Source organism: Bubalus bubalis, chromosome 3, assembly GCF_019923935.1.
Source record: "Bubalus bubalis isolate 160015118507 breed Murrah chromosome 3, NDDB_SH_1, whole genome shotgun sequence".
NCBI classification, from domain to species: domain Eukaryota; kingdom Metazoa; phylum Chordata; class Mammalia; order Artiodactyla; family Bovidae; genus Bubalus; species Bubalus bubalis.
In genome coordinates this window covers 18,095,362-18,233,602 of record NC_059159.1, presented here as the reverse complement: position 1 = coordinate 18,233,602, position 138,241 = coordinate 18,095,362, and the positions used below count along the sequence as shown (strand labels likewise).

At 50.9% G+C, this 138,241-nt stretch overlaps 5 protein-coding genes across 11 annotated transcripts; 1 reads left to right on the top strand and 4 right to left on the bottom strand.

Annotated features, from left to right (window-relative positions):
- Window positions 1-23,745: 23,745 nt before the first annotated feature.
- Window positions 23,746-30,519, bottom strand: LOC123332574 (translation initiation factor IF-2). Of its 2 annotated transcripts, XR_006549414.2 has the most exons (3): window positions 29,998-30,519; window positions 29,339-29,779; window positions 23,746-24,567 (listed from the first exon to the last, which is right to left on the bottom strand). XR_006549414.2 is itself a non-coding variant. In XM_044938872.2 (2 exons), the coding sequence occupies exons 1-2, from the start codon at window positions 30,517-30,519 to the stop codon at window positions 29,627-29,629; spliced, it is 675 nt and encodes a 224-aa protein (XP_044794807.2). In that variant the 3' UTR covers window positions 28,540-29,626. The 2 variants fall into 2 exon arrangements, 1 of the variants encoding a protein (XP_044794807.2); XM_044938872.2 differs by lacking the exon at window positions 23,746-24,567 and having other exon boundaries at window positions 28,540-29,779.
- Window positions 30,371-56,789, top strand: FMNL1 (formin like 1). 4 transcript variants are annotated; one of them, XM_025279933.3, is made up of 28 exons: window positions 30,371-30,741; window positions 39,779-39,862; window positions 41,343-41,456; window positions 42,181-42,254; window positions 42,624-42,707; window positions 43,040-43,177; window positions 43,511-43,528; window positions 45,866-45,974; window positions 46,695-46,771; window positions 46,964-47,057; window positions 47,984-48,058; window positions 48,374-48,484; window positions 49,453-49,602; window positions 50,185-50,286; window positions 50,456-50,708; window positions 50,924-51,268; window positions 51,462-51,586; window positions 52,234-52,436; window positions 52,894-53,128; window positions 53,290-53,358; window positions 54,201-54,281; window positions 54,370-54,499; window positions 54,635-54,798; window positions 55,051-55,152; window positions 55,300-55,395; window positions 55,669-55,789; window positions 55,959-56,057; window positions 56,306-56,789. In XM_025279933.3, exons 1-27 carry the CDS (start codon window positions 30,613-30,615, stop codon window positions 56,048-56,050), a joined length of 3,375 nt encoding a protein of 1,124 aa, XP_025135718.1. In that variant the 5' UTR covers window positions 30,371-30,612; the 3' UTR covers window positions 56,051-56,057; window positions 56,306-56,789. The 4 variants fall into 4 exon arrangements, with proteins under 4 accessions (XP_025135718.1, XP_025135721.1, XP_025135717.1 ...); XM_025279936.3 differs by lacking the exon at window positions 43,511-43,528 and having other exon boundaries at window positions 30,375-30,741; XM_025279932.3 differs by lacking the exon at window positions 55,959-56,057 and having other exon boundaries at window positions 30,377-30,741.
- A 13-nt stretch (window positions 56,790-56,802) lies between these two features.
- LOC102400353 (spermatogenesis-associated protein 21) lies at window positions 56,803-60,809 on the bottom strand. The gene is made up of 10 exons (XM_045164708.1): window positions 60,791-60,809; window positions 60,326-60,488; window positions 59,906-60,130; window positions 59,741-59,793; window positions 58,787-58,930; window positions 58,374-58,445; window positions 58,165-58,285; window positions 57,752-57,930; window positions 57,488-57,646; window positions 56,803-56,991 (listed from the first exon to the last, which is right to left on the bottom strand). Exons 1-10 carry the CDS (start codon window positions 60,807-60,809, stop codon window positions 56,849-56,851), a joined length of 1,278 nt encoding a protein of 425 aa, XP_045020643.1. The 3' UTR covers window positions 56,803-56,848.
- Window positions 60,810-62,223: 1,414 nt separating this feature from the next.
- SPATA32 (spermatogenesis associated 32) lies at window positions 62,224-75,868 on the bottom strand. Of its 2 annotated transcripts, none has more exons than XM_025279938.3 (5): window positions 74,981-75,868; window positions 65,090-65,144; window positions 64,171-64,225; window positions 62,935-63,824; window positions 62,224-62,341 (listed from the first exon to the last, which is right to left on the bottom strand). In XM_025279938.3, the coding sequence occupies exons 1-5, from the start codon at window positions 75,342-75,344 to the stop codon at window positions 62,257-62,259; spliced, it is 1,449 nt and encodes a 482-aa protein (XP_025135723.3). In that variant the 5' UTR covers window positions 75,345-75,868; the 3' UTR covers window positions 62,224-62,256. The 2 variants fall into 2 exon arrangements, with proteins under 2 accessions (XP_025135723.3, XP_025135724.2); XM_025279939.3 differs by having other exon boundaries at window positions 74,962-75,123.
- Window positions 75,869-76,013: 145 nt separating this feature from the next.
- On the bottom strand, window positions 76,014-119,601 carry MAP3K14 (mitogen-activated protein kinase kinase kinase 14). 2 transcript variants are annotated; one of them, XM_025279937.3, is made up of 17 exons: window positions 119,484-119,573; window positions 104,442-104,639; window positions 96,900-97,175; window positions 95,689-95,758; window positions 93,591-93,801; window positions 92,876-93,487; window positions 91,611-91,748; window positions 85,205-85,334; window positions 84,844-84,975; window positions 84,279-84,383; window positions 82,384-82,547; window positions 81,729-81,879; window positions 79,920-80,294; window positions 79,646-79,752; window positions 79,061-79,205; window positions 77,983-78,083; window positions 76,014-77,612 (listed from the first exon to the last, which is right to left on the bottom strand). In XM_025279937.3, exons 3-17 carry the CDS (start codon window positions 97,153-97,155, stop codon window positions 77,448-77,450), a joined length of 2,862 nt encoding a protein of 953 aa, XP_025135722.3. In that variant the 5' UTR covers window positions 97,156-97,175; window positions 104,442-104,639; window positions 119,484-119,573; the 3' UTR covers window positions 76,014-77,447. The 2 variants fall into 2 exon arrangements, with proteins under 2 accessions (XP_025135722.3, XP_006062299.4); XM_006062237.4 differs by lacking the exon at window positions 104,442-104,639 and having other exon boundaries at window positions 119,484-119,601.
- Between the last annotated feature and the right edge of the window lie 18,640 nt (window positions 119,602-138,241).

Genomic DNA, 138,241 nt, shown 5'->3' with positions numbered 1-138,241 from the left:
AGATCCCAGTTCTGCTTCTTATTCAGGGGCCTCCCCTCCCCTGTTCACGGGGCTGGGGGACTTCAGGCCAGTCTAGTATCCTCAGCCTTCAGATCATACCCTTGTCTGGAGGCTTCTGTCTGGGATTGTGGAGCCTGACCTGAAAAATATTCCTCTTTGATCCTCTTGGCTCCTTCCTGCCAGGCCCAGGCAGTGAAGATGGCCTCAGGGGACGGTGTAATACCACCGCAGTTTGGGGTCAGAGGCATGAGATGAGGAAACTTCAGCTCTGCGAGGTTGAGAAACTTGCCCAAGGCCACACAACTCCTGCTGCACTGGAGTGGCAGCTGGTTCAGTCTGATTGTGTTCTGGAACTCTTGACCACAGTGTCCTCCTGTCTTCAAAGAGATAAAGTAAGTTAAGGGCTTAGCGAAATGCCAGCTGTGTGGGAGGTGCTCTTAAATGGAAGCAGCTACAAATTTTACTACATTGTGGAACACTGTGTAATCCTGAAGTGAATAGCTCCAGTCCAAGGTGATTCTTGGTGAATTCTTGGTAAAAAAAAATCCACCTGCAATGCAGGAGACCCTGATTCGGTCCCTGTGTGGGAAAGATCCCCTGGAGGAGGAAATGGCAACCTACTCCAGTATTCTTGCCTGGGAAATCCCATGGACAGAGGAGCCTGGCAGGCTACAGTCCATGGTGTCACCAAGAGTCAGACATGCTGCTGCTGCTGCTGCTGCTAAGTCACTTCAGTCGTGTCCGACTCTGTGCGACCCCATAGACGGCAGCCCGCTAGACTTAGCCACTAAACCACATAAACCAAGGTGGTTCTTGGGAGTTCCTCTCTCCCCACTTGCCTCATCTTTGTCCTCCACTGGCCTCCCTAGGATGACAGCCCCTGTCAGGACCAAGGGGTTGCCTGGACCTGAGTCTTTAAGACAGGTGGGTGTGAGAAGCCTCTTTCCTGTCTCCCCGAATGAGGGAGATATGATTGTTGCCTTCCACGGGGCTCAGTTCACCTATTTCTCCCTGGTTGAACCTCCATCCCTGCCCCCTCAAAGAGAAAGGAGCTTGTGGGTCTAGGGGAGCGAAGGGACTGCACAGGGCTGGCCTGGCAGGGGCCAGACTGAGCAGCTGGTTCCCCAGTTGGCCGCTGTGTCCTGGCTGCCTGCGGGCCTGGACATTCCAGAGACCACCTGCCAGAGAGATTCCCCCCCACCCCAGGAACCCTTCCAAGATGGAAACGCCCAGATCAGCCCTCTGGATGCCTGCTGTCTCCTTCCTCAGGACGACCAGGTAGGGCCCCCTCCCCTGCTCTGTCCCTACCCGAGTCCAGTGGCTCGAAGAGGAAGTTGCCAAGGAGACAAAGCTGTGAGGAGACACAGTGAAGGTGTCCAGGGCCGGACTCGGCCGCAGCCCATCGTTTGGGACATTTTATCTGTTCTGTCTGTCTCTCTTTCTCTCTCTCTCTTTTTTTTTTTTTTCTTTTAAACATTTGGCTGCACTGGGTCTCAGTGGCAGCCTGCAGGATCCTTAGTTTTGGCACAGAGGATCTAGTTGGTTGACCAGGGACTGAACCCTGGGCCCCCTGCATTGGGAGCCTGGAGTCTTAACCACTGGACCACCAAAGAAGTCCCTGTCCTGGCTCTTGATCCTTCTAGCGCCCTCTGTGGGGTGCTCCTTAGGCCCACAGAGGCCCAGTCAGCCATCAGGCTCCTTTATCATTGAGTGAGGACACGGGGAAGCTGAAAGCTCTCTCACAGCCATGCCCAGAACCAAACCCGGTGGCTGCTCGGCTGGCTGCCTTCTTTTCTTACTGTTGGCCCCTTCGTCCTCCCTCGCTAGACCTCCCTTCCTCCGCTTCTCTGTCCCAGCCTCAACCATTTCCCTCTTGGGGCCTTTGATAAACAGATCTTTCCCTCTGGGCCCCTAGTCCAACTGTCCTCACTTGTAAGCCACATCAGCTGTGTTTGTGGACTCACCCCATTCCCAGGGCCCCCTCAGCTTCCCCTCCTCAGTTGTCTCTCCCCACTCCCACCCCAGGCTTCAGATGCTGGAGGCCTTATTTTTAACTCCCTCCTCTCCCACCAGATGAATTCCCCACATCTTCACACTATTGAAAAATTCTTTTCATCACAATTCGAAATTCTGTCTTTGTCATCAAATACCTTTACAAATGCATGTGTGAATTTTCTCTTCCGCTAATTCACTTGTTGATAAACCAGTCATGTTAAAAAAAATCTGATTGCTACTTAATATCTTTACTATCTGATAGCTCTATTCTCTCTCCTTACCCTTCTTTCAATGAAGATTCCTGGATTTTCTTTGTTGTTGTTCAGTCACTCAGTCTTGTCTGACTCTTTGTGACCCTGTGGACTGCAGCACGCCACGCTTGCCTCTCCTTCACCATCTCCTAAGCTTGCTCAAACTCATGTCCATTGAGTCAGTGATGCCATCCAACCATCTCATCCTCTGTCATCCCCATCTCCTCCTGGCTTCAGTTTTTCCCAGCATCGGGGTCTTTTCTAATGAGTCAGCTCTTCGCATCAGGTGGCCAAAGTATTGGAAATTCTTAGATTGAAATTTTTTTCTAGAGTACATTCAAAAGCAGCATGTCTGAGGACTTCCCTGGTGGTCCGGTGGTTAAGAATCCACCTTCCAATGCAGGGAACGTGGGTTCAACCTCTGGTCAAGGAGTTAAGATGCCATATGCCACACTTGGTTATCCTCCCTGTAGGCTGACACTACTGATCCCTCCTGCTCTAGAGTCCGTGGGCTAATGCACCACAGGGAAGATCCCGTGTGCCATGACTAAGACGCGATGCAGCCAAATAAATTAATGATATAGTTTTTAAAAGAGCAGCATGTTCGGATCCTCTCCCCAAAGCATATCTTTATGTATTGAATATCTGTATATAAAGATATAGATAGATATGCAAATATAGGCACAGAAACAGGTATTGTGGAAGCAAGCAAGCATGTGAAAGAGTTCTAGACATTACCTAATTTAATATCCTATCTTCAGGCTGAATTAAATATCTTTCTAAACCTGTGACCCTCTCTTATAGTCTTTAACCATTTTTAAGTGTACAGTTCAGTGGCATTAAGTACATTCGCATTATTATGCAGCCACCTCCACCATCCATCTCCAGAACATTTTCCTTGTCAACTTCCCAAGCTGAGACTCTACCCATTAAACAATAATCCCTTCTCCCCCTGCCCCTGGCAACTACCATTCTTCTTTTCTAGAAGCCTTTTGATAAGATTGCTCCCCTGCTGATTTCCATCCAGCTGGACCCCAGGTTCCCTCTCCTTACAGAACTCCTTTGTCCAATAAATTATTGCTTCTCAACTGACGGCCCATTGGAATTACCTGGGAAAAATATTTAGACTTCCAACCACTTGGTGCCACCCCTGGAATTTCTGATTTCGTTCCTCTGGGGTGCAGCCCAGCCATTTGTTACCATTTAGTCCCTAAGTCATGTCCGACTCTTTGTAACCCCATGGACTGTAGCCCACCAGTCTCCTCTGTCCATGGGATTTCCCAAGCAAGAATACTGGAATGGGTTGCCATTTCCTTTTCCAGGGGCGCTTCCTGACCCAGGGATTGAATCTGAGTCTCCTACATTGGCAGGCAGATTCTTTACCACTGAGCCACAGGCATTGGAAAGTTTTTTAAAATTAATTAATTTATTTATTTTGGCCATGATGTGTGGCATGCAGGATCTTAGTTCCCCAATCAGCAATGGAAGCTGTGCCCCTTGCAGTGGAAGCACAGCATCTTAACCACTGGACCACCAGGGAGCTCCTAGGCACTGGAGCTTTTAAGGCTTTCAAGGGAGTTGCATAGGTTCAGCAAGAGAGCTGAGAACCAGAGTTCTAAGAACTCTGAATATCCTCTCTGCCCAGCTCATCTTGGTTAGGTATGTGGGTGCTTGTCACCTGCCCACATGCCTAGGAGGACTCCAAGATAGCATGACCTCTAATATGCAGATGCCAAACAGTAAATTAGGGTGTTCGGGGGAGCCTTGAGGGGCAGACCTGGGGATGGGCAGAAGAAGGAATGTCCACTGATCAGCCGGGGTGGGTGGGGTCAAACTGTTCCAGAGACTTGCAGCCTCCATCACGGGATGTGCCAGGGCTCATGAGGAAAGGCAGAAAGTGAGACCAGAAAGTATGCTGAGGGGCCTCCAGCCATCAGATTCTGAAAATTCTACCTGGCAAAGAACCATTGCTTCACATTCACAGCAACACAACCACCTGCGGTTTGTGTGTGATGATGCTTCTGCCCATCTGGGCCAGGGTGGGGTGGGAGCTCTGTGCTGGGGGTTACATAGACCTCCTGCTACTGATATCTGTCTGTGAGCAGGTGTTGTGTATGAGTCTGCAGGGAGTTTCAGGATCAAATGCTCTCCTTGCTTCCCTTTTTAGTGCCTTATTGATTATCTCCTGCCCCCTTTTTTTCTGGCTTTCCTGGAGCAGAGGGAGGGGGAGGAGGCCATGTGGAGGCTGGGTAGGAAGGTTTATTTGGGCCAGGTGGGCTTCTCCTGTGCAGAGATGATGAGTCTGTGCTTCTTGGACAATCCACTGCTGCTCCCCACCCACGGCAGAAGAGGAGAGGCACCTTCCCCATCACCTGTCTGCACACATGCCTCCTCCTCTGTTGATGAAGAGATGTCCTGTCTCACTGAAGCATCATTTGTTGATCCAACAGATGTTTGCTGGGTGCATTCGTCTTCTAGGGCCGCCATAACAAAGTACCATGAACTGGGTGGCTAGAGACTGTAATGTCTTATAGCTCTGAAGGCTAGTGGTGGTCTGCAATCAAGGTGTGGGCAGGCCAGGCTCCCTCTGAAATCTGTAGGGTTAGAAACCTTTCTTGACTCTTCTTAGGTTCTGGCGGTCCATAGAGTCGTAAAGAGTTGGACACTTAGCTCACATGGCTTGTAGGTACGTCTGTCCAATTCTCCATCTTCCCTCTGTGTGCCTGTCTCAGTGTCCAAATGCACCCTTTTATAAGTCTTGTTGAATGAGAACCCACTCTGATAACCTCATTTTAGCTTGATTACCTTTGTAAAGACCCTATTTCCGGACTTCCCTGGTGGCTCAGTGGTAAAGAATCTGCCTGCCAATGCAGGAAACACTGATTTGATCCCTGATCTGGAAAGATCCCACATGCCACGGAGCAACTAAGCCCGTGCACCACAACTACTGAGCCTGTGCTCCAGACCCCAGGAGACGCAACCACTGAAGCTTGCGCACCTAGAGCCCATGCTCCCCGACAAGAGAAGCCACTGCAGTGAGAAGCCCGTGCACCGCAAGTGGAGAGTGGTGCCTGCTCACTGCAGCTAGAGAAAAGCCCGTGCAGCAGTGAAGACCTACCACAGCCAAGAAAAAAATCCCTATTTCCAAATAAGGTTACATTTTGAGATATTGGGGGTTAGGACTTCAGCATCTCTCTCTCTCGTAAGATATACTTCCTTTTACTTTATTTTTTAATATTTACTTATTTTGGCTATTATGGTACATGTGATCTTCATTATGTCATGCAAAATCTTCTTCTGTCTCCAGCATGGCCTTCGTTGCTCCTCAGCATGTGGGATCTTAGCTCCTGACCAGGGATCAAACTCGTGTCCCCTTGCATTGAAAGGCAGATTCCTAACCACTGGACCACCAAGGAAGTCCCTCAGCGTGTCTTTTTTGTAGGAGGGACTCGAGTTAGTCCGTAACAGTGGGTTTCTATGCTGTGCTGGGCACTGTGCCAGGCATTGGGCACAGCACAGTGAGCTAGATGGACACAGCCCCTGCCCTCATGGCACTTCCCTTCTCATGTGTTCTTTATTTTGACCTATAGCTTTTTTTCCCCTTTAAATATTCATTTATTTTTTGGCTACATCAAGTCTTATTTGCAGCAGGTGGAATCTCTGTCACGGTGCGTGGGCTTCTCTGTAGGTGCAGTGTGTGGGTTTCACAGCTCTTGGGCTCTGTGGTTTGTGGCACACAGGGTTAGCTGCCCTGCAGCATGTGAGATCTTAGTTCCCCAACCAGAGATTGAACCCGCATCCCCTGCCCTGGAAGATGGACTGTCAACCACTGGACCACCAGGGATGTCCCAACCTATAGCTTCTTATCTACTACTACCTCTTGTTGATGAACCACACTGGTGTGTTCAGAGCACTCTCATTCATATGAGTTTATTTGGGTGATTTGATGAGGTTCCCATTTTACAGATGGGGAAACTGAGTTTTGGAGTGACTTGCTCAGGGTGATTAAGCAGTGGTAACCCAAGTAATAACAATATCCAGCATGCGCTAGATTCCAACCAGTTTGAGCATCACATGCTACACCACACAGCACTTGCTAGATTCCAACTAGTGCGAGCATCACACGCTACGTCACACACTTGATCCCCTCGGGCATTTTTCAGGATGAGAAAACTGAAGTTTCCCAATGTCATGGGCTGGTAAGAGGTTGCACTAGGACTTGAACCCAGATGACCCAGTTCCAGCATCCATGCCCTTAGCCACCACCACGTGGCTTACTACAGGAAGACACAGCCTCGTGCCTTTTTCTCTACCCTCTGCTATCAGGTCAAACCTGATAACTCAATGTGCCCTCCACACCTAGCAGAGGGCAAATCACCTCTTTGCTCTTTTATTTATTTATTTATTTATTTTTGGCTGTGCTGGGTCTTTGTTGCTGCATAGGCTTTTCTCTAGTTGCAGAGAGCGAGGACTGCTCTCTAGTTGAGGTGTGCGGGCTTCTCATTGTGGTGGCTTCTCTTGCTGCAGAGCACCGGTTGTCGGGCGGAAGGCCTTCAGTAGTTGGGGCACATGGGCTCAGTACTTGTGGCTCCCAGGCTCTGGAGCACAGACTGATTGTTGTGCATGGGCTTAGTTGCTTCAGGGCATGTGGGATCTTCCTGGACCAGGGATCTAACCTGTCTGTCCTGCACTGGCAGTCTGACTCTTCACCACTAAACCACCAGGGAAGCCCTGCTGGTTTTTTTTCGCCAGGCCCACAGCATGCAGGATCTAGTTTCCAACTCTGCATTGGGAATGCAGAGTCTTAGCCACTGGACCACCAGGGAAGTCCCTCTTCCCTGGTGGGAATTGAATGCCTCTAAATCTCCTTCTCCCTTTCTTCTTCCTTTCTGTTCCCCTCACTCTGGATACAGTTGCTTTTTTAAATATTCAATTTATTATATCATATTTTAGACATAAAACAAACACCTCATCACCCAGTTAAAGAAATAGCAGTATTGCTGTTATTGTTGAAACCCCAGCAGCAGTCGTTCCCTAATTGCTTTCCACACCCTAAAGGGAACCAGGGTCCTAGACTGATGACAGTCATTTCCACACATCTTTAGAAACATGACTTTGCTTTTGACTGGCAGTAAGGGATTTTTGAGCTTGATTCCTGACAAGGAAACATAGCAGGGGGTGGGGATCAAGGTGGCAGTGTAGCTTGAACTGACTCTCTTTTGAAAATACATTCCCATGAAATATTTCAGACACAGAAAGGCATATAGGATGATAGAATGAACCTCCTCCTTAGGAAATAAAACATTACAAAGAGTCCCCAGGGTTTTCCTCCCTGATGGCATCCTCCAAGATGAACCACCCACCTGCTTTTAGGGCTTATCATCTGGAGCTGAATCTTGCAGGGGGATTGGAGGTTTGCAGTCAGGTGGGGGTAGGAAAGGGCATCACTGTCAGAGAGAACAGCAGGGCAAAGCCTTAGAGGAAGGAGCTTGGGGAGGTAGATGAGCAGCCAGCCCCGCCCTCCTGGAGACCTCACTTCCATATTTCCCTGAGTGTGTGTATGTATGTGTGTTTGTTGCTCAGTCGTGTCCAATTCTTTGCTACCCTATGAACTGAAGCCTGCCTCTGTCTATGGAATTCTCCAGACAAGAATACTGGAGTGATATTTCCCCGTAGCACTGCCCTAATTACATGGACTCACAAAGAGATGTTGGGCTTCCCTGGTGGCTTAATGGTAAAGAATCCACCAACCAATGTAAGGAGACACAGGAGACTTGAGTTCAATCCCTGGGTCAGGAGGATCCCCCGGAGGTAGGCATGGCAGCCCACTTCAGTATTCTTGCCTGGAGAATCCCATGAACAGAGGAGCCTGGCAAACTACACTCCACGGGGTCGCAGAGTTGAACATGACTAAGTACGCACGCACAATGAGGCGTTAGCTTCGTTCTGAGACCCTAAGGGTAGCGACCCTCTTAGTCACCTTTGTCACCCCAGCATCTAACACAGTGGCTGGCGCAAATGGGATTTTATTAAATGTATTTATCTAGTCCATGCCACAGGTCTTTGAGATCTCAATTCCCTGACCAGGGATTGAACCCAGGCTGTAGCAGTTAAAGCCCAGAATCATAACGCTAACCCACCAGGGAACTTCCTATTGAATTTAAATTGGTAAATGGGGGACTTTCCTGGTGGTCCAGTGGCTTAGACTTTACGGTCTTAAAGCAGGGGGCTTGAGTCTAATCACAGGTCAGGGACGTAGATTCCACATGCCGGAACTAAAGATACTTCACAGCCATATAAATAAACAGTATTAAAAAATATATATAAAACTTAAAAAAAAAATTCTTAGAAACAAAGAAAAAAGTTGGCAAATGAGTGAATTAGTAATGGTTAATGGATTGCAGCCTGCCTTGGTGAAGGATGCTGGTGGCAAGAGGAAAGTCTGAATGAGAGTCCTCGAGAATGGTCATTTTTTTCCCCCATCAAGTACGGCCTGGCACCGTCTTCATCCATGCCGCCAAGCAGACACCTTGCTGGCAGGCGTGTCAGTGGGCATGGGGTGGGGTGCACTTCTGCTTGCAGACAGTTATGTGATAATGTGATGGATGCCCAGACAGGCTTCTCCCAGCTCCAGCCACCGCCAGTGTCACTCACAGCTCCTCAAAACCGGTTCACTGTGGAGGTGAGTGAATCATCAGCCTTCCACCAGAGTAGGTAGGACATATTTCTCTTCCCTTAAAAACCACACTGATGAAATTCTGTGAAACCACCCGCTGAAACCCTGCCGATGGCGGCAGAGGCAGCCCCTTGTTGGCACTCCTAGAAGCCCCTCTCAGGGCTGGGCACGCTTCGGTGGGTTTGGAGTGGTGAGAAGGGCCGTTCTCAGAGGCTGCACCCCACACAGAGCCTCACGAACAGATAAAACACATCTGCAATTAGTGGCGTCTCTTCACAGACAAAGAATTCATGTGCTGAAGGCTGTTTGTTTATTCTCTTGCACTCGTCAGCTATGTCCCACAATCCTGTTATCAAACCTTGCCTTAGAAAGCCCCCTTTTTCTGTTCCATGGAGAGAACACATGATCTAATAAAAAAAAAAAATCAAGCAATCATATAAATATATCTTAAAAGGTTTTGGATAAACAGCAGGTTATTAAATGATGTTGGCAGTATGACTTGTAGAAATTTAGGCCACCAGATTCTCAATTTGCAGAGTTCCAATTGATGAAGTCATTTTGTTCCTTCTCTGTACCCGGTAATTCAGTAATTCTGTAATTCAACTCAGATCAGAGAGTGCTGAGTGAGGCTGGGGCCTCTGTTATTTCTGTTCCTTCCCAGCCTCCTCCAACTGGCAGGGGGTGGGCTGGGGTAGGGGGTGGGAAGCAGTATGTCTGGTGTGCCCTGGTCTTGGGATTTGGTGTGGGGAAACCTGACATTCAACTCTGGCTCCAGCGCTTTTCCTGGTCAAGAGATCTTTCATTCACTAAACATTTGCTGAGTGCCAGGCACTAGATTGGCACCAGAAAGACAAAGATAAATAAGACCAAATTTCTCCTCTTCTCATTTTTCTTTTTGTGTTTTAATGCTGAGGAGTACTTTTAGATATGCCAGGCAATCAGAAAAGTATAAAGTTACAGAATAATAAAATGAACACCCCTGATAGGAATCATGTAGCTTCAGAGACTTCCTTGGTGATCCAGTGGCTAAGACTCCGTGCTCCCAATGCAGGGGGCCCAGGTTCGATCCTTGGTTAGGGAACCAGATCCCACATGACATGCCTAAGAAGTTCAAATGCCTCAACTAAAGATCCCGCATGCACCTTGCAAGGAAGATGGAACATCCTGCATGCTGCAACTAAGACCCGGCACAGCCAGATAAATAAATAAATATTGAAGTTCCTTATGTATACCCGAGGCCCCTCTCTCCCCCTACAATGGAACTTCTATTCTGCATTTTGGGTTTATCACCCCTTGCATGTCTGTTATTTGTATGACCTGGGTGCATGCGTGTGTGTGTGCTAAGTTGCTTCAGTTGTGTCCGACTCTTTACAACCCTGTGGACTGTAGCCCACCAGGCTCCTCTGTCCCTGGGATGCTCCAGGCAAGAATATTGGAGTGGGTTGCCATTCCCTCCCTCAGGGATCCTCCCAACCCAGGGATCCAACCCGAATCTTTTCTGTCTCCTGCATTGGCAGGTGGGTTCTTTACCACCAGCGCCACCTGAGAAGCCCCATATGACCTGGGTATGTATGCTTAAACAAACTGCAGTCTTAGGTACTTTTAAAATTTCTATGAATCATACAACCCAAATCTCTTCATAATATGGACTTTGTGCAAAAAAAAAATGTATTCAGATTTATTGATGTGATACAAGTAGCTCAATTCATTTGTCTTTTTTATCTTTGTATATACTTTTTATTGGGGCTTCCATGGTGGCTCAGTGGAAAGAATCTGCCTGCCAATGCAGGAGACTTGGGTTTGATCCCTGAGTTGGGAAGATCCCCTGGAGAAGGAAATGGCAACCCACTCCAGTATTCCTGCCTGGGAAATCCCATGGACAGGGGAGCCTGGTGGGCTACAGTTGATGGGGTCACAAAAGAGTCAGACGCAACTTATCGACTAAAACAACAACAACACTTTTTATTGAAGTATAACATTTACACAAACAGGTGCACAAATCATAAGTGTACAGCTTAATGAATTCTCACAAGGTCAACACACCTGTGCAACTATACCCAATAAAGAAGCAGAACAGAACCAGCACCCTAGAACTCCTGGAGCCTCACTTCTAATCAGCAAGGGCACATCTCTGACCTCTACCGTAGATGAGTCAGCTGTTTTAGGATGTCCTGTGAAAATAAACATGCTGTATGTACCTCTTTTGTGGTCAGTTTCTTTCCATCAACATTATGTCTGTGAGATTTGTCTATGTTGCTGTGAGGAGCAGGTGTTAATTCTTTTTCACTCCTGTATAGTATTCCACATTGCACAAATATCCTAAAATGCATGAATTCAGGAATTCATTCTGATGCTGCTGGACATTTGGGTTGTTTCCTGTTTTGGGTGGATTATGATGAGGGTTTCTCTGGAGATTATTTTACAAATCTTTTAGTGCCCATGCACACACATTCCTCTGTATGTATCTTGGATCGGAATTGCTGAGTCATGTTGCATGCATATAATTAACATAATTGCTAAATGGTTTTCCACCCCTAGCAAGTGAGTATGAATCCCTTTGCTCCACATCCTTGGCCAGCACTTGATGTCTGCTCTTTTAATTTTAGCCCTTCTGGTGGGGCTGGCCTTCCTTTTTTTAAGCTAAATTTACTGTGCTAAACATTTTCTATTCATCTTATTTTAACATCATGTCAATCTTATAAGGAGTATGCTGCCATTAACCCTGTTTTACAGGTGAGAAAACTAAACTTGAAGAAATTAAGGAGGGACTTCCCTTGTGGCTCTGTTGGTAAAGAATCCATCTGCAATGGGGGAGACCTGGGTTCGATTCCTGGGTTGGGAAGATCCCCTGGAGAAGGGAAAGGCTACGCACTCCAGTATTCTGGCCTGGAGAATTTCAGACTGTATAGTCCATGGGGTCGAAAAGAGTCAGACATGACTGAGTGACTTTCACTCTTTCACTTTCACTTTCTTTGGTGGTCCAGTGGCTAAGACTCTGTGTTCCTAATGCTGGGGTGCCAGGTTCGATCCCTGGTCAGGGAATTAGATCCCACATACTGCAGCTAAGAGTTCACATACCTCAACTAAAGATCCTGCATACCATGACTAAGACCCGGCTCAGTCAAATAAATAAACAGGTAAATAAGTAAATGAAGGAACTTCCTCAAGGCCACGTAGTGAGGGCTAGAGCACGGCCCTCAGGTTTCACTGTCTTCAGTCAAGTGGTCTGGAACCCAGTTTCTTGGGGGAGGGGGCCCATGAAGACAACTACAGTAACTGAGACATCTTGTGAGGTGCAAGGGTGACCCCAAAGCTGATCACTGAGAGTGTCAGGAAGAATAAGAGGACCACTGGATTGAGGTGGATCCCTGGACAAGCCAGCTTTCACTAATAGTGCTGGTCTCAAGTGGTCCTAGTTAGGATTCTTTTCCTAGTGAGGATTTAAAGTGCTGGCATTAGACAAGGCTCCTTGTACTTCGCACAGAGCTGGTGCTCAGTGAAGGGCTGTTGAAGGCCTTAGTGAACACATAGGATTCAGAGAACTTTTTTTTAAGAGCTCAAATTTATTTATTTAAAATTTTATTTATTATTTTTAATTGGAGGATAATTGCTTTACAATGTGGTGTTAGCTTCTGCTGTACAACAACCCGAATCAGCTATAAGTGTATGCGTATTCCCCTCCCTCCCATCCCCCCAGGAGACAGCGAACTTCACGAAATTAAATGGTCCTTCCCGCAGCCAGAGGGATGGACCAAACGGCCTCTCTAAACCCCTTTCACCCCCAGTCTGGGAGGGCCAGGGAAGAGCTGGAGTAAACGGCCAGCTTCACCTCCCAGGCAGGGAAAGACGCCCCCACCCTCACCCCAACCTCCTCCACGCAGAAGGGCTGTGAGAGCAACTCCTTTCCACACAGGAAAAAATAAACTCATTGGCATCTCCCCACCCCCTCAGCACCCGGTCATCCCCTCTCCATCCCCACCCTGATCCCTGGACCCAGCCGAAGGAGCTGGAGTCTAGGAAAAACAACTCCTGGAGAAAGGCCCAGGGCAGCTGGGGGTGGGCTGAGGGGTGTGCGCGTCAGTTTTGAAAGCCCTGGGGCCGCTCTAAGAGGAGGGGAGTGAAAGGGGGAGGGGAGGAGGAGTGGGAGATGGAACAGAGAAAAACGGAGGATTAATTCGCTACTCGGATACCAGGGCCAAGGACTGAAGCGTCTTCCTGCTTATCCCCTCCCCTCCTCCACCAGGCGTCATCCAAGGGAGTTGCCTTGGGACATCCAAGGTGGGGGAGGGGGTGCGGGGACGCTGAGGGCCCGGGAGTGGGAAGCGCAAGGGTGTTTGAGGAGCAAGGATGTGCAAGGCTGCTTACAGACCCCAGTGGGCTGCGTTCTGGAAGACACCCCATGGCTGACCCTCTCCAGGTCCCGCCTGAGCCCCTGCAAGGGTTCTGCCAGCGCCGGCTCAACAGCGGCACCTGCTGTCCGGGGCCCTCCCTGCGGGGCGGAGCTCCCCCTCCGCCCTGGGAGCCCAGCGGTGAGTCACTCCTGGCTGGATTGGCGACCGAGCGCCCCAACTGTCGGGTCAGAAAATGTCGGGGCCCGAGGCGTGTCCCCCAGCGGCGGGCCTCGTCTCTTCGGGTCGCCGTCCCCGGCCCAGTGCTGCCCTGCACACACAGGACGCCGGCCGAGGGTCCTCTGTGGGCCAGCCCTGGGCCAGCCCAAGTCCAGCGCAGGGGGGAAAAGAAGGATCATAACTTCAAGGCTCCTGGTTTGGGTAGAGTTCTTTTGTTTTTTAAAACTTTTTATTTGGAAAAAGTTATAAGCTTACAGAAGAGTTCCAATAAGATGCAGAGGTCCTCCATATACCCCTTATACAGATTCACCAGATGTTAAAATTTTGTCCCATTTGCTCTCTTATTCTTTGTCAAATATATGTTTAATATTTATTTACTTATTTATTCCTTGAACGGAGAGTAGCAACCCTCCTACCCCATTTACCTGTACACACTTTAGTGGGTATTTCCTAAGAACAAGGACATTCTCTTGCATAAACACTCTTTTCAACTTTGGGAAATTTCAAATTGATAACAATACTTTCATCTAATTTACTATCCATATTTCAGTTTTTCCAGTTGATTCCATAGGGTCTTTTAGAGCATTTTTTTCCCCCCTCTAGTGTACAATCGAAACCAAGATCACAGATTGCATTTAATTATGTTTCTTAGGCTTCTTTAATCTGGAACAATTCCTTATCTTTTTTTTTTTATCTTTCATGACATTTTTTCAGAGTAGATCCACTGCCTTTTTTATTTTAATTGAGTGTCCTCATTTGGGGTTTGTCTAGTGTTTTCTTATGAATAGATTCAGGCTACACAACTTGGGAAGGAATACCGCATAAGCAATATTTTATGTTCTTGAGGTGGGATTCTCCACTTAAAGGAGTTCATGGAACACCTGAAGCTCCAAGGATTAACCCATGGATTATCTGTAAAAGGGCTTCCTTGGTGGCTCAGTGGTAAAAGAATCTGCCTACCAATGCAGGCGACACAGGAGATGCGGGTTCGATCCCTGGGTTGGGAAGATCACTGGGAAAAGGAAATGGCAACTCACTCCAGTGTTCTTGCCTAGGAAATCCCATGGACAGAGAAGCCTGGCGGGCTACAGTCCATGGGGTCACAAACAGCTGGACACAACTTAGGGACAACACCATATCTGTAAAAAGTTGAAGCAGATTTTCAACACAAGTTAAGAATGGGACCAGTAGGTTTCCCTGGTGGCTCAGTGGTAAAGAATCTGCCTAATGCAGAAGACATGGGTTCAATCCTTGGTCCAGGAGGATCCCACGTGCGGAGGAGCAACTAAGCCCATTCACCACAATTACTGAGCCTGTGCTCTAGAGGCCACGAACTGCAAGAAGAGAAGCCACCGCAATGAGAATCCTAAGTCCCACAACGAAGAGTAGCCCCTCCTTTCCTCGACTAACACAACCAAAAATAAAGAAATAAAATTATTTTTTAGAAAATAATGGCATCACTAATTATGCATCTGTTTTCTGTCTGCTGATGGCTGGCTTAGATTTTGACTCTCTGATCTCCCTTTCTGTCCCTCCTGCTGCCAAACTTGCCCTTGAAGTTCAGTGATCTGTTGAAAGCATTATTCTATTTGAAGGTCATCAGGGACACCCTGATTGCCCAACTCAGTCGTCTTCATAGTCCTTACCCTTTTGACCTCCTCCCAGGCCCTCCTTTGTGAAACCTCCCAGGCTCTGCTTTCTCAGTCTCCGCCCATCCTCCTCATCCACAAATAATGAAGTGCTGGTTGGCCCTGCTGGCTGCTCTGGGAGTCAGCCTTGCACCTGTGGGTTATCCGGGGAAATCCAAAGGGCTTGGTCTTTGTCTAGCCTCACCACACCCCAGTGGAGACAGCCTCCCAGTTCTCACCCTGAGATGAGTCTCCCCTGAGGGAAGCCACGCCTCCTTGTGTGTGGCTTCTACAGCCCCTTTCTTCTTCAGCAATGCAGGAAGGCAGGAATGGCCCAGGGCCCACACCCTTGTATGGACCAGCCTCGAGGACGCCCCTCGGATTCCAGGAATCCCAAACGGAACTCTTCTCTCCCAATCTGTAACTCTTCCCTCATCTTTGTCCTTGTTGTGATTCCCTATCTCCCCAACACCTGCTCCCCAAACATGAACTTTTTTTCACCCTTACATCAAAGCCGCATCTTCTGTCTCTCCTCCTCTCTGCTTCTCTCTCCTGGTCTGTTCTGCTTTGTTTATTTATTTATGTAATTTTGGTTGTTCTGGGTCTTTGTTGCTTCAAGTGGGCTTTCTCCAGTGAATAGGAGATGCTCTCTGTGAATAGGAGATGCTCTCTGTTGCCGCGTGCAGGCTTCTCATGGCGGTGGCTTCTCTTGTTTGGGAGCACAGGCTCTAGGTGAACGGGCTTCAGTAGTTACAGGCTCAGTAGTTGTGGCAGGCAGGCTTAGATGCCTCGTGGCATGCGGAATCTTCCCAGACCAGGGATTGAACCCATGTTCCCTGCATTGTCAGGTGAATTCTCATCCACGGTACCACGAGGGAAGCCTTGCTTGTCTGTTTTTAATATTTATTTGGGCTGCCCTGGTGGCTCAGCTGGGAAAGAATCCACCTGCAATGCGGGAGACCTGGGTTAAATCTCTGGGTTGGGAAGATTCCCCTGGAGAAGGGAAAGGCTACCCACTCCAGTATTCTGGCCTGGAGAATCCCATGGACTATATAGTCCATGGGGTCACAAAGAGTCGAATTTGGCTGCATCAGGTCTCAATTGTGGCACGTGAGATCTTTGATGTGGTTTCTGTTGTTTTTTGAAATCCCTAACTGGTCTTCAGTTCTTCCTTTTCTTTCTGTTGTGTCCATCTGACCATGTTCCTCTTGCCTCTCCTGCCCCCAGCTCAAGTGTCATATCCTTAGTATGATGCTCAGTCGTGTCTGACTCTTTGCAACCCCATGGACTGTAGCCTATCAGGCTCCTCCGTCCATGGGATTTTCCAGGCAAGAGTGCTGGAGTGGATTGCCATTTCCTTCTCCAGGGATCTTCCTGACCCAGGAATCGAACCCGGGTCTCCCGCATTGCAGGCAGATGCTTTACCGTCTGAGCCACCAGGGAAGCCTAGTATATCTGAAACAGTGAGGTGTTGTTTTGGGGCTCTGAAGAGCTCCAGTACCACAGTTCTTTATGTCTCAGTGCAGAAAAGAATTCAGTGAGAGGCAAAGTGATAAATAAGAGGTGATTCATTGGAATAGGATGCTTATGAGGTTTACAAGCAGGTGGGTGAGGGGGTGCCGAGCCCCGAGAACTTATTGGGCTACAGTTTTATAACCAAAGGAAAAGTGGGGGCCAGGGGAGAAGACCTTCTTTGTCTTTCTTGGGTAGACGTCATGCTTCCATCATCAGCTTCTCCTCCAGGTTGAACAGTGGAATTTTCTTGTCCCTTCTTGGTCTAGTTAAGTCCACAAATTATTGTTTTTCATGTGTGTGGAGAGTATGTCCTAGAGATCATTAACTTTCTGAGCTCACTGGGCAGGATGTGGGTCTCAGGCTACCGTTGTTTTATTGTTTGGGGGCAGGTCTTGTGCTTCTGTTGCATGGTTTTGTTGCTAAGCGAGCTGGCTTGGTTTTGTGGTTAAGCAAACCTGCTTTCTTGAGTAATCATTAACTTACAGGGGTCTCCTATACTTTTTCTACTTCTAATCCCCTAGTGCGATTAACTGGTTAATTACCTACTTTGGTCCTTTACTCTGTCCCTATCGTGTCCTCTAGTACTTTGAGGGTTGGGCCTGTGGATCCTTCCAGATTCCCCCCCTCCCCCATCTAGTCCCCCACCCCCCATTCCGGTGGCCACTGGGCCTTTGCATATGCACATGAATGGCCACTCACATTCCTTTCTCCACCTTTTCCCACTAATTTGGTCTGGTGTTCAAATGAGACCCTTTTTGTGAGGACTTCCTGACATCCTTAGGCTGTTCTACCTACCTTTATATCTGGGAAGAGGGGTGCATCTCTGGCGCCTCCAGCTCTATGACTCCCCCCAGGTTGAGGAGCCCACTGGGAGACCTGCCTCACCATCTAGACCAGTGCCATCCAGTAGAACTGTCTGCGGTAATAGAAGTATATCCTCTATCTGTGCTGTCCAGTGCGGTGGCCACCAGCCACATGGGGCGGGGCACTTGACTGTGGCTCACTTGACTGATTTGTGGCTCAGTGGGCCTGAGGTATTTCATTTACTTTTAAATCATTTAACTCAAAATGCATATAGTGTGGCTACGCACTATGTGTGGCTAGTGGCTACTATATTGGATAGCCTAGGGCTAGACCATGTCCTCAGTCCAGTTCAGTTCAGTTGCTCAGTCGTGTCCGACTCTTTGCAACCCCATGAATCGCAGCACGCCAGGCCTCCCTGTCCATCACCAACTCCCGGAGTTCACTCAGACTCACGTCCATCGAGTCAGTGATGCCATCCAGCCATCTCATCCTCTGTCGTCCCCTTCTCCTCTTGCCCCCAATCCCTCCCAGCATCAGAGTCTTTTCCAATGAGTCAACTCTTCGCATGAGGTGGCCAAAGTACTGGAGTTTCAGCTTTAGCATCATTCCTTCCAAAGAACACCCAGGGCTGATCTCCTTCGGAATGGACTGGTTGGATCTCCTTGCAGTCCAAGGGACTCTCAAGAGTCTTCTCCAACACCACAGTTCAAAAGCATCAATTCTTCAGCGCTCAGCCTTCTTCACAGTCCAACTCTCACGTCCATACATGACCACAGGAAAAACCATAGCCTTGACTGGATGGATCTTTGTTGGCAAAGTAATGTCTCTGCTTTTGAATATGCTATTTAGGTTGGTCATAACTTTCCTTCCAAGGAGTAAGCATCTTTTAATTTCATGGCTGCAGTCACCATCTGCAGTGATTTTGGAGCCCCAAAAAATAAAGTCTGACACTGTTTCCACTGTTTCCCCATCTATTTCCCATGAAGTGATAGGACCGGATGCCATGGTCTTCGTTTTCTGAATGTTGAGCTTTAAGCCAACTTTTTCACTCTCCTCTTTCACTTTCATCAAGAGGCTTTTTCGTTCCTCTTCACTTTCTGCCATAAGGGTGGTGTCATCTGCATATCTGAGGTTATTGATATTTCTCCTGGCAATCTTGATTCCAGCTTGTGCTTCTTCCAGCCCAGCATTTCTCATGATGTACTCTGCATATAAGTTAAATAAGCAGGGTGACAATATACAGCCTTGACGTACTCCTTTTCCTATTTGGAACCAGTCTGTTGTTCCATGCGTAGTTCTGACTTGCTTCCTGACCTGCATACAGATTTCTCAAGAGGCAGATCAGGTGGTCTGGTATTCCCATCTCTTTCAGAATTTTCCACAGTTGATTGTGATCCACACAGTCAAAGGCTTTGGCATAGTCAATAAAGCAGAAATAGATGTTTTTCTGGAACTCCCTTGATTTTTCCATGATCCAATGGATGTTGGCAATTTGATCTCTGGTTCCTCTGCCTTTTTTAAAACCAGCTTGAATGTCAGGAAGTTCTTGGTTCACATATTGCTGAAGCCTGGCTTGGAGAATTTTGAGCATTACTTTACTAGCATGTGAGGTGAGTGCAATTGTGTGGTAGTTTGAGCATTTTTTGGCATTGCCTTTCTTTGGGATTGGAATGAAAACTGACCTTTTCCAGTCCTGTGGCCACTGCTGAGTTTTCTAAATTTGCTGGCATATTGAGTGCAGCACTTTCACAGCATCATCTTTCAGGGTTTGAAATAGCTCAACTGGAATTCCATCACCTCTACTAGCTTTGTTCATAGTGATGCTTTCTAAGGCCCACTTGACTTCACATTCCAGGATGTCTGGCTCTGGGTGAGTGATCACACCATTGTGATTATCTGGATCGTGATGATCTTTTTTGTACAGTTCTTCTGTGTATTCTTGCCACCTCTTCTTAATATCTTCTGCTTCTGTTAGGTCCATACCATTTCTGTCCTTTATCGAGCCCATCTTTGCATGAAGTGTTCCCTTGATATCTCTAATTTTCTTGAAGAGATCTCTAGTCTTTCCCATTCTGTTGTTTTCCTCTATTTCTTTGCATTGATTGCTGAGGAAGGCTTTCTTATCTCTTCTTGCTGTTCTTTGGAACTCTGCATTCAGATGTTTATATCTTTCCTTTTCTCCTTTGCTTTTCGCTTCTCTTCTTTTCACAGCTGTTTTTCACCATGTCTTAGGGACCTGGTATTGCTGGTTCCCTGCTCACAGGGTCCCAAAGCTGCTTCCAAGGCCTACACAGGCCATCCTCAGGTTTATTCTCCTAAGGTTTTATTCTCCTGCACAGCTCTAGGTGCAGAGGTGGGTAAGGCTGCTTGGAAGGGTGTCAGTGTGGATGTGGAAGGGGCTTGGCTATACAGCCTGGGCCGTGTGTTTGTGTATGTAAGATTGTGACTCCTTTTAGTGCAGGAAAGAGCCAGGGGTTTACTAGAGCAGAGCTGTAGTCTGAGAATTTTAGGATTTTTTTCTTTTGGCCATGCTGTGTGGCATGTAGGATCTAAGTTCCCTGACCAGGGATCAAACCCACACCCACTGCATCGGCAGTGCAGAGTCTTAACCACCAGACCACCAGAGAAGTTCCCTGAGGATTTATTTTTATACCTGGCTTTCCTGGTTCTCTTTAAGGTACAGTTACAAGGGTAAGAAGATAGAATATATTTATCTGAGTTGGCTTGCCTTGTAACAGTTGAATATTTTGTTGTTGTTCAGTCGCTCAGTTGTGTCTGACTCTTTGCGACCCCATGGACTGCAGCACGCCAGACTTCCCTGTCCTTCACTATCTCCCAGAGTTTGCTCAGACTCATGTGTCATGATGATCATCATGTCAGTGATGCCATCCAACCATCTCATCCTCTGTCGCCCCCTTCTGCTTGTCCTGAACCCACAAGTGTCAGGAGTGGGGCTGCGGTTAGTTTTTTCTTTCGTGGCCCCTGAGGCACACAGAACCTCCTCCCATGCCCCCTCAGCACCCAGCTGTGAGCTCTTCTGGGTCAGGCTGGGTCTAAATCTTCTCTCTTCCCCTGTTCCTGGCAGGCTATTGACTCACCAGAGATTGTTATCAAGTAAAGCGATTCAGCTGCTTGCCCAAGGCCTTGCCCTGATCTTGACTTTCATCACAGTGGTTGGCTGGCCGAGAGGAAGACCTCTGTGAAAACAAGCTGTCCCTGGGTTGGGGGACATGGTAGGGAGAGCTGGGCTCCCAGACCTGGGTCTCTGCTCTACCACTTTTCTTTTTTTAACTTTGAACAAGTCACATAATCTCTCTGAGCCCCACTCCCTTCATCTGTAAAAAAAAGATGGGGATAATAACACCAACCTTTGTGTGTTACAATGAGGATCAAACTAAACTAAATGAAACCGTTTCACAGACACAGTGCCTGTATTCAACAGGTCTTCCATAAATGTCCCTTAAATCAGCGTTCATTAAACGCTGACTGTGTGCCAGGCACAAGGCTTTGTTCCCCATCATAGGTGAGGTGACCTCTAGCCTGGAGGGTGTGTTTGGGTGCTCCTGGTTGCTCCACTAGCCTGCCCTCTCCTCTCTGGGCACCTGTATGCTTGTGTTCTCAGTCATATCTGACTCTGCAACCCCATGGACTGTAGCCCACCAGGCTCCTGTGTCCATGGGATTTCCCAGGCAAGAATACTGGATTGGGTTGTCATTTCCTACTCTAGGATACTTCCCGACCCAGGGATTGAAACTGTGTCTCTTGTGTCTCCTGCTTTGGCAGGCAGATTCTTTACCGCTGAGCCACCTGGGAAGCCACTGGGCACCCGTGTGCCCCACTTTATTTGGCCGCTGGTTGGATGGGGGCTCACCCTTCCTAGTTTGTGTGGACTTCAGGGCCCTGCATGAAAGACCACGTTTTTCACTTCCGGATGGGCTAGCAGAGCTGGTTGAGACCTACTAATCGACAGGCAGACAGATCTGTGATGGTGACGGTTGTGGTTTGTGGCCTGTCCGCTCAGCCAGACACACCGGAGCTTGAGAGGCGAGCAAATGCCACCTTGGCAGACCGTTGCTGAGATTAAGACGCTTGATCTGAGATTAAGATTTATCGTTAACCAAAAAGCTCATCCCCGCCCGGCTCAGCTGCCCCTTCAGGGGTGCCATGGAAGTGAAAGGGCCAACTTGGTCTGTATCCTGGCGGTGCCATTTTCTGACTAGGTGACTTGGGCTCCTATGTGGATAGCAGACTCGGGGGTCTCATTAGGAAAATGGCACCAGAGTAATCCCCAACTCACAGGGTCATTGTTTGTAACATCCTTTGGGTCCTTCCTTCCCAGACTCAGCGGTTACCTTCAAACTCAGCCCTTCACCATTTGCCCCTCCGCCTTTGACCTCATGACTGACTATGGCCAAGTCAAGACACCATCCCGCTGCCCCACAACCTACTGCTGCCTCTTCATCCTCCTCCTCCTCCTCACTTCCATTTTTAGGGAATTATGTGCTAAGAACTTTATACCTAATATTTTTGGTATTCTATTCTAGATATTCTCTAATTTCCTTTGACATTTATTTATTTATTTATTTTTGGCTGCACTGAATCTTTGTTGCTGCGTGAGGGTTTTCTCTGTGGCGTGTGGGGTCTACTCTTTGTCGCGGTGTGCGGGCTTCGCGCTGTGGTGGTTTGTTTCTCTTGCTGTAGTTGTGGGCGCATGGGCTTAGTTGCCCTCCAGGCACATGGAGTCTTCCCTGACCAGGGACTGAACCCACACGATGCAGTGGTGTGACTTCTTAACCACTGGACTGCATTGACAGGTGACTTCTTAACCACTGGACCACGGAGGAAATCCTAGATATTTTCTAATTTCTTTTATGAGTTCTCAACCCATGAACTATTTAGAAGTGCATTTTAACATTTTCAATTGCATGGAGCGGTCTTTCTATTTATGTTGCTTTTGATTACTGATTTCCTTTTTTTTTTTAAGGTTGCTGTGGTTTGTGGGATCTTAGTTCCCCAACTAGGAATTAGGACCCCTGCAATGGAAGTGGGGAATCCTAACCACTGGATGGCCAGGGAATTCCCAATTGATTCAATTCCCAATTGAATTATATTGTTGTCAGATAATGAAGTCTGAATGGCTTTTTTTGAACTGGTGGAGACTTGCCTTATGGTCTGATATGTGGTCACTTTTGTAAATGTGTGACTGAAAGCAATAGTGTGTTCTCCAGTAGTCAACTGGAGTATTCAAAATATTCAATTAGATTGAACCAGTCAATTGTATTATTCAAACCTTGTACATCTTTACTGAATGTTTTATCTGCTTTAACTACCAATGCTGTGTGCTGTATTTAGTCACTCAGTCATGTCTGACTCTTTGAGACCCCATGGACTGTAGCCCACCAGGCTCCTGTGTCCATGGGATTTCCCAGGCAAGAATACTGGAGTAGGTTGCCATTGCCTACTCCAAAACTACCAATACTAAAGGGAAGTAATTTGAATCTCCCTTTACACTGATGGACTTGTCTATCCCTCTATTTTCTGCTTTATGATTTTCAGTTCAGTTCAGTTCAGTCCCTCAGTCGTGTCTGACTCTTTGCGACCCCATGGACTGCAGCAGGCCAGGCTTCCCTGTCCATCACCAATTCCCAGAGCCTACTCAAACTCATGTCCATTGCGTCGGTGATGCCATCCAACCTTCTCATCCTCTGTCATCCCCTTCTCCTCCTGCCCTCAATCTTTCCCAGCATCAGGGTCTTTTCCAATGAGTCAGCTCTTCGAATCAGGTGGCCAAAGAATTGGAGTTTCAGCTTCAGCATTTGAAGCTATATTATTATGTGCATACAACTGTAGAATGGTTATATTGTCTTGATAAATTGAGGCAAGCACATGTCCATCTCTCTCAGCAGGGTGGATTTGTTAAAATCAAGTTTATCCAAGAATGTCACCTTTGCAGCACCCTTGACTTCTTGCAAGGGGCAGATGATCATCTCTGATCCAGTCTCCTACCTTATGAGACCCCAGGTTTTGTCTTGTTCCTTTTTCAATTTGTGCCTTTTGGGGATTTTTCTTTTCTTGCCAGCTCAGCCTTGCACTGAAAATAACATACACACACACGCAGAGTTATCTTTTATCTAGCATTTCTAGTTGTTTTATATGAGGAAGGTTTCTCTGGACATATAATCCACCCTATTGCTGGAAATAAAAGTCTATGTTGGACTTCCCTGGTGGTCCAAGGATTAAGAGTCCATCTGCCAATGCAGGGGACATGCGCTTGATCCCTGGTCCGGGAAGATTCTACATGCCGTGGCACAACTGAGCCAGGGCACCACAACTACCGAGCCCTCACACCCTAAAGCCAGTGCTCTGCAACAAGAGAAGCCACTGCACTGAGAAGCCCCCACACCAAGAGTAGCCCCCGATTGCTGCAACTCTAGAAGGCCCACGTGCAGCAATGAAGAGCCAGCACAGAAAAAAATTTAAAACAAATAAATAAAAAAATTTAAAAGGTCTATGTTATCCCTTTACTTGAAATTTTAATTAATATTCAAAATAGTTCTATGAAATCCTATCACTGATTTTCAAGACCAGAAAACAGGCTCAGGGATTTCTGACAGTTTCAGATCTTAGCTCTGACATTACCAGTTCTGTGACCTTGGGTAAATCAGTTACTCAGGAGAACACTGTGCTCAGAGAGCACAGAAAAGAAAGAGGTCTGCCTTGCAGGGCTGCTGTTCAGTTTTGAATGGCACATGGAATCGCCTGCCCCTGCATCTGCCATCGTGCTGGTGCTCGGAAGACATCGTGACCACTGCAGTCTCCAGGGAAGGGACATGTGCCTGGTGCTTGGCCTCCCCTCCTCACTGCAGGCGCTGACAAAGATAGTTCAGTGGCTGCTGACAGCTGCCTTTGTTGCTGTTGAGTTGCTTGCTCAGTCGCGTCTGACTCTTCGCAACCCCATGGACTGTAGCCCGCCAGGCTCCTCCGTCCATTGGATTTCCCAGGCAAGAATATTGGAGTGGGTTGTCACTTCCTCCTCCAGGGGATCTTCCTGACCCAGGGATTGAACCCGAGTCTTCTGCATTGGCAGGTAGATTCTCTACCACTGAGCCACAGTTGTTGCCTGGTGGATCCTAAAAGACACAGATCCCTGATCCCACCTCTCCTGAGATTCTGAATCTGAGTCACAGCCAGTTTTGAACACGACAAGAGGGATAGAGCAGCCCATCCTTAGTTAGATAACGAGCAACTTGCTTTTATTTACTTGAACTTCGTGAAGATGTAATAAATGCATATGGTTTAAAAATCAAAATCGTATAGGAAGAAATGCATTGTGGTGGCTCAGTGGTAAAGAATCTGCCTGCTAATGCAGGAGACACGGGTTAAACTCCCTGGTCTGGGGAGATCCTACATACTGCGGAGCAACCAAGCCCATGAACCACAATTATTGAACCTGTGCTCTGGAGCCGGTGTTCTCCAACAAGAGAAGCCACCACAATGAGAAGACCACACATCCCAAGGAAGAATAGGCCCCACTCGCCAGAACTAGAGAAAAGCCAACGCAGCAACGAAGACCCAGTACAGTCAAAAATAAAGAAAATAAAAATTAAAAAAAAAGAAATGGATTGAAAAGTCCTGCTCCCACCTCTGCCTTATCCACTCTGTTTCCCCAGAATCTTACAGGTCACCACTTTTATTATGTTCCCTATGTAAATTCAAGCAAATGTAAACATTTATTCTTCTTCTCACCTCCCTTTCTTATACAAAAGTTAGCATACTATATATACTGTTCTGCACCATATTTTTGCTTCAAAATATATCCTGGAGATCTTTCCATATCAGTACCTGGCATTCTCTCTTTTTTTTTTTATAGTGGCATAGTTTCCTGTCACGGGGATATACCTTTATACGTTTATTTAACCCTTCATCATTCAGTAAAGTAGCTACATGTGGCTATTTACACTGAACTTAATTGCAGTGAAGTGAAATTTGATATTCATTTCTGGGAATTCCCTGGTGGTCCAGTGGTTAGGACTCCAAGCAACTTTCACAGTGGAGAGTACAAATTCAATCCCCGGTCCCTGGTTTTTGAACCAAGATCCTACAAGCTGTCGGTGTTGTGGGAGGGAGGGGGGAAGAGAGAACAGTGAAATTTCTTTTCTTTTTAAAAATTTAAATTTAATTTACTTGTTTTTGCAATTTATTTTCTCAGTTGCACATTTCAAATACTTAGTGGTGACATGTAGTTAGTAGCTACTGTATTGGACAGCACAGGGACATGTCCACCATCACAGAAAGTTCTATTGGATTGCTGGTTTAACTGATCCTCAATTGCTGAACATCTGGCTTATTTCCTTTAGGCAGCCCAGGGATGATGAGGCCCATCCCTGGGATATAAGAGAGCTGAGTGAGAGCTGCCTAGGAAATGCTTCAATATCAGATCTTAAAATCTGGGAGGTGCTTGCAAGAGGAAAGCTTTTGCTTTTTGGCCAAGTTGCCTGGCTTTTGGGATCTTGGTTCCCCAACCAGGGATTGAACCCATGCCCCCCTGCAATGGAAGCACAGACTCTTAACTCTTCCCACTGCCAGGGAATTCTCAAGAGGACGGCTTTTGGGTTTGAGGCAGAGGCTTGACCAGGGCCTGGAAACAAGAGTGACCCTTAAGGACAGGGTTCATGCTTAACCCTAACCCTCTACTCCCCTCTCTGCTGCTGCTGCTGCTGCTAAGTCGCTTCAGTCATGTCCGACTCTGTGCGACCCCATAGACGGCAGCCCACCAGGCTCCCCCGTCCCTGGGATTCTCCAGGCAAGAACACTGGAGTGGGTTGCCATTTCCTTCTCCAATGCGTGAAAGAGAGAAGTGAAAGTGAAGTCGCTCAGTCGTGTCCGACTCTTAGCGACCCCATGGACTGCAGCCCACCAGGCTCCTCCATCCATGGGATTTTGCAAGCAAGAGTACTGGAGTGGGGTGCCATTGCCTTCTCCGACTCCCCTCTCTAGGTCTACCAAAATGCAGTCTTATTTTCTTTCATTTAATATTTAAGTCCTGTGATGGGGAGACCGGGCCAGAAGAGACAGTCTCTGCCTTAAAGAAAGAGAAAGATCATCACCTGCTTTGTCACAAAGACTTTCAAAGAGGCTTCATCAAAAACCAAAAGGCTGGGACTTCCTTGGTGGTCCAGTGGCTAAGAGTCCATGGTCCCAGTGTATGGGGCCCAGGTTTGATCCCTGGTCAGGGAATTAGAACCCACATGTTGCCGCTAAGTGTTCCCATGCCATGACTAAAGGTCCCACGTGCTGCAACTAAGACCTGGTGCAGTCAAATAAACAAATATTAAAAAAAAACCCCGCAAAACTAATCCCAAAGGCCTGAAAATATCCTGTTAGTTAGGATGGTTGAAACAGGTGATCTCACTCCTTGTTGGAGGTTGCAAATTGGTGCAGACTTTTTGAAAGGCAATTTCAAATCTATCCAAATTTCAGTGAAAATCTATCTGACATTTAAAAGCATATAACCTCTGACCCTGCAATGTCATATTTATAAATGTGTCTTACAGATACACACATAAGTGCAAATAAATATATGTACCAAAGATGTTTGCCTATAGGCACCATTGTTTATAGTAACAAAAGGCTGACACAAGCTAAATACCATTAGGAAGAGAAGAGTGAAATAAATTGTGACACATTCTGTGTGCCGAAAGCCTAGGTAGCTTTTGTAGAGGCAGAAATAAATAATAATTAAATAATTATTTTTATAATATTAATTAATTAAAATAATAATTATTATTTATTTATTTATTTTTAAAATAATTATTATTTAAAAATAATTTTATCTTTTCATTTTTGGCTGTGGTAGGTCTTTGTTGCTGCAGGCACATTTTCTCTAGTTGCTATGAGTGGGGGCTACTATCTTATTGCACAGCATGGGCGGGATGGAGGGTATGCAGGAGTCAGTAGTTGCTGCACATGGATTCAGTAGTTGGGACTCCTAGGCTCTAGAGGGTAGGCTCTGCAGTTGTGGTGCGCTTGGACTTAGTTGCATGTGGGATCCTTTTGGACCAGGGATCGAACCCGTGTCTGCTGTGTTGGCAGGCACGTTCTTTACCACTGAATCACCAGGGAAGTTCCAAAGGCAGAAATGTTATTAAGTGAAAATAACAAGGTGTCAAACAGTGTGAAATGTGTGCTATCACACACACACACACATGCATTGCTTGTAAATATCCAAAGTATCTCTGGAAAGACACATTAAACCTGCTTTTCTTTTAAACTGTGCACATGTATCACCTTAGAAAAAATGAGGCACCAACTGAGTAATGGTGAGCAGGGATGGGGAGGGAGGAGATTCCTGGGGAAACCTGCTCAGTCACCTGAGCTCCAAGTGTGCCCAAAGGCTGCACAATCATTCCATTGGAGGTGACAAGGCGACAATAATTTAGAAATGTCATCCATGCTGTGACTCCATCTCCATCACCACTGGAGGCCTCACCCTGTCTTGGCTGTCATACCTCCTGTGCCCAGCAGGGGGAAGCACAGACCCACCAAAGCTTTGGTCCTAAACTTCAAGCATCCTTTCTAGGATTTCCTCCTCTGTGGACCGCATAGGAAAGATACTTCCTGCCAAGCAAACCAAATGTATTAGGTAACAATTGATTAAAAAAAAATTTTTTTTTTTGGCACCTTACAGTTCTGATCAGCATGAGAGAGAGCTAATATAGGTTTGTTGGGCTGATCATTTTCCACACCAGAAGTCCTGCTTAGCCCAGGCTTATTTCCATTAGGCCTTGGGTGGGCAGTGGTTGGCAATGACCTGACCACTCCTAGGGATTGAGAGCGCAGGCTGGCAACTATTACATTAGAGGCTCCCCACCCTGATGGGATTTCCAGCTACGGGAAACAGCTCCCACAAGCCACTCTCCCAGATGTGTTGACAGTGTGTTCCTCCCTTGCTAGGCTGTGAGCAGCCTGAGGACAGAGACTCTTCTCATCAGCCTCAGAACCTTCAGGAGTGAGCACGGTCCCCAGCACAGAGCTAGTGCTAAGTAAAGACTTGTTAAATGGAAAGAGAGCCACTGAAGACATCGGGGACTATATTCTTTAAATAGAGAGACAGAGTGAAATAAAGAGAGGAAGGAAGGAAGAAGAAAAGAAAAAGAGAGGTCCTAGGTAATCTCAAGGGCAAGGACCCAAGGGCAAGACTGTGGTTTGCTCTGGTTGGAGCGGAGGGCAGTGGGCGCAGTGTCACCTTCTTAACACGCCCAAGGAATATCTTGTTTTGTCCGACCTTATGGGTCCCTGGCTGGGACATGAAATAAGTGATCACATCTCTCACCCACCAGAGGTGCTTGTGACCTTGGCAGAAGAGAGGTTTAAATCGAGTCAGCCTGGGGGAAGGGGCTGGTTCATTCCAGGGCCTTCCTTAAGATTAGATAAATTTTCCAGCTCCTGCTTAAACTTCAGTGGTTCTGAATCTGAGAAGGAGGGCAGAAGGAAGAGGAAGCTCTAGGGGAGGGGACATATATGGCTCCTGCCTGGCCTAGAGAAAAGCCAGGGTTCATTAGTGGGTCCTCGGTCCTCAATGCCTTGACAGTGCAAGGAAGGACCCACTGAGGATCCCCACAAATTAGACGGGGAGAAGGAGGAACCCCTGAAAGAGAAAAGCCTCACATTCAGGCTGGAGATTGTGCCCAGACCTGGGGTTCTACCCTCCACCTCCGAACACTCTCTTATCCTCTGGTCCATCCTGAATGAGAGGGCCGGTAGGAGGCCAGGCCAAGGCACTGGAGATTTTGCAGGTGGACAGAAAGGAGGCCTGTTTCTGCTCTTTATTAACTGTGGGCCCTTGGGCAAGTCACATTGAGCCTCAATTTCCCCCTCTAAAATGAGGATATCAATACCTACCTTCCCTGGTCATTGTCAGGATGACGGAAAGAAGACCTCTGGAAGTACTGCTGTAATTGCCAGACTTCAGAGTCTCTCATTCGCCAAGGTGAGTGAGAGGCCACTTTAGTTAGATCCCTGGAGGTGACAGCGTCAAGATTTCCGCCCCCCTCTCCGCAGTGCCTGCTTCTTTCCCAGCGTGGATGCTGGCCTTAATCCTCCTGTTCCCCAACCCTGCGCTTCTCCTTGAGACCGCCTTGATGGTCTCCAGACTCTGCCTGCCTGCCTTTTTCCACGGGCACCTCCATTCTAAAAGCCCTGAGGATATTGGCACGGGCGCAGAGTCTGTCCAGAGTGGAACAGGTCGCGGGGGTCTCCACTGGCCTGGATCTGCGCCCCCCACACCTGCTTTGGGGTTCTTATTTGCAGATGGTTCCCTCTGGTCTTCAGCTCGGTCCTGGGCTAAACAGAGAAGGAGAGAAACAAGGGGTGGGGGGCCTGGAAGGGGGTTCCCACCTTCCTCGGCGGGAACCAGAGAGAAGGACGCAGCCCTTGCGCCCCAGCGCCGCCGCGTCATGGGTTTCCAAGCCGCCCACGTAGGTGCTGGCGGTCCTCAACTCCGAGGATTGCCCCCTTCGTCCCCCGTGCTGTGACCCCCTTCACCCAGACCCCGCAGGTACCCCCGGTTCCGAGCTAGCAGGAGCCTGCGGTTCTAGGACCCGGAGGCGCCGCCGAGCGCGCCGCCGCCTCTGCCTCGCTTCTGTCGCTCCCGCTCCGGCAGGTGAAGAGGCGCCCGCCGCCCCCTCTGCGGCAGGTGAAGCGGGTCGGTAGCCCCCTCTCTGCAGCGCGATGGCTGCGGCGGACCCCCGGCAGGCGCCCGGCGCCCGCCCCCTCCCTCCAGCCCGCCCCCCTGGGGCTGGGTGCGTAGCGGCGGCGCCGAAATGCGGTTTGCGCGCACCGGGAGAGACAGCAGAAGTTAGAAGATCGCCGAGGGGGGAGCCCGCGCCGCAGCTTCCTGCCCCCGGCCCAGCCCTCTGGCCCCGGCGGCTTGCAGCCTGACTTCCTCCCCCAACCCCGCAGCTCGCTGCCTGGCTCCTCGGACGGGGCCGCCCCGATGGGACGCAGCGCCCCGGTCCCTGCGCGCCGCTGATCCGAGCGCCCGCGTCGCCGAGCCCCCGCCGCCGCCGAGAGCCGCTGCCCATTTTGCCCCCCCAGGCCAGGAGCCTTGACCGCCCTCCCCGGGAAAGCTGGATTTCCGAGGCTGGAGGCGCCTGGCCGACTGGGTGGGGACCACCATGGGGAACGCGGCCGGCAGCGCGGAGCAGCCCGCGAGCCCCGCCGCGTTGGCCCCCAAGCAGCCCGCGGCGCCCAAGCAGCCCATGCCCGCGGCCGGAGAGCTGGAGGAGAGGTTTAACCGGGTCCTGGTGAGTATGACCCGCGGTGCGCGCGGCTCGGGCGTGGGGTAACAGGGGCTCATCAGGCGTCCCCGCCCCCGGGGGCTCAGGTACCGCTTGGAGATCCCCGGCGGCCCCTCCAGGGCGGGGGGGTGGGAGTGACAGTGGTTTCTTTCAGAGTGACTTAGCACTCTCCCCCCAAAACTTTCTTCTGCGATCGCCCAGACTCCCTCCCAAAACACCCCCTCCCCCAGAGCTTATGGGTCTAAAGGTCCAAAAAAAATGTCCTGTGAGGAAGTTGGGAGCGCCACGGTGCTGTGGGGTCCCGGGGGCACCTCCTCTCCCTCTGCACGCAGGCCCAGCTGCCGGGTGCAGGTCTGGAGCATCTGCTTGTGTTTGGGGTCCTGATCTGCTGGTGTCTGAGCTGCTGGGACCTGGGTTGTCAGGTCATGCAGAGGGGCTGGCTGTGTTTCTCCCTCCTTCTGTGTCAGGGAGTGCTTGTCTGTGGGTCCTGATCTTGGGCCTCCCCTCGCACCCACTGGAGGGATTCAGGTTAGGAAGGGCGGGGTCAGGATGGGTTGGTCGCTCTGGCTTGGGGTGGAGCAAAAGTCTGAAAGCCCCCCATCTGCACTGTCACCTGCTCCAGGGAATTGGGGGGCCTTGGGGACTAGGCAACCGGAGAGGAAACTACCAGCTCAGACTGAACCTGGAGGCAGTTGGTGGGTGGGGGATCCAGAGCTAAGTCAGGGTACCCTAAGACTTGGTGGAAGAAGGGAGAGCCAAAGGCCCCTCATTCTCACTTCCCTCTCCCTACCTCAGCCCTGTCCCAGGCTCCCTTCTCTAACTAATTGCCTGGTGGCCTGTCTGCTGTCAGCTCCCTCTCCAGACCCTGGGTGACAGGCAAATAAGGCCGTGCTTTTCCCCAGAGGCACTTCCAAGTCTGAGCAGACTGGCACTGCAGGTCTGAGGGTGGGGGCCCGAGGGTGCTGCAGGCAGCAGAGCCATGTAGGCCGGTGGCCGTCCCCTCCACCTCCTTGACATCACTTCCCCTCCCCTGGCCTGCCGTGAGGCCCTACTTGCCAGATCCTCTGCATGGCCCCTCCTAACAGTTCCTGGAAATCTTGGCTGCTGCCCCCTCCCAGGAGAAAGCCTAGGAGTGATTGGAGGAGCTGTGGGGTGGGGGTGGGCTCTGATCTATCCACCTTGCTTGATTCTGGGAAAGGGAGGCGGGGAGGGGGAGGATACCTCACACAGGCTAGGCCCCTAGTACCCTACCTCTCCACGGGCTTCCCTTTCCCCAAACCCATGGCTGCACAAAGTGAACAGGGTGGAACAGAGTTGGAAGGGGGAGAAGGGGCCATCGGGGGAGCCTGAGTTAGTGGTGGATCCCTGGACCCCAGCCAGCCTGAATGGGGGGACACCATTCTGTCTTTCCCCTTAAGTGTCTATGGATGGGGGGTTGGGCTTTTGGGGTGAGGCCCAGGCCCCAGTCCACGTTCTCTGTTAGGAAGAGACGGGGAGGAGCTGTGTGAATAATTCAGACCCCTGGAAAATCCAAAAGTCAAGGGTAATGCCTGTGTAGGACTTGATTGCCCTGCTTGCTTTTTTTTTTTTTTTTTTTGGCCTTTGCTCCGATTGGCCGAGTCTGACACTGAATGCCACTAGGGGTGCCTGAGAACCAGGGCGTGGAGGGTGGAGGCCCAGAGAGGGGTCTGAGGGTGTCTTGGTGGAGATAGCGGTAGTGGCTGGGTGGAAATCTAGGGCAGCGGCACCCACTGGGTCTCACCCCTCCCAACCCCTAGGAACCCTAGTGTGTTTACACTTCCCCCTTCTTCCTGGGAGGGATCAGCCTGTCCCATGTCTTGCATGAGCAGAACACACCCAACCCAAGGTCTCTTGGCTAAGAACCTGGTTTCTCTAACTCCTCACCGTGTCCTGGGGTGACACCCTTGGCTCCTGCCTGAGGCTGGCTGGGGCTGTGGATTTGGCTAAACCTAGTGTGGCCCAGAGGGTAAAGAATCTGCCTGCAATGGGGGAAACCCAGGTTTGATCCCTGGGTTGGGAAGATGCCCTGGAGAAGGGGATGGCTACCCACTCCAGTATTCTTGCCTGGAGAATTCCATGGACAGAGGAGCCTGGCGGGCTACAGTCCATGGGGTCGTAAAGAGTCAAACATGACTGAGCGACCTCACGTCGCTCACGTAGGGTCAGTAATAGGATTAAACACACATAGGGTCAGTAACAGGATTACAGGAGGTGCCTCCATGGTGCAGTAGTAAAAAATCCACCTGCCAATGCAGGAGATGTGGGTTCGACCCCTTGGTCGGATAGGTGTCCACTGGAGTAGGAAATGGCAACCCAGTCCAGTATTCTTGCCTGGAAGATGCTATGGAACAATTTGCCTGGTGGGCTACAGTCCATGGGGTCACAAAGAGTCAGACACGACTGAGCAACTGAGCACCGCACACCCTCCATCTGAATGCTGCCTCCTTGGCCAGAGCTGAGTCCTGTCCTCAGTGAATATCTAAGAGGAGAACCTCAGACTGCTGAGGGGGTGGGCCTCACACATCCAGGGATCCTCCAGTCTGGATGGGGGAAGCACAGACAGCCCTCCCCTTGGGATTTAGTCACATGTCCCCAGGGAACCTCTCTCTTTCACTGAAGCTCAGCCCTTTCCTCCAGGGTGGGGAGTAGGATCCCATACAAAACCACTGCTTGGCTTCTGGCAGTGGGACCCCTCTTGTGGGTCAGGGGTGCCCTGACCAGACCCAATGCTAGACAGGAGGTGAGGGTGCTTGTTTTCCCTTTCCCTGGGGGCAGCCTTTTTCCCAGGCAAGAATGGGTGGTGGGGGCACTTTTTCCAAGGAGGCTGTGAGAGAGAGGGGTGCCCCGGCTTAAAATGGGGGTGGGGAGAAAGAGCAGGTTGCGCCAGGGTTTCCGCCTGCTGCCTTAGCAACAGCAGAGGAGCGATGGCTGCCCAGAGACACGGGCCTGCTGCGATAGTGGGAAACCAGCCCGCCAAGCTCTGTGCTCTCGCCTCTCCTACGCCCTGCTGAACGCTGGGTGTCTTCCAGCCCCTTCAGGCCTTCCTCTGCAGGGGTCAGGGTTTGGGATGGTAGGGCACTCTTTCTAAGGCCTGCCGGAAGTGCCAGGCTTACAGTCAGGCCTAGGACACCCCTGAATCTGTCTGGGTGGGGAGGAGCCTGTAGCCTTGGGGCAAAGGGATCAAGGGAAGGCGCTGTGATGTGCTGGAGGCCAAGTGATGCTGGCGTCTGAGAAGAGAGGAATTCACCGGATGGGCCTGGCACCCGGGGTGCCCTTAGCATGTGCCATAGGTGGTGTGCACCTGGCCAGGCTGTATGGGGAGGTCAGGACGGTCCCAAGCAGGGTGTGGCTGCTGGGAGTCCTGCTTTTAGCTGGACCCTTTCCCCATGGGGACTGGGACTGGAGGTGAAGGGCAAACGTGTCTCATTCTGTCGACTGCAACCGAGGCTCTGCCTTCTCTATTGGTCCCTCCTCTGGGGTGGGCCAGACGAAGTTTGGCGCATGGAGCTGTGTGGTCATTCTGACCCTATGTCTCCTGTCTCTGGAGGATCTTGGTGGGGCTGTGGCCCTGTGGTCAGAGGCTGGGCTGGGCTGGGCAGAGGCTGTGGGATGCCATTCCCAACAAGCAGACCTGGCACATGCTGCCCCTGGAGATCCGGGGATGTGGTCAGCGTGATTCACAGTGACATCTGGGACCAGTTGGCAAAGAGCTGGAAGGGGGAGAAGGGCAGGAACAGGTGGGGCTGCTCTCGGGCCACCTCTGCATTTTTCCTGGGAACACGGGGCCCTGGGAGGTGGCTTAGGCTTCCCAGCCTCTAAGAAGGGCAGGGGTTACTCATGGGAAAGGCGGAGGAGCTTCCTTGGGCTTTGGGGTCATGAAGTTGAGGATTTGAGCTTCGTCCTGGCCACTTACTACCTCTGTGACCTTGAGCAAGTTACCCACACGCTCTGAGTTTCAGTTTTCCTCATGTGTAAAAAAGATAAGAAAAATGGTTATATGTCAAGGACTTCCCTAGTGGTTAAGACTCTGCGCTTCCACTGCAGTGGGCGCGGGGTCTATCCCTGGTTGGAGAACTAAGATCCCGAACTCCATGCGGTGCGACCAAAAAATCAAAAGCCTACGTGTGCTTGCTAGGATCGTCGAAGGGATTAGATAGAATCGAGGGGATTAAAGAGTGCTTAGCACGATGCCTGACACAGAGCAAGTGCTGTATCTGCCTTGAGAACGGGAGGATGTTGGAACCCATTTGCTCCTCTTCATCTGGGGGCCCTTCGAGGAGGAAGGAGCCCAGACCCTGCCTCCTCCCTCCCCCACCTCCAGCTTCAAGACCAACCACAGGTGCCAACTTTAGTCTTTGACCGTCGCAGGCCAGGCTGCCCTCCCTGCCATCACACAGGTCAGGCACAGTGGGGCCTTGGCGAAAGCTGCTGGTGGCCGGAAACCACGGAGAGGCGGGCCCAGCCCTCCTGGAGGGTGGGGCAGCGCGGTGCTAACGGTAGCCGTGTGCGCGGAGAGGGGGTGGGAGGCCTCCACTTCCCTCTGAGAGAGGGTGTGCTGGGGGGGGGGTTCCCCAGTGAGTAAGAGCTCAGTGTGGGCAACAACAGGAAACGTAGGGTGCTGGGTGGCAGGAAACGGGGTTGGCTGTTCCTGGTTCCTCAGACAGGCCCCTGGGGCAGGCTGTCTGAGGAAGACCCTTGGGGGCCCGGGACCCACGTTTCTCGTTGCTCTGAGCGCTCCTTCTTCGAGGAAACTGAGGCTTCTTAACCAGCTGGCTTCGAGGTCACCTTGGGCAAGCGGCCTGATGGCTCCAGGCCTGTTTCCCATTTGTGAAATGGGGATTAGGCTAGTATCTATTGGGTTGGCCAAAGAGTTTGTTCGAGCTTTCCTGTAAGTTGCTATGGAAAACCTGGATGAACTTTTTGTCCAACCTGATTCTTTGTAGGCTTGTTGTTGAGATATAAGTCACATGGCATAGGGTGAACGTTGGGAAGGAATATTCATTATTATTATTTTTTTAATTGGAGTATGAGTGCTTTGCTATGCTATGCTAAGTCACTTCAGTCGTGTCCGACTCTGTGCGACCCCATAGACAGCAGCCCACCAGGCTCCCCCGTCCCTGGGATTCTCCAGGCAAGAACACTGGAGTGGGTCCATATTAATTATTGTTGTCATCACCGTTGTTAGCCTCCTACCAGCTTGGATGATAAGGGCGGTGCCTGCTGCCCTGGCTTCTACCCTGCTTGCCCTTGGTCCTGCCATGGGGACCCTTCAACCCCGATGGAAGAAGCTGTTAGCTTTGTGGGGTTCTCAGCACCTGATTCTAAGGCCAGGTCACCCCACATCCTCCTCTACATCTTGGATTGCTTATAAGAGCCCTAGAAAATCTATGTACCAGAATTTTGAAAAGTGGATAAAATCGATTGTTTCTGGAGCTGCACTGAAGAGCTCTAAGACCAAGGTTGAGACTACATAGAGGGGGTCTTAGAAGATGGATAGGGAAGTGGGGACTTGCTTCTGGATCCCATCAGGCTGTGGAATCCCTGTAGGGCTGGTCTGAGAATTTGGGCTGGTGCCCAAGTTCAAGGGCATCCTGGGGCTTGAAGGGCTAGAAGTCCTAGGGAAAGGGTGGGCAGGTGTGTCGGGACAGAGTCTCAGCTCAAACTGAAAGTGAAACCGGAGGGTGTGGCTGTGTCCAGATGTAGCTGGAGCCCCTTCAGTTTCCAGGGACACCTGCCAAGATGTCAGGGGGGCGGAGGGGGGGACGGCTTGCAAGGGGCTGGTCTTGAGTGTGCAAGGCTGGAGGCCCCTCTGACACCCAGAGAGGGGAGCAGGGAGGAGGCAGAGTGATCCCCCGTACATTCTAATGGCAGCTTCTTCTCTCAATCAGGGTCACAGTCACGCCCTGAGAGATGAGTCGCCCTCACAGCATGAAGGGCAGCGGGGGAGGGGGCTGAAGGCTCAGTTCATTTTTTTTGGCCGAGCTTTGGAGACAGGTCTGCTTTATCCGGCTCTTTTCACAAACTTCTGTCCGCCACACATCCCTCGCCTTGGGGGCTTCAGTGGACTCCCCCAGCCTGTGACGTGTCTCTTCATTGTGGTTTGCCCCTGAAGAGTATTGTTACATCAAAGCATGGCTCCTCACTGGGCGGTCCTGGGAGCCCTGAGTCTGAGGCAGAAAGGAAATGTGCTCATTTTATGGAAGAGGAAAGTGAGGCTGAAGGAGGCAGAGAAGTAGTTAGGCTAGGTGGGTCCCCTGAATCCAGCTCAGGTCCTCCACGTCACAGCCGCCTCCCCCTCCTCCCCTTGCAGGAGGTGGGTGTCTCCCACACACACAGACACCTGGACTTCACGGTCCTCTCCTATCTCATTTGAGCACCGTCAGCCAACCTCCTGCTTGTGTCCCAGCCCCCAGCCCCCGGGTGCTGCCTCCTCACTAAGGGCCCCAAGTCTGGTGGTCTGTGGATGTTACCAGGGTGGCCTCACCCCACTCAGAGCGAGTGGCATCACCTGTCCCTCTCCTGCTCCCCAGGGGACCTGTCTTTTTTGGTGGGCACCTCCAAGGAACAGCTGCTAATTAGCACTCAGCGCTGTCAGAGCTATTTCTGATTTCCGAGCCTAAATTTAGCCCGTCTGGCAGGCTGGAATGCAGGCCTGGGGCCCTGAGGAGGCCCAGGTGGGGAAGGGGCAAAGGGGTGCCCTCCCCTCCACCACCACTGGACAGGCGTGCTGGCCAGCAGAGGCCTCCCCCTCCCCAGTAATAGCCATGGGGTGGAAGTGGGGGGGTGGACCTGGGCGCTGGTTCCCAGTCAGTTGGGGCTCAAAGCCAGCCTGGCTCCCCTTGTCCTGGCTTCCTAACCTTGGGGAGGTCATCAGCCTGTGCTTGAACCTGTAGTGTATGGGTGACGGTGAGGCCAGTAATGGTGGGGATGGGGGGAGGTGGCCCTCTGTGAGCAGGGCTGGTCAGCCCTCAGGCAAAGCTGACATCACAATTGTTGGAGTCATTATGAGGATTAGTTGCTGCCTCTAGAAGTATGGCTGGGGCCACTCTAGGAGCCAGCAAGTCCCCAGGGTGGGAGAGGGCCCCGAAGACCCCTATCAGGAAGCAGCGATCCCCTCTAAGGCTAAGCTGCTGAGCCCTCCCCCACTCCTCTGCACCCTTCCCCTTCCCCCTCCAACTCCTTCCTCTGTGCTGCCCACCAGTCCAGGTTCCCTGATGTTGCCTGCCTTCTTCTCTCTGCTTCCTCCTCCTGCCCAGTCTTGGCTCCCCCACCCCCTCCACCTCAGCCCTGCCCCACCCTGGGTCTCTGTAGGGTGGAAGGATGGATCAGGAGAGCCCAGGGAGAAAGAGACAGGGACAGAGACAGAGGATGGCCCCACGGAGGACTTGCAGCCAATAGGACCCTGCTCTGGGCTCCAGGGCCCCTTCCTGGGCTGTCCCTTCCAGAGGGCAGGAGCGGTCCAGGCCCTTGGCGCCAGGTTGGGGGAGGGTGACAGATGAGACTGAGGCAGTTTCCTCAATCCAGGCTCACTTTCGCAACGGGGGAGAGGGATGACGTAGTCCCATCCCCAGACTCCCGCTCGGGGAGGGGGCCTGGTGGGCAGGCTGTTTCACCTCTCAAGTAGGGCCCTAGCCGGAAAACTTGGGCAACCAGGGGCCGAGGGCACCCAGCTTCCTGTTGTCTGGGGCTGACCGAAAGCTGTGATTTTGGGGGTGAGATCTGGCCAGAGCCCCAGAATTAGACGCAGAACCCCAGAGAGGAAGCTGGCTGAGAAGCCTCGGGTGTGGGTGTGGCCCCGTCTCTGCTCCAGCTGTGGCCTCCGCTCAGGGCCACGTGACCGAGGATGTGTAGTCTGAGCCATCAGCGTGGACGGTGGGGGGGTGGGGGTGGGTCCTCCATCCTGGGCTGGGTCTCTCCAGGGTTCCCACATCTCCACTCAGATTCTGAGCTCCTTGAGGGCCAGAACTGTTTTTGGGACCTGACACCTAGTAAACCCTCAATAAACCTGAGTTTTACTGAAATGAGGTGAACTGGCATCATGTCCTGGTTCTATTAGGGGGACACTCGAAGTCCGGGGAGGTGGGGTGCCCAGGAAGACCCTGGTGTTGGTGGCACCTGGTGATTCCATAGCCCTAGGTGGGACCCTAAGCTTGTCTGTCGGGAGAGGCTTGGCAGCCACCTTGTAGCCTTGTCATCTGTGGCTGGGGGAGGAGGGCCCAGGCAGAGCAACGCTGACCTTTCTTAATTCTGGAGGGGAGTCCCAGCCTGGGCCACCAGAGCCACAGACCCAGCGCGCTGCCTGCTCTCCCCGGTTCCTGTGACAGAGTGGCCTTCCCCTGGAATCTCCCTGGGCCCTGCAGCGGTGATCACCTGCTCGGAACTCCCTGCCTGTCTGACCTCATCCCCCTCGGCCTGTCCCCAACTCCTTCTGTCCCGAAGTGATGAGGCAGGAGGGGGCTGGGAAGGGCTGGGGGCTGTTGGGGGCTGTCCTGTAAGAGGCTTTGTGGTGCTCGTGAGACACAGGCACCCTGAGCTGGGACCAAACACATGTGGTGTCTGCTAGCACATGGGAATGGAGCATGGCGCACGCCTGGCCATACTTGGGCTTGAATGAAAACGGGTCCCTGTTAGCTTCCCACCCAAATGGGAGAAGAGATGATACGCGCTTATCACACATGGGGAAATGAGCCCAGAGGGGCCTGAGATCCCCAGAAATCAGGCTGAGAACCCATGCTCCTGCTTCCATGCCAGGGGTGACAGACAGAGCCCAGGCCTCAGAGTCAGGCAGGCTCAGATTCAAATCCCAGTGTCACTTTCCAGCTGTCGGGCCTTTGGAGAAGTGTTCCATGACTGGGCCTCGGTGTTCTCCTTGGCTAATGCTCCTTATCTCCAGGGGTGCGATGGGGACAGGGACCCGTAGGGAGCTGGCCTCTAGGGGGTCCCCTGAAGATGCCCAGACTCCCCTCCTCTGAATGTTGGATCCCCAGACTCAGACTCTTTACCTGGTTGTCTTCCTCCCCAGAACTGCATGAACTTGCCCCCGGACAAGGTCCAGCTGCTGAGCCAGTATGACAACGAGAAGAAGTGGGAGCTCATATGTGACCAGGTGGGCACAGGCCCCGCCCGTCATCTGGTGCCCTGCCCTCCAGGCTGGGACGGGCAGGGAAGGGACACTGCCACGCTGCCACGGGGCCACGACTCTGCCCTGGGGCCAGCATAGCATCTGGGAGGGTGCTGAGGGCGTATGCTGGACTCTGAAATCCCCTTCTCTTGGGCATGAGCCTCCCCAGTGACCTGATGAGACATGAACCGGGCTGGGTCTGCCCTCTGAAGAGCTGGGGCAGGGGCTGGCCCAGGGCACTGGCCAGTGCAGCTCTGGGAGCCCAGAGGAGCAGCCTCTGGGCTGGGAAAGAGCAGGTGCAGTTCCAGGGTTGGACATCTTTGTTCCACCCCCTGAGGGGTAGGGAGGAGGGTCAGGAATCCCTGTCCTCCTTTGACCTTGGGTCCAGAGGACCTGCAGTCAATCAAGCCCCTTCCAAAGTCAGCCAGCTCCCAGATGACAGAGCAGGGACCAGAGCCGTTGGCTCCTGGTGCTCAGTCAGGTGTCTGGGTTTGCTGCCTTCTTGGCTCATGCTGGCTGCCCCGGCCCTCTGGCTGTGGGGCCGCTGTCCATGGTAGCAGCGAGGACCCCTCTTGTACAGCCAGGGCAGGGTGGGGCCTGGCTGCTGCTGTGATTCAGCAAGGGAGGGAGGCTGGGGGTTGGGGAGTTGGGGAACAGGGAGCCTCCCCTGGGAGCCAGGGCTGGGCCTTTGGCTCCAGCTAATGGACTGGGATGGGAGGAGCTGGCAGGGCAGGAGTCTGGGAGGTGAGGATGGGGAGCTGCCTCTGGAGGTTTCGGGGCTGGGGTAGGGGTCTTTGTTCTTTGGCATCTCAGGTTGGGCACATAAAGGCCTGGGAGAAGTGAGAGGTTGACGGTGGTGGTGGGCATATCTGAGGCGTCTGGGTTGGGAAGGGAGGGAGCTCCTTTGGGCAGGGGGCTCTGGTGTGGCCTCCACCTCTTGTCTGAGTGGCTCCTAGAGCCCTCGGTGGGGCTGCTGGGTTGAGCACTGGACACTCGCACACAGAGGTCCCTACAGGACAGCTGGGGCAGAGCCCTGGGGCAGGGAACCCCAGCCTGCCAGGTGCTGCCCCTCCTTAGGGCCCTCTAGATTGTTCTTCTGCTTTGTAATCCCAGCTCTGGGCCGGGGTGAGGCCCAGGGAGGGCAGTGGGCTGCGAGGGTGCCACCTACTGGCCTGCCTGAGTCTCCCTTGCCAGGGTAGGGTGTGTGGTAGGACTGATCCCTCCACACTCTACCCAGGCTGTGACCATGAAGGGAAGGGATGGTCTGGCCAAGGACCAGGGATCTCTTAAAGTGACCCGGTGGATTGTTTGGGTCTGTGCCTTTGATATTTGAGGTGGGGGGGGAGGTTTAAGACAGCCTGGGACCTTGGATCCGAGCTGAGAAAGAGGCTCTGGGACAAGGGCTGGCCATTTGCCCTGTGGTGGCCCTGGTTGGTACCCTGTACATCCCACTCCATCTCTACAGGAGCGGTTTCAAGTCAAGAACCCCCCAGCAGCCTATATCCAGAAGCTGAAGAGCTACCTGGAAACCGGTGGGGTCAGCCGAAAAGTAGCAGCAGACTGGATGCCCAACCTCGGGGTATTTGTCCCCCTCTTTCTCTCTGTCCCTTTCCCCCACACTTTGCAAGCCCTGGGGCAGCTGGAGGAACTGTGCGTGTGAACTCTTCTGCAGGCCTGTGTGGGTACACGGATGAGGGTGTGTATGCAAGTGCCCTGGGTGTCCACTTTTATGGGTTCCTCTGCAGTTCCTGTTTGTGCTCTGATGTATACACTTGTATGTATTTGTGTAGTGTATATGTACACGTGTGCACACTATGTGTGCAGGCATGGATGTGTGTGTGTGTATTATGTGTGCCCTTTTGTGTCCACATATGGATGTATGTGTATCGAGTCCTTAAACAGGGGTGTGTGTGTGTGTGTGTGTACCTCGTGTGTCTGTATGTGGATTTGTATCTTATGTCTGTGTACTCCCTGTACTTGTGTATGGATGTGCACTTGTGCGTGGGTATCCAGGGTGTTCATGTTTGAATGTGTGCGTATCCTTTGTCCGCATGTGTGTGTGTGTGTGTGTGTAAGGAGGCATTGGTGTGCCTCTTTTGTGTCTGCACATGGCCGTGTGGCGTACACCCTGTGTGTGTGTGTAGGGGGAGTATGTGTGGCCTGAGAATGCTTATTCTGCCAGGCAGTTGTATGGAGGTGGTGGGGGCGGCTGAGCGTGAAAGGCCAGTTGTGGGGGGCGGGCAGGCCCTGTTGGCTGAGGCCCGGGCCCCACCCACCAGAGTCCCCCTGTGTTTGGCTCCCAGTTTAAGAGGCGAGTTCAGGAGTCCACGCAGGTGCTCCGGGAATTGGAGATCTCTCTGAGGACCAACCACATTGGGTGAGTGAGGGCTTGGATTTCTGTGGGGAGGATATGGGAGGGAGAGACCTCTGCCAGCAGGGAGCTCCTGGGGGCCCCTTACTATCCTCCCCATGCCCACTCCAGGCTGTGCCTGTGAGCCCCCCTCCAGGATGGGGGTCCAGAACAGCTTCCCTGCCTCCTCTCCTGCCCACCCTTGGCTGGTCCCTTGAGGCGTGCCTGGGCCGTGGGTCCTGTCCAAGTCCTAGCATCCTCCCGTGGTGTCACCGGGTCTTCTGAGGTGGGGGCTGGTTGCTGTCTTCCGGGGAAAGGGCCCTGGGGCCCCTTGCTGTGCCCACTCGGGTTGGCACCCCCTCCTGGCCGACCCTCAGGGAGCCCTGTGTCCTGCAGATGGGTGCAGGAGTTCCTCAACGAGGAGAACCGTGGCCTGGATGTGCTGCTTGATTACCTGGCCTTCGCACAGTGCTCCGTCGCGTAAGCCGGCCCCGCCCTGATGCCTTCCCTCAGAGTCCACACCTTCCTGCCTCTCGCCCACTCCTTGGCCACTTCCAGACAGCACGGACTGGGCCCAGTCTGGAGCCGTGCAGTGGACCCTGAGCAAGGCCCCTTCCTGAAGGCCCACTGTGAACGGGGAGGGACGGGGCCTGAGATGGCCAGCTGGGACCTACTAGGGCCAGCCCTGCGTCAAGAACACACGCTGTTGCTCCTCCAGCCCCTAGTCTCTCCTGCAGTCTCCCCCGGTGCCCCCCACCCCTCTCTTAAGGGCCCTGGTGGGCTGGCCTCCATCTACACTCTAACCCCCGCAGGTACAATATGGAGACCACAGACAACGGGGCCCCAGGCTCCGAGAAGAGCAAGCAGCTGGAGCAGTCGGTGGAAGATCTGAGCAAGGGTCCGCCCTCATCCTTGCCGCCCCCGCCCAAGAGTCGCCACCTGACCATCAAGTAAGTGGGCCCCCCGCCCCCCTCACCCGCCCCCGCCTCGGCTGGGGTGGCAGGGGGCGGGGTGAATGGAGATTTCACCCCTGACCGCTGTACTCAGCCTGCTCCGCTGTACTCCACCTGGGCCCCGGGGGTGGTGGGAGGACTGCCTGGCATCGGGGATCAGAGTAAGGGCCTCACACAGGGCTCAGGAGATGGGTGTTTCAAGAAGCCTTTGGGGTGAGCACTTAGAGGCTGGAATTTGAGGGGGGGTCTGGGATAAGGAGGGGGTTTCTGGGTCAGGGGGATCCCTCTTGTATTCATCTAACCCCCTGTTTTCTCCCATGCGGCCTCCAGGTGCCCCCCTTCTCCCCGGTACGTAGCTGCCTAGGGGCTGGTGCATGCCTGGTCAGCTCCCAGGGTGGTGGGATTGGGTGAGGTGTTCAACTCAGGTGACACCCCTGGATTCAGCTGCTTCAGATACATCAGCCTACCCTAACTTAAGACATCCAGCTGGGAGGGCAGGAGAGGGGAGATGGCCCTGAACCCTCGTGTGGACCCCGGGTGCCTCCCTTCCCTCTCTGGGACAGGAAACCAACTTCGTCTTAAGACCCAAACTCTCACAATATATTTCTTTCTTTCTTCTTCTTCTTTTTAAAAATTTTTATTTATTTGGCTGTGGCAGGTCTTAGTTATAGCATGTGGGATCTAGTTCCCTGACCAGGAGTTGAACCTGGGCCCCTTGCATTAGGAACACAGAGTCTCAACCACTGGACCAGCAAGGAAGTCCACCCCTGCTCCCCAATTTTTTATTTTTAATAGCTTTTATTTATTTATTTTTGGCTGTGCTGGGTCTTTGTTGCTGCATGGGCTTTTCTCTGGTTGATGAGAATTGGTGCTATTCTTTGCTGCAGTGTGGGGTTCTCATTGCAGTGGCGTCTCTTGTTGCAGAGCACGGACTCTGGGGCTCTTGGGCTCAGTAGTTGTTGACTCCTGGGCTCTAGAGCACAGGTTCAATAGTTGTAGCACTGTGGCTTAGTTGCTCCATAGCACATGGGATCTTCCCAGACCAGAGATCGAACTCAAGTCTCCTTTGTCTCTTGCATTGGCAGGCAGATGATTCTTTACCACTGAGCCACTAGGGAAGCCCTCCCCAATTTCTTTGTTCATTCATTCATTCAACTAACATTTTTTTAGCATTTACTATGTACCAGGCATGGTGGGAGGTGCTCAGGTGACAGATGACACTGCCCTTGGGAGCCTTCCATCTAGTAGGGGACAGTGTGTGATAGGCTGTCATGGAGGTAGGACTGTGAACTCTAAGTAGGGACGTGGCCACTGCCTGGGCCATGAGGAAGGCATCCCAGAAGAGATGACACTGGAACTGTGTCTTGCAGGCTTTCCAGGCAGTGGTGGGCATGGGGAAGGGGATTCCAGGCAGAAGGAATAGCATGAGCAAAGACTCAGAGGCATTTGAGCGGTGACGGGAATGTGGCAGGCAGAGGGAGGAGTGGGGTCTCCCAGATGTTGGAAATGGGATAGAATTGTCCTGAGGACCCAATGTGGAAGTTTGGTGGTTGTGACAAGGGAAAAAAATTGCCTATCTTTTATCAAAGAAATCAGTGAGCACATTCATATAGCACTTATTTTGTGCCAGGCACTGTTCTAAACTCATTTCATAGACCCAATAACCTTATCAGGAAGGTGCTGTTATTACTATTATTATTTTACAAAAGAGGAAACAGGCCCAGGGAGATTAAGTAATTTACCTTGCAAACCCTGAGCTGGGATTTGACTCAAGACAGTCTGAATTCGCAAGATGGAAGATAAACCCTTTGTGGCTATGAGCGCCACCTTGTGGAGATCATTTTCATTGCCGTTTACAAGCTTTGGAGGTCTTTGCCTTCTATAAGCTCTCCATAGAATCCCAGGGACGGGGGAGCCTGGTGGGCTGCCGTCTATGGGGTCGCACAGAGTCGGACACGACTGACGCGACTTAGCAGCAGCAGCGGGGTCTGTTGGGAAAGGAGGCTTCAGGGCTCTAGGTCCCTTACCACCAAAACAGCTTCACAGATTTCTCTGAAGATTTTCTGCTAACAACAGTTTGAAGATTTAGATTAAGTAATAAATTTTAAAATGTAACTTTTGAGCACCTGAAGGTAGAGGAAAGCCACTTTAAAATTTTCTTTAGATAGAATTTACAGGTAATCTCGGAGAAGGCAATGGCAACCCACTCCAGTACTCTTGCCTGGAAAATCCCATGGATGGAGGAGCCTGGTAGGCTGCAGTCCATGGGGTTGCTAAGAGTTGGATATGACTGAACAACTTCACTTTCACTTTTCACTTTCATGCATTGGAGGAGGAAATGGCAACCCACTCCAGTGTTCTTGCCTGGAGAATCCCAGGGACGGCGGGGCCTGTGGGCTGCCATCTATGGGGTCACACAGAGTTGGACACGACTGAAGTGACTTAGTAGTAGTAGTATGATACAGCAACTCTTTTTAATGCCACCAAGTCACTGTTAGGAGTCTATTTCCCTGACTCTCCCCTTAAACTGCCCCCAAAATACCAAGCACCAGGCCTAAGGACTGAGGAGGACTTCCTGCCTTCAGCCAGCCTCTTTGGTTGGGTGGGCAGGAAGCCATCTGAGTGGTGGGGGAACAGGAAGGGTTTGGGATTCTGACCCTTGCTGCCTCCTCCCCACCCACCCAGGTTGACCCCGGCTCACAGCAAGAAAGCCCTGAGGAATTCCCGCATCGTCAGCCAGAAGGACGACGTCCACGTCTGTATCATGTGTCTGCGTGCCATCATGAACTACCAGGTTGGCCAGCAGGCCTGGGGCATGGGCACTGACTGTCCTCCCTGGGGACTGCCTAAACTGCTGGGGTTCTGGAACCAACTGTCCCCCACCCTGCCCCCAGTAGAATCCTGGGGATGGGCTGTTAGCTTGAGTCTTAAGAGGAGAAGCACAGATTTCTGTCGCCTCTTAGCCAGGTCGCCTAGAATACCCTGGACATGGCTAGGGCTGTGGACATACCCTACATGGGGGCATAGGCACCCCCATCAAGAAAGGCTAGACATCCGCGGGAGAGCAGCGTCTGGGTTATTTCGTTTGGAGGGGTGATTGGTGAACCGAGTCCTTCCTCACTCAGCGGGCCTCTCAGGACTCACTGTGTCCAAGATGCTGAGTCTTGACACTGGGTTTTGAACAGACAAAGGTATTTTAAAAAAGGGGCCAGGCTTTGGCTGCCACTGAAGAGGCTGTGGTTGGATATAAAGAACTTCCTGGGAATTCCCTGATGCTTCAGTGGTTAGGAATCCATGCTCTTAGTTCTGGGGCCCCAGGTTCCATCCCTGGTCAGGAAACCAAGATCCTACAAACCACCGGCACAGGCAAAAAAAAAAAAAAACAACAAAGAACTTCCTAGGGCACTGAGATACCTGGATGGCATGGCGCTCACCATGCCAGAGGCACGGGACAGGAGGGTGCTGGCAGTCCTTGGGGTCTGCCCAGAGGAGCTGAACTCTCCTTTCTTCCTAGTCTGGCTTCAGCCTCGTCATGAACCACCCAGCCTGTGTCAATGAGATTGCTCTGAGTCTCAACAACAAGAACCCCAGGTGAGGTCCCGGCCCCTAATCTTTCTCCGTGTCTAGATTCTCCTCCTACTTAACCCCTTGCCTACTCAGTCCCCCAGTTCTCAGGACCACTACCCATCAGCTTCCCTGTCCTCCTCCCTAGCCAGGCCCATGTCCACCTTTGCTGTGGGGCCTGCCTGTTCTCCAGGGACCACCTGCCTCTTCTCTCCCCAGAACCAAGGCTCTGGTGTTGGAGCTGCTGGCGGCTGTTTGCCTGGTGCGAGGAGGACACGATATCATCCTTTCCGCCTTTGACAACTTCAAGGAGGTAATGGAGCCCCCACCTAACATGTACTTGCCTGGAGCCCTGTTGCTGGCAGGTATAGCCTCTGCTGGGGGCAGCTAGAGATGCTGGGTAGGTTTTGGGGGGGGAATGCTGGGTAGGTATTTGGGGGGGATGCTGGGTAGGTATTTGGGGGGGTGGTTTCCTCATCTAAAGGGAAGGTACAGGGTCACACAGGGGCACTGTCCAGGGTGACAGGGACAATTACGGGGACTTGCTGAACCTCTGACCTTCAGTTTTGCCAGATCCAAACTGGCCTTGATCCATACATCTCAGAGTCACTGACTCTGGTTAACAGGCTCATGAGAAGTAACTGCATGAGAGTATGATGCATAAGGCAGCATATGGTCATGCATTCCTTGAATGGATATTTATTGAGGGCCCGCTATGTGTCAGGCACAGAGTGGGCAGTTGGGGTACATCAGTGAGCAAAAGAAACAAAGGAGGCAGGGGAAGACAGATACAATAAATAAGCAAATTATACAGTGTCAGAGAATGATAAATATTCTGGGGGAAAAAAGCCAGGGAGGCTGTAGAGGGAGGGGGAACTGGGAGGTTGCCGGGTAGTCAGGGAAGCCTCATGGAGAAGGTGAGATGTGAGCAAAGCTGGGAGGGGAGTGAGGGATTTGTGTGGTGGCTGTCTTCAGTAAGAGCTCATCAGGCAGGTGGAATAGCAAGTGCAAAGGCCCTGAGGTAGGAATGTTCTAGGATGCCAGAGTGGCCAGAATGGAGTCAGTGTTGGGGAGGGCTGTGAGAGATCAAGAGGGGTGAGAGGTTTTGAGAAGAAGGACGTGGCCTGACTTAGATTTAATCTGAGAGGAGCCCATAGAGGCATAAGGGGGTGGGCAGCTGGAAGACGGCTTAGGTGGTATGTCCCTGGGACCTCAGTGACAGCCATTCCTCCCACCCAGGTATGTGGAGAGCAGCACCGCTTTGAAAAGCTAATGGAGTATTTCCGGAACGAGGACAGCAACATCGACTTCATGGTGAGCTCAGGCCTGGGCTGGGCTACCCTCGGGTGCCAGGAGCAACTAAGAGCCTGGGATCTGGGATCTGGGCTAAGCTCCTGCCAAGTATGAGGACTGAGTGGTTGGTGGAGGAGGGGTGGATGTCAGCAAGAGGGAGGCTGGGAGGAAGGGGTGTGAGGGAAAATACGTATGGGACACAGCCTGATTAGTGGGGTGAGAAATAGAGCAAGGGTGGGGGACTTGGGGATAAATTAGGGGGTGGAAGTCACTGAGAACCCCCCACCAAGAGGATCATAGACCTGCTCACTGCCCCCCCCACCCCCACCCCCGCAGGTGGCCTGCATGCAGTTCATCAACATTGTGGTACATTCAGTGGAGAACATGAACTTCCGTGTCTTCCTGCAATATGAGTTCACGCACCTGGGCCTGGACCTGTACTTGGAGGTTAGCCCTGCACCCCCACCCCAACCCCAACCCCAGGACTTAACCACTTGCCTGCTGCAGAGTATGCCTCAGTGGTTAGCATCTGTAAAATAGGAGAACCACAGAAATAATAAAGACTATAAATGTGTAGGGAGGTTCCTGCTGCAAAATAGGCACCCAGATCACGGAGCGGTTGTTGTCGGCTCTAGAACAGGCTCTGGGAGGCCCTGGGTCTGGCTCTGGGACACAATGGGGAGCACAGAGTCTGAGCCAAAGCAGGAACTGGCTCTTGCTGTATGGGTCTGGGTCATGGGAGAGTTCCTTGCTCTGGGGAAGGTGGGCAGAGGGGCTTGGTACTTCCTGGTTTGGCCTGAGCAGACAAGCTGTAGCTTTCTTCTGATTTCTTTGTGAGGCTTCCCAAGATGAGCAGGGCCTTTGGAACTGGATTTTTGAAACCCAGAATCAACAAAAAGTGAAAAGCAGGCGAGGGTGATATGTCCATTCCATGGAATATTATTCAGCCACAAAAAAGAACAAAGTACTGATACATGGTACAGTAGGGATGGGCCTTGAAAACTTTATGCTATTATGCTCAGTGAAAGAAGCCAGACACAAAAGCCATATAGTGTATGATTCCCTAAAATGAAATGTCTGTAATAGGTAAGTCCAGTAGCGATAGATTGGTGGTTGCCTAGAAGAGGAGAGGATGGGGGAGTGGCTGCTAATGGGGATAAGGTTTCTTTTGGGGGTGATGTTCTGGAATGAGGTAGTGGTGAAGGTTTGCACGACATTGTGAATATACTAAAAACTATTGTACACTTTAAAAGAGTGAATTTTATGGTATATAAATTATATCTCAATTTAAAAAAAAAACCCCAAAGTGGGCTACGGCTCAGGCCCCTTTGTCTTGGCTCTGGTGGTAATGGGGAGGGGTATTGGAAAGATTCCTCACACCAGGCCTTACCCTGCACCTTCCATCTGCGGGACAGAGGCTTCGGCTCACAGAGAGCGACAAGCTGCAGGTGCAGATTCAGGCCTACCTGGACAACATCTTTGATGTGGGTGCGCTGCTGGAGGACACTGAGACCAAGAATGCTGTGCTGGAGCACATGGAGGAGCTGCAGGAGCAGGTGGCCCTGGTGAGAGCTGCCCCTGAACCGGCAGAGAGCAGGCCCACAGAGCCCCCCACGCTGATATCAGGCACCGGTTCTAGGTGTGAATGGGGGCCCCCTGAGTTTGACCTGAATCCTTTGGGTGTCTCTCTCAATGAATGTTCATTGAGCTCCTCCCCTGGGTTTGACCTGAATCTTTTGGGTGCCTCGGCACGACTGGAGCGACTTAGCAGCAGCAGCAGCAGCTGAATGAATGTTCATTGAGCTCCTTCCCTGGGCTGGACCTCTGAGGAAGGCAGGTCCCCTCTCCTCCAGGGGCTCAGACAGCAGGCCCTGATTTGGGTGGAGCTGGGTGCCTGGGGCCCCCTGCCAGCCCAGTCTCCTCTCCATCTCCCTCCTCCATCAGTGGTGTCTTGGCTCCCCCTCCTGAGAGAACTTTAGTGCTCTCAGGACTTCCCCTACTTGGGTTCAAGTGCCAGGCTCCCCCAGGGCTAAGCACATCCGGAAGCCTCCCCCAGCCCTGCAGGCAGGCATGCCTGGTGCCACCCCCTCAGCGGCCGTGCCAGTGCCCGGCTGCGGGTGGGAGCTCACCATGTGCTGGTGCCACAGCTCACAGAGCGGCTTCGGGACGCGGAGAACGAATCCATGGCCAAGATCGCGGAGCTGGAGAAGCAGCTAAGCCAGGCCCGAAAGGAGTTGGAGACCCTGCGGGTGAGGTCGCGGGGAAGTGGGTTGGGCGGGAACAAGGGGTGGGCCGGACTCCCAAGAACAGACCATCTGGGGGCTTCTAGGCTTGACACGTCCCTCCACCCCGGCAAGAGAATGGGGGCTCCGTGCCAGGCTTGCCGGTGGTTCCTAACCCCTCCCCCGGGGCTCGCAGGAGCGCTTCAGCGAGTCGACCCCATTGGGCACCTCCAGACGTCCCTCTGAGCCCGAGAAAGTGCCTGCCCCTGCCCCGGCGCGGCCGTCGGCCCTAGAGCTGAAGGTGGAGGAGCTGGAGGAGAAGGGGTTAATCCGTATCCTGAGGGGGCCCGGGGATGCTGTCTCCATCGAGATTCTCCCGGTCGCTGTGGCAACTCCGAGCGGCAGTGATGCCCCGACTCCGGGGGCGCCTACCGGCTCCCCCAGCCCAGGTGTGCAGGAGCTTCAGGCTGGCGGGGAAGGCGAGTAGGAAAGGGGGGCTGCAGGGGAAGCCTGGGGACGTCTCAGGCCGGGAGAGGTGGAAGAAATAGGTTTTGGTTGCGGGCGTGGCTCAGGTGCGGATGGGCCGCGGGGGGCCCAGTGCGCATGCGCAGGGCGGGGAGGTGAAATTGATACCACCTTCTTCCCGCTCGGTCCCCGGTTCTAGCCTCGGAACTCCCACCTGTAGCAGAGCCGGCTCCTGGAGCAGCAGAGCCGGCCCCTGGAGCGGCACCGCCGCCGCCCCCGCCACCTCCACCCCCACCGCCACTGCTCCCACTGCCTGGTGTCCCCTCCCAGCAGGAAGCCCCACCCCTGGCTCCCCCTCTGGCCCCGCCCCTCCCAGGCAGCCCCGAGCCCCCGCCCCCGCCGCCGCTGCCAGGCGACCAGCCGCCCCCGCCCCCGCCGCCCCCGCCGCCTCCCGGCGCGGACGGGCAGGTTCCTCCGCCGCCCCCGCCGCCTCCGGGAGGTCCCACTGATGCTCAAGCAGGGCCTGACTCAGAGATGGGCCCAGGTGAGTGGACTGCCCAGGGCAGAGGAGCAAGGGAAGGGAGGATAGAGGGAGGGGCTCTGGTTTCACTGTCCTCCAGGACCTTCTGTCTGTGGGCCTCCGGCTTGCCTTGTCTGTCCTCGTTGGACCCGGTAGGGTTCCTTCCAGCCGTCCCACCACCTACTGTCCCAGTGATCACTCACTCCCTCTGTCTCAGGAGTGAAGGCCAAGAAACCCATCCAGACCAAGTTCAGAATGCCACTCTTAAACTGGGTAGCCCTGAAACCCAACCAGATCACAGGCACTGTCTTCACTGAGCTCAATGATGAGAAGGTGCTACAGGTGAGTGTGGCTCTGCCTTGCTGCCAGTGTGGGCACCGGAGGAGGAAGGGACCTTCCTGGATCATGCTGGGCATGGGGGGTGGTCACCTCCTCTACCCATTTTACAGAGAAGGGCATGGAGGCCCAGGAATGGGGGTTAAACCAAACTGGTTTAGTGCATCTAGTAGGCAGTGTGTCCTGATTCCCCTGGAGACTTTCCCTGCATCCCTGTAGAGGGGCTCAACCTCCCCTAAGCCTGGCCTCTCCTCCTCTCAGGCGCCTTGCTCACCACCTTCCCTCAGACACCCAGGGCCTCACTTTCAGTTTTCTAAAAGGGATGTGTTCTGTTGCCTCCAGGCTGTTGCTCATGCTGTCCCTCTGCCTGGAATGTCCTTTTTCTCTTTTTAACCCTGGCGAGTTGAGCTCTTCCTTCAGCTGAAACAGCTTAGAGTCTAGGTCCCCTGGGTGGGGTGCTGCTCTTGCTTCATCTGCTTCCCCCATTTCCTCCATCAAGGCCTGTGATCAGGTCGAGTACTGACTGTTTTGTCTCTCTGCTGATGGTTTGGTCAGGGCTGGGTAGATGGCTCTAGCACAGAGCACAGTGTTCATCCAGGATGGCACCAGACTCCGGCCCCACCCAGCGCCACCTCCTCTCCCTGCATCCCTAGGAGCTGGACATGAGTGACTTCGAGGAGCAGTTCAAGACTAAGTCCCAAGGTCCCAGCGTAGACCTTAGTGCTCTCAAGAGTAAGGCAGCCCAGAAGGCCCCCAGCAAAGCCACGCTCATCGAGGCCAACCGGGCCAAGAACCTGGCCATCACTCTGCGCAAGGGCAACCTGGGGGCAGATCGCATCTGCCAGGCCATCGAGACGTGAGTGCCTCTGCCCTGGGCTTGTGGGCAGCCCAGCCCCTCGCTAGGACGGGGTTGTTGGGCAGATCCTAGTAAAAGAGTCCAGCTATGGGACAGTATCTATCAAGTTTCATACCAACGCTGGTCAGAGGGTAGAGGAGGAAACTGTGTTCCCAATTTCAGGTTAAGAAAACTGAGGTCATACTGTGATTCCATGCCCAGATGGAGATGTTCCTTTTGTCTTCTTGCTTCCTTGCACTCAGGCTCAGGCATTTACAGCTTGGGTATCTCACTGATATATGTCTGGGATTCTAGGCTTCCTAGCTTCCAACTTCCTCTGACTCTTATCTCTTATTCTCTTAAGCTGTTGGTAACAGCAAATACTTAAGTTCATTTATTTGATCAAGTGATGGGGTAGGGGTAGTCCTGCTCTCAAGAACTGGTGGGTGTGGAGTGATGCCGACCCCTCCCCTCACAGGTATGACCTGCAGACCCTTGGCCTGGACTTCTTGGAGCTGCTGACCCGCTTCCTGCCCACAGAGTATGAGCGCAGCCTCATCACTCGTTTCGAGCGGGAGCAGCGACCAATAGAGGAGCTGTCAGAGGAGGACCGCTTCATGCTGCGCTTCAGCCGCATCCCCCGCCTGCCCGAGCGCATGAACACACTCACCTTCCTGGGCAACTTCCCAGACACTGCCCAGATGCTCATGCCGGTGTGCGCGGGCTGGCAGGGTGGTGTGGCCTGGGCTGGGATGGGGGAGGAGGCAGTTGGCAGCCTGGACTCCGAGAAGGCATCTGAGAGTTCTAGAGCCTCCTACCAGCTTCCCCCTTGCTCCTGCCCCAACTTACCATGCCTCCCCCATCCCTCCCCCAGCAACTGAATGCCATCATTGCGGCCTCAATGTCCATCAAGTCCTCGGACAAACTCCGCCAGATCCTGGAGGTGAGACCCTAGGGCAAGGGCCTAGGAGGCAAGAGACCACCCATGATGGCTTGTGTGTTCTGGGTTGTGTGAGAGGGAGACCCAGGCCCTGCCCTGTGACCCTGGGCTGCACCCACTGTAGGGTTCTCACTTCTCACTTTTGGTGGTCATGGCGGTCACAGTAGCTTTGTTGTTGTTGATTTTGTTGTCGTTTGTGTTTACATAGTTTTTGGTGGTGCTGCGTCCAGGCTCAGGACGACAATGCTAAGGTGGGGTTGAGGGCCACATTCCAACAGCCCACCTCACACCCTGCCTGAGGGTTCATTAGCAGAGCCTCTATTGTCTGAGAACCAATAGAAATGGCTGAGAGGGGCATTGACCCCACAGCCTCAGATGAGGTGTGAGCAGCACAGACTTGAGTAGGAATAGGTGGCTAGGTGGTAAAGAATCTGCCTGCCAATGCAGAAAACGCAAGAGACGTGGGTTTGATCCCTGAGTCAGGAAGATCCCCTGGAGTAGGAAATGGCAACCTGCTCCAATGTTCTTGCCTGGGAAAATTCCATGGGCAGAGGAGCCTGGGGGGTTATAGTCCATGGGGTCGAAAAGAGTCAGACATGACTGAGTGACCAAGCACAGCACAGCAGATGACCAAATTGGGTGTGCCATGGTGTTAGCTGTGCACATGTGTTAAACACGTGTATATGTGCGTCACGGACCTGAGGCGTCCATGCAGGAGTGTGGTGGCTGCTGAGTGGCTTGTTCCTAGTCCCCTTGTCTTCTTGTGTAATTTATACTTTAGGGGGTTTCCTCAGCCCCGGCACCTGGCTGAGCTCCCCACCACCCACCTGTCCCACCTCTTGCAGATTGTCCTGGCTTTTGGCAACTACATGAACAGCAGCAAGCGTGGAGCAGCCTATGGCTTCCGGCTTCAGAGTCTGGATGCGGTAAGGAAGCGGGGAAGGAGGGGGCCCCCTGACCTGCAGGATGGGGGATGGCTGGGGGTATGTGGCTTACAGCAGGTCCTCACTGCAGCTGTTGGAGATGAAGTCGACTGACCGCAAGCAGACGCTGCTGCATTACCTGGTGAAAGTCATTGCTGAAAAGTACCCACAGCTCACAGGTTTCCACAGCGACCTGCACTTTCTGGACAAGGCTGGCTCAGGTATGGGTGGGGGGTGGGGTTCAGCCCTGGGGATGGATACAGGTTGGGAGAGAGCCAGGGGAGCTCAGGACATAATGGGACGGGAATGCTGCCTCTCTGATTCTTTGCTTCTCTACTGTCCCACCTCCCACTCAGTGTCCCTGGACAGCGTGCTGGGGGATGTCCGCTCCCTGCAGCGAGGCCTGGAGTTGACCCAGCGGGAGTTTGTGAGGCAGGATGACTGCGTGGTGCTCAAGGAATTCCTGAGGGTCAACTCACCTGTCATGGATAAACTGCTGGCAGACAGCAAGACAGCTCAGGTGGGCTGGGGCTGGCCCCCGGCCAGGGAGGCAGGGAGGCTGCGGTAGGGGCGAAGGACCACCTAGGTAGGGTTGTGTAGCCAAGGCCTGGAGCCCTGTGACCCGGCAAGAACACCTTAGGGGATGGCACAGGAGGTGGCAGCCACCTGCCTGGAGGAGGAGAGATGAAGTGGCCAGTGTCCTAGCAGGTAGAGAGCAATGGTCAGGGCCTGAGGGGTCTGGGCTGGTGAGGCTGACAGCCTGTGCCCGCAGGAAGCCTACGAGTCTGTGGTGGAGTACTTCGGAGAGAACCCCAAGACCACATCCCCCTCCATGTTCTTCTCCCTCTTTAGTCGCTTCATCAAAGCCTATAAGGTATGTTTGTTTGATGGGCAGGCTGGGACCCATGCGGGGCATTGCAGCCTCTCCACATGGGCAGTGGGAGGGGTGGGGGCTATTTCTGCTGGGGGTGGGCTGGGGAAGGGATGACTCCCCTCATGCAGACCCACCTTGGCTCCTCAGAAAGCTGAGCAGGAGGTGGAACAGTGGAAGAAGGAAGCAGCTGCCCAGGAGGCAGGCACCGACACTGTGGGGAAAGGGGTGCCCCAAGCACCCAAGGTAGGCAACTATTGTTGAACTTGGTACTGGGATTCAGCAATGCTGATGCTCGGTATCTTCATCCCAAAGATCTGGTCCTCCTCTGCATCCTCGTTTTTATGGACTGACCCTGCCCAAGGCCAGGATGCCTCTGTAGCCTGTGGTGGGGAATGGGTTCCTTTTCCTCATGCCAGCTGTTATTGTGGGGGACCAGGCAGGTGGTTTAGGGTTTAGTGGCACAGGGGGACAGAGGATCCTGGAGCTGGAGTTATATACCCTCGCCCTGCCCCCCAGTCCCCTCCCAAGGTCCGGCGGCAACAGATGGACCTCATCTCTGAGCTAAAACGGAAGCAGCAGAAAGAGCCACTCATCTATGAGAGTGACCGTGATGGGGCCATTGAAGATATCATCACAGGTGGGGGCTTGGCAGGCGCTGTCCTGTCCTGGGTCTGTCCTACACTGTGTTCCATCCACCCCCCAACCCTGGGGGGGTCAGGATCTGTCTGCCTCACTGCCTCGTTGCTACTTTTTCTGTCTTTTTCCCTTTTTCCTTTCTCTCCTGGCTCCTTCCTTCCAACCCTCAGTGCTCAAGACGGTGCCCTTCACTGCTCGCACCGGCAAGAGGACGTCCAGGCTCCTCTATGAGGCCAGCCTGGGAGAGGAGATCCCCCTCTAGCCCCCAGGTACCCACCAGCCTGGCCTCGGATCCCAGTGGCTGCTCACAGCCCTGCGGGCTCCTGGGGGGTCTGAATTATGCTGCCCTCCCCTGGGCCAGGCACCGGGCTGGGGTGTGTTGGAAGGAGGTCTGATAAACAAACAGGCTCCCTCTCACGTGCACACAACCTGGAGGGGTGAGGCCTGTGCCCTGGAGTGGTGTCCCAAGCCTGGGCAGACCCCCTGAAAAGTAAATGTCTCTCCTCTCCACCGCCAGATCTACGGAACCAGCCCTACATCCGCGCAGACACAGGCCGGCGTAGCGCTCGTCGGCGCCCACCGGGACCCCCGCTGCAGGTCACTTCCGACCTCTCGCTGTAGTCACTATTTCTGCAGATGGACTGCGAGGCCTGGGAGCCGGGGGCGGGGAGGGGCAATCCGGGACTCAAGGAAGGTGGGACTCAGCTCGGCTGGGCCGGGCAGCCTCCTTCACCAAGGTCCCCATCCCTGGGCGCCCCTCGAACGGGCAGGGACACCCCTCATCTTGCCACAGGGGGAGGATCTCTGGCCCCTCCCCCCAAATGCTGCTTGCAGCACCCCTCTTCCCCCAACAGCCATATTTAGCCTCAGGGGGAGCCCAGCCTGTAACTTATGTAAAGGGTAACCTCGCTCCCCTTCCACTCTGCCCACCCCGACCCAGCTCCGAGGACTCTCCATGGACCTTATTTTTATACAAGATTAATAAAGACGTTTGCAAAAGATCCGTGTCCGCTCCATGCCCGCCCCCACTACGAGCTGCCTGTTTCGCTCAGCAAACACTTTATTTGTATTTGTACAATTTCTTCGTAGCAGGTCTCTGCAAATAGGCCGGAGAGGGGGAGAAGGGTTGCTTCTGGATCAGAGTTGGGGGAGAGGGAGCCAGTTTCGAAGGGCACATACACCCTAGTAGCTGGCTGGCGAACCCTGCGGAAGCGCGGAGGGGGCGTACGGAGGGTCAAGCTTGCGGCTCGGATTAGAGACGCAGGGTTAGTTCCACCTAAGTCCACCTTTCTGCCGGCCCATTTCCACCAGTCCTGCCTCCTACCTGGGTCCCCCGCCCCTTTTTCTTATGCCCCGCCCTATCCTTAGTCGATCCTTAGTCGTGCTGTAAAGAACAATATCGCATAGGAACCTGCAATGTTAGGTCCGTGAATCAAGGTAAATTGGAAGTGGTCAAACAGGAGATGGCAAGAAGAGTGATCTCTTATTGCATCTCTCCCGGTCAGGTCCCAATTTCTTGTAGTTCTGCTTCCACTCTACCCGTCCCTCCTCTCCCCGCCCGTCTGTCCCATTTATCTGTCGGGTTCCCGCTCTGTCTGCCCCGCCTCTATCCTCTTGGTCCCGCCCCATCATCACATGCCCTGCCCCTTATCTACATAACCCGGCCCCGCCCGCTGGCCCTGCCTGTGTCGACTTTCACCTTGGCTGAGCCGCCCGCTCTTGGGCGCGTGCTTGGGGCGACTGGGCTGGTACGACTTGGGAAGTCGGACGTCTGGGCGCGGAGTTCGGCTCTGCGTGTGGGATTCTGGCTGCGTCCCCCCGTTCAGGCTAGGTATCTGGGAGTAGGGGCTGCACGCTCCTGGGGCGAGGAAGCGGGTAGAAGGAAAAGGAGGGGCCCTTCCTGAAAACCGATTGTGAGAGAGAGTCCCCAGTCCCGCGGGTCCCCGCCCAGCCCCGGGCGCACCCGCTTTGTGCAGTCCGTGCAGCGAACGCGCCAGCTCGGCATTGGAGAGGCCGATGAGGCGCGCAGCCTGGCAGAAGAACGCGAGGCCCGCGTGAGAGCGCCCGCTGCGGCCGTGGCTGCGGGACCGACCTTTCCAGCTTGCGTTGAGCCGCAGAGACCGCTGCTTCTTGGAGTAGTAGCTTGAAGGAGAAAAGTGGGCAGCCGCCTCAGACAGCGTCTCCCCCCAGTCTTCTTCATCTCACCCTCGAGGAAACTAAAGTGGGACAGGAATCTGATCGGGGGCAACTCGGCACCCAGGAAACTGACCCAAAATTCAGGCTCTCCTCTCTGGGGCAGGGACATCTGGGGACTCCTGAACCGGGCAGTCTGCTCCCCCTATCTTGGGCCTCGAAGCTGGGTCCGGTTGTGCACACCTCATCACCTCCCGTACCGACTTGAAGGGCACATAGCCCAGACTCATCAGCTTGAACAGCATCTCTAAGAAGAGGGTTTGCAAGCCCTGGGGGTCATAGGCCCAGCTGTTCCTCACCTTGCCTAGGGGCAGAGAACATGGGGGAAGGTAAGGAAGAGCCTTCCCCAGGCCAGGCCCACCCACTCCTGCCCCACCAGCCTTGCCCCTCACCCAAGCACTGAGCCAGGTGGTGGCTGTCAGTGAGGACACCCAGGAAGTCTTTGAAGCTTACGGTTCCATCACCTTGGAAGAGAGAGAGGAGGGGGTGCTGTAGGTGCCTGACCCCCTGTAGAAGGCTTGCCAGCAGTTCTAGGCATCAGAATGTCCAGTCCTGCCTCTGGCCAAGCATTTTCTGAGGTCAAGTCAGGGAGAAAGAGCCCTTGCTGTGTGGGAGCCCCAAGTCAGGATGAGGATTATCACCGCAGAAATGTTTAGGGGTGAGGGGCTAGGTGTGGTGATCAGGACAGGCTTCTGGGAAGAGGGGACTTTAGAAAAGGATGAGACCAGGGATTTTGTGGGCAGTGGAGGCATTCTTCAAGGCTAGAGGTGGGAGAGGTCATGAGGGTAGGGACAGGGTCACCCACCATCCAAGTCCGCCTGCCTCAGAGCCTCACACATCTCCTGAGGGCTCAGCTGGACACCCACACTGCACAGGGCAGCTTTCATACTGCGCATGTCCACAGAGCCTGTTGGGCTGGAGCTGAACAGTTTGAAGACATCCTGGAATGCTGGGGGTGGGGAGGGGGCAGGCAGGCAAGGTGAACCCATGCACAGGAACCCTGAGATTCACCTACTCTAGCTCAGATGAGACTGAAGACTTGGGTTCACTGATTCCCTGGGCATTATAACTTCAGGTAAAGAACAGTGGTTGCTGTGTGTTGGTACCTGTTAAGTGTCTGTTCGGTTCTCATGTCCAAAAAGTGTTAAAAACTCTGTGTCCAAGACCACACCACCCATAGGGGCCATGCTGGGCTTTCTATTCGGGTGGTCTGGCTCTATAGCTCCAATGTCTGGAGGCTTCAGGAGCCCTGCTGGCAACCTGGCCTGTAGCAGGCACTGACAACTATTGATGAATAGAATGATTCTGCTTTGAGGGACCCCTGGCAATATCAGAGCATGATCTTTGTAGGGACACTGGGGCCCCCAAATGTAGAAGTGGTTCCTTCCACCTCTACTTCCACAGCCCTGAACCCCAGAGGGGCAGGGACTTCAGATCCTTTTTTCCCATTGTTTCTTCCAGTTTCCCTTCTTCCTTTCATCCTGTACATCCATCTACCATCTCTCCATCCACTATCCACATACCTTGCTATCCAACAAGCCCTCCCTCCCTTCTTCACATACACATACACACACACACACACACGTACACACACGCACACACATGCACAGAGCCATAATCCCTGGGATTGCAGAAATGAGCAAATTAGACCGGCATGGAGAGGTTACAGTACAGTCACTGGCTTCTGCTGTGTCTCCAACCTCTTCTTCTCTGAGCACACCCTAGTTTTCCTCCCTGCTCCCAGTCCTGAGGCCCTCACCTGCCAGCTGCCGTGCTGTCAGGGGAAGCAGGTTCTTGTCTGCAGAGCTGCCTCTGGCAGGGGGAAGAGAGTGAAAAGGTCTTTGCATCTGCTGCTGAGCGATGCCAGAGTCAGGCAGGCTTTTCGACCCAGCACCCCAGCCCTGGTCCTGGTCCCTGCCCTCACCTCTGAGACCGGGTCTGAGGGTCTGACTGTACTGTGTGGGTGGCCTCAAGGCCCTTGAACTGTCTGGTCCTCTGGGAAGCCTGCTCAGCCCCTGTGGCCAAGGCGGCAGCTGGTTCCTTCTGGGTCAGGAAGGTAGCACATTGTTGCAACCTTCCCTTCTGGGTTCTGCCGGTCTGCTCCTGTCCTGGGTCTTGCGTGAACAGTCTTTGAGGCTTCTGTGGAGGCCTTGGAGGTGAGGAGAAGACAGGGCTGAGGGGTCCAGCCCATTTGAGTGTTTTGACTCCAGGGCACCTGGGACCAGACCTGTGGGTGCACAGCTTCACCTCCCAGGACCAGCCCCCTGCCAGCCTCTTCCCACAGCCCTCTCTCTGGGAGATTCTGGAAGCACTAGCTTGGAGGAGTGACCTCCGCCCTGGTCACCTGGATGTTCTCTTTGCCGATGGTGATCGCTTGGTCTTCCGCCCTCTGCTGCCTGAAAGGCAGAGTTGCACGCTCGGAGGCTGGGCCTGTCCCCCAGGCCTGCAGTCCCCCAGGCTGGGTTTGGGGTGGATCTGAACAACTGTCAGCAGGCGTGCGCTCCACCCTCACCACAGGCCTGCTCCTCTCTGCTGGGGAACCTGCACTTTTAGTCTTTTGAGTTTCTGCTCCCTTAAGGCATCTAAAATTTGTGACTCCATGCCAGAAGCTAACAGGAAGGCTGAGGTGCAGGGGAGAAGTAGGCCCCAGAGGCCCCAGGTCAAGGCATGGGAAGGTGGGGTCCAGCCAAGACGGGACTGTGGCTCACCTTACCCGAGGCCCCCTGGGCGGGAAGGAGCCCTTCCTCTGGGAAGATGTGTCCCAGTAGCCAGATGCCAGTGCTGGCCTAGTCCCTCCCCAGATACTCACCTCTGCGTCTCTTCTTCATCCCTCCTTCCAGCCACCTGCCCCCTTCTCTGGCCCTGGACCATTCTTGAGTGCTCACACGTGTTTCTTTAGTCGCTTCAGTCATGTCTGACTCTTTGCGACCCCATGGACTGAGGCCTGCCAGGCTCCTCTGTCCACGGAGATTCTCCAGGCAAGAATACTGGAGTGGGTTGCCATGCCCTCCTCCAGGGGATTTTCCTTACCCAGGGACTGAACCCATGTCTCCGGCACTGGGAGGCGGGTTCTTTACCATCAGTGCCACCTGGGAAGCCCACCCCTTCCTAATCCCATTCTCCCTGACCCTGGGCACCTCCCTCCTCAGCCCCCTCTCAAGGCAGGGCAGAGTTCTAAGGGTCTGCAAGGTAGGGCTTTCACTTGAAGGGGAGCCTTGGTCCGGAGGAGGTCTTGAGTCTCATTAGGCCCCAAGCCTCGGTGCTGTCTCCCCTTCTCTTTCTCCCTGACTTCCCTCTTCCTACCCACTTCCATCCCCACACTCCAAGTTCTCTTCCCTCTTGTTGCCATCTCCTCTTCCAGAAGCTTCCCCACATTGTCCCTCCTTCCCCACCGTGGAGAGGCTCATGCATCCGGGTGCATGCATCTGGGTCACAGGCACTGTGTGTGTGTGTGTGTGCCCGTGTGCCTGGCACGTGTGGAACTTGCTTCTTCGGCCTGCGTGTGGCTGTGTCACATGAATGTCTGTGTCACGTGCTGGTCAGCGGCTGGTGTGTGTGTGTGTGTGTGTGTGTGTGGACTGCCTGCAGAAGTGCATTGTGACCCATGGACTCTCCCCTACACTGGAGGTACCTCTGAGTGGAGGTGGTGGCCCCTGGAGGACCAGTCCCTCAGCTTCATTCTTCCCTTCCTTCAAGCCCTGCTGCTGCTGCTGCTGCTGCTGCTAAGTCGCTTCAGTCGTGTCTGACTCTGTGCGACCCCATGGACTGCAGCCTACCAGGCTTCTCCATCCATGGGATTCTCCAGGCAAGTACACTGGAGTGGGTTGCCATTTCCTTCTTCAAGCCCTGAACACCATCCTTTCCCCATTCCAGGCCTTCACCATGAGAGAAGTGGGAAGAACTCCTTCCAGAAACCTTCTCACCTGCCCAGTCCCACCTCCAGGAGGCTCTCGCCTCAGACAATCCCCAAATGTCTCTTTTTACATCTAAGAAGCCTCAGACAGGGCACAAGTGAGGTCTTGCCAAGGCAAGTCATGACTCTCTGATGCTGGCCTAGAGGTCTGGAGTGGTGCGGGGGGAGTAAGCAGGGACCACACAGGGCTGACGGAGCCCACGGGGGGCCAGGGGGTGCTGGGGTGGCTAACAGCGCAGGTGGCATCTCTGAGCATTGGAGACCAGGATGCTGAAGTCAGAGGAGCTCACTGGTCCAGGAGCATTTGCACAAGAAGTCTGAGCCAGGGGGCCAGCACTGGAGGCTTTACTGGTTTTGTCTAGTCATTTCTCTGGGGAGGAGGGGGATGACAGCTTAAAATGGATTTTCAGGAATAATGGATTCCCTTTCATGGTTCCCGGCACCGAGCTGCAACGCAAGAGAGAGAGTGTCACTTGGGCCCTGGTGGGAAGGACAAAGGAGGGGTGAGCCCGGAGGCCTTTCTGAGGAGGGCGCAGGGGCTCAGACAGCCTCTTCCTGCTGTGTGATGTGGATGGGCAGCTGCCCCTCCGTCATGTTCATTCATCACCAGGAAGCGCGGGGTGCTGGAGAACCCAGAGTCCTCAGTTCTGCCTCGCTGGGCATATCCAGGGCCCAGGGCTGAGACCTAGGGGTTCTCAGTAGGAAAGAGCCTGAGTGTTTCCAGTAAGGGTGAGGCCGTCTACACTCATGGCAAGAGACCTCCAAATGCTAGAATGGCATTCTAGTTCCGGCTTCGAACCCAAGTCCCTGCCCCCACCCTGGAGCACTTACCCTCCATGGTCCCCAGGCCTCTGTCAGCCTGGCCTTGGCACTGCACCTCAGCCCACCGGAACTTTGTTTCCAGCAGCCTTTATGAGGTCATTGAGGTGGAGACATCACTCAGCCAGCCCCTCATTCCATTGTCCCCAGTTCCCCCTTGGCTGTGTGAGGAGTGGGCCCGCCTGCACATCCTAGGGGAGCTGTGGGGCAGCCTCACTTACTCTTTTGCAGCTCCTTTTGGCTGAGGGGACGTGGTCGGGGACTGAAGAAACTTCAGCTCCCCTTCAATGGTGGCCCTCTTGAACCCTGGCTTTCTGAGGTCAAGGTAAGGGTGAGGGACGTCATCGTCTTCTTGCTTTGGGGCATCCTGTGGTTTCCTGGCTTCTCCTGGTTCCTCTGGCGGCTTCTCATCCTTCGTGAGTTTTCCCTGCTCTGGCTCGTCCGTGGTGGGCTGGGCAGCATGATCCACGGCAGGCTCTGTGGGAGGTGGCATGGCCTTCTGGGGTGTGGTCTTGATCATGTGCTGCAAGCTGGGCAGGTCCATCCTGCTGGAGGAGGCCATGGCCAGGGTTGATGCGAAATTGATCAGCTCTTCCAGGCCCATGGTGGGCGTGCAGAAGGACGGCTCAGGGCTTGGAGTCTTCTGGGAGGCTTTGTCTAGAGGGCCTTGCTGGGCGCTGGGGTTCTGGCTCTGCTTCTTGGAGCTCTCAGTGTCCTTGGGGACCGCCTGTTGGGCAGGGCATATGGTGGTCTTTTTTGTGCTCTTCTGGACGGGCCGCGTGCTGATCACAGGTTGCAGGTTGTGTTCTGACACCTGGATGAGCCTGTCTACCCAGAAGAGGTGCCTGGAGGTCTGCACGTGGACGGAGCGGTAGTCCTCGTCCATGGAACTCACGTAGCTGGAATTGGACCTCATGCTCAGCTGTCTGATGTCTGGCTTCGTTAGCCCGTCTCCATAGGGTTGGGGGGACTCTTCCATGTACCCCTGGGGCTTGGGGTCTTCCTGTTTGGCCTTGGGCTCTTCCTGTGGGAAGGGCTTGGGCTTCTGTTCTGGCTCCACTTGAGGGAGCTTTTCTTCGGGAAGCCCCGGCTCTAGCAAATCGTTCTCCAGCTGAAAGGTTTCAACAGGAAGCTGAGACTGTGCCTGGCCCCCCACCCCAACCGCCGCAGTTCTCCCCATCCCCCATTCTCTGCCCGGCCCCACCCCCCGCACTGTCCTTCTGCTCACTTCCTCCCTGACACTTGCCTCCTCCAAGTGACCTGCTTGGGGCAGGGAGGCAGTGGGGGCAGCTGGTGAGGGTGGGTGTGCATGTGTGTGCCAACCCTGGCCTGGTGCTAGGGTTGGTCCCATAATTGTCCAGGGTGGGGGCTTATCAGGCTTTAGACAAGATGGGCCTCAAAGACCCCTGCCCCTGGCCTCCCACCTCCCCCTAGGAGGTGATACAGTCTGCTGTTACCTCCATGTCATCTTCCTCTTGTATTGGCTGGAACTGGTTTTGGTTTATGTCACCCCTAAGACAGAAGGAGACAGAGTGGGTGACAGGCCTCTGTACGGTAGGGGGAGTAGCTTCTGGGGAGGGTCTCTGGTGCCCTTAAAGCCTCCTGCCTTGTTCAAGGACTGGCAAGATACTCCCAGCTCACTCCCCTGGTGGCGCCCACTCTCACTGAGAATCCCATGGCAGACTCATATTCTCAAACTTCAGGAGTTCAGAAAGCGCCTAGAGAGCTTGCCAAGTTGCTCCCCTCCCTCTACAATCTCTGCAGAGGAGACTGACTCCTTGGGGGAGGTCCCCTGATCCAACAGTCCCCTTCCTAAAAGCTTGTGTCTTTTATTTCAGTTGGCGGTGAAGCCCAGGAATCTGCATTTTAATCTAGCATTCCAGTGGGCCAGTGTCTTGCAAGCGGCTCATCACAGAGGGAGAAGCCCAGAGGGACACCCTCTCCAGAACCTGCCCACTCTCAGCTCGGCAAATCTGAAGTACAAGGGTGTGTGTGGAGGGTACCCTTGGTTCTTACTGCTAGTTGGCTGCCATCTCGACCGCTGCCCTCAGTCATTGTAACCTTTCTCTTACTTTAGGCACCTGCCCATCCTCCCCTTGGACAGTTCTGATCTCAGAGAAAGGCAATGCTAAGGGGTCAGGCTCCATCCATGTCCTGGATGTACCCCACCACCCTTCAATCCTCCTCCAACGTGAGGGATTGGGGGTGGAAGCAGAGCGGGGGATGGCTTCCATCCCCACCCCTGCTGCCTTTCGGCCTGGATACTGGCCTTGGGGAGATTTTGGAAATAAGCAAGATAGAGGGAGATCCTGGGTGAGGGTGGGTGATCTCGGGGATTGGGGAGAAGTCCTACGGTGATGGGGGACTGGTTCTCACTGTGAATCCATAATGTCCACCGACTCTTTGCCACAGCAGGGAAATCCATTGGCACCTGGCAGGGAGAAGGATGTGAGGGCAGGGGACCTGCACGTGCAGACAGTCCCTGAGCGAGTCTGGAGCTCAGGCTGGTGGCACTGGGGCAGCCACCCGCCTCCTTCCCTGTCCCTTACCTAAGCCCATGTGCCATCCCCTTGCCCATCCTGCCCCTTGCCAGCATCACCAGCACCCCATCCTCCACATCTGCTCCCTTCCACCTTTCGTGATCCATCAGTGTCTTCCATTAGGGCAAATACGAATAGTGGTCACTTCTGTTCATTGAGTGCTAGAAACTAGCCCAGGGATCGTGTTGAGCACTTTTTAGGCTTTAGTTCTTTCATTGAACACATGAGAAGAGGTTCATTTGCCCAAGGTCCCTCAGCTGATCACTCAGGAAGTCAGGACTTAGATGCAGGCTTCACTTAAGGAACTCTTTACTGCCCTGCCCTGAATGTCATCCTATCCTGGAGCCTGTAACTGTGCGGGGTTCTCCGTCGCACCCCAGGTGAACTTTCTTTATCTTTTCCATTCCTGCCCCTGCTCCCCTTTCTCTACTCTGTCTGGCCAGGCTTCAGATCTGCCACTCACTCTCATCCTAGCCACTCTTATCCTGTCCTCTCTTCCCCCGGCTTCTCATGCCATTTCACATTCTGGGATCAATCTATTTCCAATGCTGAGCCAGAATTCTCACCCCAGGTGGTTGATTTGAAGTGACGAGTGCTTGCTAAGTTGCTTCAGTTGTGACTGACTGTGTGACCCATGGACTGTAGTCTACCAGGCTCCTCTATCCATGGGATTCTCCAAGGCAACAATACTGTAGTGGGTTGCCATGCCCTCCTCCAGGGGATCTTACCAACTAAAAGATCGAACCTGCATCCCTTAGGCCTCCTGCAGTGGCAGGAATATTCTTTACCACTAGTGCCACGTGGGAAGCCTATCTGTTTATTTCGGAACATGAAACATCCTTTGCAAAGGAGATTGGCTTCTTGGAGTACGTCCCCTCTCACAGTCCCCTTTCCTAGAAGCTTGTATCTTTTATTGCAGAAGCTTCTCTTTCATTCTTTGGTGATAGGGGCCACCAGGCTGTCCCATTCTCTGAGCCCCAGGGTCGTGGATAGGGGTTGATGGTGGGGCCATTATGGCAATGAGCAAGCCAGGATCCCTATGAGCCTGCAGTGTGACAGGAAGTGACAGCCTTAGCTCTGGCTGAGAAGAATTGCTCCCAGGATTAGACTAGAAGGATTAGAATATGCTGTGGCCTCTTCCTAGAGGTGGAGAGGCTGGGGAGTGTCCTTGCATGGCTGATATTGGTCCTGGGCTTTGGGTTGCTCTGTGTACTTCCTAGCTGATGCTAGTGGTAAAGAACCTACCTGCCAATGAAGGAGACGTGAGAGACATGGGTTCAATCCCTGGATCAGGAAATTCCCCTGGAGGAGGAAATGGCAATGCACTCCAGTATTTTTGCCTGGAGAATCCCATGGATGGAGGAGCCTGGTAGGCTACTGTCTATAAGGTCGCAAAGAATCAGACAGGATTGAAGTGACTTAGCAAGCATGCACCCACAGGTTCAGCCTGGGCCTGGGATCCTGGATCAGCTGGGTGACTGGGCTAAGAGTGCACCAGGGGCAGGCTCCCAGTGGCCGGCTCAGTGGTCTCTTCAGAACTCATCACTTCTTTGACCACCATGCTTTCTTTGACCATCCCTCAACTTTCTCCCCACATCTCTTCTGCTCCATTTCTACCTGCCCCAACTGCTGCTGTGCCTCAGGCTTCTGACCCCACAGCCTCCTTTTGCTTTGTGGTTGTTCATTTGCTAAGTTGTGTCCAACTCTTTGTGACCCCATGGACTACAGCACACCAGGCTTCCCTGTCCTTCACCAGCTCCCAGAGCTTGCTCAAACTCGTGTCCATTCAGTAGGTGATGCCATCCAACCAGCTTGTCCTCTGTCGTCCCCTTCTCCTCCTGCCTTCAATCTTTACCAGCATCAGTGTCTTTTTCAATGAGTCTCCCTTCGTGTCAGGTGGCCAAAATTTTGGAGCTTCAGCTTCAGCATCAGTCCTTCCAAGAAATATTCAGGATTGATTTCTTTAGGATTGACTGGTTTGATCTCCTTGCTGTCCAAGGGACTCTCATGAGTCTTCTCCAACACCACAAGCCAAAAGCATCAATTCTTTGGCACTCAGCCTTCTATATGGTCCAACTCTTACATCCATACATGACTACTGGAAAAAATATAGCTTTGACTAGATGGACCTTTGTTGGCAAAGTAATATCTCTGCTTTTTAATATTCTGTCTAGCTTTCTCATAGCTTTTTTTCCAAGCAACAAATGTCTTTTAATTTCATGGCTGAAATCACCATCTGCAGTGATTTTGGAGCCCAAGAAGATAAAATCTATCACTGTTTCCATTGTTTCCCCATCTATTTGCCATAAAGTGATGGGACTGGATGTCATAATCTTAGTTTCCTTTGCTTGTTTTACAAAATTTCTCTGGGAAGTTTAATCAACACCTAAAGCCTTAACTTTTCCATAAAAAGCAACTGGATATGGATAGAAGGAAAAATTATTATGGTATGCATCTCACTGCAGCACTGGGGTTTAGAAGCAAAAAATCTGAGGTTGACTCAACTTGGGGCCTCTATATTCAACCTGGGAATGTTCTATTAGGGATTCAAGTGACATTTGGTAGTGTATGAAATAATATCGACTTCCAACTGTGGATTGCTTTATATAGAAAGGCATTGATTTTGTATTCTGCAATCATCCTAAAATCTTATTGGTTCTAGTAGCTTTTTTTTTTTCTAGTAGCTTTTTTAAGATTCCATAGGGTTTTCTACATAAACAATAATATTTGTGACTCAACATAGTCTTCTTCCTTTTCAACCTGGATGTCTCCAAGTTCCTTTTCTTGCCTTATTGCACTGAGAATAATCTCTGGAACAATGTGGAACAGAATTGAGAGTAGATATTCTTGCTTTGCTAGTGAGCTTAGAGGAAAATATCCAGTATTTCATTACGAAATATAATGTTATAGTTTTTCTCATAAATGCTATTTATCAGGTTGAAGAAGTTTCCTTCTATTCCTACTTAATTTTTAAATAGGAAGGGATTTTGGGTTTTATCTGATGCTTTTCCTGAATTTATTGAGATTATCATGTTTTTCTTATATTCTGTTAATATAAGTTATGTATGTATGGCTGTATGTGCTCAGTCGCTCAGTAATGTCTGACTCTTTGTGATCCCATGGACTAAAGTCCACTAGGCTCCTCTGTCCATGAGATTCTCTGGGCAAGAATACTGGAGTGGGTTGCCATGCCTGCCTTCAGGGGATCTTCCCAACCCAGGGATGGAACCCAGGTCTCCAGCATTGTAGGCAGATTCTTTACCGCCTGAGCCACCAGGGAAGCCAGGGAAGTTATATATAGCACGTGCTAAATATATTACATATTATTCTGCTAATAATTCTATTATAATTTGTTTATGGTGAGATCTTGTATTCCTGGGATAAATCTCACTTGATCACAATGTACTACCTTTTCATACATTGTCAAATTTTATTTTCTAACTTTTAAGATGAATTTTCACATATATGTTCATGAGGTCTATTGGTATGCAATTTTCTATTCTTATAAAGTCTTTCTTTTTATAATGTCTAGGATGTAAGGTTTTGACAGTAGAGTAATGCTGGCCTCATAGAATGAGTTGAGACATGTCCCGTCTTCAATTTTCTGAGTTTGTGTAAAATTTTTATTATTTATTTATTATGTTTGGTAGAATTCACAAATGAAGCCTGTGGACCTGGACCTGGAGTTTCCTTGTGAGAAGATTTTTAATTACAAATTCAACTTAAAAACTAGATACAAGGTTATTTAGCCTTCCTATTTCTTTCTTTTTTATTGTGGTAAAATACACATATCATAAATTGCCCTTTTAAAATTATTTTTAAGTATGCAGTTCAGTGGTGTTAAGTATATTATCATGCAGCCAATCACCACTATCCATTCCCAGAATATCTATTCTTCTTGAGTGAGGTTTTGGAGTTTGTATTTTTTTAAAGGAATTTATCCATTTCATTTAAGCTGTCAAGTTTATTGGCATAAATTGTTCCTAATATTCCCTAATTATTTTTTCATATCTGCAGAGTCTGTAGTGATGTTACCTCTTTCATTCCTCATGCTGGTAATTTTGGTCTGTTTTTTTTTTTTTCCCTTGTCCAGTTTGGCTGTAGATGTATCAGTTGTGTGGGTCTTCTCAAACCTGCCAGAGATATGTCTGATTCCTGAGTGGTCACATTAAAGTAATATCTGCAAAGCAATAGGCTCCTGCAGTCATAGGCTTCCAATCAGCTTTTTATGATTTCACTCTTATACATGGACAACCAAGCATCACTAGGCATTTGAGAAAACTGCTAACATAGGAGAGCTAGACCGAGAGAAAAGACTACTCCAGAACACCAGAAGAGAAACAAGGGAACTGAAAAATTCTAATCATCTTCAGAGACTCAGAGTTTAAGATATTCAGCAACATATATATTGCATCCAAAGAACAAGAACAGGATACTATTTTAAAAAGAACTATGAAAGGAAAGAGCTTTTTAGCAAAAAATTAAAAAATAAAATACAGAGACTATTCCTAGAAGGTAGAATTAAAATATCAAGATGATGTGAGAGAAAAGGATCAAAAGGAAATCCAATGCTGGGTTATAGAAAGGAGATTCAGAAAGAATGGAGACCATGGGAGAAGAAAAGCAAAATCAGTATTTCCCTGAGCTGAAGGATGTCATTAGCTTAAAAATGTTTGCTGAATACCCAACACTATAGATGCCAAAAGATCTTTGCTCTAAAAGTTCATTGCACCAGGAACAAAGGATTCCTAAATACTTCTAAGTGAAAAACAAGTTAACAACAAGGGAAGGAGAATCATACTGGCGGTGGAGTTAGCAATACAGTTGCTTTTAACATTCTGAGGGAAATGGTTTTTAACCTAGAATTTGATATCCAGCAAAACTATCATTTCAGACATGGAAAAGTAAGAAAGATTATTCCTATTTTTTTGGAAGTTATTTGAGGATGTGCTAACACAAAATAAAGGTGTAAAACAAGAGAGTCAGGGATGAAAGAGCATATCCAACCCAGGAGAGCAGCTGAATCCCAGATGTTAACTGTATAGAGGCCTACATATTGGTGCAATAGGATGAAGGATCCTGGGCAATAGGTCTCTGAAATAAAGAAAACCTAACAGAATAGTTAACTAGATGTAGAGGTTGAAGAAAACAAAGACTTTGATAAAAGCAAAGAGTATAAGTAAAAGGCCACTAAAAAACAAAAACAGGAAAAACAAAAAGCTGTATGAGAAAGAAAAGGTAATTGTGGTACCTTTTATGGCTCTGCAGTGAACAGTTTTCATGTAGTCATGATAATCCTATTTATTAACTTTCAACATTTAGAATCAATATATAGGCAAAATTTGGAACATAATTATGGTTATGGGACAATGTGAATGCTATTCACCTTGATATTAAAAAAATAAACATACAGGTTAGAGTCTTTGGGAGCTACAAGGCAGGAAGGAAAGTTGAAGGAAAAGGTAGGGTCACTAAAACATCTTACTATATGTGTGTCAAAAGATACTCTCTAAAGTTGATGAAAAAATAAATATATTAAATTTAAAATAATTGATGTTGGGAAGATGGGGCAGGGTGGTTCCATTAGAGCGGGTAGGTGGTCCAAGAAGAAGCCTGTGCGCTTGTGGAGAGATGAAATGGTAAGCAGGCAGAAAAACAGTTCAAATGAAATAGTGGTGGTTGCTCTGAGGAGTGAGGCTGGGGATGTGGTAGAGGGGATTCTTGCTTTTCAATCACTGAATAAGCTCTTCAGTACTATTTAACCATATGCATGTATTTCTTGGATAAAGTTGAAAAGAAATGTGGAGCTCCAGGGGTACTTCCCTGGTGGTCCAGTGGCTAAGACTCTGCCCAGGGTTTGATTCCTGGTCAGGGAACTAGATCCCACATTGCCACAACTCAGAGTTGGCATGCTGCAACTAAAGATTCCACATGCCACGACGAAGATTGAAGGTCTTTGTGAAGATTGAAGGCCTGGTGTAGCCAAATAAATATATTTTAAAAATGCCGAGGCCAGCTATTGTCCAGGGATTGTGCTAAGGGCAGAGGACACAGTGATGAACATACACAATCTCTGCCCCTTGGAGCTTTCAAGCCTGTGGCTGTAACCACAGGAAACCCTCCAATCTCTATTTCATATTCTCACTTGACCCTTCAATTTCTATTTCTTACTCCCACTTCTCCTGAGTTCTAGACTTAAACTGCAGTCACTGATTACACATTTTCCCCTCAGGGGGCCTCAACTTCACTTTGTTTAAAACCCTATGGATTCCTTGTCAAAGCCTGAGATGAGTAGTTTGAATAGAAATCCCCTTTCCTATTGTCATGACTAGGTGAGCTAGGGGCTCACCTCTTCCTAAAGACCTCCCAGACTCTACCTCAAGGCGCTAAGCTGAGGAGTCTTCCTCCAGTTGCTCCCTTCCCGTCTACCCCCAGGCCCCCCCACAGCAGACCTCTATCTAAGTGCACAGCTTCTTGCTGACCCTCAGTTAGAGGTGGGTTGGGTGTGTGGTTTGCTTACTTTGAATCTCTGATCCTCTACACAGAGTCAGGCACAAGGTGGATTCTCAGCAAAAGTCTGTGCAAAGAATGGTTTCCTGGGATTTCGCTGGTGGTCCAGTGGTTAAGAATCTGCCTGTCAATGCAGGGGATATAAGTTCGATCCCTGGTCTGGGAAGATCCCATCTGCCATGGAACAACAAAGCCCATGCGCCACAACTACTGAGCCCACGCTCTAGAGACCATGCTCTGTAACAAGAGAAGCCACCACAAGGGGAAGCCCGTGCACCACAACTAGAGAGTAGCCCCTGCTTGCCACAATTAGAGAAGTCTTTGCATAGCAATGAAGACTCGGTGCAGTCAAAAATAAATAAATAAACAAAATTATTAAAAAAGAGAGAACGGTTTCCTTATTCCTCTCACCCCGCGAAACCCTTCAGATTATCTCCCATTTTTGGCCTCAAGTTCATACCTTGGTGTCCAGACTCTAGGATGGCCAGTTCTGCATGTTTGACCCATCTTCCTTTCCAATCTCTCATCTCTTGATAAACTCCTCTCCCTGGTTTCTTCATTTATCCTATCATCCCAGCTAGAGACCTGGGTCACTTGCAACCTCCTCACGTCCCCAGCTCCTGACCTTCCCACCACTATTAATGACCTAGTGCACATCCTTTCTCCATCTGCACTGCCTCTCTCCTCTTCCGACACCAAAGTCAACACAAACCCAGGACTCATGATCCCCTCAACACTCTGTGCTGAGTGCTTTGCATGCATTCAACCCTCAGGGCCACACTCTGCACAGATGGCCATGACTCTCCTCTCATAGATGAGGAAGTTTGTGCAAATCACACAGCTCTTAAGAATAGCACCACGACCTGAACACAAGTCAGATCGGCTCCAAACCCCATGGTGCTACCCACTGCGCTGGCTGAAATTTCTCTAGGCCTCTAGCTGATGTAATACAATATGCACCACTGATCCACATTCACCCTGACCCCGGCCCCAACCTGGGCATTTCAATGACTGCAGAACAAGCCTGTTGCATCACACCTGCTCACATCCAGACTCTAGGGTGGCCTCAAAGATCCTGCATAGTCTGATCTCTGCCTTTTTTCATCTCCTGGTATCCAGTTCCCTGCCTTGCCCCAAGCTCAAGAGGCCCTGGAGCATGGAGGGAACTTTTGTGCCTCAGTGCCTTTGCACATGCTGTTTCTGATACTCAGAAAGTCTCTCTCCTGATAAAAATCCTACTCATGCCTGACAGCCCAACTCAAATCTCCATTGTCATTATCTCTGTGACATACCTGGCTGTCTAACCCAAATTTTAATTTTTAGTTGACTCATTAGACTCAGGGCCTTAGCAAAGAGTAAGAGTAAGTGCTGACAAATAATAAACGCTAGAGAGGGTGTGAAGAAAAAAAACCCCTCCTATGCTGTTTGTGGGAATGTAAATTGGTGCAGTCACCATTGAGAACAGTATGGAGATTCCTTTAAAAACTAAACAGAGTTACCATAAGATCTTACAATTCCACTGGAGAACGTCTGGAGAAAACTCTATTTTGAAATGATACCTGCACCCCAATGTTCATTACAGCATTTACAATAGTCAAGACATGGATGCAACCTAAATGTTCATCAGCAGATGAATGGATAAAGATGGTGTGGTATGCACACACACATACACACACTGGAATATTATTCAGTCATAAAAAAGAATGAAATAATGCCATTCACAGTAACATGGATGAAGTGAGTGAGTGAAAATCTCTCAGTTGTGTCCGACTCTTCACGACCCCATGGACTATACAGTCCATGGAATTCTTCAGGCCAGAATACTGGAGTCGTTCCCTTCTCCAGGGAACATGGATGGACCTAGAGATTATTATACTACTGAAGAAGCCAGACGGAGGAAGACAAATATGATATGACTTGTATGTGGAAACTAAAAAACAAACAAACAAATGAACTTATTTACAAAACAGAGACTCTCAGACACAGAAACGCATAGTTACCAAAGGGGAAAGCAACTTCCCTGATGACTCAGGTGGTAAAAAACCTGCCTGCAATGCAAGAAACCTGAGTTTGATTCCTGGGTTGGGAAGATGCCCTGGAGAAGGAAATGGCAGCCCATTCCAGTATTCTGGCTTGGAGAATCCCATGGACAGAGGAACCTGGTAGGCTACAGTCCACAGGGTTGCAAAGAACTGAAAAGGACTGAGCAACTAACACTTTCACTTTCAAGGGGGTGGGTAGGTAGGAATAACATGCACACTGCTATACATTAAAATAGATAACCAAGCAGCTGTAGAGCACAGAGAACTATACTCAATATTTTGCAATAACCTATAAAAGGATCTGAAAAAGAATCTCTCTCTCTCTCTTACTGAATCATTGTGTTGTACACCTGAAATTAACACATTGTAAATCAATAATACTTCAATTAAAAATACAATAAAATACAGTTCTCTAAGATTAAAAAAAAGAAAAAAGAGAAGGGGATGCAATAAACATTGTAGGAGTGATTTAAGATGTCTGCATCAATTTGTTTGTTGAGGGGAAAGCCGTTCTCTGGTTGTTGATTTTTGGCACGTTTTGAAGGGTGGCCCAAGTCGTCCTGGGAGAGAAAGTTCTGAGAAGAAAGCCTCCAATCCGGGGGTGGGGGAGATCTGGGCCCTCTTGTTAGACACTTGGGAGATCCAGGGCCCTGAGGGGAAACCATCTTTGTTCAAGGGCACAGAGAGAAGTGCAAAGCACGACGGAGGGGATCAGTAAATATCTGTTGAAGCACACTGCTTTTCTCTGCAAAAGCCTCAAGCACCAACCACGGAAACACTTGATTTGATTTGGAGCGGGGGTGTTTCCTCTGTAGTTTGGGGTAATTCATATATCGCTTCCTGGGCACAGGGCCTCTACTCTTTCTGTGTGTCCAGAACGCCCTTACCCCTCAGTGTGCACGCGTATCTGTACACACACACACACACACACACACACACACACACAGTCGTGCGCAGCGCAGGGCCAACGCTGGGCGTGGTGGCCAGGGTAGCACCGCCCCTCATTCGCGGGGACCGCGGGGGTCTGGCTGGGGGTCGACCTTCCTCTCCGGCGCCCGCCCGCCTTGGCCGATCCCCGCCCCCCGCCCCCCTACCTCACTTTCACTTTTCCCGCCCGGCCCCGCCCCTGCCCCGCCGCGCGCCCGCCCGCTCCCACCTGTTACCCCCATGCTGACCGAGACTCTGTACGGGAGGCGGGGAGCGGGCTGGTGGCTGCTGCCCCTCCGCCTCCAGTGCGCTCTTTGGTGGCAGGCTGTGGGGGGCGGGAGAGATGCGGGGGGTGCGGTGGGGTGGGGTGAGGGGCGCCGGTGCCTGTGATGTCGCCGCCTCTGTGACGCTAGCCCCGCGGCCTGTGGCTGGGCTTGGCAGTTGGTGGAGGAGTCTTCCAGAGAAGGGGGCTCCTTCCTTGCCCCGCAGCCGGAGCTCCTCCTTGGGAGACATCCAGGAGGCACTGCTCTCTGTTGCCGGCCCAGATGGGTAGCCGATGGAGACTGGTAAGCCTGAGGTCTGCTGGGCTGAGCTTTGATCTGCCCTGGGCATACTGGCAGAAGGCCGCTGCACCTTCTGCGTGCCCAGGATCCTCCAAGAACCTGCTGAGCTTGCCACCTTTGCCCCAAAGTGTACACATGTATCTGTGCACCGGAACTTGGACAGATTCCTGTTGTAGAGCCAGGTTAGACGAGGCACCCTGTGTGCCAATAACGTCCATCCTCAGGTTCTGTCCCAGCGCCAGGGAATCTACTTTGGGAAAGTCATCTCTGAGCACGTGCAGACACCCAGGTGGCTGGAAAGGCTGACAGTTCAGGCCCACTCCCAGTCCAGTTCCCTGGGAGCCAGGCCTCAGGGACAGAGGAGTGACTGGGACAGTCTTGGTTCTGGGCATGCAGTCTGCCTCCACTACCCCTGCTTGGTCAGTGCCCAGCCCTTGGCACCCCGCTCCTTCTCCCCTCAGCCTGGCACTGTTTGGCCAGGGACTTCCCAGCTGTCACCACGTGGGGCATCTTGTCTAACTGGTCTGAATGGATAGCCCAGAGGGAGGACTGGAAGTGTCACTGGGAGGAGTGGTGGGAAAGGGCTGAAAACAGTCTTTGCCCAGGGTGGGGCAAGACTGGATAAGATCCCATCAAGAAGCCAGAGGGAAGCAGCTGGTAGGATGTGAGGTTCTGGCACAGGCAGGTGGGAGTGGAGACAACCACGGCCCAAACACACTTGTCATTATCTCAAACTTTATTGCTTGCAAAGTTTTCTACCATGTCAACTCTGCAGTGCAAAGGCTGCAGTTCTTCACATCCTGGGGGCCGGGAGTCTCTCCTTGGGGAGGAGTAATGGCTAAACGTGGATAGCTGGGCAAAGGTCACCTGGCAAAATGTGGGGATGAGCTTCTCCCCAGGTGGAATCTCAGGGATACCCCCTTACCCCACAGCAATTCACAGTTGATTAATGCTACATGAGTCCTGATCAGCTGCCCCCCAAAAGAAGAGGCTGGCCTCGGGGGGCACATCTTAAGGAAATCTGGAGGACGTTTGAGGGGTCACATGCATGAAGAAGGGTTAAGAGCTCAGTCCCTTCCCCCCATCTCCTGGCTTGCTTGTGCCCATGCAGAACCGCTGGCCTGCCCTCCTGGAGGGCAGCCATGAAAGTGCTTTGAGGTCATCAGAGTGCAAAGTGCAGCAGGCGGTGCCCTGGAGACCAGGGCCGGCAGGGTCGGTGAGTGTCCCGGGAGGCTTGTGTGAGGGTGTGGAGGGCCGGGGCCTGGGTAACAGGAGTGCCTGCGTCGGGTGCTTTCTGCGGAGTTGATCGTGCTCTGTCCTCAGAGCGTTCCTGTCAGGTAGGTCTCATGTCACCCTCCACTTCCACAGCTGAGCGAGCTGAGTGCCAGCTGGGCAGGGGCAGTGCTGGGCCTGCGGCTGGGCTCAGGGCCTGCTGCTCTGGGGCAGACTGGTGGCTGGTGGCAAAGGGGCATGTGTCTGGGGGCTGAGAACCGTGTCACTTGAATGCCTTCTCTGGTTCTTCTGAAGCTGACCTCAGCTCAGGGCCTGAGTCGTGGCACCCTGAGAAGTAGCATTCTCTCCCAGGGAGACCCCCATGTCAGGCGTCTCTCCCTCCCTGGCCTGAAAAGCTCCTAGAGCTAGAAGAGGGGTTGATGGCCAAAGCTGGACAAGGGGGTCAGAGGGGCCCCTCCACGGACGCGAGGGGAGGCACACCTGCCGCCCCAGTCCTAGCCTGGGCCTGGAGAGGGGGTCGTTAGACGCTCACACCTGCCTGGAAACTGAGGGCCAGCTCACCCACCTCTCCTGACCTGGGCCGGAAGCCACTCTCCCCTGGCTGCCAGCAGATGGTCACTGATCCTAACTGGGTCAGGCCAGCTTGTCGGGACCGAGGCAGAGAAGACCCTCTTTGTTCCTTGTGGGAAGAGGCCTCCTTTCTTCCTCCTCCTCTCCGGTGGGCTCAGGCAGGACCCGGGTGGAAGATCCTGGGAGGTGTCCTGCTGGCGCCACCTTGCTGCTGCCAGCCCCTGGTCCCGCCACTGAGCCACGGGCTGGCAGAGCTCCGGGAGCAGGCAGAGCCTGTGTCTCAGAGCATCACTGAGCACCGAGAAGGAAGGCCGCTTCGGGCCGAGTGGAACCAGTGGTGGAAGGCTGCTTAGGGCCTGTTCTCCAGCTGGCCGTGCTTGACCCTCCAGCTCCAGGCGAAGCTGCCGTCTGGGGCCAGGGCGCACTGCAGGTCGATGCCTGAGTCCGGCACCTCCATGTCGTAGCGCACGGGCTGCCCGTCCTTGGTCACCAAGCTGAAGGCTGCAGCTGGGATCTGGGGGCAGAGCAAACCAGGGGGCCTGAGAGCGGCCGGGGTGCTGAAGGGTTCCAGCAGAGCAGAGCTGATGGCTTCCTGCTGCACTGGGAGATACTTCCCTACAATGCAGTGGGCAGCCTTGGAGTATGATCTGCCTTTCATTCTGGAAGACTTGAAGAATCTCACCCAGCCCAAGTGGGTGGGGATCCTGAGGACCCCTCAGTCACCACTGCCAGTCTTGCCCTGGGACCCTGGGGGGTGGACATCACAGGGCCAACTATTCCCTCTGGTGCCATTTCTACTTATTCAAAAGCTTCCTTCCTGGAGGACTGAGCTGGGCACAATGGATTCTGAGAGTCTGCCCCTTGGCAGGTACCTGCCCCCTCACCTGGCTGCTGATGCCCGTTGCGATGTCTCCCACCTTGACGCGGTGGAACTCCCGGATGTGCAGGTGTTCGCCATTGAGAGACTGTATTTGGACTTTCACACCTAGAAGTCAGGCAAGGTGACCATCAGGAGAGTGGCTGCAAGCTCCCTAAGACGCCCTAGGGAGGGGGAAGCAGGGTGGCTGAAGAAGCTGCAGAGATGGCTTTAGGATGGAAGGACTGTAATGTTATACCCTGCTAGCTCTTCATGGCCATGTTCTGTCAGTACCGGAAATCTGGCCTGCACAATGCAAAGGGCTAAGGTTGGCTCCTGTGTGGAAGCAGTATTCCAACTTATACACAAAAAGCAGAAAGGAACTGGAAACAAAGATTCTTAGATTGGTTTGTGGGCAACTTAGATGGTAATGTTCCCTGACGTGGGACAGCCTCTGGCCAGGCATGGGGCTTGATGCCATGAGTCACACTGGCCCGGGAAAGGCCAGGGAACTGTGTGCTGATTAAACCCTTGTTCTATCAAAATCACAGAATGACCTCTGCAACCACACTTGAAAACAAAGAAGTTCCACACGTGCTGTCTTTCTTATCTTCTGACTTCAAATCCCAGAGGAGGATCTCAGGAAACCTATTGCTAAGCTCTGTCTTTTTTCTTCCATTTTTTGGCCACACCCCACGGCACGTGGGATCTCAGTTTCCTGACCAGGGGTTGAACCTGCACCCCCTGCATGGAAGGCAGTCTTAACCACTGGCCCGCTGGGCAAGTACCTCTTGCTGAGTTCTTGATTAAAATGCTCATGGGCTCCTGTTCTTCCCTTTCCCTTCAGAAATTCAGGTTTTTACTTCAAGCCAGGAGAGACTGCTCTCTACCCGCAGCTAGAGGCTTCTGGGACTCCATCAGCTGCCCATGAGGGGCCATGGTCCTTCACTGCCCCGTAAGGACAGGCTCTGAGTTTAGTTTACTCTAAACTGACTCAGTGGCCAGGCACCTCAGATTCTGGGTGCCAGGTAGCTTCCTCCTCTCCCTTCCCCACTGTGCCCGACCCTCAGACACCCCAGTCCCAGGCAGAGGTCAGGGGACTGTACCGTTGAAATAGCTTGGTGTGTCAGTGGGCCGCCCCCGGGCCAGCACCATGTTCCAGCTGGAGCTGCGGGCCTCTGCCTGGCTGCTCCACGAATGCACGCCAGAACTCAGTGTGTCCCGCGAGCTCTGAGAAGCCTTGGACGGGTTCTGAAACGAGAGTGGGCACAGACTCAGGTCCCTGGGCTCAGGGAACCTTCTCTGGCCTTGGTCTGCTTTGGCGAGGGAGTGCTCCTGGCTTGGGCTGGAGCGTGGCTCTACTGGTCACTGTTGGGACTCAGCACGGGGCTGAATTCTTGAGGGGCCCCGGGGCTGGAGGAAGGTGGCGATTATTCTCTATGGGGACTAAAGCCCAGCCTTTCCCCTCACTATCTTAGTCGCCAAACCAGTCCTGCATTCCCAGGTGTGCTGGAGATGGACTGTTTCATTCTGAGGAACCAGGACCCCCCAGCCCCAACGAGGACCCCTCCCATAAGAAAGGGGCGACCCTATCACCTGCCCTTTACCCTCTACCTGCACTGAACACCTCCACGGGGTGGACACAAAGCCACCAGCCCTGTGCCCAGGCTCCTGGTCCGTGGCCCACTCACCTTCTCACTGTCGTCTGACAGGGAGAGGCTGTCGACGCTGAGGCATGAGAGGATCTGCTCCTGCTCCTCCAGGGAGAACGGCTGGGACAGGCTGTTCAGAAATAACTCTGCAGAGAGAAGCAGAAGACGGCTGTGAAGGACCTGGAGGGATCTGGGCTCGCTGCACAGATCTCTCAGCCCAGGGCGGGGGCTGGCTATGGAGAGGATGAAGCCAAGGCCTTGGGGCAGCGCCCAGGCCTGTGTCCAAGACCCTGGAGGCCGCAGCTGCCCATACCTATCTCCAGCTGCTGTAGCTCCTGTTCAGGAAAGGTTGCCTTTCGCTCGGATGAGGTGGGGTTCCTGGTGGGGGTCGGATCCAGGGAGGACAGGGGCAGTGGGTCCCATGTCCCAGACTCCTCCTTGCCCCAGTGCAGGCTGGGAGACTTGCTCTGCTCTGGGGGGTCTGGAGGTGGAGGAGGCTGGAGCTTAGGGGCCCCGCCTGCTGCGTCCTTAGCTGGCTGCAGCCCTGGGGCCCCTGGTGAGAGCTCCCCTGGTGGGGCATGCAGGGTCTGGTGAGGGTGGCCTTGGCTTGGTGGTGGGTGGTCTTGGAGTGGCAGTGGATGTCTTGGTTCTTTGTACTCTCCTCTCCAGGGACTCCTCAGACCTCCCACTACAAAACAGAGAGCACATGCGGTGAGGAGGGAACAGGCCAGGCCGGTGGCCTTTTCTGAGCAGAGGAGAGCCAGAAGTGGGCAGGGAGGGTGGTCCCTCGCCCAGCCAGGACACGATTTCAGAGGGTGCTGCGTGGTCTTCACAGGAGGCTTCTTCCTTAAGGGGGGTCCTCTCATGAAAATAGAACAGTATTTCTTTTATTCTATTTTCCTTCCAGGTAACAGTTGCAAATTTAAAAATTATAGAATTGGCTCCAGAGAAGGGCTTTGTTAATATTAATCGTATTACAAAGGGAAGATTTAAAAATAGCTCTGGGGTAATGCCCACTCATAGCTTCTAGGAGAATGGGCCTCGCTGACCCTCCGTATCTTACCCTTCCCTTCCCGACAGTCAGTGCTTCCTGAGGGGGCACTATTTCTCTGGAGTAGGGGGGAAGTTCAGCCATTTTAAATGGGGGGGCCATTATAACTACCATCTACGTCTGGGGTGCGGGCCATGCAAGGTCTCTCTCCTGTTTTACTCAATCCCTATTTGCTCTCCTCACCACTGCCTTTCAAGCCCTGCCACTTCCCTCCCTCGCACCCCGCTGATGTTCTATCTTCAGTAGACATCAAAAGTGCAATATGTCACTTTAGGTTTCACTGAATTCCTGCTAAGTGTGTGTTGTTTTTATTTATCGATTTTTAATTTACACAAACGGCACTGTATTCTAGGCCTTGCTCTGTGGGTCCCTGCTTCACCAGGCACTACAGTTTTAAGATCCAGCCAGGTTGCCCTGTGAACACTGAGGCGCTTGTACTGCTGTGGGTGCTGCGTGGAGCATCCCGCACCCCACCCGACCCCATCCCACTCCCACCACTGGCCTCTTCGTGTTCCCAAGGAGGGACACCCAACTGCGCCCATCTCCCTTCTCACAAATGACACTGTAGTGTACACCCCCAGGTGCGTCCCTCATGGATCTGGGCAGAGTTTCTTTGGCAGTGTGCCCTGGAGTAGGGCGCAGGGTCCCAGGTCTGCAGACATGTGTCTGGGTGCTGCCAGGCGCCCTCCAGCGGAGCCTATGGGCCACTGTCCCATATCCCCACCTACAGTTGGCACCGCCAGCTTTCTGACTTTCTCCCACACAAATGGCTAGAAAGTGATACCTGGCTTTATTTCACATTCTCTAATACTAATGAGTTCAAGCCCCCTTTATATGTTGTGAGCTCTTTCCCCCATCTCCTGAGCATGGCCTCTGCATCAAGGTACAGTACTAAGCACTTGGACTCACGTGACCTCAGTCTTCCTAACAGTAACAACCTTCCTGAGGTTGGTGTCATGCCCATGCTCTAGATGGGGAAGCCAAGGCTCTGAGATGTTGAGTATCTTGTTCTTGACCACCACACGACCCCACCGCCTCTTTCACTCCCCACAGCCAGCGCAGGGCTCTTACCATGCTGCAGCGCCAGGCTGACCTTCCCCCCCAGCTCCACTGCAGATGCTCGGTGGACCGGCTCTTTCCTGAGCCCCTCCTGGATGGCCTGGGCCGTGAGCGGGGCACAGGAGGGCGGGATCTCCCTCACAGGTGGAGGCTCACTGGCAATCTGGGGGTCAAAAGGCAACATATGAGACTCGCCTCCCCATCACTTCCTGCCCCTCACTTCCTTTTCTTGCTCCTCCCCACTCTCCCCTGTCCTGCTGTGCTGGGGTCAGTCAAAAGGACTAGAATGGCCTGGTCTAGAGTGAGGGCTGGGACTTTTCCAAGAAGAAGGGAAAAGGGGATTAGCTACAGAACAGAGCAGGAGGCGAGGTGCCCATAACCTCCAGGCACCCACGACCCCTACAACCCTCAGGAGGACAGGTGGGGGTGGCGTGGGGTGTGGACACAAGAGAGCCCTGAACCATGAACTCAAGAAGACCCTTCACCCAGGATCTGCCCTCGGACACTCAAATTTGGGTAGCCAAGTATTTAAGTCAGGATCCCACATCTCTGCTGAGGCCCTTGCTTGCTCCTGCCACCACTAAAGAGCGGCCAACACGGGAGGCGCCACCAGGCCCGCAGCCTGGGCCCCGTGGCCCTGCTGGCCGTCCCAGGCGCTCTCACGGACCTTGAGGCAGAGCGGCCCTCGGAAGTACTGGGTCCAGGGGTGGCAGCCGTTGAGCATGTGCAGCATCATACAACAGCTGCTCCAGACGTCCACCTTGGCATCGCAGGGCTTGCCCATCACCACCTCTGGCGCCATGTGGGTCTCTGTCCCGGGGATGTAGTCCCCTGCAGAGGTGAGGTGAGACAGAAAAGGCAACTGTGAGCTCTGATGGGCGGAAGCCTCGGCTATGACCACCCCCATCAGTTCCTGATATACCTTGACTCTGTCTCAAAGTACTGTAAGTAGAGATAAAGCCTCCAGGTCCAACTTGCTGGGGATAAGCCAAGGTGGGGATTGTGCTGGGGACGGGAACAAAGAATATATCATCTAAAACAGGGGCTCTGGACGTCTGTGGTGGTCCAGTGGTTGAGAGTCTGCCTACCAGTGCAGGGGACACAGTTTGATCCCCAGTCCAGGAAGATTCCATATACCATGGAGCAACTAAGCCTGTGCACCACAATTATAGAAGCCTGCACTTTAGCGCCTGTGCTCCACAACAAGAGATGCCACCACAATGGGAAGCCCAGCCCGCGCACAGCTAAGAAGAGTGGCCCCTGCTCATTGCAAATGGAGAAAGTCTATGCAGTGACGAAGACCCAGCACAGCCAAAAATAAATAAATAAATAAATAAATTAAAAAACCCACTGGCTCTGCCCTTTGGATCAAACTCTCAAAATGCCTTCTAAAAGGGGGGAGGGATTAATAGTATGATGTTCCTGAAATTTTAGTAACTTAAAAAAAAAAGGAAAAAAAAATATATGCATAAAAGACTAGAAAGACTGATGCCAGATGTGAAGAGTATTATTTTTCTGGTGGTTTGTGTTTCTTATTTTTGTTTAGCTCTACTTTCTGTGAAAGGTATTAGAAAAGATATAAATATATATATTATATAATAATATATTATATAATTATATATTAATATATTATATATTGTATAATATTAATAAATATTAATGTTAATATATGATATTTATATATAATATATAAGATATAAAAGATATTTTATAATATAATAATAACACTAGTTATTTCAAAGTGGAAAGCAGGTATCTGTGTTCAAATTACATCTTCAGAATTATCAAGAGTCCTTTGACAACAAAGAATCACTTCTAAAATATTGCTTTTCCTTTGGTCAAAATGAAATAATTTTATGCTAATGCTATAAATAAAAAAGCAGGGCACAAAAAGTGTGTTATGATGACCTTAACTATATACAGAAAAGTATCAAAAAAATTATGAATAAGGAAAGACCTGGAGGGAATTATCTAAAATATTCATGATTATCTCTCTGGGCAAGAGGAACGGTAAGAACTTTTACTCCCCTTCCAAACCACTTAACACTGTAGTTATCCAATATTTTACTGCGGACACGGATTATTTTAATAATCAGAGAAATATAAGTTAAAAACAGGCATTTCTCCAGCTATAAAGCATAGGCCCTTTGGTCAGCCATCTCATTCTGCTTTGCAAAACTGTACTCTCAGAGGCGAGGGAGGGCTGAGCTCACAGGCTGGGAGCACAGCTCCCCGGGAAAGGCTGGCCAAGGGGCCTGGAGCCCCGGGGGTTTGGGGACAGCAGACCTTGGACCTTGGGTGCGGCACCCAGCCTCTTTTGTTCCCTCCTCTGTGTAACAAGAACATCAGAAGCAAGCACCTGACATGCATGATTGCATTTAAGCTTAACAACAAAAGCCTCATAACCTAGGGTGGTTGTGGGGCTGAAGAATCTTCATGGACATAAAGTGCTCACATCTCTGGTTGCCATTAAGGAAGGTACAGGAGAAGGCGCAGGGCTAATGCTTAGTGAAGGCTGCCCAGCTGTTATCTTTGAGGGAAGGGGCAGGGGGCAGGGCATACCTGTGAGCAAAGACTTCCCCAGGCCGTCGGGCTGAAGGCACACAGCGTGGCCAAAGTCGCAGAGGGCTGCGCGACTCCCATCACTGGACAGGAGCACGTTGTCGGCTGCCAGGCCACCCCGGGGAAGAAGAGGAACAGGTGAGTCACCGAGGGCCCCGGCCCAATTTGAACCTCCGGCGGGGCAGTTTTCTGGCTGACCCTATGTGGCAGCTGCAGCTTCTGATTAGTTTCATTAGTCATGGAGGGAGGGGGGAGGCGGGGATCAGTTCAGGCTGGAGGCAGGCAGCAGGCAGGCTCTCAGAGGGTGAGGGGATATGGCCACTCAGCCTTGCTGCCCTTCCCTCCCATGGTCACCAGTAAGTAGGAGCTTGATTAGTGTTCTCTGTGGGCATCACCCACTGGAAATCACAGTGCCAGGCTGAGGGCTGGGAGAACACATTCTCCTCTCCTGCTGGCTCAGCCCACCCACCTTGACGGAGGCACAGAAGATCTGGGAGGAAGCAGGCATGATGGGGTGAGGAAAGAGCCCAATAGGGACCAGGGCCATGGGTGCCCTGAGCCTTACCTTTCACATCTCCATGTAGAATCCTGCGGGTATGGAGGTATTCCAGCCCTTCCAGCGCCTGGCCTAGGTAGTAAAGGGCCCGGTCCTCTGGCAGACAGCCTTTCTGCTTTATGAGCTGGCCTAGCGAACCACCTAGGAGATCAATGGCTGATCTTTACATGGAGCTTTTCCAGGCCTCCAAGTCAGCCAAGGGCAAGAGACTTCAAACGGCAGGTGGTAGAAAGCAGGCCTTTCTTGCTGATGTCATGAGGTCAAGAGTTTAAAAATGGATTGACTGGGGACCAAGGTTAACCTGGGCAAGACTTGGAGAAACCCTTGGCTCTGACTTTGGAGGGAGAAAGAGTGGCCCCTGGCTCCTTACCTTCCAGCAGTTCCATGAAGATGTTGACCCAAGGCCCTTCCTTCACAGCTCCATACAAAGGGACGATTCTGGGGGAGGTCAATCCCGCACATGCCATCAACTCCTCTGCCCGAAATACTTCGACTCGCACCTGGAAGGGCCCAGTGATGGGTGGGAGTGAAGTTGAAGGTCCAGGGCTGGTTCCCTGGGTTCCTATCTGGACCCTTGGAGCTCCCTACATGGAGACCATGGATGGGCCTGGTGATGATTCTGAGGCCAGGCAGGGCCCTGAAGGGCCTGCTGGACACTTAGAAACTAAAGCGTAAACCCTGGGGCGCTCAGGGTCAATGCCTAGTACTTGACTAAAGTTCTACAGTGCTGATGTTTATGGAAACAGTCATACAAAAATGACAATCCTTATCCAGGCCCCTGGCATGCTGCTCACCCTCAGATCTGCTGAACACAGAACTTTCTTTCCCTCAGCTCAAATGTCTGGACAGTTTCTAGGTTATGGGACCTTTTGTTTATCAACATCCACGTCTTAAGATGTTTCTGTAGCCAGAGCTGGTACAGCCAAGATTCTGGCTCTGTCAGTGCCTCTGGATCCTCAGCATCCTTCTCAGCACTTATTATTTGCTGATAATTGTTTGCCTTTCCCCCCGAGGCTAAAATGTCCATGTAGATGCGACAGTGCTTGTTTATTCTGTTTGCAGCTGTTTCCCCAGGATCTGGGCATAGGAGAGGATTCTCCTACAGGGAGGGGCTTGGCCCAGGCCCTGTCTGCAATGGACTGGCAGGCTGGGGACCACCCACTCCTCTGCAGGGACCAGCATGACATGGAGGGAAGAAATAGGCCTTGGATACAAGCATCCTGGCTGTATCCAAGAAATAGGCCTTGGATACAAGACCCTGGCTCGGCCGTTTCCAAAGGTGGATCACTTCCTCTAAGCTATGTGTCTCCATATGTGAATAGTAGGGGCAGTGGCCTCTGCTCCTGTGTAGGGTAGGGGTTTGGAGGGGTGATAACCAGCACTAGGCCTCAGTGGGTGCTCAGGTATGGCAGCTCCTGCCTCCTCCCTCCAGCTCAAATGAGAGGCGCTCAATAAATGCTTCAGTTCAGTTCAGTTCAGTTCAGTCGCTCAGTCGTGTCCGACTCTTTGCGACCCCATGAATCGCAGCATGCCAGGCCTCCCTGTCCATCACCAACTCCCGGAGTTCACTCAAACTCACGTCCATCAAGTCAGTGATGCCATCCAGCCATCTCATCCTGTGTTGTCCCCTTTTCCTCCTGCCCCCAATCCCTCCCTGCATCAGAGTCTTTTCCAATGAGTCAACTCTTCGCATGAGGTGGCCAAAGTACTGGAGTTTCAGCTTTAGCATCATTCCTTCCAAAGAAATCCCAGGGCTGATCTCCTTTAGAATGGACTGGTTGGATCTCCTTGCAGTCCAAGGGACTCTCAAGAGTCTTCTCCAACACCACAGTTCAAAAGCATCAATTCTTCGGCGCTCAGCCTTCTTCACAGTCCAACTCTCACATCCATACATGACCACTGGAAAAACCATAGGCTTGACTAGATGGACCTTTGTTGGCAAAGTAATGTCTCTGCTTTTGAATATGCTATCTAGGTTGGTCATAATTTTCCTTCCAAGGAGTAAGCGTCTTTTAATTTCATGGCGGCAGTCACCATCTGCAGTGATTTTGGAGCCCCAAAAATAAATGCTTATACTTCCTATAATAGAGACTTGTTTTTCCTTCCGGCTGCCGTTGGCTTGCCTGTTAGCCCCGAGAAGTGCCACCAGGGGGCGCGAGTGCTAACGACACTAGCCAGGAAGCAGTCGGTCAGGGTCTGCCAGTCTTCGGAGACCTGCTGACTTGTGTGGCTTTTGGGCTTTTGCCTATCAGTGGAAAAATCTCTCTTCTGATTACTTGCAGAATATCTGGTTGATCATCTTGCACGAACTTGGACTCTCTGTCAGTGTTTCCAGCTCTGAACCTGAATTGGGACGTATTTGTCGACAGGACTTGTATTAGCACATGTCTCTCACCCTATTGCTCCCGCACTGGGAGGTGAAGCGCGCACCACAGAGCACTCACGAGGGGGCAGTGACGGTGGCCTCTGGGGGCGCCACCTAGACTCCTAGCTTGAGACACTTCGGTTTCAATGCTGCACTGCATTCTTTTGAGGATGTATCTTTATGAAGGTAGGGTTTTGGAGGCTGCTGTGACAAAAAGGTTCTTTAGGGGGAGAGTGTGGAGCAGGATGTGAAGGGGATGGTGTCCAGTGATTTCAAAGGTGGAGAAGTGCGTGCCCAACAGGATACACATTCCGTTAGTAATTATGGTTGTCTAAGAAGGAAATTTATCTTTCAATTTAGGTGTGTTGTTATGCAAATAGTTACTAGATTGTTAGGATAAAGACTTATTACTTGACCCAATTATTTAACAGATGAAACTTGCTTTAGTCTGGGGCACCTTGAAAAAATGACATGAAGGGCTGTGAACCAAGGAAGTCTGGAAGCTTAGGCTTTAATTCTGAAGAAATCCGTAAGTCTTTCAGAGCACCCCAGTGACATTAAAACCCTTCCCAACCACTCTGATCAAAGGGAGTTGGAAGGGACACTTCAAAACACAAGGTGTGTTAGAAGTCTGGGCCAGCCCCAGGGAGAGCAGGCTGAAAGGATGCTCTCAAGGGAGAAAGGTTGCCCTTCTAATCCAGGCCAGCTGCCCATCTGGCCACCTTTTCTCTCTGGACTTCAGTGTCCTCATCTGTACAGTGAGGGCTGGACTCTGATGAGGATGTTAATGAGAACTAATATTTAATGCCCACTTAACAGATTCCAGGGACTATGCTCAGAACTTTATTCATCGTTTGCATCTTACAATAGCTTTGGAGGTGATATCATCTCATTTTATAGACAAAGAAGCTGAAGATCAGGCCGGTGACCTGTTCAAGGTCATGGGATAAGAAGGGGCAGAGCTGGGGTCTTGGGGGGGTAAGCCTCATGGCAGAGCTACCAGCTCCCTACCTTGCTGAAGGCTGTTCTAGGGGTATTAGCTTTTACATCCTGGACATTTTTTTTTAACTGAAGTTCAAGAGCATGCATGCCCAGGTGGAAGCATGGTCAGCAGTCACCTAACCGCCAAATCCACAGGCCATTTCCCTCTGCTTAACTGCCCACATGCTTTATACCAGGGGTCTCTCTTTCCTTCTTGGAACACTCCCTCTTGTTTTCTTTAGTATTCATATTCATTTTATTTCATCAGTAAATATAAGGGAATAAAAGCAATTCTATAAGTTCTTTTAAAGATCTCAGGAACAATAATATGTGAGAGGCATATAGTTTTGTCCTTTATTTCCTCATCATCATGGAGACAGTCTCCTCTTGGTCCTTGTCCTGATTTCCTCAACACTCGTCCTGGCTGACTTTACCCACATGCACGGCTGATGGCTGCTTCTACCATCTTTCCACCATGTAAGTGTCCACCCCATTACAATCCGAGCTCCTTCAGGTTAGGCGTGTGGGTCCCACACCTCTGTCCCCAGCCCGGGCCTAGCATCTGGCACAGAGCAGGGGCTTGGTAACAACAGCTGGCTGGACTTGGCCAAAGCCACTCTAATCCAGATCAGGGCAGAGCAACAAGAGGCTCCTAGAGCTCCATGCTCCAGCCAGATGTGCTCAAACGAACAGTTCTTAACCCTCTTTGGGCCACAGACCCCTGTGAAAATCTGGTAAATAAAAAATGTGTGTGGGTCCACCCATGCCACATGTGGAATACAATTCCAGGAGTTCATGAATCTTACGAATGAACTGACTAGGATTAGAACTTCTACACTGACTGTTAAAAAGCACTAGACAGGTGTATATTACCAGTGAGGAAATCTGTCCATGATCCACTGTTGCATGAAAAAACATGGTACAGAACAGATGAGTGCAGCCTCATTTTAATAAAAGTCATAACTACATGTTTATATATGCATATCAAAGGGTGGTGACCTCAGAAGAGGACTGGGGGACAGAGAGACTTTTGGTTTTCGGGGTACCATTCTTTTATAATGAGTTTCTATTAATTTGAAAGTAAAAGTAAGATAAAAAAAAATCTTAAAAAAAACCCCCAAAACTCAACATTAAAGCCTGGGTGTGCAACCAATTAGCATCTGACCTGGGGCCAGCGGGGTGCTGACATCATCATGTGATGCTCCACATCCTGGATCCTCCCTAGGGAGCATCAGAGGGTGTGCAGACTTGCTCTGACCCTGTGTGCACTTTGACCTCTGATCCTTGGCCCTCACCCTCCACCCCTACCCTCCTGGCAGAGATCTGTTTCTCATATCTTCCAGATGAAAATGCTAAAGGAAACCTTCCTTACTCCCCTCCCCTGGAGAGAAAGGAGGGGTGGTGTGCCTGACCAAAGGCAGCTGTGTGGGCCACCCAAAGCCAACCCTGCTGAGGTCCTGGATTGGGGGAAGGCAGAGGTCCGAGGGGCCAGCTCTGGGGGGCTTGAGCAGCAGGTCTGGGCCTGGCAAGTCCGCGCGTTGTGCTTAGAGCTTGTCTGGCTGCCCTCGGGAGGTGAGGAGTGGAGTCCCTGTCCTCTTCTACTATATTAGGGTTGTTTACCTTGTTGCCTGGGACTCTGAGAACCTCAGCAGTGCAACAGCTGAGAAGCCTGGTGACTAAGCTCCCCAGCACAGGCGTTCATCTCCAGGATACTTCACACTCTCTTGCCCTCCTCCCACCCGCCTCTCAGGAGGGACAGCTGAGCCTTCTCTGGTGGCCTGGGGAGGGGACTGCAGCTGAGGCGGTCAGGCACGTGGCCCTGGCATCCCAGCAGGAGATGATGACCCAGGCTGGCAAGAACTAAGCACGTGCTTCGGTCAGTGGTGTGGTGGGGTGGGCAGGGGTGGAGCTGGCTTATTTGACACAGTGTATCTGAAGTTTGGGGTAATACCTAAGGATAGTCCCCTCTCTCAACCCATTGCCCCGAGGCCCAGACTCTCCAGCTTTAACACCTGGCCACGCACCAGCCGTGGAAGCCAGCCCTGTTCACACCGCAATCCCCTCAGCCCTTGAAGTCTCAGGCACCCAAGACAGTGGCGCCAGCAGTGTCCACTCTGCATGGGGCCCGAGCAGCTGGGCCTACCTGTTCTGGCTATTTGGTCCCCTTCCTTTGGGGAATCAGAGTGTCCTGAAAAAAGGCCATCTGAAAACAAGGTCCATCTTTGAATTAGCTTATTTCACGCTGCCTATGGGCCAAGGAAATGGCCCATAGAAATGTTTCTGATTTCCACCTTAGGAAGTCTTTGGGGCTAGCCCTTATTCTTAGCTGAATTTAAGGTCAAGGGCAAGGTGGTTTCCAATTAAGGTGAGGGGAAGAGCTGGGGTAGAAGAAAGTATATCTGAAGGAGAGGAGGGCTGACACCCTCCAAGGTTTGCTGGGCCTGGACAGTGTGATTTGACAGAAGGAGGCCTCGGGTCCAGGCCCAGTTGTGGGGCTGCGGGCAAGGTGCAGACCCTCTCTGGTCTCCAGTTCTAACATCACGGAGATGAGGGAGTAGGAGATGTGACTCAGGCCCCTGCCTCTAATTAGAATCCTAGAAGCTCAAGTCTTCCTCCCCTGCCCCTCCCTGAGGAGAGGGTCAAAGCCAAACTCTGTAGTTGGATAAACCTGCGTGCTTAGTCACTTCAGTCATGTCCGACTCTCTGCGACCCTGTTGTCCATGGGGTTCTCCAGGCAAGAATACTGGAGTGGGTTGCCATTTCCTTCTCCAGTGATGAAGTATGAAGTGAATGAAGTGAAGTCGCTCAGTCGTGTCTGACTCTTTGCAACCCCATGGACTGCAGCCTACCAGGCTCCTCCGTCCATGGGATTCTCCAGGCAAGAGTACAGGGGTGGGTTACCATTTACCTGGGGCTCTCACTAAGTCTCATTGCCTCATATTGTCCATCTCCCAGGACTGATTACATCCAGTCAACAGGAGGCAGAGTCAGATCTGGCTCCCAAAGGGCTCCTGTCAGGGGGCTTCTCTTAGGGAGGCTCCTGTTAGGGGGAGACTGTGCTCTTGCTATTACCTTGCTATCCGCTGTGAAGTTTAAGAGTTTCAGATCAGTATGAATTTTGTGACAATCCAATCATCTTCCCGGTTTTGACTTGACCAAGGGGCCTGGCATCAGGAGGGGCCCAGGCTGCACACACAGCCTCACGCTCCCTCTCACATACACACACACACCAAGTGCAGCTCACAGGCGGGGACATGTGACTGGGACTGTCTCCCCTTCCAGCGCCAGCTGACCGAGGGCAGCCAGGATAGCCAGGCTCCGTTAAAGAGAGTCAGACCCATGGTCACCCTGTAACTAACCCTGAAAGAAGGCAAAGGGAAGGCGATGGGCCTCGGGCCGCTGCCCTCCTCAGCCTCGGAGCCCAGCATACCTTTTTGACGGCACACTGGAAGCCGGTCTGCTTGTCCTCCATCCTGTGGACCTCTCCAAAGGAGCCTCTGCCCAGGCAGGGCTGGCGCGTGGCCCAGTGGACCTCCTCTCGGTACTCATAATCCACCGGCTTGAGTTTCTGGGGTTGGCAGGAGAGAGAGGCCGGTTTCAGTGGCCAGGGCAGTGGAGGGATGAAGGTTACAGTGAAGAAGGCTTGCCAGCTGGTGGCCCGTGCCAGGCTGCTGGGCTGAGCTGAGCCCTCGCAACAGAAGACACCAACTGGTCTCAGGCAGGGCTTGGGGTCAGCAGAGGGTGGGGTGGGGTGTGGGGGGACAGGACTACCAGAGAGGGGGTGATAGGAATCAGGCGAAGGCAAAGGAGAGCTTCACGGTCTGCCTGAGGCAATCTGATCCTTGCAATGAAAAAACCTCCTCCCCAGATTTGTGGTTGTGGGACAGAAATGAAATTGTCAACGACCTTGACCGTGAAAAAACATGACTTCAGCTAAAAGGTAAAAGAAAGGGAAGGACAATGAAGAGGGGCAGAGGACAAGGGATAATGTCAGAGATGGATGGGATTAACAGCCAGAAATCTAAGTTTGAGAAAATCATGTAATGTTACAAAGTTATCCAGTAAACTAGAGAGGGAGAAACAAAGCTATGACAAACCTAGACAGCGTATTAAAAAGCAGAGACATCACTTTGCCGACAAAGGCCTATATAGTCAAAGCTATGGTTTCTCTAGTGGTCACATACGGATGTGAGAGCTGGGCCATAAAGAAGGCAGAGAGCCAAAGAATTGATACTTTCAAACTGTGGTGTTGGAGAAGACTTTTGTGAGTCTTTTGGACAAGAAAGGAGATCAAACCAGTCAATACCAGGAAATCAACACTGAATATTCATTGGAAGGACTGATGCTGAAGCTCCAATACTTTGGCCACCTGATGCAAAGAACTGACTCATTAGAAAAGACCCTGATGCTGGGAAAGATTGAAGGCAGGAGGAGAAGGGGACGACAGAGGGTGAGATGGTTGGATGGCATCATTGACTCAATGAACATGAGTTTGAGCAAACTCTGGGAGATGGTGAAGGACAGGGAAGCCTGGTGTGCTGCAGTCATGGGGTCACAAAGAGTCAGACATGACTTAGCGACTGAACAACAAGAGGAAGAAGGTGAAGGAAAGGGGGAAGAGAAGATGGGCAGCCCTGGAGGCGGAGGTGGAGGGGGTGGTGATGGCATGTGTCTGTGTGTTTGGGGACTACTTGCCTCGATGAGTAGGACCCCCTCGCTGTCCTCAGTTTCGGGGCTGGGCGCCTGGGGCCTGGAGCCCCCCACTGACCAGGTCTTGGCCAGGCTGGCCAGGCTGTGGGCCTGGCCGGAGCTCACGCTGCCTTGCAAGGCATGTACCAGGTACTCCTCCACAGACAGCTTGTCCCTTGAGCCACGAGACGGGAAGCTGGGCTTCAGGTGAGGGCTGGGAAGGGGCTTCTGGCTATCTACACAGGCCAGTCTGCCCAGGTGAGGGCCAGGCAGGGGCTGCTGGTCGTCTACACAGTTTGTCAGTTTGCCAAGGAAGAAGGACTCTAGCGGGTGAGGCTTCCAGGGCTGGAGAGGGTGGAATGGGAAGGGGTGAGGCAGCCTGCTGTAGGGGAAGGGCTGGGGCAGGGGGCTAGCGTCCTGTGGGTAGTGGACTTTCCACACGTGGTTCAGACACTGCAGAGGGCTGATCAGTTTGTGGAGTTCTGGTCGAGGCAGCGCTGGCCGCAGGCCCTCCCCGAGCTTCTTAAACCAGAGCTGACCAAGGCCCGGCTCCTTCAGAGGCTTGGTGAACTGCGGGGCATTTCTAACATATGGGGGACCCAGCGGAGGCTCATCTTCCTGCAGGGGAAACACAGCATTAGGACACGGAGCTGCGGCCGCGGTGCAGGCCTTCTGCAGGCCCTGAGCCGGGCACGGGGGCCGGGGTTGGGGGAGGCCTCACCTGCACCGGGACCGTGCAGCTCTCCTGCTCGGGGGTCCTGGGGAGGGGTTTGGCCAAGGCCACCCCCGCCTGAGCCGGGGACTTGGAGCTCTTCTTCTTGCGTTTCTTTCGGGCTTTGCTGCGGCGCTTCCCCTTCCAGCACACGCGGGCCATTTTGCCCTCAGTCGAGTGGGCCACATTGTTGGGGATCTGATCAAGACTCTCGGACTGGCTGTCAGACAGACATAGACACGCCGTCTGGGTGTGAGGAGGTGCAGGTACCTGCGATGGACTCACAGAGACCTGAGGTCACATCCCAGCTTAGTCAGGACTTGCGGGAACGCGGGACAGTTCCTGAGCCTCAAGGACGGTCCGGGCCCTCACTGGTAAAGAGGAGGTAGTCTTTTCTGTCAGGCGGGGCTGAGATGGGGTTTAAATGAAACAGCTCATTTAAAAAGGCTACCTGGGGGGCTTCCCTGGTGGCTGAGTGGTGTAGAGTCCACCTGCTGGTGCGGGAGACGTGGGTTTGATCCCTGGTCCGGGAGGATCCCACATGCTACGGTGCAACTATAGAGCAACTACAGAGCCTGCCCTCTGGAGCCCGGGAACTGCAGCTACTGAGCTCACAGGCCACAACTACTGAAGCCCTAGCGCCCTAGAGCCCGTGCTCTGCAACAGGAGAAGCTGCTGCAATGAGAAGCCTATGCATTGCAACTAGAGAGTAGCCCCCTGCTCGCTGCAACTAGAGAAAAGGCCGTGTAGCACTGAGGACTTAGCACAGCCAAAAATAAATAAATAATTACTAAAAAAGCCAAAACGTCTACCTTGGTGCCTGGTCCCAAGGCAAGCCTCTGATAAACAGTGGTTATTACTAAGGTGAGAGGCTGCACATTGCTCTTTTGATGTGGATGGAGAGAGACTAGGGGGACTGCCCATGGAGAGGGCCCAGAAAGGGGCATGTGGCTCAGAAGGCCACACCCCATGGCAGGCATTCTCAGCTCTGAGTTGGTTTCTGTGGCCTCTGGAGCAAGGACAGTTGACTTTGGTCACCTCCACCCCAACCAGCCCTGGGCCCACCGGGCTCCCCCAGGAATGTGAGGAGCGGCATAATCAGATACCTTGCCCGGGCTAGTGCCCGGGTACCAGGGCAGCCCGCCCTGCTCTGACAGCTGGAGGCTGAGCATCACCATGGCTCTAACTCGGCTCTCACCCCTCTGGATATCAAGGTCCCGGTGGCCCTTCTGAAAGGGCTGCTGCCAAACAGCTGTGGAGCCAACCACGGCCTCAGCTGCTCTCCCATGGCCTCGTCTCCTGCCCCCATGAAGGAGGCCGACTCACCCCAGTTCTGGGGATTGCTAGGGGCCTGGGGTTTCTCAGGCAGTGGAAAGAAGTGAGTCCATCAGAAACCTCCAACCCTGGGTCAAAAGGCATCGGGCTGGCATAAGGAATCTGACCAAACAGGGAACATTTCTTGGTTCAAGGCCAGGTGCCCTCCTAGAACCTTTTCATCACTAGCGGTTCCCAAACTCCAGTGATAAAGGAAGTCTGCCTGGGGAGAGAGGAGGACCTATGTCCAGGTTCAACCTCCAGTTGCCAAGAACCAGTCTTTGGGGCTGGGGAGCCTGGAAACAGACGGAGCCTCACTCAGCCTCCTTTCCACGGAGCCAGTGAGCTGCGAGTCTGCCCCTGCCTGTTTCCAAGCCCTCATCCCTCCCTGGGTGTGTCTCACAGAGGGAAGGACATGTGAGGTTTCTCACCAAGCGGCTTCTCTGGGCCTGCACTTGTGGTCACGCACCAGCGGCAAGGTGCCTCCCGTTCCCAGCACCTCCCTACTGATGGGAACCGAGGGGAGCATCAAGGGCTCCGTGGAGAATACAAATAAAACGTCAAGCTGATATGACCCAGAGGCAGTCATCCACACGCTGGGAGCAGCTTTTGAAAAGCTTATTTGGCTGGGAGAGCGGCTCAGCCAGGAAGCCTGGGTGGGTTCCAAGAGCCGAACCACAGGTGCTGAAGGCGGGAGCCAGGGGTCATTCAGGAGCGGCTGGGGCGAGCAGCTGGGGTGGGGACACTGCCGCTGTGTCAGCTCGGGGCGCCCCTCTCAGGCTGACCATCTTACCTGTACTGTTTCGAGCCAGCGATGAAGATCCGTTCTGAAAAGGTGGGGCTGAACTCTTGGCTGTTCTCACCTTTTAATTAAAGGAAAAGGGGTTGGATGAGCAGAAAGGAGAAAGAAGAGGATTCGGCACTTAGGAGAGCGGCACTTTGCAGATGCCCTCCTGGCCACTCCTCTTTCCCGCGGCTCACCACCTCTCACGGCGGCGACCTCACCCTGCCCTCCCAGCCTGGGGGTCAAGGGCACTGGGTGTGCTTACAACATGGGCTCATTTAAGGGCACCTACTCCACTTCACACACTGTGAGGTGTAAGTGAGATGGTCCATATAAAACACTCAACACGGTGCCTGGCACACGGCTCAGTATATACTATTACATATGTGTGTGGGTTGAACTACCATAACCATGCCACTCACTTTGCTTTAATTTTTATTCTCTCATCTCTCGTCAAGGACCAGCCAGAAGGAAGCGGAAGATGTGGGGAAGGATGGATGTACATGGGAAAATACTGTCACCAGCTGTCGGTCTCACCAGGCTCCACCCCAGAAACTTCCTGGGGTGGAGGGAAGGTGTGGGGAGGGAGGGGATTCCTGGTCCTTCCCGCCCCCTTGGGAGTTTCTCAGGCTCTGGTGGCAGCCATCATCCTGAGCCATCTTGAAGTCTTGTGGGCGGAAGCAGAAGGACCAGACCGGGCCTCACCCCACCCTGCAGGCCTGAGGGCAGGTGTTCATCCTTTGGGGTGGGGGCCGCCTTGAGGTGGAAGAGGTGAAGAGCCTAATGCCCCAGAGCAGCTTTCCGGGAGACCTGGCCTTTCCTGTCTGGGCCTCTCCAGAGATGCTCAGGCTGCCCGAGGTCCCGGGAGAAGGCAGAGGGCCTGCCTGATGATCCTGCAGACTCCCCAGCACCTTGGAGCCCATGTATCCCTGCCTCCCAGCTACCTTCCCCTGCTCTGGTCACCATGGGCAATGCCTCGTCGGCCACCTCTCCCTTCTTGCGTGTCCCTCCCTGGCACTGCCCTGGCTCCCATGGCACACTGATTCCTGGCTTAACCCCCGGTCCTATCTTGTGAGTGTCTCCTGTGGTGGTCGCCCTGACCTCCCTCTTCCACAAGGGGACCCTGAGCCCAGCCCTACCTATGGCCAACCACCCTCGTCCAAACGCTGTGCCCCCCCTCTCTCCGTCACCCACCCCTGCCTGAAGCCCGGGGCTCTTACATTCGGCCTGGGCGATGATGGAGATGGCAGCTGGCCCAGCCTCGGAGCCGTCCTTGGCTGTGCCTTTGGTGATCACGTCGTTCAGGATCTCCCACTTCCCGCAGAACACGGGGCTCTTCTCCACGGCCTCCAGCTTGTGGACGGAGCTCTGCTTCTTCCCCATTGCCTGTGTCTTCTCCTTGGCTTTGGCGAACTCCTGCTGCTGCCCGACCGTGGAGCCGGGGGCGCCTGGGCAGGCCATTTCCATCACTGCCATCTCCCAGGCTCACGCTCACCCTGCGAGAGAGACCACACGCAGAGCAGGTCACCCCCAGACCCCAGGGCAGGCTGCAGTGGGAGGAGAAAAGCAGGGGGCAGAGGGCCTTTGCTCCCTCAGGCCACATGTATTTATCCTCCAAATGATCCCAATGGCAACCTCGCCACGGTCTCATGTGGGGTGAGCCCCCCGGCCCTACCAGTTCTTCCCCTCCACTCCACAAGGAGAACTCTATAGTCTGCCTCCTCTGGGACATCTGTGGATCAATGTCTGGGTTGGTTCTTTTTTGCCTTTGTAAATAATGGCTGAGTCGTCTTCTGCTGTTTGTTTTGTGGTGAACTTTGCTTCCGCAGAACAGGGGGGTGGATCCCATACTCCAAAGCCATTAGTCACCTCACCGATTCTGCACAAGCCTTGCCTTCTTAGAGACATGTCTGTGCCACCCATTGAGGGCTCTTCTCCAAGCGGAGACAATCGAGGTTTTGTTTTGTTCCCAAGTTACAGGTAGAGGTATGCATGTACATATGTGAGTGCATGTGCATGTGTGTGTGTGTGTATACACGCATGCATGTATATATATAGATTTGTGTGTGTCTATTTATATATACACACATTATATAGAGACACATATGAAATCTTGTAAAACCTAAAAACCATGCAAGCAGCAACACCAGAACTTGGCTCCTTTCCTGAGCTGCATCTGTTTGTGGCTTTCCAGAAGGGACTGACATGCTTCCTTCTGTAATGTCCAAACTCACTTGCTGAAAACCTCTTTCGGGGATCGTTTTTCTTTCAGGCAACATTAGTAATGGAATTTCTATTACAGCCCACGCACCCCACCACCAACTGACACCTCTAGAAATATGAGGACAAAGCACAAGAATTCATCTCTCTCTGGGCTCCGTCTCCCCCAGCTCTGCGTTCCCACAGAGCCAGATGGGAGAGAGAATGTACTGTTGTGACAATCTGTGCAAAGAGCACGCGGGCTGGAGTGGTCACAAAAGAGAACAGCGCTGCCCTGAGATTGTTAGCAGTTGGGAAGTTTTTTAAAGACTGGGCTCTGAACTCCCAAGGGCAGTGCCCTACTGGGTCATGACTTGTTTGCGACAAAGCCTAAGAAGGCACTGATTGCAGATACTTTCATAAATGCTCTTTGATGGCAGCTTGGTCCTCAGGCTGCTGCTAACAGATGAGGTCTTCTCTGCAGTAGCCCCATTCATCCTGAATCACGCCTCTGTCTGCTCTTGAGGGATGAAGACAAACCGTGGGAAGCCAGGCCTCTATACTTCTGCCCTTTTGCCTGATCAGGCTGGAAGCTTCCAAGAGACAGTGGGACACTGGGAAACTCTAGGCTGAGACCTCCTGCCTACAGCATCTGGCTCACCACAGCAGACACGAAAGGCTGAGGCAGCTTGACTGGGGGGTGGGGGTGGGGGAAGGTTTGTCGGTTGCTATGAATTTGATGCCCACATCTCTGCCTTCAAGGGCCTGCTAGCTTTGAACTCAGAGTGGTTCCAGCTTTCAGCCTGGGTGCTGGTGTGGTCCTGCAGGCTGGATGCTCCGGCGGCTGAATGGGTGGCCTCAGTTTCTTGATGACCTTAAGTCTAAGGGGTGCTCTGACTTCAATTAGGTGAAAGCCCTCCAAGGCTGGCTGTTCTACTTGTAAGGGTACTTTCATCCCACTCCACACCTCTGCAGCCCCTGTCCATCTCCAAAAGTACTTGATCCAGGGCCTAGAGTAGGGCCTACCTCTCTCAGCCTCTTTATAAGAGAAATGAGATCTTACAAACAGCCCCCCAGTGCTCCAAACCTAACAGTATTAGAGGTATGCCTACAGGGACACTGCTTCAGCCTCCTCATTTTTATGGAGGCCTAATTAGGCGGAGACTTGCTGGAAATCACCAGTCTGCATGGGGCTGTGTGGAGCTGGGCCTATTGGGCTGTGCTGTCCACTCCCCAGTCCCTGGGCTGCAGGCAAGGGGGAATGTCATGGGCCTCCCTGGGCAGAAGGCTCCTGAGGGCAGAGGTGGTGCCCCTGGTGTGCAGCAGAGCAGGGCACAGGGGGTGCTGGCTGCAGGAGGGAATCAAGGATGATGCCGGGCATCTTGGGATGAAGAGAGAGTTTCACTGGACAGCAACAGGAATGGCCAGTGGTCAGTCTTGTTCTGAGGCACCCGGCTGTTTAGAGCTAAGCTGCACTGGGGCTCATGTGGCCTTTCCTGCCTGACATGGCTCACCCGGAGCTGGTGCTCCTCCAGACAGGCTGTGGGGCGCCCCTCCCCAACGAGCTGTCCTTTCACCTTGGTGGCTGGGTGGGCAGCTGGCCAGGGGCCTTGGTCCTTCCTCTGCGAGCACTCTAGGCACCCTGTCCCAGAGAAACCGAGGCCAAGGCAGCCGAGGTCGGGGCTGCCTCCTCTGCAGTGCCCTGATGACTCACCCAGCAGCCTGACAGGCAGAGAGAGGAACAAGGGAGCCTGAGAAGCTAACCCAGCAGCTGGCTGCTGAAACCTGTGAAGGGCATGGGGAAAACAGGCTGACCCTCGCCTCCTGGGGGCACGAAATCATGGCCCGGGAGTTGTACGGCTTCTCCTGTGTCTGCCTTTCCAGTGCCACATGACCATGACTCAGACTCTCATCGACTGTCTCCAAGTTCAAGAGGCTATTCTCAGGACACTCTGGCCGGACAGCAGCGCTCGACATATACACACGCTCGCTTCCTCACTCCCTCCCCACTTCCACATGGGTTATGATCTACAAAAAGTGGGGTTCTGCACTAAGCCTGGGACTGCTGGTTGGATGGGCCTGCCTGGCTCTGGGCTTTGGGCTCCGGCTTGCTGCCCCAGCCCGGAGCCCTGCAGCTCTGCCCCTTCTCTTGCTCCTGCAGCTCGCGGGAAGTGAGGACTAAGTGGGAGCCTGCTGTGTTTCTGCCTTTGAAGGCAAGTCAAAATCCTGATTCATTCCTCAGCTGGACGCTCTCCACAGCTCCACTCAGGCCTTAGATGCACTCTTCCCTCTGCTCTGTGTGTCAGAGCCGAGGATGTGAGCAGTGGCAACAGCCACACCCGCTTGGCTCACTCATAGGCCATGAACACACAAGGGGAAGGGAAAGGGGCAGAATTAAGTCAGTATTCTTGTAGGGTCTGATCCACGTACACTGCCTGTCCTCTCTTCTGTGGGGCTTCCATGACCCCCCAGAGGGGCCTGGGGGTAGGAATGATGGGGAGAGCACCAGGTCAACCCCTGGGCACATGTGTGTGACACATCTGGGTGGACAAGGCTCCTGGGCTCCAGCTCAGTTCCCTCTCCAGCTTAGTAAAGATCTTCTGTCCAAGCTGAGGAGTTCTCAACGTGGGTTCAAGGATGGCTTCAGGGAGGTCTGGGAACCCTAGGAACTTTATTGGTGTTTCTCCAGGGAAGAGGTCCATAGGTTTCATCACATTTCCCAAGGGTCTGACATTCCTCAGAAGGTTGTTCTAGTCTCCCCAGAAGACCAAGGCCAGGGCTAAACGCCTGATTCTGGCTCAATTCTTCTATGCCAAGGAAGAGCTCACCAAGGCAGCGCTATCCCACCTAAATTACAATAACTAGATGGGTTCTCAAACGTACTTGCCCTGGGTCTACTGAGTCAGTCACTGGGCATTAGGCCCAGAATCTGTACTTCTGACAAGTTCTCTGGATGACTCTAATGCCCAGTGGCCAGGGACTGCCATCCGACCCCTGCTCTATACTGTCAGGCTGCGCTGTCAATACGGTAGCCACTGGCCACATGGCTATTTACATTTATTTTCTTTTTCTTTTTTCTTTTATTTTGTATTGGAGGCTTTCCTGGTGGCTCAGATGGTAAAGAATCTGCCTGCAATGTAGGAGACCTGGGTTTGATCCCTGGGTGGGAAAGATCCCATGGAGAAGGGAATGGCAACCCACTCCAGTATTCTTGCCTAGAGAATCCCATGGACAGCAAAGGGACTCAGCCATACATATACATGTATCCATTCTCCCACAAACTCCCTTCCCATTCAGGCTGTCACGTAGCATTGGGCAGAGTTCCCTGTGCTGTAAGTGGGTGACATTCAAATCAATTCATTTAAAATAAAATTTAAAAATCAATTCTCCAGTTACCCTAGCTACCATATAGGAGAGTTCACACAGAATACCTCTATCACCGTAGCAAGTGCTATTAGACAGCTCCTGCCTGAGACCATTACAGCAATGCTTTCTCGGACAGCATACTTTCTCTTCCTAGGATTCTGGGATGGGGATGGGGTTTAGATGAAATGATTGCTTGATTAAACTGGGAGGCACAGAGTAATGTTTAAAATTTTGATCTTCAGTGGTGATGACCTTTCTAAAATGTATCATATTTCAGTTCCCTGTTTTAGTAAGGACAGTAAAAACACCAGATTGGGGACCAGAAGACACGAGTTCTAGCTGTGGAGGCTTTTTATTAAAAAGCAACAGGACCATTTTTATTAAAAGAAATCATATCTCAGCCTTCACAATATAAAAGACCTGGAAACGTGCAACTGACATGTAACTCAAATTAGAGACAGCTGCTCTGCTGAAGGTGGCCAAGGGCCCCACACACTCAGCTTGCCTCCATCCACCAAGGACCTCTCCAGCATCCTAGGTCTTCGAGGAAAAGAGTTTGAAAACTCTGACCTAGGAAATCATTTGAGGTTCCTTCTAGTTCCCCAAATGCCACTGATTTGTCAGGATTTTTTGAAGGCTAGATGACCTCGATTCAGACTGATAGTTAATATTTCCTAAGCACCGTCATTATTAGTGTCAATTTCAGAATGAAAACGGAGGTTTAGAGAAGTTCAGGAGCCTGCCAAAGCAGTCGCACAGTGACAAACTGCAGAGGTGCAGCTGGACTCGTGCTCTTGCCTCTCCAGTCAGCTCGCTTGGCCAAGAGACGACGCTAAATCAAAGTTCCTTCCCTTACCCGTGACCAAGCTCATGAGCACCATCACTGAGACAATGGGATTTCTTTGTTTCAGCACCATATAGCCAACCCATCAAGCCTTACCTAAGGCGTTCAACACTTTAAGCCTTGGTTTGCTGTATATCAAACAGAAATATAGGGCCATCTACAAAATGTCCACTGAGGGGCCAGAGCAGACCAGGGCAAATACCTCTCATGATATTTCATCTGGAAGCAAAAACTTGTCCTTCTCTGAATGCCCAGAGGAGACAAATAGCAGAAGTAGAATGACTCAACTTCCTTAATAAGATATTAGTTGAAAACCAATCTCTTTCTGCTGCTTCCTCTTTTAAGCCTTCAGCTTGCCTGGCTACGAGGCCACACTGGGCCAGCCTCTGCCTATCAAGAACAAGGGGTGTGCAGGAAGGGGAACCAAGGGCAAGTGCCGGGCAGAGTGAGCTGGCCAGGCAAAACAGCCATCTGGCCAGGCGGACCCAGAGATCCCCATGAGTTCCCCAGGCCCCCTTCCTGCCCTGCCGACCCTCTCCAAGCCCCTACCCTCAGTCTCTGTTTCAGTCGCACTGATCCTTTCACTTGCCTGAGCAGCAATGGGTAAGCTTTGATTTTTTTCCTCTGCTCACTTTGCTCCTTCTGTAAAGAGCGTCTTCTTCCTTTATTACTGCTATCTGACAGATCTCACCTACGTTTTATAACCTGTCTCCTCAATGAACCCTTTGCTAGCGTGCTCCTGCATTCACTCAACAGATCCTCAGTGGAGTCTCCTAAGTGTCAGGGCTGTAAGAGTCACCACCATTCATTGAAGGTCTCTGTGCTGGGCATGTGTTAGGGGCTTTATCCATGTAACTGACGAGCAACCACCCTGCAGGGTTGATGATATTTTTCAGATGAAACTAAGGCTCTGAGAGGTAAGTTACCTGCAGAAACAAATGAGGCCCAATTTATACAACTAGAGCATCAACATGTTTTTAAAGCTAAAACAAGGACACTCCTGGCCTTTCCCCGGGAATCTAAGCATCCTCATTTCCTTTCCAGGATAAAAACGTGTTGGCAAAGGTACCTGGAACTCTAGGAATTGAGCAATATTACTATCCATGTCCATATTACTACCCCTATTTTACCCGCAGGGTCTGCTCACTGTTGGTAATAATTTATTAGTCTGTGTAGGCAGGAAGCACAAGAACTAAAAATGAGGGATCTCATCACTAAGGGCTGGCTCAGCAGTAAATTGGTCAAACTTCTGGTGGAGTTACACCAGTACATGTTCCTGGAAATGTTACCATTTTTAACTAGATAAGGTTTAACAGGTCATTTCATTTTCTTAAAACGATTAAAAAAAAAAACAACCCACACAATACACACACAAAAAAACAAGAGTTCCAGGAAAGACAGTACCACCTTCACTGAAAGAACCGCTGAAGGATGTGCTTTTGGAAGCAGAAAAGTAAACCAGAGAAGAAATGGGATGCAAGAAACAATGGTAGACACAGAAATTGATACGATGTTAGTCAATTTAATCAACAATTGAATGTTAAAAAAAAATCAGTTTAAACCACTTTAAAACATTAAGTTTTAGGGAATTTCCCGGTGGTCCAGAAGTTAGGACCCCGTGCTTTTACTGTCGCAGCCCAGGTTCAATCCCTGGTCAAAGAACCAAAGTCCTACAAGCTGCAAGGCAAAAAAAAATTTTTTTTTTTTTTTAAAACACATTAACTTCTCTCTAGTTCTATTTACTTCAAAACAAAACTACATTAAGTTTTAGATAATATAGATAAGAAAGAAGTGTGGGGTGGGTTGTCCAGTGGGTAGAGTGATATGAGCTTTGCTATTTTGTGAAATTTACATATGAATATTTTACATTTCATTAAAAAAAAACTATAACTAAGTATGTATGTTAAAATTTAAGAGTAACTAACTATAAGAATAGTAATACAAGTCAGTTTCCAAAGCAAAAGTGTAAAGAAGGAAAAATAGAAAACTTGATCACTCTAACAAAAGGCAGGGAGAGAAGGAAAAAAGAAGCAAAGAAAAAGGACAGTAAGTATAAAATGAGAACACAAGTTACGGTGGCAAAAACAAGCCAAAGTATCAAGACATCATTAATCATAATACACACGCATAGATGAAGACCGCTTCACATTAAAAGTCAGACAATCGGGATTTTAAAAGATCCAGCTAGATGCTAACTAAAAGAGACAAAACAAAATTATACAGAAAGATTGCGAACAAAGGATGAAAAGAGATATGCCAGGCCAATACTCACTAAAACATGTATTATTAATAGCAGACAAAATACTTAAGACAGAAAGATATAACAATCATTTATATGCCCACAAGAAAGCACCTCTAAATCCAGAGGCAGGTTGAAGCTTTCTGAATGAGGAAGGTCTTGCCTTTAGAGTGTCCTGTCACATTGCAGAGAATTGCAGGCTCTTCTGACACATCTTTGAACATGTACTGGTCTGCTGGGTGTGGAGCCAGTGCTGAGTGCGGGCTGTATGCTGAGGAAGAAGACACAGCCCCTTGAGGAGCTTACAGTCTCCTGGGGAAAGAGACAAGTAGCTCCTTACAACAGTGATGCGATGACAGGGACGGACACACCGAGATGCAGTGGGAACACAAGGACAGGCAGTAGCCCCGCCTGTTGGAGATCAGGAAAGGCTTCCTAAAGCAGGGGATACCCGGAGTGGGTCTCAAGGGGTGAGCAAGAAGTTCTCAAGAAAAAGGAGTGGGTGTTCTAAGCAGGAGATGGGGGTTTGATCCCTGGGTCAGGAAGATCCCGTGGAGAAGGAAATGGCAACCCACTCCAGTACTCTTGCCTTGGAAATCCCATGGACAGAGGAGTCTGGTGGGCTACAGTCAATGGGGTCACAAAGAGATAGACATGACTGAATGACTAAACAACATTCCAAATCGAGGGGGCAGCAGAAGTTAAGGAACAAAATGAGTCTCTGTAGGAGTTAACAGCTTGAGGTTGCTGGTGAGCAAAGCTTGTCGGGAGCTGCAGGAGATGAGGCTGCAGATGGAGTTCAGGTACCAGACCATAGGACTGTGCTTGATCCTGATCCACCCCCAGGGGTGAAACTCTCAGCAGAGCGAGAGGAGTCTAATTCAGGGGCAGGGTTCCAGGTGGAGGAGCCTACAGGGTAGGGGCAGATGGTGGAGACTGGGCATTAAATGAAAACCCTGCCCCTGGGACAGAACCCACTCCCTCACCTGCCCAGCCCGGGCCGATAAAGTCACAAGTTACAGGCCTCTGTAGGGCTGGTGAATTTCCCTTTAGCAGAGAGATAAGTGGGCATTGGGACCTAGAAACAAGACATTGCAGGAAGGAATGAAACTCAGCTGCAGGAATCTCAAAACCTGCCTCCTCGCCAGCTTGCAGCCTGCTTCCCAGGAGAGCAATTTCTGCCTAAGCATTTCCCATTAAAGAGGAAATGAAATGTGAATGTACATTAATCATTAAAATCTTACAGGTCAGTTATGAAAAAGAAATCTGCCATGCCCACAAAACTCAGTCTCGCTGCCAATTCCCTAGGTCACACTGCCGGGTAGATGAAGTGTGTGGAATAATATTTATGCCCTTTCCCAGTTCCCACCACATATCAATGTTAACTAGCCCCACGTGTGCCAAAACACCGCTGTCTCCAGGCCCTTTCCAGTGTTTAAGGCACGAAATCACCGCACACCTGTTCTATTACCAAAGGCCTTACTCACGTTCAGCTTCTCCCTGACCCCTCCCATCCCACACTGAGGCCAAGCTAATCTCAAATCATCATGTCCTTAAGATAACCTCAAGCTGAAAGACATCTGTCGGCTGTGCACGGCTTACGGCCCGGTCCCAACTCTGTGGTCCATAATCTCTCACCACTGTTTCCCTAAACACAGGGTTTGGCTTTGGCCAGTCTGAGCTCTCCAGACCCCGCTGGCTACTCAGATCTACAGTCTCCGTGTGCGCCTCGTCCCTGTGTGGGCTGCACTGCCCATGCTGCTTATCCTTCCCAGGCGAAGCTCAGGCCTTCCACCTCCAGCGTCCCTTCCGTTGGCACCCGACCTCCTTATTCTCCTCACCCTTATTCCCTTTACTCATCATAAGAAGTAATCTAGATAAAAGAACTCTAAATATGATAAATCATCATACACCAAGGGAAGATAGCCATTTGTGCACACAACTCCAGAACTGCAATCTAGGAGGTATGGAGCATGTATGTAGAAATACAGGAAAAGATGTACAAAGATGTTCAGTATATCTTTATAACAGTATAACACTCGGATAACAATGTCTAATTACACGAGAGGATAATATTAAATAAGTCATGGCACAGCCATTAAAAACATCTACAAATAATATCTGGCTATATGGAAAAATGCTTATGGGATACAATGTTAACAGAAAAAGGATACAGAATTATATACTCTTGCAAGTCTCTTGGACAGCAAGGAAATCAAACCAGTCAATCCTAAAGGAAATCAACCCTGAATATTCATTGGAAGGACTGACGCGGAAGCTGAAGTTCCAATACTTTGGCCACCTGATTCGAAGAGCCGACTCACTGGAAAAGACCCTGATACTGGGAAAGATTGAAGGCAGAAAGAGAAGGGGAAGACAAAGCATGAGATGGTTGGATGACATCACCGATTCAATGGACATGAGTTTGAGCAAACTCCGGGAGATGGTGAAGGACAAGGAAGCCTGGTGTGCTACAGTCCATGGGGTCACAGAGAGTTGGACACAACTGAGCGACTGAACGACGACATGATCCCACCTAGCATGTGTCTGTATATTTTATCAACATTTATAAAAATGTAGACACTTAGCACAGATATGCAGCAATGGTTCTCCCTTGGTGGTGTTTTAATATTCTTTATACTTTTCTAATATTTTCACTTTTTTTTTTTTTGCAGTGAGTAGGTACTACTTTTCTCAGTCTTCATTTTTCTTTTTTGATCATGCCATGCTGCTTGTGGGATCTTAGTTTTCTGACCAGGTATAGAACCTGGACCCTTGGTAGTGAAAGTGCAGAGCCCTAACCACTAGACTGCCAGGGAATTCCCTCAGTCTTCATTTTTTTTAACAGATGTTTCCAAGTGGCAAAAATAAAATACAGAAAAGATATACAATGAGAAATATAAGTCCCTCCCACCCTTATCCCATTCTTCTGAGTGGATCCCATTACCTATTTCTTACATGTCCCTCTAGAGATGCTCTCTCTGGGGTATTACTTTTATGGTGAAACCAAGCTAAAACTAAAAGAGGGTCTCTCGATATGGAATGAGAATTTAGGAGGCATCGGGTCCACATTTGTAACTGGGGCTTCATAAATACTGGATGGTTGCTTCCCCCACCTGCACACACACCCACACACACACACACACAGAGGAAACCTTGCCAGAACCCCTGGGGCTGGTCAGTGAGTTCTGGCTGCAGGGCTGTGAACACAGAAGCTGGAGATGGGTAGGCTCGTCCCTCCTGGTTTTGGTTTTCGTTTCACCCCCTTTCTTGTTCTCCCCTGGGGACTGTGAGTTTCATTTGCAGTGACTCAAGAAGCAGGAGGATGCTCACAGATGGTTCTGCCAGCCCTCCCCAGCTCTGATGGCCAGTGCTTCCCTGCTTTTGCTTTATAACCATTCAATGACAAGCTTAACGCAGTGGTGAAGATGCCAGATGTAAGGCATGCTCGTGGGCACGTGTGGCCCCGTAAAGAATGGGAAACAAATGGTACAAATGAACGTATTTCCAAAACAAAAATAAGAGTCACAGATGTAAAAACAAACTTATGATTACAAGTGGGGAAAAGGATAAATGGGAAGTTTGGGACTGACATATACACACCACTATAAATAAGTGAATAATTAATAAGGACCTGCTACATAGCACAGAAAACTACTCAGCACTCTGTAATGATCTATACGAGAAAAAAATTGGAAAAAAAAGTGGATATGCATGTAAAAAAAGAGCATATGTATAACTGATTCACTTTGCTGTATAGCAGGGACCAACACAACACTGTAAATGAACTATACCCAATAAAAATTTAAAAGAAGAGTGGGAAACAGCAGAACTGGGCCCGAGAGGGAAATGCTGGCCCCTCTTTGGCTGCTTACGTCTGCTGGCAAGGCCTCGGCTCTGAATGGACTCAACAATGACCTGCCTGTGCATGATGAACCAGAGCCCAGGATTCCTCAGCAGCTAGAGCTGAAATCAGTTCTCCTGTGGACATCTTTGGGTGTTTTCAACAACCTGCTGCTGTATGTCTGCACAGAATTACATGCTGGTTGTCAATAATAATAAAAATAATAATGGCAGCTAAGATTGCTTGCTATGTATTAGGTATATTAGGTAATATTTGCTATGTATTCATGTGTATTACTCCTTGAATCCTCACAATAACTCTACTATCATTCCCCTTGTATAGAGGGATAAACTGAGGCTCAGCAGATCAGGTGATCTGCCCAAGATCACACTGCAAGGAAGTGGCAGAAACAGGATTTGCACAAGGGTCTCTTTCACGTCAAAGTCCATATTCTTAACCATGACACTGTATCCACTTTCAAATGATCCAAGTTTTAAAAACTGGGACCCAAATGGAGAAGCTGCCACAAGCCAAATGTTTGTTAGTGAGAAACCCAGGGACTGACCCAGGAGGAAGCATCTCAGTTAGGAAGCATAAGCACAGCTGGCCTATGTTCTGGAAAAAGCAACTTTAAAATGGCAATGGGGAACAAAGACTCCAAGCTTGTGGCAGGCCTGTGTTCCTTAGCCCACCCGTGCTTACCTCAGCTGGGCCCATCCCAGGGGCCAATTCTACGACAAAGTTCAAATTCATCGTTCACTTTATAAAGCCTGGCTCCAGGTTTCCTGAGCCTAGTTTATCATTTGTTTGTTTTTATTTTTAATAGCAAAGCCTTGAGCATCAGTTACTAAATTCATAAGTGTGGTTATTACTTGGTCCCCAGTTCCCTGATATTGGATATTGTATAAACCTTAAACATATTATAAGGACATTTTCAATTCAACGTTCAAATCTTTTGCACGAGGAGAGCCAATAGCATATAGAAAAGATGCCACTGGAAGCATCACTGATCCAGAGACAATTATGGGACTGGTATGCAGGAGGATGGAGGGTGTAGTATTGAGAAAAACCCTGACCACATGTGTACTTTGTTTTATCCAATATGTAGGAAGCAATTTTTAATGTATGTGATGTCAAAAAAATTTCATAGAGTCACTGCAATCTGCAGGTTGGGATATCTGGTGTAACTGAGTGCTCTGATGAAGTGGTAGCTGCAGTGTGAACCACTCCATCATGACCAGTTTCTGATGACAGGGCCATAAACTGCCCTCCACACCAAAATCAAACCAAACACAACCGGTTTCTTTGATGAGTCAAAACACACTTCTGGATCTTGCCAAGCCTTAAGGTCATCACCGCGAGCAAGGTCTGCTTGTGAAAAACTTGTTATTTAACTTTTCAGATTGAGTTCTGAGCAAGGAGCAGTTCCCTGGGCTGTGGTCAATTTCCACTGCAACACAACCCCTCCCCACCTCGGTTGGTTGGTAACTCTGCTTTTCACAGGTGGGACTGGCTTCAGGCAGGGTCTACCTGTTTGGTTGGGGAGTTGGAAAGAGATGGGCTCAGCCTCTTTGGCAGGGAAGAGGCTTCAAGTTCATTGTAGTTATTGGTGACTGGTTCTGAAATTGAGGAACTAGTTTGAGGAACTTCAGAATAAACAAGAAACCCAAACAACTTGGCTTTCCACAGAAGGCTTCCAACGCACGGGGGTATATGAAAGGAAGGACAAGGTCCCTTTGGCAGTGGCACCAGACCATGGCCTTGAACCCTGACCATGGCCTCGTTTCAGATGCTGTCCTACACATCCTTTGACAGATTGGCCTGAATGGACATGTCCCTCGAGGACATGTCTCTTTCTAACATGGGATCACATTCTTTGTCCTCCCCCAGGACAGAGGAAGGGGCTTGGGACCCACACTAAGACAGGGAATATTCCCAGCGGGTCCCAGATCAATTCCTTGGTAAAGGAGGGGGCACCAGGAGCCAGCCTGTGGTGGCTTAGCCTCTCTCAGGCCAGCACGACCCAGAAAGAGGAGCGTGGATTCTAGTTTTGCACCTCCACGCACAACAAACAGCCAGTGGCTACCACGCTCCAGGTGCTGCGCTGGCCAGAGCAGACAGGAGGGTGACCAAGGCAGAAATGGTCTCGAGTTCTCACTGTTGGAACCCAGTCACTGAGACCCACTGTCATGGGTCAGGCCTCAGACCATCTGCCTACGCCTCTGTCTGAGTGGCCCCAAGCATATGGGATTGGCAAGCATGGCCACTGTCCTCTCCGCCCCAGCCTGGAAGGCTAGGATAAGTCAGCTGTGTCTTTAACGGCCTGCTATTCCCTGGTGGCTCAGACGGTTAAGTGTCTGCCTACAACGCAGGAGACCCAGTTTCGATCCCTGGGTCAGGAAGATCCTCTGGAGAAGGAAATGGCAACCCACTCCAGTACCCTTGCCTGGAAAATCCCATGGACGGAGGAGTGTGGTAGGCTACACTCCATGGGGTCACAAAGAGTCGGACATGACTGAGTGACTTCACTTTTCACCTTTTACTTACTCACTGTCTGCTTTGGCTCTGAGTTACGTTCCAGCACATTTCTACGAGACAGCCTATACTTCCACCATTGTGCTCCTTTCCCCTGGAGTGCTGAAGTTTCCAGACTGCTCTCAAGCTCCTATTCCAAGAGATACAAGGGCCCATGATGAGAGCAATACTGTGGGTGTTCCTGCCCAGACACGCTGGATGGGAAGGTGGGGCTCCTCCCCACGGGAGCTGGGGAAGGGGAGCCACCATCTGAGGGGACTTACTCAGCCCCCTCCAGCTCCCACAACCATGGTTTGTAATTTGGCACGTGTAATATGTCTGCCTTTATGTCCATCTTTCCGCCACCATGGCAAGCTTGTCGAGGGGCAGTACCTCAACAAAAGAAGGCTGAGTGCTAAAGAATTGATAGTCTTGAACTATGGTGCTGGAGAAGACTCTTAAGAGTCCCTCGGACAGCAAGCAGATCAAACCAGTCAATCCACTCTGAATACTCATTGGAAGGACTGATGCTGAAGTTGAAGCTCCAATACTTTGGTCACCTGAAGTGAAGAGTCAACTCACTGAAAAAGACCCTGACATTGGGAAAGACTGAAGGCAGAAGGAGAAGAGGGTGACAGAGAATGAGATGGTTGAATGGCATCACTGAGTCAATGTACATGAACTTGGGCAAACTCTGGTAGATGGTGAGGGACAGGGAGGCCTTTCATGCTGCAGTCCACGGGGTTGCAGGGAGTTGGACGTGACCTGGCGACTGAACACACACACAATGTATCTGCCTTTATGTCCATCTTTCTGCCACCACAGTGACCTTGATGAGGGACAGCATCTCAGCTGTCCTTGTTTTCAGATGCTAGTGCCTAGCAGAGCCAGTGTATTTGGTCCCCCTGGTGAGCTCTGACTGGGAGAAAGGATCCCTGATGTACTCCTGCAGGACAGAGGGTGCCATAGGCTCTGAGACCCCAGGCGGTGCAGTCACCTGGTGAGCTGGAGGGAAGAAGTCAGCTCCATGCACACAGCATGGTGGCTGTATTATGCCTGCACCCCAGCAAGGAGGAGTCCTGCAAGCCGGCTACCGAGCCGCCTTTGTCATCCTTTCTCCTAAATGCTGGAGAAGGAAATGGCAACCCATCCAGCATTCTTGCCTGGGAAAACTCCAAGGTCGGAGGAGCCTGGCAGGCTACAGTCCAAGGGGTCACAAGAGTCAGACACAACTGAGCAACTGAGAATGTACACGCACTCCTACATGCTCATCGAGAGAATCACATGATTTCCAATTCCCGAGACGATGACCCTTCTGAACTGGATAGCATGCATCTGGGCTCAGATTTGCATACATGTGTTAGACGGGAGGTCACACACAAATCTCTGCCTTTTACATTCATCTTTTTTCTTTTGGCCACATGACGGGGAGTACAGGATTTTAGTTCCTTGACCAGGTATTGAACCTGTGCCCTCTGCAGTGGAAGCATGGAAACTTAACCACTGAACCACCAGGGAAGTCCCTTATATTCACCTTTGTAAATCTATTCCTGCCTCTCAAAGTACAGCATCTCCCAACTGGGACTGCTGAGCATGGGCTCAAGTTATCTGGTTCATCCAACCTAACTTCCTGGGCTAGAGAAGTCCATTTCTAATCTTAATTGGCAAGAGCATCCTCATTTGAAGCTGGCAAAGCCTCCCTTTGTCCCAAGCCTCCCAGCTCTCCCTAGTAGTGACAGGACTAATTCTGGTCTGGTAAAAGGAAATGTCAAAGACGGCAGAGCACGGTGGTGGATCTCAGACAGGACAACTCCTTGGACTTAGAGGGGACATTAGTCAGATGTGACATCAAGCTTTGCCCACAAGGGAGAGCCTCTTCACTGAGAGGAGCTGGATGGATCCAGAGGGAATGATGCCCAACTACTCTGGGTCTTTGGGCCACTTGTATGCCATGGGCCACATGACAGGAAGAGATACAGAAGACCTTCTTGGCACCCGGTGGGTTTGCAGGCTCACAATCAATTATTCATAGCTACTGAAGGCCCACCTCTGGGTAAGACACTGCCTGGTGAGGTAGGTCAGTGCCCTACAGGCGGAGACAACCTTTGAGACTTCCAGGTAACCCTGCCCAGAATTGTATTTTCTTATCAACCTTCACCTCCTGTGGTTACACGAACTTCATGGTACAAGAGAGTGTCAAATAAATAGCTTTCTGTTTACTTTTTCTTAGACTCAGGGTGGCTATTGCTCTGGCTCCACCCTCCCCAGGCCTGGCAGAGCTAGAAGAAAGGCTGAGTGTGATGGGGTTGGGTGGGGATATGAAGGAGGAGTAACCCCTGCTCCGGGAGTATCTCCTTCGCTCAATGGCAGCACAGCACGGCACAAAGAGCCTGGACTTTAGCTCAGATCCTGCAATTAACTAGCTGTGTGGCACTGGGCAACTCACTTAACTTCCTGAGTTCACCATTTTCTCTTTTATTAAACAGAGAAGTGTGTAAACGGTTATGATCACTTCCAGGCTGTAACTCAAAACAGTTCTTTCTTTTTTAAAAAATATATATTTTTATAATTTTATTTATTTATTTGGCTGTGCTGGGTCTTCGTTGCTGCATGGGCTTTTCTCTAGTTTCGGTGAACAGGGGCTATTATCTGGTTGTGATGCTCGGGCTTCTCACTGCAGTGGCTTCTCCTGCTATGCAGCATGGGCTCTTGGGTGCGCAGGCTTCAGCAATTGTGGCTCCTGGGCTCTAGAGCACAGGCTCAATAGTTGTGGCACACAGGCTTAGTTGCCATGTGGCATGTGGGATCTTCCCAAATCAGGGATTGAACCTGTGTCTCCTGCATTGGCAGGTGGATTCTTTACCACTGAGCCACCAGGGAAGCCCAACAGCTCTTTCTTGACAGAGAGGTTCAGGCCTAAGGTCACTTAGCCATGCCCACCCAAAGTGACTGCTGGCTAGTCTAGATGGAAGAGGTGTGGGCAGGGGGCTGGAGAGGAGTCTGCGATGGATAAATGAAACAAGGTAACACTAGCTCTTCCCCTGTGGTTTCAATAAAGTCAAGCCCACCTGGACACTGAGAGGTCTCTGACCCTCAGCAATAAGTTCAACACCAACTGTATTGGTCTAGAACAGAGAGTCTGAAACAAACCCTGTGCCTTGAAGGATACCTGGTCATGGCTTTAATGGTAAGAGGGTCGGCAGAAAGTCCGGCAACCAGAAACTGCGTGGAAGAGATGGCTCAGGAGTTTCCTTTGCAGCATCTTTCTGAATCCAAACACTGGCTCCAGAAGTGTGGCAGGCTCAGAATTCGCAAGTTTCCAGAAAGCCAAGGTCCAATCCAGCCTTTCTAATCCCTGGAGCTCTTCAGAGCCTCCAACTCAGGTGGTAAAAAGGAAAGCAGGTAGAAAAGGGTTCCCCGAAAGGTCTTTCACACCAAAGTTGTGGTTTGTATCTTTCTACTTTTTGCCAAGGGGTTTCCCAGCTCCCTGGAGCCAAAGCTCTCCTAGGGCTTCTTTGTTGACTGTCATTGGAAACGGGCCATTTTCCACCCTCAAGGTGGTTGGGCTCAAGAGCGTGGTGACACGCTGATCTGGGCTCTCTGCCGGGTCCACATGAGCCCTGCTGGGGGAGCTATTTTTCTGTCATTTGGCAAGCCCTGGGAGCCCCTAGCTGGCTTCTTTATCCCCCCTGCCTCCAAAGCCCCTGGACTGAAATGAACATGAGCTTTGGCAGACAGCTTCTCCACAAGGTCTGCTCAAGACTTCCTGTGACTGAGCTGGGGAATAAATCGCATGTCACCTACACCCCTGCAAGTGTGACTCACCTTCCAGAGAAAGTGCTCTGCTCACCTAAGCAAAGCTGCCTGGAAAATGACTAAGGCACCTATCAAATGCAGTCTGTGGGGCCAACCAGTTGCCGACCTGGGCTCAGACACACTCTGCCTCTCACCTCCAGTCTGAAGCCAAGTGTGGAGTTGCCCCTCCAGGCCTGCTGGTTTCATTTTCATCTGAACTGTTAGCTCCACACGAGGCTTGACATCCGGTGATCTATTTTTTCTAAAAACTAGGTTCACTTTAGAAATGACTCTTTGGCCATGAAGACAGCTTCCCCAAGAGAAAACAAGATGTTATTTAAAGGGGACGTCAGCCTGGTGGGAGCTTGCATTTTTGTTTTCTATTAAGAAAGGGGGGGAGAAAAAGAATTTAAAATGTAATGTGAAACTGTTTTTTTGCTTTTTTTTTCCCTTGGGTGATTTAAAGGGAAATCTGAGAGTCGCTGACTGCGGATTGAGGGCCCCCAGACCAGTGAAAAGATGACAAAGGGCAGGGTGCCACATGGGGGTGGGAACCTTGCCCCACAGGACCCAGGCTTCCCTTTTAGTCTCCCGAACACAGAGGAACAAGTGTTTGTTGACTTATATTGTACACAGTATTTTCCTTTTTTCCCCTCCAGAGTTAAGGCTGAGACCCACTTCACTGCATGGGGGACACAGGAGGGCCCCAGAAGGCCCAGCTGTACCTCCCCCTGGGTGGTGGCCGAGGGTGCCCCAGGCGTAGGCTTGCCAGCTCTGAGCAGGCAGAACTGGAGCCTTGTTAGGTTCCTTTGGAGGGTGATGAGGGCAGAATTTAGTGTAAGACAGGGAGAACATGACAGCTAGAACCTCCAGATGGAAGAAATGTCCCACTGGTGGTCTTGCTGAGAAAATGACAGGCCCGGTCAGGCAGCCTGACCCTTCCTGACATCATCTTCCAGAAAACAGGTCCAGTCAAAGTGGTAATCGCCAACTACCAGTACTGCGATTACCACTACAACCACCAGCCACATTTACAGCCATTGTGTCCTCTGGCTTATTCCGTGCCGAGCTCAGCACTTTATATATATTCTCTCATTTTCTACTCAAAACAACACCACGAAATGTTTACAGATGGGGCACCGGACGCTTAGAGAAGTGAACTGATTTGCCTGGTGTCACACAGGCAGACGGTGGCAGACTTGGACCCGACCTGGGTCTCTCTCTGACCCGGCAGCCTAAACCTCCACACAGGGCACAAAGATGCCATGGACTGGCTCTACCGTTCTGGGTAGGTTGCTTGACCCCTCTGCTTTAATTTCTGCATCTGTAAAATAGGGATCAGCAGACTTGACCAGAGGATGTGCTCTTTATCTTTCAGACTTTTCGTAATAATTATTATGGATAATAAGTATCAACTCTTAATTACTTGATAACACTTCTGAGTTAATCCTTGTGTACGTAAATAGAAAAATAAAGCAGCTACCCTGGTTTAGTTATATTCAAAATGGACATGTTTTGGAAACAAAAAAAAAATCCCAATTTATCCTTTTATACGTAAGTTAGTAGAAAAAGCACTGAACTAGATGTCAAGAAATGTGGGTTTCGATTCTGGACATGACACTGATTTCCTAAGTAATCTCGTCCACTTGCACTCTCCTTACTAGGCTTCATGTTCCTGATCCTGGTCCCTGCCTTCCTTTGTAGGACTGTGAGGAAACAGAGAATGGCCACAAGGATCATTACTCGCAATGCCATTAATCTCAAGGGATTCACACCAGTAGGATAAGAGATTAAATGATATAAAATAGCAAGAAGAGAAGGGGATCTTTTTACTGAAGTATAGTTGATTTACAATGTTGTGTTAGTTTCTAGTATACAGAAAAGTGATACAATTTTATATATACATATATATGTATTTTTTTCCATTAACATTTATTACAGGATATTGAATATAGCTCCCTGTGCTATACAGAAGGACCTTGTTGTTTATCCAATCTTTAAGATTTTAAGAGTTTGTATCTGATGGTCCCAAACTCCCAATCTACACCTCCACCCCCATCCTCTGCCTTGGCCACCATGAGAAGGGGATCCTTTAAACTAGAATACAATGAAGGGCACACAGGCCACTGAGGAAAAGTGACTCCTCTCTGCATGGTCACTCAGGTAGTTAAGACAAGGCCAGAACTGAAGACCCCAAAGCCAACAGATGTTCAGTGCCTCGCTCAGCTCGACTGAAATGTTCTACTACTCGATCTGCCCTGTGTTTGGCCTTCCATTTCTAATTGACTGCTTTCAACATTTCAGTCAGCACCACCCAGCGAATGCAGAGCCTTCACACGTGCATCAATTTAAAAGCTCACCTACCCCTTGAAGGTGCCCAACCCCTACTACTTTCCCTGCCCAGGGATCTCAGTGTGCGGAGGCCAGGGGGAGCTGGCTTATCCTTAAAGCTTCCCAAATCCACTGACAGGGAACGGTCCCCCCACCCCCCACCACTTTCACATTGGTGTCTTCCAAAATGCCCATAAGGCTCAGATGTTTCCAGTTTAACTGAAATACTAAAATGGGGCAAACAGGAAGCATCAGATACAACTGCGGTAGTGACTTATTAATCATGAAAGCAGAATTTTAGTTGCATTTTAACCTTTTGCCAGGAAAAAAAAAACAGCTCTCAGATGATGGAAGCCATTGATAGAAAGAGGCTCCTTGTGTGTGTATCAAGCCAACTTACACTTTTAATTTAGGGCCAAACTTGGTTTTAAGATTTCTTAACTACCCTCCCAGAAAGAACATCTGTTAGGTCGACCAACATGAATCTCTCAGCTCTTCATCAAGGGAGGCAGGCCTGTTAGGAAAGCTCATGTGCTGTCCCTTGAGACAGGAAAAAAAAATAGGAAACTAAAAGTGACATCGCAGGCCAAAGTGATGGGACACTCTTAAGAGGGGGCCAACAACAAGGAGAACAGCCCTGGGTCAGTCTTTACCCATCTCCCGTCTCTTCAGATCTCACACCAGACGCTGGCCAAGATGAACCGTTACCACGCACCAAACAAAAACCACAACAGTTGCCTGGAGTTGGACAACCAATCAGGGCAAGCCCGCTTCTCAACATTCAGTGATACACAAACACTCCAAGCAGATCACAATGGAGTCAGTGTTCAATAGGAGAAACAAAATGAGGAACCAAACCTCCGTCTGTGGAGGCGAAATGGCCAACCAGACATTTTTGTTTAATAGATGAGGGTTCATTTGGCAGGGTCTCTGTCTGTGGTGCCGCTTGCTCCCACAAACTCTAACAGACAGCACCAGGGGCGAAAAACCCCCTTTCAGAACTACTCCTTATAACCTGAACACAGTCAGAAGGGGACTGAAGCTTGGTGGCTTACTGCTGTCTGGTCTCACAAAAGAGCTGGAACACGTACCTGGGTATAGATTTCTAAAATTAAAGTCAGAGATGAGTACTTTTATTTTGAGGCCTTCTGAGAAGTTCACTACCACACCCTTCAAAATAAAAGAGGATGTCCTCAAGGCATCTGAAAATCTCAGAGGTCTGGCATGGCTGCACCAAAGGAACGGACTTTGACATCACTTAAAAAACACCAAGAGTAAATCCAAACACTTTGTAAGTGAGACAAGCACCTGTTCTCTCATGTTAAGAGCATAAATACCACACCAAATATTTCTCCCCATGTCCTGCACCAAGTTCCATAACGTGGTTCTGCTTCAGGGAAAGGAGCTGGGGAAAGACGCCGGTGGCCCAGATTAAAGTCGTCACCCTGAATCTCAGCTGTGAGGCACTGGGCAAGAGCCATTTACCCGCCTCCAGTCCCTGCCAAACACACACCTGCCTCAGGTGCCTCACCTCTAAAACAGGACAATATTATCTATCTTATCACACACATATCTGAAGGAAAAAGGTTACAGGTATGAAGATACTAAGTAAAAAAAAAAACACATCACTAATGTTAAGATACTATCTCCTTCAAATCTTTCAGAGAGACCATGTTTCTAGTCAGGGGGTTTTCAACATTTATTCCTGGAATAAACTTCAGAAGGCTATTTTGTATCAGATCCCACCTCTCACCATTTAACTTCACTTGCTTTTTGAATTCATCATCAAGGGACAGCATTCATTGTCCTCCAGTTAAAACAATTTATATCACAGATTTCTGTCTCTTTTCTCCACTCATTCTCCAGTCCACCCTTTAGGACTGGGAGCCACATTTTAACTTCAATTAGGAAACAAACTGCTTTTTCTTAAGTTACCCGGCACAGAGGAGGATCCTGGGCAAGTGGGGCTCTTTACAAGGGGCCTCCTTCTGCCTGGTGCCTCTGGCTGCAGGCTGCCAGGGCCACGATGGACTTCCAAGATGGGATATTTTATCTGAGCCGACAGAGGAAGTCCTGAGTGGAGTGGCAAGAATTATCGAGGGGTCAGGGAGAGAAAGGATGCTGCGACCAGCCAGCACTGCCCAGCTGGGTGCTAATCGCAGGCTCCATCTCTTCTCCCAGGCTCGGGGTGTGACCCCGAGAACTTCCCAGGAAAGACCTGAGGGTTTCACTGCCTGGACAGGTGGGAGGACGCAGGGACCGGCAAGCTGGGGCATTCGGCACCTTAAGCCCAGTGCCGAGGTAAGCCCTCATTCTGGAGAACATCCAGGGAACCGAGCAGGACGGGCAGGCCTGGGCGGTGGGGCAGCCCGGCGCGGGGAAACGGGGGTGTCGGGGAAAGGGAAGGAAGGGGCCCTTGAGCGCGCTTCGGGCGAGCGTGTGGCCTGGGGGTGTGCAGGGCGAGCCCGGCGTGCGACCGTGGCCCTGGCGGCGTGAGGGAGAGCGCACCGGCGGCCAGCTGCCACAAGCCGAGGACCGGCGCGAGTGGGTCCCCGGGCCGCGCCGCCGACCCCACCGTTCCGATGCGGCGAGCCAGGCCGCAGCCCGGCCCCGGGTTGAGGAATGACCCGTCCTCTCTGCCCCTCGCCCCGGGACTCGCTCTAGTCACCTACCGGCCGAGCGCCGATCTCCCCCACCAGCGAGTGTCGCGCTCGCCTCGCCCTCGATCTCCCGCCGCCTGTCGCGGACCGCTGCTCTCTGGGCCCACGGTCGCCCCGCCCCACCCCGGACCCCGCCCCTTCACCGCCTTCCCGGCCGCCCCCGGGGCCACGCCTCCACCCGCGACAGCAAATTTGCCTCGCTTCGCGCCTCCTTGCTTTGGCCGCACCTAGCTTCTGGCCCCGCCCACTCCCCCAATCTTCCAATGAGACGGCGCGTCCCAGCCAGTTCCTTCCTACCGCCCCAAGCAACGATTGGTTAACGAGGCCCTGTTTCCAGAAATGGGCACTATTTCCGGACAGTGTTTATAGCAAAGAGATGGCTGGGCCGACGGATTGACAGAAGGCGGAGGCGGTCGGGGTGTTGGTGAAACCACACATGCGCGCTCGGCTTCTGGCAGTCTTACCGGTTGCGTTCCTCTGGAGGTTACGGGAAGGAAGGGCCAGTGTGCGCATGCGTGGGCACTCCCCGGCCTAAGACCTGGTTACCTAGGAGACCGCGAGGCGCTGTCTCCCCAGGTTTTAGTTGTGTTTCCTCTTTGCTCCAAGCCTTGGCGGCTGAGGCAGGTGTGTTGGCTGTTAGGGGGAGAGAGGCGGGGCGGGGCTATGTATTTAGAAACATTTTATTGAGCACTTACTGTGAACCTGACGCTGTAGCGTCTCTGAGGCTAAGGTTCTAGTGCCTGCCTTCGAGAAGCTTGGGGAGCTAAAGGCTTATACAGGTTACACCTGTGTGTTGAAACCCTTGTCTGATGAGAGCGTGCGGCTGGCGTGGTGCAATCCCGTCCCACAGTCAGAGAAGTAACCTGGTGTGAGCGCTGCGTGAAGCATCTCCTCGCTGGGTTTACAGGTTATGGAGCCAGAAAGAAGACTAGAGCTTTACCTATGTATAAAAAGGACTTGGAGTCTGAATATGCACCAAGGTGTCGCCAGGGCTTCTCCGAATGGGGATGGGGCGGCGAAGGGGTTGGGGAGTTGGTTTAGGGAGGTATGCCTATTTTTTCTTTTCTAACTTTTGCTTTTCCAAATTTTCCAGTGTTCCCACAGTGAGCTTGTTTTTTATTTATAATAAATAAAAAAATTCCACACTTAAAAAATAGTTTGCAAAATAAAAGATATGACGGTACCTGGGCACTCCCCCCCATCAGCGGTCTAGGGCAGGCAAGTGAGGTAAGCGGCTCTAGTGGTAGAGGTAAGCAGGCCCCATTCAAGGCCGTCTGGAGAAATAAGGATTACCCCATCTCTAGACGGTGGAACCTGATGGGCTGCCGTCTACGGGGTCGCACAGAGTTGGACACGACTGAAGCCACTTAGCAGCAGCAGCAGCAGCAGCAGCATCTCTGGAAGCCTTGGAGCAAAGACCTGCTCAGGTTTTGCTTTTACTTGACCAGGGGTCAAACCCGTGCCCCCTGCATTGGAAGTGCGGAGTCTTAACCATGGAGGTGCCAGAGAAGTCTCAGGACCACTTTTCGGACAGTCGTTCATAGCTTGATGTATGTTTCTGGAGATCTGCCTCTAGCAGACATCTTGGTTGTGGGGAATTCGAAAGACCATTCATTCAGGCAGAAAACTTAACCTCAGGGCCTCATCCACTCACTCAGGCCATAGATTAGTTTTGTTTGGCTGGTGCAATGTTTTCTTAAAATTGAATTTGCATGCCTTAGAGCAGAGCCTGGAGTTCCTCACAGCACACCCCCACCTCCCTCCCCCAGTCTTGCTCTCAGCCACTTAACCTATGTCATCTGCCTGGCTACTGGGACATTTGGGGTTATGGTCCCAATAGAGCCCATGCTTCAGAGTTGGATAGTCTCTGTTTCATAAACTGGCTCTGCTACTGACTGGTGTGGGAGATGTTGGGCAAAGAAGAAGCTGGGGGGCCCTTAAAGCTGCTTCCAACCCCAGGGTTTTCATTTCAGTGACTCGGGGAGAGGCAGAGCTTGGCCAGATGGTTGCTATCAGCAAGCCTGGAATCAGAGATTGCCTCTTCCACCACCTGTTTGCCTCTGGGCATATCGCTTCTCAGGAAAGACATGGGCACAGGGCCAGAGTTTGCAGACATTCCCTGGCCTGCCTTAGCCTTCTGCCTCTTTCACTATTCCTTCTTTATGACACCCAGTGCCCATGTACTTTACCCAGCTTCCCTTGACACTTCTCTGGGTGGGTGGGATGCCCTTCCCCTAGCCATCGCCCCCCTCCTCCCAGCACCGCAATTAAGATGATCTATCTTTAAATCTATCCAGAAACTTTCGAAAACTCAACAGTGGCAAAAAGTTGGACACGACTGGAAACAACAACAGCAAAATCTATCCACTAACACTAAAGTGTATTAGTGGGAGTGAGTGAATGTCTTGATCCAGAGTTGGAACTTCCAAGAAGGAATTTCACATTAGGTTGCAGCAGAGAGCGAGCCTCTACAGGCTAGTGAGGGAGAGATTTGGGGCAAGCGGGGCCTCGTGGTTTTTTTCAGCTAGTTTCCTCAGGCCTTTCCAAGATCCACTGTGTGTGGCCTGAGGTAAGAGACAGCCTAACATCCACTCTGAGCTCCACAGAGACTCCAGGCCTTGAAATGCTGGCATCTTTTGGAAGGAGTGCTTCAGGGTAAAATGACTTCCTTCCAGCCCAGCCAGCTAAGTCACGACAACCTGGGAAGCTTTCTAGCCCCGAGTCACTTGTGCAGTCTCAGCTCTGCCCGAAATAAAATAAACTGGTATTTGTGGGGTGACTCACACCTGGAGCAGTGAGCTGGATTCTCAGCAGTCAAGGATTTCCACATCTCACCTCCGTGTTTCAAGTCTGGAAATGGAAGGGCAAGACTGCTTTTCCAAAACGAATAACAGCTTCTGTTTTATGAGAGCGTACAGAAAATAAACCAGCTATTTATAAGTGCTTTAAAAAGCTTAAAAAAAATTTTTTTTTTAATTGTGCCAGGATCTTTAGCTGCAGCGTGTGGAATCTAGTTCTCTGATCAGGGATTGAACCCTGGCCCCTTGCATTAGGAGTGTGTAGTCTTAGCCACTGGAGAAGGCAATGGCACCCCACTCCAGTACTTTTGCCTGGAAAATCCCATGGACAGAGGAGCCTGGTAGGCTGCAGTCCATGGGGTCGCTAGGAGTCAGACATGACTGAGTGCCTTCACTTTCACTTTTCACTTTCATGCATTGGAGAAGGAAATGGCAACCCACTCCAGTGTTCTTGCCTGGAGAATCCCAGGGATGGGGGAGCCTGGTGGGCTGCCATCTATGGCGTCACACAGAGTCGGACACGACTGAAGCGACTTAGCAGCAGCAGCAGCAGTCTTAGCCACTGGACCACCAGGGAAGTCCCTCTAAATGCTTTGTATGCATAATAACCTCGCTAAATATTCACTCCTATCCAGGGTTTCCCAACCTGGCACTGCTGACATTTTGGATTGGATAATTCTTTGTTGTGGAGGGAGGCATCATATATATTATAAGATGTTTAACAGCATTTCTGGGAACTTCCCCAGAGGGCCAGTGGTTAAGAATCCACCTTGCAATGCAAGGTGGACTCAGGTTTGATCCCTGGTCAGGGAGAAGGCAATGGCACCCCACTCCAGTACTTTTGCCTGGAAAATCCCATGGACGGAGGAGCCTGGTAGGCTGCAGTCCATGGGGTCGCTAGAGTCAGACACGACTGAGCAACTTCACTTTCACTTTTCACTTTCATGCATTGGAGAAGGATATGGCAACCCACTCCAGTGTTCTTGCCTGGAGAATCCCAGGGACGGGGAAGCCTGGTGGGCTGCCATCTATGGGGTCACACAGAGTTGGACACGACTGAAGCGACTTAGCAGTAGCAGTAGCAGCAGGGAACTAAGATCCCACATGCTGTGGGGCAACTAAGCCTGCATGACACAATTAGAGGTATGCTTGCAGCAACTACTGAACCATAGCGCCATAGCTAGAGAGCCCATGCACCTCAATGAAGACCCAATGCAGTTAAAATAAAAATAGATAAATTAAAAAATAAAAAGGGAGATTATATCCCTTGTTTAAAAAAAGAAAAAAAGCTCTTCTGGCCTCTGCCCACTTGATGCCAGTAACACAACCCTCCTACACCCAGTTGTGACAACAAAAAATGTCTTCAGGCATTGACAAATGTCCCAAAGAGAGCAAAATTACCCCCAGTTGAGAACCCTTAACTTCATAGAATAGGTTATTGCTATTACCACCCCCACTTCACAGATGAACAAACTGAGGCTCAGAGAACAGTAACACTCAAGTAATAGAAGATCTGGCTTTCAAACCATATGTGACCCAGAGCTCCTGCTCTCCTGCATGTGGGACTCTACAAAGACACCGTGGGCTTTAAGAAGTAAATTGGCCAATCGTTTCTGTAGAAGAGTGATGAAGACTGAGTGAATTTTGTGCATCAGGGAGAGAGTGCCATTCTTGAATCATTTCTCCATTTCTGTTTGCTTCGGAAGAAAGGAAATTATAGTCTTGTTTTTATTGCCTTAGTCAGCATAGTTCACAGTGTCCAGCCACGTCTAGTGAGAAACTGGCCAGTGAATCATCTGTGCGTCTGTGGATCTCAGGCCCCACATTTTTGGGAGATCCTGAAGTTATGCTTGAGAAGAATTCGCATGTGAGGCTGAGATCAGAGGGGACTAGGGGGTGGCAGTGGATGTTCCTGAAGGAGACACAGTTTTCTTTTGCCATCGGGCCTGGCCGAGGCTGCAGCCATGGCGCTGTCGTCCTCCCAGGCATGAATCTGCCCCATTGCTGCCACACAGTCCAGAGGTATAAGGGGGGGCCAGGGAGGGAATGGATGCAGACAGTGCTGTGCTGGGACTCTCTTCCTGTGCTTCCATCAGGAATTCATGTTGCTTGAAATCAGACACGATGTAAATATTTACACCTTGGGAATTGGCAGACAATATAAACCAAGGCTACCTACCCCCAAGCTGACTGTTCAACATTTCCCAGCACACCATTGTATATGGATTCTGGACTCTGATTGCCCCTTATCCATTCTGCTTCAAAGGGGATATGGAAGAGGGCACGGCAAGCCATAGAGCTATGGGACAAGAGGAGGAGCCCTGGCCACGTGGCTGAGGAGAGAAGTGTCCATTTCCACAAAGGATGGAGCCTGGGGTGGGGGGATTCTCGAACACGGGGCAAAAATGACGTCGCCAAGAGCAGGTCCTGGGCGTCCGCAAGACCCTTCCTGAACTTGGAACCTTCCTAGGCTTCTTCGGGAACCTTGGGCTAAGGCTTGACTCAAATTTTTCTCACTTCCTGATTGGTTATCCCCTTCTAACTCACCTCAACATCATCCTTAACCCTTCCGGTAGATTTAATCCTCCTGAGAGACCCTGAAGGTCATGTGTGCCACCCCCAATATCCATGCACCTCCTTCCCTTCAGTTCTTCCCCTTTGGCTTTTTCTTCTCAACCCAACCTAAAAACAGGCCAACAAAGAAGAAAAAAGAAAAAAAAACCCTTCCCCAGCCTCCTTTCCCCTCTTAGCCACCACACTTCTCAGTACTCCTGGTGTCCACTTCATCTCCCAAAGGCGTATACTGCCTGCGGGTTGCTTTCTGCCCACCACCCTTTCTGTCTGGAGAGAGAGAGTGAAGTTGCTCAGCTGTGTCCAACTCTTTGGGACCCCATAGACTGTAGCCCACCAGACCCCTCCGTCCATGGGATTTTCCAGGCAAGAGTACTGGAGTGGGTTGCCATTTCCTTCTCCAGAGGATCTTCCTGACCCAGGGATAGAACCTGGGTCTCCCACATTGTAGGCAGATGCTTTACTGTCTGAGCCACCAGAGATCCTCACTAATTGCATCAGAGTTAAATGACTTCTTGTGGCCCCCATCTGCAGCCAGCCGCTGCTGTGATGCTCTGAGCACCTACTGTATCAGGCCCTGGGGAGGGAGTTTGGGACCTTCAGACCTGACCTTGCCCTGCCTTCAGGGAGCTTCCTGTCTAGTGTATGTGTGTGGGTGGGTGGGGGGGCGTGGGTGCAGGCCTTGAACAAGTGACTACAGATGAGGACTGAAGTCATTTCAGATGATGAGGATGTTGAGAGGATGGACAGAGTTTACTGCATCAGGTAGGGGCCAGCCAGGGAAGCAGAACTCATTCTGAATTTTTAAACATGGAATTTACTACAAGGAATTGGTTATACAGAGAATGGAAGAGTTGAGAAGCCCAGGAGGAGATGACGAGGTAACCAGGAATCCACTATGAGCCCTGGCTTGAAAGAAAGCAGTGTAATCAGTGGCTGGTGGCCAGGGATACTTGGAAGAAGTTGAAACCACAGAAGAGATGCAATCCACTTCCACAGATACCGCTCAGGATTGAGCCAGGCGAAGATTCTCCTTTCCTTTCACCTTCCACCCTCTGGTCTCCTGCTCAGACCCTACAAGGGTCAGTCACCTGCAGTGCAGAGCAGAGAAGGTGAGGACTGGATTGGGACGGCAACAGCCTAGACCACCATAGGGATGGGATGGGAGACGATGAGGTGGGGACTGACTTAGTGAAAGGGATTCAGAGAAGGCATCCTTGAGAAGCTAAGCTGAGATTTGAAGGGTGAAGGGGAGTTAGAGGAGAAAATGTTCCCAGCAATCACGGGTATTTTAAAAAGACTTCAATTTTTTAGAACAATTTGAAGTTCACAGCAAAACTGAACAGAAGGTGCAGAGATTTCCCATCTACTTCCTGCCCCCACACATGCATAGCCTCCCCGTTATCAACATCAGCCACCCGAGTGGTACCTCTGTTATTATAGTCAATGAACCTACACGACACATTGTAATCACCCAAAGTCCACAATCTCCATTAGAGTTCACTCTGGCTGTTGTACATTCTGTGGGTTTGGACAAGTGTATGATTCATCATTATTATATCATATGGAGTATTTTTGCTGCCCTAAAAATCCTCTGTGCTCTGTTCATTCCTCCCTCTTCCCACTCCACCACCCCTCAAAAGCTTGGCAGCCACTAATATTTTTACTATCTCCATAGTAATAAATAAATATGAGCCATCCAGATAATTAAATACTATTCAGTGCTAAAATGAACTATCTGACATGAAAAGACTTAAATGCACATTACTTATGTATTTATATGCATATTACTTACAAGACTTAAATGCATATTATTAAGAGAAAGACAATATGAAAAGATTACATATTATGATCCTGACTATATGACATTCTGAAAAATGCAAAACTATGGAGACAATAAAAATGGTATTTTTTCTGCCCATTCTCTTCCTGAGGTTTCACAGATACTGTACTTTCTGCCTCTATTTCTTTCTCTCATTCTTTTATTTTTTGGCCATGCTGTGGCTCTCAGGATCTCAGTCTGGTGGAATCCCCTCTTTCTCCCATTCCTAAAGATTGAGACACACTCCAAGTTTCAGTGCTAAACCCCCTACCTCTCTGTACTTTCTCCTTTGGAGATCTCATCTATTCCTGACTTGATTCCATCATTCCACAAGCATTAATTGAGTGCCTTGTGTGTGCGAGGCACTTGATTAAAGCCTTTGATGACAGTGAGGGATGAATGAGTCATGAGGCCTGCCCTCAAAGAGGAGACAGACAAGGTTGCAATACAATGTGGAGGGTGAAGGAAGTCCTGGGTGAAGAAAGAACATTTAGAAGAGATCAAGGAAGGCTTAGAGGGCTTCCTGGAGGAGGTGACACTGGAGCAGACTGCTGCCAAGTTCGCTAGCAGTGAGCCAGGTGAATGAAGTGGGAAGAACATTCAGGTGGAAGGAATAACAAGTACAAAGGCATGGAGCCAAGGGGCACATCAAGGCGCATTGAGGAATTGGGTGTGGAATGCAAAGGATGAAGAGAGAGAGAGCCTCAGGCTGGCCCCTCAGGCTGCAATCTGAACTTCAGACAGCCTTGTGTCCTTAGGCTGGACTGGGGAAAAGACATTTCTGGAACACAATTTTAGAGATGTTTCTCTGCAGTGTGAAAGGGTTGGGGTGGTGGAGCAGGCTACAAACTAGGAGGCCAGTGGGAGAGGCTTTGTCATAAACCAGGTGACAGGCGATGGGGGCTGGACTCCCACAGTGCAAGGGGATGGGAAGCAAGGAGAGACTAGCAAAATACAGAGAGATTCAGAATTGAGAATGTAAGTCAGAGCCTCAGGTGTGGATGGAAGATGGGGGCGGCTAATCCGTGCTGATACTGCTGAGGTCAGGAGCCGTAGGAGGAGACAGGTTCTGGGAGGAAGAGGAGTGTTAACTTTGGCCAGTTAATTTTATCTGAGGGGCATCTAGCCCTGTCCTTCTTGACTGTTCACTTCCACATGAACACCTTCAGCTCTGACCTTGATCCTGAGCTGCAAACTGGAATTTCCAGGGGCCCAGAGAGCATTTCCAACTTCTTGCTGCCTCTAAAAGTGAAATAAAGTGAAAGTCACTCAGTGAAAGTCACTCAGTCACATCCGACTCTTTGTCACTGCATGGACTATGGAGTCCATGGAATTCTCCAGGCCAGAAACCTGGAGTGGGTAGCCTATCCTTTCTCTGGTAGTCCATCCCTTCTCCAGCAGATCTTCCTGACCCAGGAATCAAACTGGGGTCCCCTGCATTGCAGGCGGATTCCTTACCTACTGAGCTATCAGGGAAGCTGCTGCCTGTAAGTAGTCCCCCAGATCTGTGCCTTGTGCATCTCACTCTGTTGATGACATCACCATCCCTCTCAGGAGTGTCCTCTCCTCCTCTCGCCTGCTCACTCGAGTCACGTGGATCCTGCCTCCATAATGCCCTGCCTGTGGCCTCCCTTCGGCCCCCTTTTCCGCCAGCACCCCCGTGATGTCCCCACCATTTCCTCTCGCTTCCTGTCATTTCTATTATGATCCTTCCTATTGTCTATTGTGATTCTCTATCGCTCAAAACTTTCCATTGCCTACTGATAAGTATACTCATGTTATCTGGCTCTCAGTCCTCGCAATCCAGCCCCCGCATACCTTTTTTTGCTCTTAATTTTCCCCACTTCCCGGCAGACACCCTTCTGTACTACTCCCATTGTCCCAGACCATCCTGCATCTTGTGCGTCTAGACCCAAGGCTGTCCTGCCTACAGGAACGCATCTCTCCTGCCTCTGTGGGTCAAATCACACCCATCCTTCAAGGCCCTGATGAAATGCTTCCTCTCCACTCACTGCAATTCCCAGTTCATTGTCTGCTTCATCTCTTAACACACAGCACCCTGAGGCTGTCTGTTAAGAGGGCAGCTTTTCATCACTGTGATGCATTGGTCTTCAGTAAATATGTGTTGAACTGAATTGGCTCAAAAAACATTCCTCAGATCAGGAACCTACTGTGACTCCCCATTGTCCACCACTTCAAATCTGTTCCTAGTGGCTTCCCCGGTTCCATCTTCTAACTTTATTCCCCCGCTGTTCCCCTCAATATATTCCTTATTCAATTTCAACTCTATGCCATTCTGCCTTCCCTCCCCTTATCTACCAGGATGGATAAACTGTGCCTACCAATAAACTAATGTAGTGAAGTGAAGTGTTTTAATCACTCAGTTGTGTCTGATTCTTTGCAACCCCAAGGACTGTATCTTGCCAGGCTCCTCTGTCCATGGAATTCTCAAGGCAAGAATACGGGAGTAGGTAGCCATTCCCTTCTCCAGGGGAATCTTCCTGATCCAGGGATCGAACCCGGGTCTCCTGCATTTCAGGCAGATTCTTTATCATCTGAGCCACACCAGGAATAATAATTAATATAATGTCAGTTTAAAATGATACCTTTTAGGGACTTCCTTGGTGGTCCAGTGGTTAAGAATCTGCCTTCCAGTGCAGGGGACATGGGTTGGATCCCTGATTAGGAAATTAAGATCCCACCAGCTGTGGGGCAAGTAAGCCCACATGCCATTGAGCCCACATGCTTTAGAGCCCGTGTGCCACAACTAGAGAAAGCCTATTTCAGTTAAGTAAGTCCATGAAATTCTCCAGGCCAGAATGCTGAAGTGAGTAGCCTTTCTCTTCTCCAGGGGATCTTCCCAACCCAGGGATTGAACCCAGGGTCTCCCACATTGCAGGTGGGTTCTTTGCCAACTGAGCCACAAGGGAAGCCCAATACTGGAGTGGGTAGCCTATCCCTTCTCCAGGGAATCTTCCCAACCCAGGAATTGAACTGGGGTCTCCTGCATTGCAGGTGGATTCTTTACCAACTGAGCTATCAGAGAAAGCCTATGTGATGCAATTAATAGCCTTCACACTGCAGTGAAGACCTAGCACAGTCAAAATAATAATAATAATAGTAATAATAGCACTGTCTTTCACTCACAGGTTGTCTTGCCTGTCGTTCTTTAAAATTGAAATTCTAATTCTGTTCATAGTGGTGACCTGCTTCATTTTAAATGCTTCCTGGACTCCCTTGCAGCCAGGAAGTTCATGCAACAAAATGCTGGCCAGTGAGATATACATGGAAGTCTCTGGGTGGGGTTCCTGGTAAAACTTGGTAAAGAGGACCAGGGCAGCTGGCACATACCCTTTGTTTTATCATCCTTCTTCAGTCTAGAATGCATACTCACTGCTAGGAGGTGTAGCAGCTAGAGTTTGAGCATAAACATGAAAACTCCATTCTCTGATGGGAAAGCTGAAAGCTATGTGGGCCTTGAGTTCCTGATGACCTCATGAAAGTGTCCTACAACCATTTTCCCAGGTTGGTAAAAATTTATCCCACTTGAGAATTCCCAATGGTGAAAAATAGCCCCAGAATGGAATCACACTGTGTCAAAAGCCTAAATGTATGATGAGCATTTGCTTATGAGAGATTGTGTAACGCATGGAAACAGTAAAGAAAGACAGGTCTGTAGCCCAAGTCGGCCGAGAGTGCCACTCCTATTTCCTGAGAAAGGGAACCTTGCCTGGAAAGGAGATGAGTGACTTCATGAGCTGGAAGAGATGCTGGAAATGTCAGTCAAGGACTGCATGACTCCATTGCTGATGGACCAGTCAAGGCCAAGATATGCTTTAGCCAATCAAGATAAAATATGCTCAAATTAGGTGTAGGAAAAACCCAGGCATTAAGATTCAGAGGTTAGGGCAGATGTCTGAGCAGATGAGAGTGCTTTCATGAAATCTGTGCCACCTGGGTAAAGCTTTCTTATAGACCCAAAGTGGGCACATGATTCTCCAGTGGTGACCTGGACAATGCGTGGTGGCTCACAGCTCTCAGCATCACTGGATCCCATGCAGAGAAAGCTGTTTTCTTTCCAGTTCATTCTTCAGGTTTATCTATCCCTTGAATAGTTGATGTGTATATTATGTACAAATTTCAGAAGTGTGTGCTTCTCCCACCTCTACCCCCAGATTTCCCTCTTTTGAAGCAACCATTCAAAAATGCACAGTTTGGGGACTTCCCTGGCAATCCAGCAGTTAAAACTCCAAACTTCCAATGCAGGGAGCTTGGGGTTCAATCCCTGGTTGGGGAACTAAGATCCCACATGCTGATGTGGTAGGGCCAAAAAATAAACTAAAAAAAAAAAAGAATAAGAAAAAGAAAATATTAAAAAAACCAAAAATAACTCCCCAAATCAGTTTCTTGTGTATTTTTCCAGATGTGTTTCATGCATCTACAAATACATAAATTCATGTGTCCTCTTTTTAAAAAATAAATGGAACCATGCTATACACAACAGCTCTTACTTTATTTCACTTTACATATCAGTGAGTTCCATATCGTACATGCCTCATTCTATCCTATTGTACAGCTGGTATGTAATTTACCTGGCCCCCTATTGATGGACTTACCTGTTTCCAACCCATTTCCTATTAGAAGAATTGTTGCAGTAAATATCTTTGTACCAATTTCATTTTGCATATTAATCTATCCATGCATTCCACAAATGTTTCCTGAACACTTGTAGCACCAGATCAGCTCTTGGCATGGTGTGTGTGTGTGTGTGTGTGTGTGTGTGTGTGTGTATAGAATAGTGACCACAACAGATCCAGTTCTTGCATCAGGGAGTGACATTCTGTAGTGCAGAAAGCCACAGGATAAATTCCTAGAAGTGGATCACACTTCCTTTCAATTCTTCTAATGAAGTCAAGAAGAATCTCACTTTGGTGAGAAAGCCTCACTTTAGTGTCAATATGTCTTTAATGCACTCTCTAATACTTGCTAATCTCTTTAAGACAGCGAGTGTTGGTCTTGATTTAGAGACTTTGGCAGATCCCAGAGCTTAGCTAGAATTTTAAAATAACAATATTTGGTTTTATTTGCTATACTTTTACATATATTTTCCATCTACAATCAAAGTATGAAGGTTCCTTTCAAAATAATTTAAGTTAAAAAAAAAAAGGTGAGTCAATTTAGAGAAGAATGCTAAATAAATAATAACATAGGTGGGACTTCAGAGGAGGGAGGGAAACCATGATGGTGATATTCAAATGACAGGTTGGGAAGCACTGATGGAAACAAAGCAAGGCGAAAAGATGAGGCTTTCTATACTGTACTTGATGTTTATTTTTGTATCCTCACTCATCTTTTGTGTTGAAATGGTCATGCCTCCGTATTTCTTCCTAGACAGCTTATTTATCATTTACTACTTGCTTGGTAATATTTTTTTTAATCTTTAGGCTGTGTCTCATGGCATGTGGGATCTTAGTCGCCCCACTAGGGATTGAACCCACATCCCCTGCATTGGCAGCACAGAGCCTTAACCACTGGACTACCTGGGAAGTTCCTGCTTGGTAATTCTTATGCTTAGATTTCATTGAGCTTCTGGTCATGAAGGGGTTTTTGGTTTTGTATTGTTTGTTTTTTTTTGGATGAACTGTTTCCAACTTGCTTTCTCTCACAAAAGCTCTTCCACTTGAATTCCCCAGATGCCTGGACTCTTTGTCATTGCCTGCTCTGGAGATATTTAGAAACGCTTTTGCCAGGGGGATTCAGGCAGCACCCTTAGTCAGATTTTCTTAATCTGGTTGTGACTTGCTCGATAATGCTCTTAAAGCATAAGATGATGAAATGACCAAACCCAAGTAGGCCTTTGAGGAGATCTCAAAGCCAGAACCTTCTGCACATTCCCTACAACCACCAGTGGGCCTGTGATCACCCACAGCTTGTTAGCAAAAGACACAGACAATTAGCTTGGTGGTTGCAAGTGTAAACAAGAGTATATTTCACAAATGGGCTCTCTGTGCTGAGTAGGTGGTAGAAAGCCTCTGGCAGACTTGTCAGCCGTGGTCAGAGGGCGGGTGGTGCCTCAAGGCCCTGGAGCAGAGAACCTTTCTGGAGGGAGCTGAGAGGGGCCACAGTCAACTGGAGGGGTGAGGATGGGGGTGGGGGCAAGCAGAGATATGGGCCCCAAAGGAGCGTCTAGGAGCTTGGAAACTGAAAAACAAAGGGGACTTCCCTGGTTGTGATGGAATTCCAATGGAGCTATTTCAAATCCTGAAAGATGATGCTGTGAAAGGGCTGCACTCAATATGCCAGCAAATTTGGAAAACTCAGCAGTGGCCACAGGACTGGAAAAGGTCAGTTTTCATCCCAATCCCAAAGAAAGGCAATGCCAAAGAATGCTCAAACTACCGCACAACTGCACTCATCTCACACGCTAGTAAAGTAATGCTCAAAATTCTCCAAGCCAGGCTTCAGCAATACATGAACCATAAACTTCCAGATGTTCAAGCTGGTTTTAGAAAAGGCAGAGGAACCAGAGATCAAATGGCCAACATTCGCTGGATCATGGAAAAAGCAAGAGAGTTCCAGAAAAACATCTATTTCTGCTTTATTGACTATGCCAAAGCCTTTGACTGTGTGGATCACAATAAACTGTGGAAAATTCTGAAAGAGATGGGAATACCAGAGCACCTGACCTGCCTCTTGAGAAACCTATATGCAGGTCAGGAAGCAACAGTTAGAACTAGACATGAAACAACAAACTGGTTCCAAATAAGAAAAGGAGTACGTCAAGGGTGTATATTGTCATCCTGCTTATTTAACTTATATGCAGAGTACATCATGAGAAACGCTGGGCTGGAAGAAGCACAAGCTGGAATCAAGATGGCCAGGAGAAATATCAATAACCTCAGATATGCAGATGACACCACCCTTATGGCAGAAAGTGAAGAGGAACTCAAAAGCCTCTTGATGAAAGTGAAAGAGGAAAGTGAAAAAGTTGGCTTAAAGCTCAACATTCAGAAAACGAAGATCATGGCATCTGGTCCCATCACTTCATGGGAAATAGATGGGGAAATAGTGGAAACAGTGTCAGACTTTATTTTTTGGGCTCCAAAATCACTGCAGGTGGTGACCATGAAATTAAAAGATGCTTACTCCTTGGAAGGAAAGTTATGACCAACCTAAATAGCATATTCAAAAGCAGAGACATTACTTTGCCAACAAAGGTCCATCCAGTCAAGGCTATGGTTTTTCCTGTGGTCATGTATGGATGTGAGAGTTGGACTGTGAAGAAGGCTGAGCGCCGAAGAATTGATGCTTTTGAGCTGTGGTGTTGGAGAAGACTCTTGAGAGTCCCTTGGACTGCAAGGAGATCCAACCAGTCCATTCTGAAGGAGATCAGCCCTGGGTTTTCTTTGGAAGGAATGATGCTAAAGCTGAAACTCCAGTACTTTGGCCACCTCATGCGAAGAGTTGACTCATTGGAAAAGACTCTGATGCTGGGAGGGATTTGGGGCTGGAGGAGAAGGGGACGACAGAGGATGAGATGGCTGGATGGCATCACTGACTTGATGGATGTGAGTCTGAGTGAACTCCAGGAGTTGGTGATGGACTGGGAGGCCTGGCGTGCTGTGATTCATGGGGTCGTAAGGAGTCGGACATGACTGAGTAACTGAACTGAACTGGTTGTCCAGTGGTGAAGAATCCGTCTTGTAATGCAGGGGACACGGGTCCAGTCCCTGGTGGGGGAACTCACATCTCATGTGCTGAGGAGCAACTAAACCTGCTGCAACCAGTGAGCCTGCGTGTCACAATAAATAAAGTTAAAAAAAAAAGAAACAAAAAAATAAGGTCATCCATTAACGCTTAAATCCTTGAACTTTGGGATTTGGTGGAGATTGCTGCTGCTAAATCGCTTCAGTCGTGTCTGACTCTGTGCGACCCCAGAGACGGCAGCCCACCAGGCTCCCCCGTCCCTGGGATTCTCCAGGCAAGAACACTGGAGTGGGTTGCCATTTCCTTCTCCATGGTGGAGATTAATTATTGATAATTAATTACTGCAGACCTATCTTGTACTGGGTACTGATTTAAGTATTTTGGGAGTACTTAACTCAGTGGTTCTCAAGCTTTTTTACTGACTCAAAAATTTTTGAGAACTTCCAAAAAGCTTTTATTCTGTGGATTGTATCTCGTGGTGTGATGCTTAATAACTGGTTCTCTGGGAGAAAAATCCTGATTTGTAGTATTTGCCAATTCCCATGGTGTAAATTCTTCCACTGTGGCCCATTTTAAGATTCCCCCAGAAATAACTAAATGTGAAATGGGGAGAAATGTGCACAGTCAACAAGTCCCAGCACAGTCCCAAGCCAGTGCAAGCCGGCTCCAGCACACTGCTGGAGTGTTTACTGATAATGGGCTTCTCTAGCTGTTCAGTGGTAAAGAATTCACCTGCGATGCAGAAGGCGCAGGAGATGTGAGTTCATTCCCTGGGTCAGGAAGATCTCCTCGAGGGAGGAATGGCAACCCACTCCAGCATTCTTGCCTAGAGAATCCTGTGGACATAGGAGACTGGCAGGCTGCAGTCCATGGGGTCACAAAGAGTTGGACATGACTGAAGTGATTTAGCACGCATGCAAGGTATTAGAAATTGAAACTGAGAAAAATTTAAATTGCAGTCATTAAAAATACTAATAATAAACCCATTGCATGTTGCTATAAATAACATTCTTTGCAAAAATAACTGTTATTTTCCAAAATAAAAAATTATTTAGTAAAAAGGGTGACATTCTTTTCTAAAAAATATTTTTGTGATTCTTTGTAACATTTAATTTAATCAAAGATGGCTGGATTCACACATCTTCTGCATTCAATCTTGTCATACATAATATGGTCTCTGGAAAGCACTGGAGAGCAATAAAGGTAAATAATATTTTACTATTACTATGAAAACAGTTTTGACTTCCTGGACCCCCAGACAAAATCCTGAGGACTTGCAGGGCTCCCTGGACCACACTTTAGGAAATGCTAATACATTTACTTTTCCAAACAGTCGAATGAGGCAGGGATCTTATTATCCCAATTTTACAGATGGGGAAACTGAGGAATTAAGTAACTTACCGGAGGACACTTTGCTAGAAAGTGGCAAAGTCAGGATTCAGCCACAGTTAATAGAGATGAGATTCAGCTAGGGAGCATCACTAGATGTATGATCTTGGAGACAGTTTCTCTGAGTCTGAGGCATTGTCATTTGATGAACTCATTGTAATCCCCTAGGTTGGGTTAGACTTGACTTCATCCCTCACTCACAGGTCCCTCTGATGGTTCCCTTATCTGTGCTTCCTTAGCACTCTCTCTTTTTTCTGTCCACATGGCACTTTAACCTACACTATTGTGGAATGTTTTTTGTTGTTGTTGTTGTTGTTTTAAATTTTATGTTCAGTTCAGTTCAGTCGCTCAGTCGTGTTCGACTCTTTGCGATCCCATGAATCGCAGCACGACAGGCCTCCCTGTCCATCACCAACTCCTGGAGTTCACTCAGACTCACGTCCATCGCGTCAGTGATGCCATTCAGCCATCTCATCCTCTGTCGTCCCCTTTACCTCCTGCCCCCAATCCCTCCCAGCATCAGGGTCTTTTCCAATGAGTCAACTCTTCGCATGAGGTGGCCTAAGTACTGGAGTTTCAGCTTTAGCAGCATTCCTTCTAAAGAAAACCCAGGGCTGATCTCTTTCAGAATGGACTGGTTGGATCTCCTTGCAGTCCAAGGGACTCTCAAGAGTCTTCTACAACACCACAGCTCAAAAGCATCAATTCTTCGGCGCTCGGCTTTCTTCACAGTCCAACTCTCACATCCATACATGACCACAGGAAAAACCATAGCCTTGACTAGATAGACCTTTGTTTGCAAAGTAATGTCTCTGCTTTTCAATATGCTATCTAGTTTGGTCATAACTTTCCTTCCAAGGAGTAAGCGTCTTCTAATTTCATGGCTGCTGTCACCATCTGCAGTGATTTTGGAGCTCAAAAAAATAAAGTCTGACACTGTTTCCACTGTTTCCCCATCTATTTCCCATGAAGTGATGGGACCAGGTGCCATGATCTTCGTTTTCTGAATGTTGAGCTTTAAGCCAACTTTTTCACTCTCCTCTTTCAGTTTCATCAAGAGGCTTTTTCATTCCTCTTCACTTTCTGCCATAAGGGTGGTGTTATCTGCATATCTGAGGTTATTGATATTTCTCCCAGCAATCTTGATTCTTCCAGCCCAGTGTTTCTCATAATGTACTCTGCATATAAGTTAAATAAGCAGGGTGACAATATACAGCCTTGACGTACTTGTATTTAAAAATTTTTACTTATTTTTTTGTGAGAGGATCCACCAGGTCTTAGTTGTGGCATTTGGGATCTTTAGTTGCAGCATGAGAATTCTTAGTTGCAGCATGTGGGATCTAGTTTCCTGATCAGGGATCAAATCTGAGCCCCCTGCATTGGGAGGGTGGAGTCTTAATCACTGGACCATCTGGAAAGTCCCATGTGGAATCATTTAATTGTCCCCATTGGATATGAGGGCAGACACTGCATCTACCTTGGTTCCAGTAGTTTCATCAAGATCTGAAACAGTTGCTTAAAAAAAAAAAAATCTGCTGAGGGAAGAAATGAATCAATAAACACATGGACATTTCATGACAAGACAGGATGAGTCCCTCCTACCCAGAGTTTTTTCCTGTGGCTCCAGAGAGAGAAGAGTAGGGATGGGACAAGGAAAGGGGGTTATAATGCACGTATATACACTTGCTCTGAATTGTTGCATCACCAAAATCATAGGACGAATCACAAGCTAGAATTGTCTCTGCCTAAAACCTCCAAGGAGAAGGCAATAGCAACCCACTCCAGTACTCTTGCCTGGAAACTCCCATGGACGGAGGGGCCTGGTGGGCTGCAGCCCATGGGGTCCCTAGGAGTCGGACATGACTGAGTGACTTCACTTTCACTTTTCACTTTCATGCATTGGAGAAGGAAATGGCAACCCACTCCAGTGTTCTTGCCTGGAGAATCCCAGGGACGGGGGAGCTTGGTGGGCTGCCATCTATGGGGTCGCACAGAGTCGGACACGACTGAAGTGACTTAGCAGCAGCAGCAGCAAAACCTCCAAAGCAATTCAGGTCATTCTCTCTTTGCCCAAAGTCACCTATACCTAATCTTCCCATCACTTGGCACTCATACTCTCAGTTTCGGTAGTCTTCATCCTTCTGGAAAAAGTCTCCATTTTCCTTTGTGCTGCTGGGGTAGGCTCTCTCTCTTTTTTTAAAAAATATGTATTTATTTACTTTTGGCTGCATCAGGTAGGTCTTAGTTGCATCATGTAGGGTTTTAGTTGCAGGATGCAGGCTCTTTGTTGCAGTGAAGGCCTCTCTGTAGTTGTGGCATGTGGGCTTAAGTTGCTCCATGGTATGTAGGATGTCAGTTCCCAGACCAGGGATCAAACTCCTATCCCCTGCATTGGAAGGCGGATTCTTAACCACTGGACTGCCAGGGAATGTCCTCTCTGCTTTTTCCTTTCATATCCCAGCCTTTTCATTGTTATCAGCAAT

Excerpts from the sequence above, each read along its gene's own strand:
- LOC123332574 (XM_044938872.2), bottom strand. The coding sequence starts at position 30,519 with ATGGGCAGCGGCTCTCGGCGGCGGCGGGGGCTCGGCGACGCGGGCGCT. Across the intron at positions 29,780-29,997 it reads CTGCTAGCTCGGAACCGGGG|CCCAGGACCGAGCTGAAGAC; the intron begins GTACCTGCGGGG and ends TTCTCTGTTTAG.
- FMNL1 (XM_025279932.3), top strand. The coding sequence starts at position 30,613 with ATGGGGAACGCGGCCGGCAGCGCGGAGCAGCCCGCGAGCCCCGCCGCG. Across the intron at positions 42,708-43,039 it reads TTCGCACAGTGCTCCGTCGC|GTACAATATGGAGACCACAG; the intron begins GTAAGCCGGCCC and ends TAACCCCCGCAG. Across the intron at positions 55,790-56,305 it reads CATTGAAGATATCATCACAG|ATCTACGGAACCAGCCCTAC; the intron begins GTGGGGGCTTGG and ends CTCCACCGCCAG.
- LOC102400353 (XM_045164708.1), bottom strand. Across the intron at positions 60,131-60,325 it reads TCGGCAAAGAGAACATCCAG|GCCTCCACAGAAGCCTCAAA; the intron begins GTGACCAGGGCG and ends CTCACCTCCAAG. Across the intron at positions 57,647-57,751 it reads GCACGGACTGCACAAAGCGG|GAGCGTGCAGCCCCTACTCC; the intron begins GTGCGCCCGGGG and ends TCCTCGCCCCAG.
- SPATA32 (XM_025279938.3), bottom strand. The coding sequence starts at position 75,344 with ATGCCCAGGGCAGATCAAAGCTCAGCCCAGCAGACCTCAGGCTTACCA. Across the intron at positions 63,825-64,170 it reads AAGAGGAAGATGACATGGAG|CTGGAGAACGATTTGCTAGA; the intron begins GTAACAGCAGAC and ends GAAACCTTTCAG. Across the intron at positions 62,342-62,934 it reads CCAAAAGGAGCTGCAAAAGA|CTCGGTGCCGGGAACCATGA; the intron begins GTAAGTGAGGCT and ends CTTGCGTTGCAG.
- MAP3K14 (XM_006062237.4), bottom strand. The coding sequence starts at position 97,155 with ATGGCAGTGATGGAAATGGCCTGCCCAGGCGCCCCCGGCTCCACGGTC. Across the intron at positions 91,749-92,875 it reads AGGGGGTCCTACTCATCGAG|AAACTCAAGCCGGTGGATTA; the intron begins GCAAGTAGTCCC and ends TGCCAACCCCAG. Across the intron at positions 85,335-91,610 it reads TCCAGTGTGCCGTCAAAAAG|GTGCGAGTCGAAGTATTTCG; the intron begins GTATGCTGGGCT and ends GGGCCCTTCCAG.